The sequence below is a fragment of the Diplotaxodon limnothrissa genome, linkage group LG7, assembly GCF_057381915.1.
Source record: "Diplotaxodon limnothrissa isolate DT_005_m linkage group LG7, D_limnothrissa_male_GT1.1, whole genome shotgun sequence".
Taxonomy (NCBI): domain Eukaryota; kingdom Metazoa; phylum Chordata; class Actinopteri; order Cichliformes; family Cichlidae; genus Diplotaxodon; species Diplotaxodon limnothrissa.
In genome coordinates, this window is record NC_140602.1 from 65165372 (window position 1) to 65270970 (window position 105599).

At 40.8% G+C, this 105599-nt stretch overlaps 2 protein-coding genes across 2 annotated transcripts; both read right to left on the minus strand.

Moving 5' to 3' along the window:
• Nucleotides 1-15539: 15539 nt before the first annotated feature.
• parvaa (parvin, alpha a) lies at nucleotides 15540-41855 on the minus strand. The gene is made up of 13 exons (XM_085358713.1): nucleotides 41565-41855; nucleotides 31870-31959; nucleotides 31534-31604; nucleotides 31201-31303; nucleotides 29225-29365; nucleotides 24989-25104; nucleotides 22626-22684; nucleotides 21278-21297; nucleotides 21134-21195; nucleotides 19880-19948; nucleotides 19488-19589; nucleotides 17604-17676; nucleotides 15540-16345 (listed from the first exon to the last, which is right to left on the minus strand). Exons 1-13 carry the CDS (start codon nucleotides 41698-41700, stop codon nucleotides 16269-16271), a joined length of 1119 nt encoding a protein of 372 aa, XP_085214839.1. The 5' UTR covers nucleotides 41701-41855; the 3' UTR covers nucleotides 15540-16268.
• A 1368-nt stretch (nucleotides 41856-43223) lies between these two features.
• Nucleotides 43224-105192, minus strand: mical2b (microtubule associated monooxygenase, calponin and LIM domain containing 2b). The gene is made up of 37 exons (XM_085360134.1): nucleotides 104992-105192; nucleotides 85980-86371; nucleotides 83227-83434; nucleotides 80413-80529; nucleotides 79716-79817; nucleotides 77223-77378; nucleotides 77011-77111; nucleotides 75815-76072; nucleotides 74891-75006; nucleotides 74603-74729; nucleotides 73161-73251; nucleotides 70811-70958; nucleotides 69946-70142; nucleotides 67333-67427; nucleotides 66843-66911; nucleotides 66607-66735; nucleotides 65809-65985; nucleotides 65438-65710; nucleotides 65228-65356; nucleotides 64384-64854; nucleotides 63580-63681; nucleotides 63301-63393; nucleotides 62353-62539; nucleotides 62196-62269; nucleotides 61017-61104; nucleotides 56107-56259; nucleotides 54606-54659; nucleotides 52220-52341; nucleotides 51855-52079; nucleotides 51498-51673; nucleotides 51016-51383; nucleotides 50042-50115; nucleotides 49831-49920; nucleotides 46178-46271; nucleotides 45581-45689; nucleotides 45434-45507; nucleotides 43224-45353 (listed from the first exon to the last, which is right to left on the minus strand). Exons 2-37 carry the CDS (start codon nucleotides 86283-86285, stop codon nucleotides 45133-45135), a joined length of 5574 nt encoding a protein of 1857 aa, XP_085216260.1. The 5' UTR covers nucleotides 86286-86371; nucleotides 104992-105192; the 3' UTR covers nucleotides 43224-45132.
• Between the last annotated feature and the right edge of the window lie 407 nt (nucleotides 105193-105599).

Here is a 105599-nt window from a genome sequence, read left to right on the forward strand (position 1 = left end):
ATGAAGGCTAGTCACTCTAAATCTTCATAACTTTAAAAGAACAAGTATTGGGATTAAACTTCTTTGGCTTTCTATTATGCACAAAGCCCCAGAGGGCTTATCCTGACCTCACTTTTAGGAGCCACTGCCCTAACCAGAAAAAAAAAATCTTTGTGTCTCTATGAGATCTTCGAATGCGGCAGACAGCCGCCTCTGCCTCATAAAGGAGTTGTTGTTTACTACTAAGCTCTGCCTATCTCAGGTTTCATCCCCTCGGGCTCTGCTGGACTGTCATCTCCCTAGAGGGAGGGGCTGTGACATAAAACAAACACAGATATGCCAGGGTCGCAGCCTCCGGAACACCTACTGCAACCCGACACCACGGCCAAGCCAGGCAAGCCAGCAGACAAGCATTCCACATGGCAGCATGTCTGTGTTTGTGTGCACAGGAACAAATTCTCCCATACACACCCAGCCACACAGCTGATTCACATGTGGACCGTACACAGTGTGTTTCTGAGACATCTTAGAGGAGGCGTGCGTGGCTCGTTCCCAGACTCAGAACAATGCAAACACAGGAGCAGCTAGTAAAACCATTCAGCTCGGTGACCTAAAGGTCAACCGTCTGACCTCTGATCTGACCTCACCTGGTTTCCTGATGTTTTATTAACGCTCTGTGTGCCCGGAGTCCTGCATCTTCTTCACGCCTGCGTACAGAAGTGACGGTCTGCTGCACATTTGTTATTTAAAGAACACATAATAATATGCACGCAGCTGCTTCTTCTCTCATCAAAAGATTAAAATCACAGCTCAGATCTTGTCAACCAGAAAATCCGAATAGATCATGGTGCCACTCCCTAGAAACTTGCTTTGAGGTGCTAAAAATAATTTTGTGGAGAGGCAAATTGGTCCCGCTCGCTGTACTTTGAGCAGCACAGATCGAACTGGAGCTCTCTCTGTGCTTGTCCTTTAGGCTTCGGTGCAACACTGGATACTCTTCATCATAACATTTACCTTTTTTTATTAAAGTAAATGCTCTGTAATGGTTTGAATCTGTACACAGAAAAGTTAGACACAGAGTTCCACAGGGTTCTGTGCTTGGACCAACACGATATACATTATACCAGCTTCCCTTAGGCAGTATTATTAGAAAATAATACCCAGTTATATATATCTATAAAGCCAAATGACAGAATGGCACGTCTGAAAGACATAAAGGCCTGGATAGCCCACAATTTGCTTCTAAATTCACGACATTGTTATACTTGGGCCTAAAAATCTTAGAAACATTGTGTCTAACCAGATATGTGCTCTGGATGGCTTTACTGTAGCTTCCAGCAACACTGTGAAGAACCTGGGAGTCATTTTAAAATATGTCCTCCAACGCACACATGAAACTAACATGTCGGACTGCTTTTTTTTTACATTCTCACAGTATCAATAAATCTGGAAACATTGTGTCTCAGAGTGATGCTAAAAACTAGTTCATGTATTAATTGCTTGTAATCTTGACTACTGTAATTCATTTTTTATCAGCTTGTTCTAAAAGCTCCCTCAAAAGCCTCGAGTTAATCCAGAATCCTGCTGTGAGAGCGCTAACAGTGACAAGAAAGACAGAGCGTGTCTTTCTTTCTCCATGTTAGATTCTCTTCACTGGCTCACTGTTGAATCCAGAATTGAAACTCAAATCCTTCGTCTCACATAAAAATTCTTGAATAAGTCCCATCATATTTTAGAGACCTCATCAGTACCATGTTATGCTAACAGAGCACCAGACTCTCAGACTGCAGGCTTACAGGTGATGACCCTGAACCATCCCTTAGTTACGCAGCTATAGGCTCAGACTGCTGCCAGGCTTCACGTTGTGTACTAAACACTTCTCCACTCGGCTTTTTTCAGTCCACGCAGGTTTATTCACCACAGCAACATGTCATTACATTCTTGTCTTCTCTCTCCCTTAGTCTGCCTTCATATGCTCTGTGTTTTTACCTCTTAACCTCTCCAACCAGTCGCAGCAGATGGCTGCGCCTCCCTGAGCCTGGTCCTGCCAGAGGTTTCTTCCTGTTAAAAGAGTTTTTTCTTCCCACAATTGCAAAGTGATTGCTTATAGGGAGTTACTTGATTGTAGTTTTTTCCCCCTGAATACTGCAGGGTTTTTACCTCACACTTTAAAGCATCTCGAGGTGTCTGTTAATCCTGAACTGAGCATCCATGTGAATAAACCTGTCTCTATTTTTGGTTTTCTCTGCACTCGAAATGACAGCAAGAAAATAAAGACTGATTGCAGCCACAGCTCCAAAAGATGCAAGAGCCCCATTTGTGGTCTGTGGGTAGCAGCGTAAACAATAAAGGTGTGGAGTCTCAGGTATATGTAAGGTGGGTTCCACCTCATCTACATCCATGAAACTTCCACTAATCCATTTTTAACGGCTTTCATGACCCCTGTCTCTGCCTCACAGTTTATTCTTGACCTTATTTTGAAGGTTAGATCCACGTGTGGCTTCCTGTTTTTTCCCTTTACAATTATTGTGTCGATTGAGTTTATTATCTATTTGGTGTGTATTTAATCTTCTCTCTCAGTCTTTGTTAGTTGTTTCTACGCCTTGTTCCTGAGTCTCCTCTGCTGTTTCCTAACGCAGCAGCTTGTTCCAGAAAGCAGGTTAAAGAAATTCAGGGTGTAACCTTAAACTCTGAGGTTGGCAATTCCTTTTTAATCAAGTTGACTGGAATCCAGTTCACATTTAAAAGAGAAAAGAGAAGAAAAAGCTTATCAAAAGGTATAGGCTTGCACAAAATTTAGTGTTTTGTATTTAAATCAAATCTTAAGCTGGCAGGGACAAAACTTATGCGATGATAAAAATGTGGATCAGACAGATAAGCGACTGTTTACCTGGGCGATTTTAGGCCTAGTGAGACTTATTTGGGGGATTTGCAGTGTGACAGATGCTGAGGTTAAAACAGGGTAATTGTTTCAATGCAGGGGAGCTGGCAGACAACCTGGCAGGTGCCTTCATGTCTACAGAGTCGCGCTGTCCAGTGATTCCTGTCTCTCTATGAGTATAAAAACTAATGAACTGACATGTAAATGGTATTTCATTGTTTTAAAAGACGTAAACTTTTGCAAATGCATGCGCCTCGATATTTACTACGCTATTAACTATATGAATGAGGAAATGAAACAGAGTATCAGACAGCTGGTTCAGGTGTTCAAGAGGGGAGGAGTCAGAGTTTATTGAAGAAGCTTGAAGACCTGCCAGGATAGCAAGTTAGGTTCAGAGTCTGTTATCACGGTAACCGGCTCTGGGTTCAAGTTAACCTTCCTATTGGAACAGAAAAGCCAAAGTCTCTTTCATCTGAGAAACATAACAATACATTTTCTGCTCTGGGAAAAAGAAAACAATCCTTACAATTTGTTCATATTATACCCAAAAGTACAGTAGATTGAAAAAACCAAAACTTGTCCTAAAAGAGATACGATAAGCTTTGTATGCTTTGATCACAAAATAAGTTATTTAACAGAACAAATCGAATCTTTTTAAAAAAGGCAGATTGAACTTTTATTAATCTTTAAACCGATGCATTGTATCCACCAGTGTGTGAATGCCAGAGTGAATGAATAGTGGCATTGTAAAGCGCTTTGGGTGCCTTGAAAAGCGCTATATAAATCCAATCCATTATTATTATTATTTTTATTATTATTAATGGTTCTATTTTTCACTCAAATCCTTAAATCTGCACAAAAATATAGAAAATCTAAAGAGTAAAGATAAAAACATCCATCTGTAAATTCAATGGAGCCCAACATAATTCCATCATTCTGTAAAAGCCTTCAAATCACTCGCTGCTTTGAAACACCTTTGGACACTTATTTGTGCAGCTGTTTTCGTGGAGTACCTAAATTAACTGATTTCAATGGTCACCAGGACATAACACCAAACACCGAAATACAAAATCAGCACCACCAGCGGTTTAACCAGCAAAAGATTAAATCTTATTTTCTTTCCTTGTTTTTATGGAAATTCATATATGACTCTTTTAGAAGGAAATCGGGCTACTGTCTGAAGCAAATTTACATTTCCACTGGTCAGCACTAACAGCCGCATAAAACTGTGTGATTTTTACGGTCATTGGTCACAGCTAAGACCTTTGGACTTTATCTGTTGAAAAATGCTATATATATATATATATATATATATATATATATATATATATATATATATATATTCTTCTTGAGGACTCTGAGGAAGAACCACCTGTCCTCAGACATCCTGGTGAACTTCTATCGCTGCACCATCGAGAGCATCCTGACCAACTGTATAACAGTCTGGTACGGGAACTGCTCTGCCTCGGACCAGAAGGCGTTGCAGAGGGTCGTGAAAACTGCCCAGCGCATCGCCGGAGCACCACTTCCTGCCATAAAAGACATCTACAGGAAGCGGTGTCTGAAAAGGGCTGGGAAAATCATCAGAGACCCCAGTCACCCATCACATGGACTCTTCACCCTCCTGCCCTCTGGGAGGCGCCACAGGAGCCTCCGGACTAAGACCACCAGGTACCGGAACAGCTTCTTCCCCACAGCTGTCAGACTCCTGAACTCTGCCTCCTGACATCTGACCCACGTTAAACTCATGGACTGAACATACACACACCCACAATGGACAACTGTACCCTCAAACACACAATAATAACATGGACTGAACCACCACTCACAACCACTAGCACTTTATATAGCCTCTGTAGAAACTACCTACACCCTCACTTATCTTAACTGCACTACTGTATAGCTCTGTGTAAATAATCATTCTGTACATTCGATAATCTTTAACCCTACAACTGTTTACAACTTGCATAGTTCCCATTTCTGTATAGCTGTATATCCCAGATTCTGTAAAGTTATTTATTTCATATTCTGTATAGTTTTTCATATTTATATCCTGTTCATATCCTGTACAAAGCTTGTACTCACTACAGCCTGTACATACTTATAGTTATAGAATATTCACAACATACTTCATACCGTGTACATTATAACATACCATAATAGACCCATTTCTGTAATATACTCACATATCTATATTATTGCTAATATATATTGTAATATATCTATATCACTAAAGCACTTCTGGATGGATGCAAACTGCATTTCGTTGCCCTGTACCTGTGCATGTGCAATGACAATAAAGTTGAATTCTATTCTATTCTAATTCTATTCTATATATATATATATATATACACACACACACACACAGTGGGGCAAAAAAGTATTTAGTCAGCCACCGATTGTGCAAGTTCCCCCACTTAAAATGATGACAGAGGTCAGTAATTTGCACCAGAGGTACACTTCAACTGTGAGAGACAGAATGTGAAAAAAAAAATCCATGAATCCACATGGTAGGATTTGTAAAGAATTTATTCGTAAATTAGGGTGGAAAATAAGTATTTGGTCACCTCAAACAAGGAAAATCTCTGGCTCTCACAGACCTGTAACGTCTTCTGTAAGAAGCTTTTCTGTCCCCCACTCGTTACCTGTATGAATGGCACCTGTTTGAACTCATCATCTGTATAAAAGACACCTGTCCACAGCCTCAAACAGTCAGACTCCAAACTCCGCCATGGCCAAGACCAAAGAGCTTTCGAAGGACACCAGGAAAAGTATTGTAGACCTGCACCAGACTGGGAAGAGTGAATCTACAATAGGCAAGCAGCTTGGTGTGAAAAAATCAACTGTGGGAGCAATCATCAGAAAATGGAAGACATACAAGACCACTGATAATCTCCCTCGATCTGGGGCTCCACGCAAGATCTCATCCCGTGGGGTCAAAATGATCATGAGAACGGTGAGCAAAGATCCCAGAACCACACGGGGGGACCTGGTGAATGACCTGCAGAGAGCTGGGACCAAAGTAACAAAGGTCACCATCAGTAACACACTACAACGGCAGGGAATCAAATCCCGCAGTGCCAGACGTGTTCCGCTGCTGAAGCCAGTGCATGTCCAGGCCCGTCTGAAGTTTGCCAGAGAGCACATGGATGATACAGCAGAGGATTGGGAGAATGTCATGTGGTCAGATGAAACCAAAGTAGAACTTTTTGGTATAAACTCAACTCGTCGTGTTTGGAGGAAGAAGAATACTGAGTTGCATCCCAAGAACACCATACCTACTGTGAAGCATGGGGGTGGAAACATCATGCTATGGGGCTGTTTTTCTGCCAAGGGGACAGGACGACTGATCCGTGTTAAGGACAGAATGAATGGGGCCATGTATCGTGAGATTTTGAGCCAAAACCTCCTTCCATCAGTGAGAACTTTGAAGATGAAACGAGGCTGGGTCTTCCAACATGACAATGATCCAAAACACACCGCCCGGGCAACAAAGGAGTGGCTCCGTAAGAAGCATTTGAAAGTCCTGGAGTGGCCTAGCCAGTCTCCAGACCTCAACCCCATAGAAAATCTGTGGCGGGAGTTGAAAGTCCGTGTTGCTCGGCGACAGCCCCAAAACATCACTGCTCTCGAGAAGATCTGCATGGAGGAATGGGCCAAAATACCAGCTACTGTGTGTGCAAACCTGCTAAATACCTATAGTAAACGTTTGACCTCTGTTATTGCCAACAAAGGTTATGTTACAAAGTATTGAGTTGTATTTTTGTTATTGACCAAATACTTATTTTCCACCCTGATTTACGAATAAATTCTTTACAAATCCTACCATGTGGATTCATGGATTTTTTTTTTCACATTCTGTCTCTCACAGTTGAAGTGTACCTCTGGTGCAAATTACTGACCTCTGTCATCATTTTAGGTGGGGGAACTTGCACAATCGGTGGCTGACTAAATACTTTTTTGCCCCACTGTATACACAGTGTTTTTACATATAAACAAATAAGATGTTCTTATGTAAAGAAGAAAAGTGTGGCACACCACTGGTCAGTGTCTACGGTCAGTGTTACATTTTATTATGATGTTTTTGCAGATGTGTTAGAATATCCAGAATCACAGTGCAATTTTTTCTATAGAGAGCCTCAGATGCAAAGCAGAATATGCATGTATCTGTGCAGGTATAAGAGCACAAGCATGTATATGATCAAAGGGAGAAGGAAGTTGATAATCCTCTTTGCATGTTTTGTGCAGATCTGGAACCGAACCATAAAAACATGTTCACCGATCCTGGTGCACGAGTTGTTGGCTTATTGAATACTAAACCCTATAGCCGTGTTTTCACATCAAAAGCTGTGCTTGCCTGACATTGCACTTATTAGAAGAGGACTTAATCAAGGAGTTTTCTGCTGTTTGTGTTTCCATATGAATTAGGTTGCAAATATTTTTGGAACTTAAATGTGATTAAAGCCCTAACTTTGGCCTTGACATGTTCCCATTACTGAAGCATGCCAATCTGAATGGAGAAGAAATAAAAGTAACACTTGAGTGCAAAAATTAATCAAATGTTCAACTGATGGAATTTATTCTATTGCACTAGATGAGCCTCAAACATAAAAAGAAGCATAAAGTGCAGTAGCATTCATTACTATACAGCGACTTTTTCCTGCACTGAACTGCAGCCTTGAGCCTTCAGACTGTCACTCACCTGCACATTAGCAGCTATGATCCAAGGGGAGGGGTGTAGGTTTGGATTCAACCTTCACTAAAGTGTGTGTGCGTGCACTTTACAAGCCTTCTCAGACAAAGACCACGGTGAATACATCCACGGGCTCCAAGGCTTTATAGGATGAGAATTTCTATATGGAATGTCACTACTTTTTACATTTCTTCTGGCAGCATAAAAATTCCACAAATGTCTGAAAAGCAGTTCATTTAAGCTTTTCTTTTTGTTTTTTATGTATGTATTGCTTTTTAAAACGAGTTATTTCATCAGTAACAGCCTTGAAGCAGTCTGACAAGCTAAGACCACAAAGTTATCGCCAATAAATAATAGCGTTTTAAAGCTGCCTCACCGCACATTGGCTATCAGAGCTGTTCTCAGTCCACGTATAGATCTGAAGCATATAGATAATGCAATCCTATAAGCCTGCTGTCTACACTTTGAATTTTTAAAAAGTTTTTGTTTAATATGTATAAAAGTCGCTACTAGTCCGTGTAGTGAGTGTGTTGTGTTGATCACACATTTTTCATTTGGTTTACATTAAAATTGTAAACTGCACCTTTCAATCATTTTATATTAATAGCTGTATAACAATGTATAATATGAAAACAGGTGCTCACGTTGTTCTGTCATTTATGAAACTTCAGAAATATTAAACTTCTTAAACATCTTAAACCAACGCAAATAAAGCACATTTTTGTGTTTTTAGCACAACTAATCAGTCCAAATGACTCACAGAAAAACTGTAATGACATGCACTGCATGCCACCCACAACATGCTGATATCCTTCATTTTCCTTTCATTTCCTTCATCCGCCCCTCCCTGAGCCTGGTTCTGCTGGAGGTGTCTTCCTGTTAAAAGGGAGTTTTTCCTTCCCACTGTCGCCACAGTGGTTGCTCATAGGGGGTCATATGATTGTTGGGTTTTTCTCTGTATGTATTATTGTAGGGTCTACCTTACAATATAAAGCACCTTGAGGCGACTGTTGTTGGGATTTGGCGCTGTATAAATAAAATTGAATTGAATCTCAATCTAAATGCTTCTTTTAGTCTGCAGACGGAGACTCTTGTGGTTTAACAATAAAAGTTGAACTGTACAAAACGACCCTACATCTTACTTTGTTCTGTGACCTCAATAAACACTTTTCTAATGATTTTATGGGCTAAATCACTAGTTTAGTGATTATTGATTGATTACTGATTTGATTATTGATTTCAACATGATGGTCATTTAATAAATTATGGTCCACATTAGCTTCACAAAGGAGAATAAACGGGTTTACTCATTAAGTCCTGCTGCAAAATGCAAAAAGCACAGCTTAGGTTCCATCTCAACAAAACAAAAGACTTCTAGAACAATGTCCTTTGTACAGGAAGTCTGTATGACATGAGGTGAAGCTTTCTGTTTTCTCCGCAGGGCTCGGTTTTAATCGGATCTACTTTCTGAGGGCCAAGGTGACTCTTCCTTATGGGAAGCTGGCCAGGCTCCACTTTTCTTTTTTACTTGAACACAATAAATTCACAATGAACCCTCAACAGAGTGTCCTGCAGTAAAAAAGAGAAAATGGCAGATGGATTGTGCCAGTGGAACATTGGGATTCAGGTAGACCGAGCCTCCTCTCCTTTTGTATTTTTAAACGCTCCTTTTTATACAAAGGGGGTGCAGAGCAGCCTCCTTTTGAATTTTTGACATTTATTTGATGCGTGGATAGCGAGAGCCATGCAGACATGAAAGATAGCAGTTACAGGATCGAGGTTTATGGGGCTCAATTTCCATGATCGGCATTGATCAGGCTGCTCGGAGAGGGACAGAGGATGAATGAACGACTCAGAGGAGGTCCCAAGCGCCTTTGCTCTTCTGCTGATCTAATCAGTTTACCTTTTGTGTCATTATGTGCATGATAAGTGGTCAGGGACAACATTTCAAATAGAAACCAGCCTGTACTTTCCTGTCCTGGTGGGTTACAGCTGCAGGAGAGATGTTCCAGGGATGAACAACTGATTATTCACGAGATACTAGAAGGTTAACTATGATACAGCATATCTTACTTAGGATTTAATCTTTTAAGATAACAGACTGTCCAGCACGCTCATATCATGGTTATTGCTATCCCAGTCATACAGTGTATATATAGCTTGTTTAAACATCACAATATTGCATTGTTGCTGAAACCTGGACAACCTTATCTTTGCACTGAGGGAGCGAAATATGCTAGTAGGAGTACTTTGTTAGAAACATGGGTACTGTGGCATGTTAATAACGTATCTAGGCTTTTTTTAATTTGCTATTAGTGCGGCTCCATGGCAACACTAGCCTCTCGGCCCACTGTTTCAGAGCAAACTGAAATAGCTCAACAACTACTGGAAGCGTTGCCTTTAAATTTTATAGAGACATTCCTGGTCCTGAGAGGATGAATCCAGCTAGTGCTAGTTTTCAATATGAAGTCTCAACAGTGGGTCCAGAAAGCAGCAGTCAGTCGAGGGGCTTCTTCAGGAAAAATCAACTATGCTGACCAGTCAAGCCAAGAGAAGCTTGCAGTAACGTGTATCAAGAAGGCCATAATACAGATATTATACACTTTATGATGTCATCCATTGGTTTGAGGACCTCTTCCGAAGACATGAGTTTGACAGTTTGGTTGTTTGATCTGTTTTGTTTGGTGCTGGATGTGAATGTATTTGAGTAAAAAGCTTGAGAGGGGAAGTTATCAGTGATATTAAATAGGATGATAATTCTAGTTAGCAAACAACACTTTCCAATACAACCAAATGCTGAACGTGACAAAATTGCCCTGACCTAATGGTGATTTTCTAAAAGCCATAGATCATTGACTGGGGCATTGTTTGATTCTCCTTAACATCAACTATACCAGTCCACACACACCAAAAACTAAAGAAGCTTTTTTGATGGGAGGTGAGACGCTCTGAAGAACCTAAAAAAAAGTTCAGTTGCTATCAACTCGAGTGTATAAGATTAATGACCTGGTTCTCTTGGCAGCCATTAATTCTCTTCTGGTTTTCTTTTTTAGATGTTTTCTGACAAAGTCTAAATTGGAACTTCCTGCTTTTAATTGTAATCACTGGTTTGGTCATTTTTATTGTCGAGGTCCTTTTAGACCTCGACAATAAAAAGCCGACCTCGCCAAGAGTGTTCTTGTCTTGGTTAGATATTGTGTTGTTTTTCAAGGAAATAACTCTTCGATCATCCACTCATAATGTGGATCATAATAATCCACTTTATTCAGTTTACTTGTCTTCTTTTTAAAAATGTATCAGATTCTTGATTTGGCCATTTCTTAATTTGTTGTTATCTTTATAATAAGCTGATGTTGGGTGTTGATTTACTTGCTTAACATCTCCTTGGAGCTCATTATGAGATTTTCACTGAACAGGTTTTAAATCAAGTACAAATCTTTAAGTGGTTTCGTTTGATATGAAATAATGAGGGAATGCCTAGTCAGGTTACTGTCCAGTTACTTTTGACCCTCTGAAAAGGAGAGATTGTGTATAAAAATGGCTTTAATGCATAAATAGTTAATGCAGTTATTTTGTTAAAGTCCCTAAATAAAAGCTGCAAGTCTGCACTTTAATCACATCTTGATTGCATGATTTAAAATCCAGATTTAAAAATTTACAGAGGCAAAATTACCCCCCAAAAAAGTATAATTATTCAAATACTTATGGACCTAGTTGTACAATCCCACCTCTCCAGTGCTGCAGTGCTTCATAGGTACTCTGTGTTTTATAACTCTTTGGAAATATAGATAATTTAGAGTGACCTACTTGCATTACATGTTAGTTCCCCATGTATAATAAGCAGCCTTTGTCTGCTGGCCTTTATCATGATATCCAAGAGCTCTTTCTGCGAGAGTACTTCACACTAGTACCAGGGACTGCATATACACACAAACACATAATGGGATATACTGTACTATAGGAGTGTCATCTGATAATCTCTGATCATCTCCTGTTTCTCTGCCTCTTCACTGTGATATTGTCAGACAGCTGCAGCCGACATTCGTCCAGAGGACTGGACGTGAGCCTCGAGGAAATAAGAAGGGAAGCCAAGTCAGGGCATGAACATATAACATCAATACATTTATTACTGATGAGGCAATCCTGCTCTGCTTTGTAACATTACCTAAGCGGTAATGTTTAGTGCCAGCAAAACATCATTGGACTATATGGCTGACCCTTTCATCTAATGTCACATAATATAATAATGTGATACTTTATTGATCCTCGCTAGCAAAATAGGCTCATGTCTTGACCCAGTTCATAAAAAGGTCAGACGTCAATGGCAGCTGCAGAGGATTGTGGTGCCTCACTTGATGACAAAAATATGTCATGGAAAATGTCAAAAACTGATAAGAAAACTGTTTTAAAAGATTTATGACAAGCTTCAATATGAATCATGCCGCTGTGCAGCACCTTGCATTGTGCATTATCAACATTACATGTTATACTCCAGCCAATGCAGAAGAAAAACACTTAACTGATGATATGAAAACGTAACTATGACAGATGTTCACGTATTACTAAAATATGACAACTTAACACCTGAAAAACGAATAAATTGTGACTGAAAGGTGTGGGGTGACTGACAAAGTACAAAAGAACTACAGAACTACAGCAATTCATGTTTGCAGCATTCAAACGTTTGTCAGAGAAACATTTTAAAACATTTGGATCCTTTTCATGGTCACTGTATCCAGACTCCAACATGTCTCAGAGAGAAGATCAAAAAAGGCAAGAAATTGACCTCAGCTCGCTTCCCTGGGATGAACCACAAGACCCTTTCCTCAGGTCTCTTCCTTGGGATGGACAAGTAGAACTAGAGGAGAAACGCTTGAAAGAAATGCAGAATGAGAGCAGAGAGAAGATTATGTTCTTGATGCAAGAAAATGAGAGAAAGAGCGCTGAATTTAAAAAAAATTGTCTGACCAGGTTCAAGAAAAGGAAGGTATTATTGAGGAGAAACAAAGGAATCTCCAAGGCATGGACAAAAAGAACCAGGAGCTCCAAGGAAAGCTTGATGAAGCTCTGGAAAAATCAAGAAATCCAAGAGAAGAAACAACAGGACATAAAACTGAGAGATTCAGGTGTGTCAGTACAAGGATGCATCTAAAAGCTGCAGGACAGTCGCTCACCTTGCTCCAGATCTTACTGTGTGACAGCAAAAAAAAAAAAAAACAGGTCAAAAAATTAATTCAGGATCACAGAGCAGAATAGTTTAGAAATGTAAAATAAATGAATTAACAAGTTATACAAAGTTAAACTAAAAATGAGCATGTGCCTTTTTTTCCTTCACTTGTCTCTTTGGATATTAAAAATCGAAAATAATTCAGGGTAAATTCATCCAACCTCAAAAAGCAAAGTGAAAACTACACACACACAAAGAAAAAGAATAAAACACAAGTCGGTGTAGCCATAGCCTGATATTAAATAAGCTTGCTAGCGAGCAGCCTCCTGATCAAACTGTGTAATAACACAGTTTAATTACATTCATGCTCCAACTCTCGTAACAAATTAAACTTTTTAAACCAACATTCTCATTTCAAGGACTCCCCTATTTCTCCATTACTGCGGTGCCTTCAATCAAAGGAATGCGTCCGTTGTCCCCATGTGACCCCCGCACAGAGCGACAATGTAACGATAATACAATAACAATAATGTAACTAGGTAATAACTAGAGCAGCTGAATTGTTCCCTGGGCGAGGCAGCGGGGAGGAAATGATTCTAACATGCTTTCAGATCCCTCAGGATCTGTTGCAGACAACATGAGAGCATCTGAGAGGAAAGCATCACCGGATAATGTTACTTGTACCGAACGTCACGTCATGCTCGACGCACAATTACTTTATATGAGTCTGTAGCTTATTTTTCACGTCAATTACCAAAATGCAGAGGTTTTAAAAGCTTTTTGAAGGTGAAATACTATGCTCCATATAAAACAACAAAAACAACACACACATACAAAAAACAACAACATGCTGCTCAGGCTCTGTGTCAGAAGCCTTTTCTTACAAACTCTCAGCTGAGGATTAAATTAGAGCCAGCACAGGGCTCCCTCTAACAGTGTGCAAAAGGATTACTTGCGCAATGTTTTAGGGACTACACACAATCACACAGGAGCTCACAAAATACAGTTTGTGGTCCAAAGTCTACATACAGTATTCATAATAGACACGAATGTCATGGTAATTTTGGGCTTCTAATGATTTCTTTAAGAACAAGATTGGGATGTAGAGTTTGAACTTTCTCTAACCCACTCATACACACAAGCTCAAATATATAAATACACCTCTTAAATCTTTTAATAAGTATGCTGAAGGTTCTACGCTGTCTTTTAACTTGACAAGGCCAAGGCCTATTAACTTCCCGTTAGTGATCATGACTGACTATAACTGTTGCCACCATAAAAAGGATTTGTTATACAGTACACACTGGACAGACCAATACTTACAATGGGATAGTCCAGGGAACTCAGCGAAGGTCTAAAAAGAATTATAGAAGTTGTATATAGAAGTAGCAGTTGTGTAGAATTGGCTCCTGGAGCCATTTCTAAACAACTGCAGATCCCAAGATCATCAGTTCAAGCAGTTGTGCGTGAGTACACATTATTCAGGTGTGTCAACACTTTGCTAAAGTCTGGAAGAAGACCTTGGTAAAAAACTTTCCCCCCTCGGAGGAGAGGAAATTGGTCAGGATGTTCGGGAACAATAAACGAAACACCAAGGCTCAAGCTTGCCATGAACTGGAAATGTCACTGTCGAAATTGAAGCAACATCACCATGAGTCGCAACCAGTGTTCCAGCACTGACACCTTTAAATTCGGCTGAAATTTGCAGCTGAAAAGTTTTATGGTCAGACGAGAAAAGGATTGAGCTTTTTCGCCACAAAGACACGAGCTATGTTTGGTGCAATAAAGGTGAGGCTTTAAAACCTAAGAACTCTGTACCAAGTTTCAAGCATGGTAGTGGTAGCATCATTGCTATAGGGCTGTTTTGCTACCAGTGGTACTGATATGCTGCACAAAGTTAATGTAATAGTAAAAAAGGGTTAGATTAATTACAATTGGGTGTTCCCAGTGATCCCAAGTACATTAGAGGGTGTTGGAATGGATAAAACAGGCTAACTTTAAGCATTAACGAATGAACTGCCCACAGACCCAACCTCGTCTATGCTGCAGCGTCTGTGCCCAGAAACCAACCAGTTTAAATTTGCTCTAGCAATCCTGCCAAGAACAGCGGTTAAATATTCACCCAGAAACTTGCTGACGGCTATCAAGCAGTATTAGTAGGGCTGTGCGTATGTATACTTTTGATCCTGTGTGGATTAGACAAATCCAAACTTGTGCACACAATTCCTCTTTTCTAAAGTCATTAAATATGTAAGCTGTAAATAATTCCACCCTGTAAAAGGAACAGTTCAAAGAAATCAGTAAAAGCCCCAAAATACTGTGACGTTTGTGACCAAAATGAGTGTATTTGGACTTCTGATCACAACATAAACACAGAATAGTGAACCGAGATCGCCAGCAACACGTCTGCATCTACAGGATGAATACTGCAGTGCCTCAGTATTATCAATAATAACGTCAACACATACGCGGCATACACACACCCATCCCCACCCCCTGCCTTTCTTTTTAAAGGCTATTGTGGAATGTGTGAGGGAAAATGAACCTTTTCATCCATTCAGTAACTGTCCTATCTGTTTCAGTCTATGTTGGGGTCAGCCGCAATTCAAAAGCTTTTACACAGCTTTTCTAACAGTCCATCTCAATTTAGAGGAAAGAAAATTGTTGTGGAGGTTCACTTGTCTTTCTGTGCGGACAAAATTGGAACCAATCTGACCCCAATTTTTGTTTTGTTGGAAAAGCTTTCCTTTTGCTTCCTTTGAGGGACATAAAAAAACGCCATTGCATTTAGGGATTGAAGTATTTATTGAATTTAATGCACTAAAAACATAAACAGATGCATTATAGAGAGCGTGTCTGCACAGATGTGACATTGGCTTGAAAGTAGAATACAACATACATTTAATATATTCAGTCAAATTTAACTGGTCTTATAGAAAGATGTGAAAACTTATAAAAAGTGTGATTAATGCATATGCAATTTATACTAAGATAAATTTAACAATATAAAATACAGTAAAGCGAGCAGCTGCTGAGCAAAACAGAGCTTTGGTCAAAATGTTTTGAAAGGAAATCTGGAGCATTAAGACCACTGCGTAGCTGGTTAGCACAGTATCAATGTATTAAGAGCTGACAGTGTTCGCATGTTTAAATAAAGGCACTTTCCACATTTCATAAAAAGCAATATGAATGAAATAACAAAAGAAAAAACTGGAAAACCAAGTAGTGTATCAAAATGTACAATAAATACAATTAAACATTTTATTTTCTGAATTAAAAACGTACAAATCCGCCTCACAGGATTACCTCTGTGTCGTAGTCAAACACCAACAACGGCTGTTATTTAGTTCAATGTTCAATTCATATTGTAGAGTCAGAAATTTCAAAAATAAACAAGACAGACTTGTGTTTGATTTACTATCCAACAAGCAAAATGTGAAGCATGCACTGAGTTAAAAATAGTTTTTCATAGCAATACAAGGAAAAAGGTATTAAGCTTCAGAACGTGGTCCATGTTATATAGTGTTCCCTGCTGATGCACGTCACGCTCAGTCTACGTTTCTGTACCTGGAGAAGAGGTTATAGAGGACGCGCAGTGTTGATTTGAGGTCACAGTTCACAATATCTGAAGGACAAAGGAAGGAGAGTTACACATGGGTACATATATTCAACAAGGGTTCAACCTTTTAAAAGCAGTCAGCAGTAGTGTGGCTGGATTTCAGTCGAGGTGTATGACTGTCCCTTTTTCTGCACAGCAGCAGCGTAATTAGAAGGAAAAGCAGCACTACGGATGATGGTTTAAGTGAGCTTAAGCCACTGGCACAGTTGGAGATGTTGTGGCACCACAAACTTATAAGTCACTACTTTGCACATGGGCAGCAACAGATACCTGGATGACATGATGATGATTTTCATCATTCTGGTCTGAAAGTATGGTTCAGTTATTGTGATTCATATGCGATTATAGACGAGGCACATACAATCCTTTATGAGGGATGCTCGAACTAACTTGGCTGTGTTTTAGCGACTCCCCTGCCAAACAACCACATCTCAAACAAGTATCATACGTGCACGTTGGGTTTAAGCTCAGTGACAAAAAGATCAAGTTAAGCTCGAGACATTTAATCTCAAAAAAGTCTCAACATTATTACCTTCTTGCCATCACCATCTTTTTCTGCTTTTATGATTTTTTTGGGTACTTTACTTTGTATTCTCATTATGATAATTCTGTGTTTTTGTTGTACTAAACAAATGATAGGACCTAAAAATGAATGACAACTGTTTATACTTTTTTTATAAACCGTTGTCATCCAAAATAAAAAAGCATAACAAATGTCAAGTGGAGGAAAAAATATCGATTAGCATGTTTGGAGCTACTTAGAGCTGTAAATGATATTTTGAGTCATGGGTTTGTGCAAACGAATGAAAAGTGGCCTACTTGAAAAATAAATTTAAAAATAGCAGTTTAGTAGCTTTACAAATGATAAAATATTGTAGAAAATATTTTAAAAATTTAGCAGCGGGTTTAGGATATGATGTACTTGTTTACACATTGTACACTCAGTAATGTAAAGAATTATAAAGACATAATAAATACAATTTAAATAATTAAAATTAAAATAAGACTTGTTCATATTTATTTATTTATTTTGGTCAAAGCCAAAGGAACATGGCAAAGGTTTGTAACCCCAACTCTAAGCTGGAGGGATCTTTATCTGCTTGTATGTCATTATAAGCAATCTGATCCTTGGCTAATAAAAGATGATTGATTACTGCAGCTAAAAAGTGAACAAAAACTAGTGGACCCTGGTGTGTCACCACATACAGCAGTGTATAAAGAAGCAAAGGTTCAAAAGCACAAATATGTTGAATGAACATCCTACCCTCAGGTCGGGGCTTTGGTCTCTCCAAACCTCCATCCTGCATCAGCTCAAAGGAGAAGGACACATTGTGAACCTGCAGACAGAGTGAGGAGGCTGCTGAAGGAAACACGTCGCATACACGCAGAAACACAAATCGTACAAACTGCACACAGGTCCTCGTTGATAAGGGAACATCCTCTGTGGGCCGACGCGGCAAACACAGCACGGCTCTGTTCTGTAAGATCATGAGCCTTCAGCAGCTGCACAAACAATCTGCTCCCTCATTTATCAGTGGATACATTACACCAGTGTCACTCAAAAAAACCCTCCTAATGCTGGGAAAGCGATACAGTCACATTCTTCAGGCTATCAAAGGTGAATGAGTAACAAAGTATAACGATATATTTCAAATAGCTGCTTGGATTTCTTTCCTGTTTGTTTACTATGATTTTGTTCTTATTAACTCTTCTAGGTGCCCCAAAGGAAACAAAAGAATCTTTAATGGCAGCTTTAAAGTCCTTCAGCTCATCTTTACGCTGCCTTTGTACATTTACCGAGCAATGTATGCCAGTGCAAAGTGGAGACATGGGATTTCTCCAGAAAACTGATAATTATGACGCCGGGAAGCTGAGCTGATATTAATGTGGGTAGGACCGGACTTGTGTCCAGGTAAACTGCTTAAAGGCGGTTAAGATTTTTCACATATAGTGCATTTAGACGAGCAGATGTGCTCTCCTGTTGAGGAAAGACTTCTCAGCCAGTCTGACTCAAAAAATGGGAATCCAATCACAGGGAAGAGGTTGAAAGATGTTTTCCATTCCCCGCACATTGTGTCTGTCGGTGTATGCTCTCCCTGCTGTGAAGTACTAAAAGCTTTGCCCAACAAGGGCTTATTGTGTGAAAAGCGTGACCTTAGCCCATCTAATAGAAAAAAGAAAGGAAGAGCCTGGAGTAGAGATCCACTGAGCAGAAGCAGGAGTGCTTTCTTGATGCCTCGTGCTACTTTGCACAGCCCACCCCTGGTGTATCGCCCACAGGCCTCTGGGGCCCACACACACACACACACACACACACACACACACACACACACACACACACACACCGAGTAAGAGCTGAGCCCCTAAGCCACTCCAGTGTTTCCCTGTGTAATAGGAGATTACAGATGCTGTGGGGCTGGTGTGTGTGTGTGCGCGAACGAGCAGTTGTGTACATTGAAGCACCCGATGCCCATTTTGCTTCGCAGCTTGGCAAGGGCAGCTGGCCAAAACCCAAACAAAAGGCTACTGTGGTGTCTCCGCAGATTGCCTGCTCAGAATACCGTAGTACTACAGAGGCCAATGGAGAGGAGAGATGGCTCTGCAGTGAATGGGCTCCGGGGAAAACGGATGGCATTTATCAAGCTATTGAGAGGAGAGAGTCTTGGCTCCAAGTATGTGAGGCTCCTCAGAAATGGAGTATCGATTTAGGCGTGTTCCCTAAACTATAGGTCAGGACTAAAGATTGGTGTCGGCCATGTTTCTCACAGATCTCTGAAAGAAAAATATTAGACGGCGGAGCTCACAACAACAAGTTTACTATCCTGCTTCAAAAACAAGCTAACAGTGCTGCATTTGTGTATTCTGTGACGTCTGTGCTGTTTTACGGGTGAACGACTCATCAAATGTCACGACAGCCTTTTTATTCAGCAACAAATACAAAATAAGTGTGAACTGACCCCATACAGATATGCACGCACATCTCTAGACACTGCACTACAGGGGGCATCAACCATGCATACCTCTTCTAGTCTGACGCTTAAGCCCCGTACCTCTCTGCCTTATAGCTACAAAGGTAAAGTCCTTGGAAAATAGTGATCATATTGAGGTACCGTGTTTTTGGTGAGACATTTCTTTAACCTCTGTTTACCTTTTGGTCAAAATTCTCTGGTGTGAGAAAAAAGTTGTAGAGCGGCACAAAGTATCCTTCCAGCAGCCCCATCAGCAGCACCAGATAAACACCATCTGCAAACTGAAACAGCAGCACAATAGCGGGGGCGTGTAAGAGAATTGTTCAAACGAGTCGAACTGGTTTATAGACATGTGACATTGAGCACGGTGTTTACAGACTTAACAAAAGAGATGTGACATCATCAAATGGCTATTAAAACCTACAAATATCATTAAACAGTGAGCCTGCGTGTGTGTCAGCGTGACAGCTTTTAATCATCCAAACGGGGTAACAGTTGTCGTTGAAAATATCATCTGTCAACCTGAAAACCGATCACATCGTTTCTGTGTGTATTTAGGTGTGTGACGTACCTGCGTGTCCAGTTCAGACACCTCCAGGTTGAGCTTGTTCAGGTGTTTGTTCACAAATGTGATCAGTGTCTGAGAAGAGACAAAGGAAGGTGTCAGACACACAAAAAAAGTGCTTCAAAGATGAAGAGGAAATAGTCCAAAGAAACAACAAGACCCTGCAGGGTGTTCCAGACGGACCGGCAACAATACGCAAGGTTTTCACAACTGACACTAAAATATCCTCAAGCTTCCTAATTTTACAGCGTCTGAGCAAAAGATAGCTTTAGATATTACTATAGAATTTGTTGTCAAAGGAGCAAAAGCGTCTGGACTTCTTGAAGTTGCTAGAAGACGTTTCACCTCTCATCCGAGAAGCTTCTTCAGTTCTAAGGTCAAATGTCGGAGAGTCCATTTCACAATGAGCTCACCCGAAACCCTGGCTCATGTGATTAGAGGACTATCAGGGGGTCCTTTTGTCCCTCTTTGGGGGGATACTCCCACTGGGTTTAAATCTGGGACTCTCCGCCATTTGACCTTAGAGCTGAAGAAGCTTCTCGGATGAGAGGTGAAACGTCTTCTAGCAACTTAAAGAAGTCCAGACGCCTTTCTTTCCAAGCTCCTTTGACCACGATGACCTGGATGGTTGTGTCACGGTTTGCAGCTGCATTTCAACCAGCGGTGTTCACATCTGATCAGATTTGAACACAGAAAAGTACCGTCAGATTCTTAACCACCATGCAATACCATCTGGAAAGCATCTGATTGGCAACATCTTCATCGTTCAGCATGACAATGGTCAGAAACACACTGTCAATGCAGTTAAAACAAACAAAACTACCTGGATAGAAAAGCACATAATCATGGATTGGCCTGCCCAGAGGCAGTGTGGGATCACCTTAACATAGAATGTAACAAAAGGACACCGACATCCAAAGAGGAGCTTCGAATGTCCTTCATGAAGCCTTGAGAACTATGAAGACTACCTCAAGAAATTTCTAGAAAGCTTCCTGAGAGAGTTAAGACTGTGTTGAAGAATAAAGGCAGTCACTTTCAAGCTCGTATCTCCCCAGACTCAGTTTTTGCCTCATCTACCGTGTTTCTATCTATGTTTTGCATGTTTAAATAAATGACTGCCCTTTTCACCATTTTGCCAGGAAAACAGAAAAAGTAAAAGGGGTGGCTCGAGACTTGCACAGTACTGTATTTAGATTTTTTTGTAAAAATTCAGTCTTCCATAGTCCCACATAGTACAATGCTACTGCAGAGTCTCAGTACCTTCTTCACAACACTCAGCTTATCAGGAGCGTGGTCAAACAGGGTGTCGAAAGCATCACGCTCTGTGGAGAATAAAAATAGATCACCGTGAATAAATCTGGGGAAAAAAGTGTTACATAAGTCACTTCTTTCAAGAAAACCTACCATGTCTGCCAGAGAAGGCCCTGAGAAAGAAAAAAGGGAAACAAAATGTGTCAGGTAAACTGATTTTTACATCATCAATTTTGCAATATTTACACCACACAAGAGGGAAAAAACAAAACGAAACACAAACGCTTCCAGTTCAATCGCAGAGGAATGCAAAAGGATTATGTCACAGACATAACAACACAATAATGTAGCTGCGGTCTCATAATTTGATTAACAATAGGCACATGTATACTTTGGGTATTCAAATAACCTGGGTATCATCAGTGGCATGGTCACACTGAGCACATACTGCAGCACAATACAATAATCTCAATAGGACAACAATGCAGGGAATTAATACAACGAATGAAGATGTTCAGGTTTTCTATGGGAATGGAGGGCCTCTTGTCTGTTATTACAATGTTAGCACTTTGGAGGACGTTGCTGTTGTTGGAAAGGGTCAGGTGGTTTTGGAGGGTAGGGAGCAAGTGCAGCACGAGTGTCCCGGAGGAAGAGATATCGCAGCGGGCAGACCAGCAAGAAATGGCACACACACACACACACACACACACACACACACACACACACCCCCAGAAGCACTCCCACACACGTTTATGGTGTAATCTGTGATGGCAAAGGCAAGCAGGTCTGGGCAATGGTCCTGGTGGTGTGGTAATAACTGTATATCCACTGTGACCATGTGAGTGTGTGTAAGCCTCAGTGCATGTGTGAGTGCGTGTGTTTTATTAGCAGCCTCCATCTACCATGACAAAATGTGTGTGTTGGCCTGCCGTTATCACCCTCGTTGCTGCTGTCAGGCTGCAGGACAGCCTCGCAGGGAGACAAACAGTGTGTGTGTGACAGAGTGTATGTGTGCGATTTAAATCGTCTAATTCTTCGGCTAAGGGTGCCATCACATCTCTTGTTCAGATACAATGGTTGCCTGCTCACCAGTGCACAATATTTCTTCTGAAAGCCCTCATAAAACACAGGAGGCTACTCAGATTCTGGTTTTTGGGTCTACAGTGCTGTTATCATTGGGACCGGTGTGACAAAGATACACAAATTCATCCATTCGCAGTCTTGTTTACTTCTTTGTAATTATATTCGGACATCCAGTATATCCATGGTTACTAACCTGGCTAGACTATGACAATCGACCAAAAATAGACACGGGAAAGGATTTCTGTCGAGGTCTTTAGTCGGGCAGTGTGCTCCTTTTTATTAATGTGGATAATGTTTTAATGCAAAGAATCATATCGAGCTGGTTCCTTTTTATCACCAGCACTAACATGTGTCAGGCTGAGTGCAGCACATGTGTTGTCAGGTGTAAAAACTGAGTCACACAGTGGAGCGTACTTACTCTGTGTTGCCTGTGATTTCCTCTTGAATTTGCCTTGATTGAAGGATGCCCTCTCTTTTCTGGAAAAGATAAAGGGAGGATAGTAAGTTCACGTGCAATACATTGTTTAGCTTGATACAAGTAGAACCTATTTTGAGCCGTTCACAAAGTGACACCACAGCAGGTAGCCCTACATGTTTGACTGATATGCGTCTCCTGCTGGGATCGAACCAGGAATCATTCACTTGTCAGCCTAATGTAAAAACCACAAGGATTACAATATACATCTTATGATGTACCTTTTTTTATTGTTTCTTAATCCAATTAATCTATTTTTATTTTTAATTGTTCTCAAATTTCAGTGGATGTGCCTCAGGGTTAATTTTATTTTAATTACTTTCCTTTGTTTTGTCTTTTTAATTGATTCGAAATTGGTTATTTGTTACTTTTTCTTTTATTACTTTGTGCTCCGTCTTATAATCTGCTTGTCAGTCATCTGTGTACATGAAAGGCGCTATGCAAGCTAGTTTCACTGACTGACTGATTGACAGATATTATGCTAACTAATGCTACCTCAATGCTGGGGATAATTTAAACTAAATAATCTATAAAAACCACTGTAGAGTCACGTATGTAAATGTCTCCATCGTGCAGGCTGTCTGATGCAGCAGGTTTTTAATATACGAGAAAATGCTGACAGCAACTGTTACCTCAGGAAGTCAGTCAATGTTTGTGGAGTTTATATAGTTCGATATAACGATATATATCGGATGACGATATAAAAACGTCTATCGTTTCATTTTACGCTACCGTTTGTTTCGTGGTGTCGCAAAATAAACTATTTACGGCGATATTTTTTCATTGTTTTGATGGTCACCATAGTGGCTATATTAATTTCTTAAAGTTCTCTTATATTTAATATAACCACACTACGGACAGACAAGCGCCTGTGTTTATGTGTTGTCGTTAGCAACAACGACAGTAAAACCATCGCATGCCCGCTTGTTTATTTTCCACATAAACCTTTCACAATAAAGCTCAAGATCCTGTTGAGACTTTTCAAAATAAACTGAATCACGTGAAAAAGTGTGCAGAGTATTTACAAATGAGAAGCAAAAAAGAGCCGCCAGGTGCTAAAAAAAACAAACAAACCTTAGACTCAAACAGAACAGGCTTTTCCCCGCAGCGCGCTGTGTAATAAATACTCACAAAGAAAACGGCGGCCGTTACAACCTATGTCTAAAAATGTGTAGTTTCATGCATCAGTTAAAACACTCGACTCCAGATACACGACACGCAGCTGGAAACACTTCAGCTACCCAAGAGTCACAGAATTTACAGGAAATGTTAAATGTGATTTATATCGTTATCGGGACGATATATGTTTTATATCAGGATATGAGATTTTGGTCATATCGCACAGCCCTATAAGATGCCATCTCTCCTTCTTTCTAATGATTTATTCCAAGTGTTGATTGGTTGTGGAAAGGATTAGTCCAGGAATATAAACCCAAAGGAGGCGGGGCATGTGATCGGGTCTTCGTCCTTCTCTCCTCCTACCTGATCTCCATAAGCACCAGCTTTATTCATTTATTGCTGCTATAGCTTTGTATATTAAGTACAGGCTGAGTGGGAGTTACTGGCAGTGTTGCTTATTTTTATTTTAGTTTTTCTGGACTAGGTTGAGGGAGAAGCTGGAATGTGACGGCCCATTATGTGGCTGGTTCATGGTCTTCTTCCTCTTTTGTTTGTTCTAGCGCCCGTGTTCTTTTGTTTCTTTCTGTCCTTTTGTGAGTAACTATGTTCCTGTTATTAAAAGCTTGATGAATGGCAGCAGCATCTCACATGTTGGGTTCCTTTGAGCCATAGATTTAGGGAGCGTAACATCAACAACCTAATTTCTACATCAATCTATCCTGTCACTGACTCCATCTTCATTGTGGTAAAGCCTTTATTGAAAAATTGTCTTCTACAGACATTTCAATCTTTACTAGATGTCAGATTTTACAGCTAAACTCAGTAAACATTAACGGTGCTGAGACTTTTGTGTGTCCCTGACAATTAATGGTGGAGAAAAAAAAATTGATGTTCAGACCTCGTCTGAACATCATCGAGGTCTGAACCTCGTTGATGTGTGTGCAGAACAAAGCCCAGAAAACACAATCACGTATTTTAAAGTGCTAACTCGCTCGTAAACATGCAGGAGAGACACAATACGCTGTGTCTTGTTAATGTGGCCGTATGCTGCATGCATTCAGACTTATCCAGTGTTTAAAATAATACACAAATACTGCTCAGTAAAACCTGGTGCTCGTGCCGAATTAAGGAGAACATGCCTGATTTTTTTATAAGCAGCAGATTAAAAAAAAAGAACGTTCACCAACCTGGACGACGACTACTTGAATCGAGACGTGATCCGGCAATCTGATCGGTGCTCTGAAGTGTTGTGACAGCGCCACCAGCAGGTGCAAGATGGCAACTATGCTCTTAGCATGAACCGCTAATGTAAGAAAACAGAAATAATAGTCAGAAACAATAACTAGCAGATCTGTGAGATCAGGATTTTGCTTCACACGGGGGTTTCTGATAACGGTGAGGTAAGTCTGTAAGCTGTAGCATAAAATGAGAACAATTAGTGTTTTATTTACATCATTATAGGTACATTATTATTATTTAAATGTTAAATATATCAAAAATCATCCCACAGATCATACTGTGGTGGCCCTGGAAGCAAGCACTCACGTAAAAAAATGTGAACCAGAATTAGCACCTTTATATTTCTATTACAAACTTTCTCTGTCATATCTTCTATTTTTGTGGCATTTGATAGAGTTAAGTATTAGTATTTACAGTACAAAAGAGTTTTGTATTTGTGTTGTGCGCTACCGATTTAGTCAACAATTTCAAATGTCACATAATGTCGTCATTCTTCAACTAATGTCACCGACACACAGCTCTTTCTACACCATTTCTTTCCCCAATCTTTAGCCTTTGTATTTTTTAAATGTGAATACCTCACCCAAAGCATTGGGATGCCAAATAACAAGGCACATATTTTCAATGGTTTTTTTTTTAATATCGTTCAAGGAATTTAGAATGAAAAGTTTTACGTGGCAAGGTCGTGTACATACAAACACAAGATGCCAAAAGTTGCCTTGAAGCGATATTATAAAAGCTACAAAATACGAGCTTCAGTGAGGAGGGAGAAAGCACAGAAAAACAGAGTGAGAATGGCTGCAGTGATCAGTCAGAAACACTCAAGAGATGTGCAGTTAGCCATCCAAACAAAGATTTACCTTTGGATACATCAATCAATCAGGATCAATTAACTGTCTAAAGCAAGCCTTTGGTTGTTCCAAATGGTATTGGCAAATAAGAGAGGAAGCTAAAAGCATTCATAAAACCTTAGATCCCTGCTGCATGAGGACCTAAATAGGCAGCATCAGAAAGGGTTTTCTACGGCCTCTGGATGTGAGATGAAAGCAGGCACAAACAAAATTGATTAAAAGAAAGCTCCTCAAATAAAAGGACAGCCAAATCAATTACATTCTGTGCTATTAACGGTGCTCTTTAGCATATTTGAAGACATCTCGTACTTAATATCTTTTCAAGGACACAGTTTCTACAAGAGGCGCATTTAGGAAAGCCTGATTTTTCAGTTTTAAAAGAACATAACAAAATCAGTTGTGTTCGTTATCCTAAAGATTTTCTCTGTGTGTTATTACATCATTTTTTTAATCTTTCTTTTGTATTTTATACCACATAACTGCCTTCGGAGGTTTCTGGGTACTTAAGTACTCACTGGGTAACCCAAGAGCCTGAAACATTTTTACTGCTGCAGTCTCACATTTTTCTTTTAGTCTTGTTACAATTTGTTATAGTTCCTTTGTAGCATACTGGAAAGCCTGGACTCTGTGCGTCCTGTGGTGGACCAATCAATGTACACAGTTCATCTAAAGACTAGAAAGTACTCCATTGGCGACTCCATTGGTTGCAAAAGACACAGCTCTCAGTAATCCTATTCCTGATCATTTTATGGGCTCAATCTCTCGTTTCAGAACATACGAAATGAACCTCATTCAGTAAATTATTGTCATTATTAGGATCAGAAAGAAGTTTTACTCAGGGTATGCTCATGTTCGAACAACTAGCTGTTAGCCAATGAGCCTGCGGTGTCCTCAGCTTCACAGTCAGATCCACATCTAGTTTCAAAACACCAAGTCTGATCTCAGTACTAGGGAGCCTCACCGTGCAAGTTCTCCTTGCTGCTTGGGGAAAACACAATCTGCCAAGTACCTTAAAAATCTGTAAGTATTCTTTGTTGCACTCGTGTGTGAAGTTAGCTGATGAACAGACTGTTGATGGCATTATTTCTGGGCTCATTCACACTTCATTGTCAACGTCCAACTTCCAGTACTATATGCTGCAGCTAATGACGAAAGTAAAAAGGCAGTGTGCAGGGAGCTCAACAGTAATTATTGTTACTCACTCTGTCAGATCAAAGAGTGCCATCAAAGGACAGATGGAGAGCTCTCTTAACATGCGCGGCTACACGGTTACATCTCAGCAGGAAGCATATTAATCCAATGGACAGATGAGTACATTCAGACACAAATCCTTCAAATACCGTTTTCCACACAGGAAGGAAACAATGAGGGTCATGACAAGCGCCAGATTTATACAGTTTTTCTGTATAAATAAATAATAATTCACAGAATAACAAAACCACCACTCCACCTTGTCAGTGGAGACAATGCGTGGTAGTGGCTGATCGATGGGTCAGTATTAGTTATCTGCTTATCTATCAACCCCAGCATTTATACTTGATGATGAAAATTTAAAAGTAAAGAAGAGACAGGAGAAACACCTTTCTCCTGCTATACGTGCTGATTTGACATAGTTTATCCAACACAGAGGACTCTGCAACTCGTGTTTGGAAAGTCACAAACACAACAACCAGAGGGGTGTACTACAAAGCCAGATTAACGATTTGTGTCGATGTTAAAGCCCAAACTTATCCTGAACACATGACCTGGTTGATAGCCGGTTATGTTACAGTTTCAGTTCAAAGCTAGAAGATGGAAGCGGCGTGTTTTCGCTGGTTCTTTTATTTGCAGCTTGTTCTAAACTGCAAATAAAACCCCTGGATCGAGTGCAAACTGTCGATGCACTGTAACTGTATTGTGCATGCATTTGTTTGGTGATGCAGAAAATAACAATATACTGTGAAATAACACAGTATATAGTACATTACAGTGCAGTATAGCATAGTAAAAAAATCTGTGTAAACCAGTGTGGTTGTTCTTTAAAAAAAAAAAAAAAAAATTGCGTAATATTAGATTCTAGTAGAGTAACTTTGTATGTCACAGTTCAATATAAGCCTTATTTATCTGATATTGGGTCGTGTTGCAGCCCGTCAATTCAGCCTCTAATTGAAACAAGCTGCTTTAGCCGACCTCCCTTTAATTCGACTTTCTTCTGAAGAAACACGTCATTTTGGATTTGTTGGCAGTAACACGTCTTTTCCTCTTCTTTTAACAACAGTCTGTAAATGTCCATGAACTGAGGAGGACACAAGTCCTGGGACTTTTGGGAGAGAAATGCTGTCCCATTGTTGTCTGATATAAAATTCTATCACTCGACAATCCTGGGAATCTTTCGTCATATTTTACGTTTCATATGTTTTGCAGCCAGACTCTTCTACTGCAAACTCATGCTATTGGAATAGACGCAGTATGCCGTTTATCATTGTCTGCTGAAACTTGCAACACTTTTCCTGAAAAAGACGGCCTCGGGACACTGATGCGGAACTAAATTAGCGCTGATACCAAGCACGGCAGTCGATTTCCTGTTTAGTCTGTTTAGTTTAGTTGTTTTTTAGACATGTTGCTGCAATCGAAAACAAAAAAGTACTGGCAGCGACCAGTGCTACCCCTCAGCCTCCTAGCAATTGCAGCTATGCTATCAATTTAAAACTGTCGAGTCGCCTCATTCTCAAGTTATCACATTCACAAACTCCGGTGTCCACTTCACCTCATTAAAACTTTGTTTGATATGAGCATTCACTATTATAATGGTATATACATGACAGAAGATAAGAAAAAGCAGAAAAGAGCCACAATCTATTTTTGTTAGTGTTGGGTCACTAGATGATGAATATGAGTGAAAGATTTCTACTATGCTGTATCTGCTGTGTGTGAAAATATTTAGTTTTTTAAATTTTATTTATTTTTTGCCATCTATCCTTCGACTGTTTTCCTCTTGTAGATGCAAACATCATTTTCCCCACAGGGATTCATTAGGTCCTGTCATATCATCGCAAGTGTTACATAACAGCATATTGTGTTTCACAACAGTCGTTCAAATGACTGGAGGACAGATGGCTCACCGTCTTAAAAGAAATTTCAATTTCATCAAATTAAACTAATACATGGAGATAGCGGTGCAAGGACTTCACACAGCACAAATACAAAATGCAGCGCATCTCACTGTAGTGTTTGCCCTGCATTCTCAAGGCTAAATAACTGAAAGTGCACGACAACAAGACCAAAACCAAAAGCTGCCTTTGGCGAGACGACATTACTGTAGGAATTAATAAAGAAATAATGAAACTTTCTTACAGTCAACATTCCAGCGGATGTTTCTGGTGGAGAGTTTGAGAGACTCGTTGATCCGCTCTAAAACCGTCTGCAGCTTCTGTTTCTGGGCGATCTCTGATTGGGTCACCTCTGCCACGTTCAGTTTCTCGCCTTCAAGCTTTTCTAAAAGAAGAATTTACAGTAAATTTTAAACTCAGAATTTCAGCTATCAACTACTAATCTACTACTTATCAGATCGACCATCTGCCACCATCTTACTCTATCCCTAGCATGTTATCTTCATTATATCCAAGAATCTTTTCTTTTCTCCTGACTGGCAGCATCGTCTACAACATCCTTTGTCCAGTATATCCCATCCCCTCCTCTGCGCATGTCACCCTTGACTGCTGTCTTCAAACCGCTCAACCTGAGCTGCCCCTCTGATGTACTAATCTTGTCCATTCTGGTCATTCCCAGTGGAAATCTAAGGATCTTCATCTCTGCCACCTCCAGTTTGGCCTCCTGTCCTTTTCTTAGAGGCACCATCTCCAAACCACACATCACAGGAGGAGTCACAACTAGGGCTGGGCCATATCATACCGTTCACAGTAACACCGGTATAATGTCAGGCAATGATAATGAAATATCGCAATAGAATATGGCATCCGCAGTGCCTTTGTTTTCATACGCACATGGCTGAAAAAACATGGCGGCGACGGAGAATGAGTAGGGCGAAAACGGATCGTTGAATGAAACAGATGAACCAGGATTGGTTTGTAAAAATGCTGCAACTTGAGTGGTGTGGAACTGGTTTAGCTTTCGTCCATCAGATACACACCAAAGCACATGCTAGCGGTAGAGCATGCTAGTGGGCCGTCGTTATTACCGTGTTTTTCAGAAAATACGGCACACTTAAAATCAGCCTTTGATTTTCTGAAAATCGACAGTGCCCCTTATTCCCGTGTGCCTTATGTATGAATTCTGGTTGTGTTTACTGACCTCGAAACGATTTTATGTACACGGCGCTCGAAAATCTGTCAAATGTTTCAGTGCGACTTTCGTAAGCTACGAAGCCGCACCGCTTGATGGATTATCGGAGGAGCATTACGGCTATCGTAGGCAGGAGCCTGGCGGAGTGATACGTGCTGTGCTTCAACATAATATTACCGTATTGTGTGTATAACCTCTTTTTAAGTTTTGTGGATATTATACATGGTTATGCTGAGGATATGTCGGCCAGTTTCCACTGGAAATGCCTTTTGGTTAAACTGCCAGCAAGGAATTTGCATTTGCACTTTTATATTTCTATATAACTTTAATGCACATAAAAAAACAGCTGCTTGTTTAACCTCCTAAGACCCGAACTCTTTCATGACATGCATTTTTAATTTTTCTTTGTTATTTGGGTTGATTGGGACCTAAAGAATGTAAAAACCAGATTTTTTTTCTATCTAATTTTTGTTTTTGAGAAAAATGAGATCCACATAAGAGGACATTTGTTTCAAACAGTGGCAGAATAATGTCCTCGTAAGTGGATATTTGGTGGAGGATTTTTGCACTAATAAAGCTGTGGAGTTGTACAGTATTTTGTCTCGTGTCAGTTATATCGTTATCGAAAATTTTCAAATGTATATCGTGATAAATATTTTTGACCATATTGCCCTGCCCTAGTCACAACCATCATGTAAACCTTCCCCTTCAATCTCGTCACCATCCTTCTGTCCACCAGCTCCACCCTCCCTGCACTCTCTTCTTCACCTCTCTTGAGCACCGTCCTCTGTTTTGAATGGTTGAGTGACCTACACTACCTTTACTCCCTGCATGTTCACCTTTCACCTGTCTCCCTGTTATTCACACACATGTATTCTTTCTTGTTTCTAATGACTTTCATTCTTCAGCTCTCTAGTTCATACCTCCACCTCTCAAGGTTCTTTTCCCACCTGCTTCCTGCTCTCATCTGCAAACTCCCATCTGCAAACTCTTTGTCAAACCACAACAATGTGCGAAGGTTAAGTTACCAAACAGCTTCTGCAGAACTTGACCATCATACAGATCCTCAGCCAGATCTTTAACAATGATCCTCTCGCCCACCAGAACGTCATTTATCCAGTCGATCAACACCTACGCAGGCAGAAGAAGAAACAGGTGCTTCATTGGGGGCTTACAATGTTATATTTTTTTATGATACAGCTCAGCTACCTTTAAATATACCTCAATATATCCTTTAAAGAAACACAAAAAACAAATAAAACGTAGAAATTATTTTCAAAGCTTTACTCGGGCCCTTAGTCTAAGTTGTTAGGAGATGTAGCAATATAGAAATTCTTAAATGGCAGGTCAAAAAGAAAAACCTTCATGAGCTCCTGCAGTTTGCGGTCATTCTTGGAGTTTGGGTCCACCATGGTGCGCACCTCGTTCTCCTCTGTTGGATGAGAAAAAGTTGGCAAAATAAACCAAACAACAGTACAAAGCAATGGAGCATTAAAGTATCTCAAACTGTAGATCCCAAAATGCTTTGGGTTAGCTAAAAATACGATTATATCCTTCATTTATCCAGGTACGAGTTGGAAAAATCTCTTTTCCAGGAGGCCCAGCCGAGAGGGCAGCAGAAATTACAACAAATATAACACGATTAAAGAAACAAATACAAGTGACATTCAGCACATTGAGTGATTTAAGCTGATTACCGAGCATGGTGTCCTCAGGGTCCAGCTCATAGTGTGAAGGGCTGAGAGGAAGGTTGATGGCATTTATCCCCTCCTCCTGAAGCTCAGACACTAGAACAAATAAGTTACAATCACACCATCAGAGTAAAACAATCACATAAACAATCAAGATATAAGACATGCTGAATTTTTGTTAGCCTGTTCTTTAAAAAACATGTATTTACATCTCATGTGTCAATAAACATCTAAACTATGAGAAGAGTGAAATTTTGTGGGTTTTTAAATGTTAGCCAATTGTAGAAGAATAACCAATAATTCAGAAGTGCTTCAGACTTTCACAAGCAGCTGAGCACTCTCATTTTAACAAATAATTATTTAGTAATAGAAAAATCATTTCCATTAACCATTTCTGCCATGAACAGACATACACGGACACAGATAGGCAGACACATACACACTGGTCTACAAAAAAAAAAGTTTTTGTTTCTAATCACTGACATTTTGACACTTTTGAATATCAATGTATCAACAAAATGTCTGGAATTTCAACTCTTGCCCACCAAAAGTGTTTTAATGTCATTCTAAAAACAGGCCAGAACGCAATATCAGAGACATGCAAAAGATGTGTAGGTCTGTCAATTTAGCTCAAAATAAAGCAAGCCCAGTATGCTCAAAAATCTTTGAGGCACCTGATTTTGTGCTTGTTCTGAACCAAAAACATTTACTCATCGTGCTCGGATTCAATTTTCTTTGATATCAGTTTTTCACTTTTATACCTTGATGAAATCTTGCCCTATGCTCATTGCTGTCATCCAGATTTAGTGGGAATACAATACATGAGGATACAAAAACTGCATCTTCAGTAACACTCTGATACACTTTCAGAAAGTTATCCCAACCCAAAAAAAACCCAAAACAAAACTGTTGACAACCTGCACGAATGCTGCTGATGTAGTTGGCTTCAGTTTTCCTTTGAACCCATCGTCAAGCATCAACGCCTTCCTTAATTTTAGCTCCACTTTTTTCTTAAATGCTGAAACGTGACCTCTTTTCTGTCCAGTCACACTAGCTGTCCAATACTTGGAACACCATAACTAAAAAAACCAGGACGTGCTAGACGAAAATAGTCACCAAGTGAAATTTATTAGAGGTGAAAGAATCCCAGCAGCACTGGCTTGTTGGCCAGTGTTATCAAAAGCACCAGGAGAAGAAATGAAACCAGCTTTACTTCAAAAAATAAACAGTAAAAAGCTGTGTGACACATCTTTGAAATGCCAATCAATCTGATAACTCTACATGCAAGGCACACCAGCTAAGACAAAGACCAGAATTATAATCATTTGAGGTGTTCAGCAGTAGTTCGGACGTCCCCCCGATTCCACGAATAAGTGTTGGGAGCCACTTGACGTCAACCAAACACAGAGCAGTGCTGCTTCCTGCTTCTCAGTGGGCTTTAAAGCAGCCCAGCATGCCCTCCTTCACAGCATGTCAGATACCTGAGGAGGTTTGATCGCTGCTGATCTGTATGTGTGTGTGTGTGTGTGCACGCAGTGGAGTGAACATCCCGTGCATTACTCTGCCTTCACTGGAAAAACATCCTCTTAATCAACACCATCCACAAGTGCCTGGATGTACACTGTGTCTCCATGAGCAGACATCACATCACACAGAGGTGTATGAGAATATTCCTACAGAGCAACACACACCTCACCCTTTTCAATCCGTAAATTACCACCAATTTACCCACTTTTGTTTCCCCTGGGACAACGTGTGAGTGTTGTGGAAAAACGTCAAGCTTCAATGAGAAGGTACAGTCAGTGATGCAAGTGGTAATACCCTCCACCTAATTCCCCTCAAGAAAGTATTCAAGATTGACAAGTCGTTTGCCAGCGAGCATATCTTGAATCTTATAATGACCAGAAGTCAAAATGACCCCAATTTTCTTTTCAGTATGACCCCAAACAAATGACTGATCCCATAAACACATCAATGTTACCCACAGACTCTTTTTGCAACCTTTGCAACTGTATTTTGTAGATAAAAGTGGTTGGAAATCAGGTGACAACGAGCTAGTCACCAAGGCTGGTGAACTTTTTTCCAGTCCTAGAGACTCGGGATGGGATAACCTATAAGTAAGCTTGAAGTTACTTAATTTGAATGCAGTCCAGCTAATATCTGCTGCTTGATTTACAAGGTAACACAAAAGAAAATACCCCCAAACTGAAAAATGTTCTCAGTTTGCTCATCTACAATGATTTAACATGAAGTTATAGCAGGCATACACCGGCCTGTTTTAATAGATAACAAATAGCTGCATTGCTGAGGGGGGCATGCTGTTGCATGTATACACAAGATCTATCAGACAACCCCGTATGTATGCAGTGGTAAGACTACGAGAGAGGCTTTTTAGCCCTTTATCTCAGCCAGAATCATTTAAAATCATTTAAACCTTTGTAACCTGAAGTACACAGCAAGAGTACACTCACAAGGTATGCGTGCTTTCTTGTATTTTTCTGCCCACTGCAGATCTGCTGACAAAGACGCAGAAAGTCGAATGGTCATCAGGCCAATTAGGTCTGATTGTAATCTGGAAAACCCATCAGCTACTCTGCTCGCTAAGTCTCTGTGGAGAAAGGCCAATATTTCCGGGCTCTTGGTATAGCCGGCGGATATCCGGGCAAGTACTTCCTGTACCATGTCCTAATCATTGTTTACAAATATGGCCTTAATTTTAAAAAAGCTAACAAAGAGGAACGTCATTCCCAGATGTACAGCTACACCAGGGAACAGCTAAAGCACCCACCCATTATTGGCCTGAGTAAGTTGATTGTTTAGTGTTTTGTTTGCGTGATTTTTATTTCTTTTTTATGATGGCAGTTATTCTTATTTATATTTTCAATCCTCCAGGAAGAACAATGTTTCACTGTAAACCTATACAAAGAGACACTCATTCAAATTTATTTTAAGTTATCATAAAAGTGCGATATTACAATTTTTGGTCATACTGCCCAGTAGGTCTGCACAATAAATCGAAAATTTATTGTCATCACGATATCAGCCTGCGCGATGGGCCCATCGCAAAAGACGACGTAAACTGCGATAATTGGGTACCTTAAAATGTTTACACACGTGCTTTAAAGAATTTACCAATCAAAGAAACCCCTTTACACATTTGACCAGTCGAATAGAGCCCTTCACGGCATTAACCAATCAAATGGATTAGAGGCCCGCTTCCTACGCAGGTGGGGAGCGAACAACGCTGCAGCAACGAGTCACAGTTGTAAAGGCTGAGAGCGAGACGCATGACGAGAACGCTACTGACTATGAACTCGTGCCTAAAAATAAATAAATAAATAAATAGTACCTCGCTTGTTTGGAGGTACTTTGGATTTGATAAAGACGACGTTCTCCAAACACAGGTACTCTTCAAAACTTGCCGAACACTCGTGGCAACCACCAGAGGAAACACGACTAATCTCCACCATCATCTTCAATACAACCACAGAGAACTGTTTGAAGAGTTTCAGAAAGATAGGGCTAGCCAAACAAAGGTTTCTAATGTTAAGACAAAGAGCACAGCAGTCCAATAGCTGTCTCTGTATCAGAGTTTTTCAAGTGGAACAACTTATGAGAAAACGTCGAAGCGCTACAAAGAAATAACAGAGGCCATTACACATTTTTTGACAAAGACATGATGCCTATAAATACAGTTAGCAGAGAGGGCTTCACCAGTCTGATACATAAAGTGGACCGGAGATCCCCTCATGAAACTACTTTTCCCATGTCGCCATTCCACAAATGTACGAAACATGCCGCAAGACCGTCACGTTTGAACTGAGCCAAGCTGAAAACTACGCAAGCACTACAGTAAAGTTTCCTCTCCAGTTTTGACTTACATCATAAGTACTTGGTGAGTGGTAAAATGATGAACAACTGCATTGAGATAATTTGCAGTATAATTATGTTTATTTAAAACTAATTCTAGAGACCGGGAAGGATGTCTTTCAGAATTCAAGCCTCAGAAATCTTTTTATGGGGGCAATGTTTCAATGTTAAAGTGCACTTTGTTGTTACACTGCTAATACAGCAGCTTTCATTAAATAAAACTGTTGCAGTAAAACGGAAATTATGTATTCATTTTTGGGGGTTGTTTTGCTATTTATTTTATCGCAAGTCATATCGTTATCGCAGTATTGATCACAGTTTTCGCACATCGCAGGTTTTCCTAATATCGTGCAGCCCTACTGCCCAGTCCTACGACAAGCAATGCCTTTGGGACTCACAAATGCAAGATCTCTTTTGCTCTTTACATGGGCTCCTTACCTTTATACATTGAAAGCCTGCTCAAACGCTATTGGTCAGTATTGCTAAGAATACCAACAGATACCAGTACCAAAAAACTTGTCTCATGCCTTTGGGTTCTACATATTTATTAGAATTAGATAATTAGATAATTAGAAGAGATGACCACGTTTTGAATCAGGTTATCAAACCCACCTTCAAACCAGGTTTCTCTCACATTATTTTTTATTTTTTTTTTGCAAAACAAAAGTGTATACTGGGTTAGTAACATGCGCCACTAGGCTACTAATCATCGCTGTCATCACTGGTTGGTACCAAATTTACTAGTCGTTTAATCTAATCATTTAACATTTTAACTAACGCTCAATGCCAGTAAATGATTGTGTCCTAAACATTACGCAGCCTTCTGCCACCAGGTGGCGCATTGTTGTTGAGAAACATTAAAAATCTGTTAATCTAGGCCTCGTCTTTTTGCTAACGCTATTAGAATGAGATCGCGGATACAAGCAACAGAAATTAGCTTTCTCCAAAAGGCAGATGGGCTCTCGCTTAGCAATAGTGTGAGGAGTTCGGTCTGCCTTCTGAATAAGGCGTTCCAACGACCTCCTACCAGGAGTAGGCCCAGTTTATTCGTTTTTCATATGTTATTTCTTTTTGTAATATTTTAGTAATACGTGAACATCTTTTGTAGTAACAGGTCTTCATATAATATTTAACATCAGGTTGTTTTAAGTGTTTTTCTTCTTTGTTGCCTGTTTGGAGTATAACGTGTAACGTGGATAACGCAGGATACGAGGCGCTGCACATTTAAGTGGCATGATTCATTATTGAAGAATGTGATTAATGGTTTCAATTATCTTTATTACTTGTTTTTGACATTTCCTATTAAACAGTTCTTAAATTTAACTTAACACCTGAGTGATTCTTAGTTTTAGATTAGTCGGTTAGTCTAGTTTTATTTTCCTTATTTAGTCGACTGAGAAACTAGTCGCCAGGAACATCCCTAATGGGGCTAGTTCCTCTATTCTTCTATTTCAATCACAGTTCAACAAAGACACATATGGAAAAAGGGAATAATTTTTGCTTTCTGTGGTCTACTCTACATTTTGTAACTTACAAATAACCTGAAGACCTGTGAAAGCCACCCTCAGCGGCTGAAACTTCAGTGTCTCATGTGGGGGTACAGCTGCGGTACAATGACACCATACTAATTAGCACAATGTGATATTACTGTTAACCACCACTTGTGCTATTTAAGGTAGAGCGACTTTGTTTAACCCTGGCTAGGTGCTGAGGAAGTATGGCGGGTAGATTCATCTGAATATGGCATTAATTCACTCCCCTGCTGGGATTCTGCATCGAGCAAGATTTTGCTCACCCCTTTTTGCACAACAGATTTCATTTAGTGACATTACGAGCGCACTGAAAGGGATTAAAAGGCATCCCGAGTCTTCTCACCACACATCACTCCACTCCACCCCCTCCTCAGTCCACTGTCATAAAATGAGGATGCGTATCCATCCGCTTGGTTAAATAAGGGTAACACAATAAATAGCTGCATGCCTCCTGTCCAGTGCTACATATGGGGGAAAGATTGCATGCTGATGTCCTACCTGGAGGGCATAACGCTCCACAGCCCATGTCTGTCTGTCTCCGTCCCCCAGTCACAAGCATCCTCTCCTGGCTAGCAGGACCAGCTCTGTCCCCTGCGTCTCATTCTCCACAGGCTGAGCTCTCTAATAGCTTTAATACACCGACTGACCCCAAGATAAATATTAAAATTGTTTGATTTTTCACAGAGGATATAAAATTACCTCCCCTGATTCATGTATTGTATTTGCTCCATACTCAGTGTACACAGTTCTGCAGAGCCCTCGCTAATGCTCTGAAACCTCCTGACCTTCTCCTCTCTTTTCATACCACCTCGTCCACATCACATAGCTCTCCTTCCCTTCCTTCACATCCCCTCTAACCTGTTCCCTTTCTTCCTCTCATCCAGTCATTACTCCCGTTCCAGTCGGCGGCCCCTCTCTCTCCCCGGCACATGCAGAGACAGCCATAAATGTCACATGGACCTAAATTTATTCACTGATCAGTACGAGAGCGATCAGCCCACGTTTTCCATCAAATCATAGAACACACTGCAGACGTCCTACACACTGCTCTGTGCATATATACTCTGTGTGTGTGTCTGTGTGTGTGTAGGGGACATGAGCCTGTATTGATATAATGAGATTGCATGCATGTCCTATGGGCAAAGCAAACATAAAATGGGGCTCAGCTGTGCAACAGTATCCTGACTGACAGAAAGTAATCATCCGACTGAAGGGGACCTTTCTCATTCCATGATAAAACCTGGCCTTCAACAATGAATGTCATCTGTGGAGCCTGTTGTATTTCCAGTGCAAGCCGGCATGGTAATAAACTGAATTGAGCATTTAAAAGAAGCCTTTTGGAAGACATTTATTTAAAGCACGTTCCTGGTAGTTAAAATAGAGCGGGGTTAAAGAACTATTACAGAGGAAGATGAAGCGGGCAGAGGTGTCCATGAGAAGTCGAGTGAATCGCTATGAGCTCCACAGCTGCTATTCTGTACCTGATCCTGACCTCTGACCATGTGGAGCAAAGCGAGTAAGACCGAGTGCATTACAGATAACTGCTGGTCAACCAAATAATCAGTGTCTTCACCAGCTTTTATGACAAATGTTTCCAGAGATATGCTGATGGTACCGAGACATCATTCATCGCTCACAAGCTGACTGATCTTAGTGTTTTGAAACCAGACGTGCTCTGCTATCTATTAAACCATTGTAGGATTCTACTAGAGCATCTTTAAAGGATTCACAGTTCGAAACAAGCTGTTTTACCTCTCCTTCCTTCAAGCCAACTTTCATCTGTAGCCCCTCACAAACAAAACTTTGGCCAGCAGGAGGGTGGTGCTTCTGTGTAATAACAAGAGCTGAGTTCCTGGACCTTACCATATAAATAAGCTTGAATTCCTTGTACATACTCAATATTTGGAACTTTGCCCATGTTTAATATGATCATCCACAGCTGAAATAGTGCATATATGACAAAAAGGTTCACTTTAAATAAATACAGACTGAGGCAAATTAAAACAAGCAAATGACGCACACTCTGTTAGACTTTTGCAAAGTGTCCTGACATCATAAGGGCTTGCATGGCTCTCCAGTTTTTAGAAGAAGCGGTTTTTGGCAGCACCACTCGCACCACCCCTATAGATCTGGATTCCTTGGCCCAGTATATCAAGCCAACTATCACAAAGCTAGGGGTCAAAGTGGACGCTGACCTCTAGCTTGACGTCAGGGCAGCTGGCTAAAATAAAAGCCAATTCTTTCTAGGCAACACTTTGACACAGTAATCCACACCGTTGTCACCACTCGGCTGGAGTAATGTAATGCACTTTATATGGGCGTTAGTGGTTCCTCCATCGCTCGTCTCCAGATGGTACAAAATGCTACTGCCGGTCTTTTAATTGGCACATGTGAATATGAGCACGTCTCCCTCCATTGGCTGCCCATTCCTTTTAGAATGAATTTATTTGCTAATAAAGCCCTCAGTGGTCTTGCCTCACCCTCCTTCTCTGAGCTACTATGTCCTTATGTCTCTTATCTAGTCTTCTGTACAGCACTTTGGTTCCTTGTGGGTCGTTTTTAAAGTGGTTTACAAATAAAGCTAATATTGTATGGTAGTAAGGCATTACTCAGTCCTCCCTGGAAATAATTCTCCATGTTTTTGGAAATATACTGAAAGGAGAGTGGAGAGCTTGGCCTAATATATCAGACCAGAATGAATGAATGAATGAATGAATGAACTAGGTTGCCAAAGGGTCCACTGGACATGCAGAATATAATTTTTAAAACGGAGGACAAAACTGACATTTTTGGACTTTCAGCACCAGGAAGCTTTAAGCTGCAAGTCATTGATAATGAGCCCATGAGAGTGGTAACACAACAGTTAATAATTTCATCCAAGCCAGAGGTCTGAACTACAGATGTTTCCAAAGTAAGCTGGTTATGCCAAGCAGCTCTGCTGGTCTGTTTCTTTGTAATGACAGTCGACTAACTGAATGTGGAAAAACTAAGATGAAGTGTTGAAACTGACCGTATTTTATATTAACACATCTCAGCCTGTTTATCGTCTATTTAGTAAACAAATGATTCATCAAATGTGAACGTTTTTGGGACATATTAATATTTCCCTTCAGTAAAAGAAAGGGATATATTATTTTTTTAAGTGTTTTCAGGATTCTACCTCTTTGTGACGAACTCAGCTGCCGCGTCCTTTCCACGGGCTATGTGTCTGTTTTCTTTATGAGTAATGCATGCCAACACATCTGTGTTTGTTACATAACAATCATCCTTTCCTCTGCATACCCAAAGACCAGGCGGACACAGACGTGAGGCTGTAAATTCCAATTTACACCAGACAGGTGGCCAATGACCTGCTGGATGTTAAGAGGTTAACACATCTCAATAGTTCAAATCAAAAGTTTTGTAAGTGGACGTTTGATTACATATAACAATAATCCAATAGTTTGGAAAAAAAATGTTTTGTTACTATTTAACTGTTTTTACTGTTCTTGCCCACCTGAGATCAAATTTAGTGTATGTCACCCACAAACTACAATGAGTTTGAACAAGTGGCCCCAATTTGTTACCGATCTGCATCTGTATGTAGCTTGTAATTATGCTGAAATAACTGCAGCCTGTATGTCTGATCCAAAGTAAATTTCTCTGTTGTTAAAGTGAAATGTTTCTTAGCTGCAACACAAAATGTTAAGCTGCTAAAAGCATGATCCATAAAACCAACCTCACATGAACTCTTTATTACCTAAATTAAATTAGTTGACCCGGTGGGAGCACTCTGGAAGGGGAAAAAAGAGACTAATCCACATATAAATTGTCTCTGTATATGTATACCTCCTTTAACAACTAGTTTAACGCCCAATGTGTCTCCTTATTGCCTTCCAACTAAGTCAAACTAAAAAAATAAAAGCTGTTGTGAAAGCACGATGGGTGCTGCCTCTACAGTGGTTAGCGGGCCTGTGTTCCCTCTTGCCTCATTCCTCACTTATTACAGTAGTAGCGGATTCAATACCTTACATGGGTACAGACCACACAGCCTGCGGCCATGAAAGCACACACAGGACACCACACGTTGTAGTTAAAGAACTTCTTCTAAGCTTAAACATAACCAAGTGCTAAATATGTCGGCTCTCTGAAACTTCAGTGCGTAGTAGTAGTGACTTTTACTTTTTTGGAGGCTGTTCATAGAGTACAACGCTGTGTGCACATACTATAAAATGTGTCTGTAAGAGGGTTTAGTTCAGAAAACAGTGCATTCAGAGGAGCAGAAGAGTTGCTAGACTGTTAACTTTGTTAGCTGTTTACCTTCTTTGGCTTTTTTCCTTCTTACCAAAGTTCCACCAAGTTTCCCAAGGAAAGAGTCATCTTTCTTTCTGGAAGACGGAGATTTGGGCGTCGGAGACTTAGGAGACGAAGGGGACTTCTGAGGCGAAGAAGCCATGGCCGAAACGACAACTAAATCCGGGACAGTTAACTCAAAACTGTCCGAGTTGACGTGGAAATCAAAGTTTGTTAGAAAGTCAAAGTAAAAAAAAAAAACTAAGGGAAAATCGCTGTCCACTCCCTAAAGCGGAAACGGAATTCCAGACATTTTCTCCCGAGGTTGGCTGGAGTGCGTGGCCCCTCCTCTGCGGAGGAGGGCTGGGAGCAGGCGGGAGGCTTCTGACCGCGGGAACAGGGTCCAACTCGGTCTAGAGCTGTCCTGGGAGCAGCAGGAGGTGAAAATAGGAGGCAACAGAAATAGATGCAAAGGACCCTAAAAGTGACCTCGTTATAATTAAAGCCCTTTAATTTTTACTTGGGTTTTTTCTAGCTTCTCAAAGTTACCCAATAATAAACAAACAGGGCCATACCTAGAGGGGTGGACATGGGGTGTTACCAGCCCCTCCTGAAATATGACCCCCTCCCCCACCCCCCATAAGGACCTTTTTCTAAACTCTTTTTGTCTGATTAATTATTTTTTAAAAATCTTTTTATTCCACTCACTTTATTCTTTTGTTCAAGCCTCCAATTAAAGTTTCTTAGCGATGTCAAGTCCACTTTCTTTAAGAGTTGTCCGCTATACTGGATGGGGTACAACCACTGGTTCCTGTGTAGTCTCTTACTGGCTGACAGTGGTTCCTGGAGGTTGCTGCACCAAAAACCACCGTTGCTCATAGTTTTTACTAAATGCTAACAAGAAAACTTCAATTGAGGGGACGTGGTTGACCTTGAAAGTAAAAGTTGGGTCTCAGCAGTGCAACCAGTGTGTTCCAAGACTGTTTGTGTTGCACTTTTTTATAGTTTCACTACAGCTTGGAGAGTAGCCGGCCAGTGTTTGTAGAACATTTCCATTTAAAGCACAACCACAGCAATATGCTAGCACCCACACCAATCACAAGTATGTTTTGTTAATAATATCAAGTGGCTGCCAGAGGGTCTGTAAGCCTCTGTGACTGGGGCTTTAGCAATTATTTTCCCAGCAACTGCCATCAAGCTCCAGCAACCACTCACAACAGGTAGGGGAATACTAATTTTTCCCTCATGACCGGTTGGGGACCAGTCTCTAAGCCTGTGTGGCTGGGGCCTTAATCACTTGATCCTACATCGTCACATGTTCAAAATGGCAGACAAGTTAACATCATGTGGTTAGTGGTCATGTGTCTGTAAAACCACAACAGCATTCCAGAAAGTTGTAGCATCAATGCCAAAGAAAACTGAGGCCCAACAGCTTTTTAAGACTGTTTATATGTCTTTATGTTGTTAAGCAGTAAGAAATAGGTTGCTTTTATAATCAACAGAGGAAGACAGAATAAAACAGTACCAAAAATCCAAAAATTCATTTTTATTTAAGATAATTTCATTTAAAAACACTCAAAGCAGCATTAAAATAAAACATGAAAGTTTTTTGCTAAAGAAAACCAAACTTACAGATATTTAATTTGCATTCATTTGTATTATAAACAAAATAACATTTAACGCCCGAGGACCGAGAGAATAGTATGGCAGTTTGCATCAGCATTAAAACTCATGTAAACACATTCATCTTTTCATGAGATGACAATTTGATGGCATTTTGACTCACAGCCCTTTACAGTGAATTGCAGACAGATTCACAGTAGTTAACAAAATGATGAATCCACTTTGGGCACGCTGCTTTCAGGATGTCACAGCTAGTGGTATGCCTTACTGGAGCAAGGCCAGAGATATCTGCAAGTTTCAACAAAAGTACATGAGAACTCCCACTCTGTGGACTTCCAGTTTTCCTACACGGCGGTTCAAAGATAGTCCAGAATGAGTGAAACTTTAGACCAAAAATTAAATTTTGTGGAGTGAAGATTTTTCCTCTTGACATTTTCTTTATGCTTGTGATAAAGGGGATCAAGAAGTGAGTAAATTTTTAGAATAGTCCTGATTTCAAATTGTAATAAATTACCTCTGTGTAACACTTGGGGACAACAAACAACATTCCAGCACTGACATTTGAATTTCACAGATGAAGCGAGCAACAGCAGCCGTTTCTAGCAGCAGTTTTCTGATACCAGTCGTCTTCCTCAACCACGATAACCATTTGATTCTTAAACACACAGAAAGTGAATCCCATGTTAAAATGTACATTTTTACAGCAATAAAAAAACTAAACAAAAATATCCGGTTACAGCCTCCTGTTTTGGTCTTCATAGAAGTTTCTTTAATTTAATACTAGAGAAGGTTGCAGCTGCTTGCATTGCCAGGTGTCCCAACACAGGAAGCTGCCGCCCATCTGTGTTTGCTGGGCTTTACCTTCTTTAGTTTAAGTCTCGGAACTGGACCTCCACAGTGTTTGTGCTGTCGGTGCCTTGCTTACAGGGTGGTGTAGTCTGTCCAAGAAGTTGGTGCTTTAGTTTTGGTGAGTGAAATTCAACCGTTGTATTTGTCTGTTACTTAGCACTAATTAGCTTCAAGTCTGACAATATTAGGCTAATGAATTCCCACTCCAAACAAGATCACGATCATTTTGGTTCCAAAAATTTACACAGTGGTACCAAAATGCTGATTTTGAGAATTCAACACGAGGAGTAAGCGGCCCATCCATTTTTATATACAGTCTATGCTTTTACCATTCACTGTGGACTGTCTTGCTACTGCTGTTTGCTGCTTTTTTAGCTGAGCTCCAGCCAACTGTACAATGAGACAAATAGGAATGGAACGGCTCCCCTAGATATCTGTGGTTTCAGTCTGTGCAGCAGCTCCATGGCAGATTCCATTTCTCTGGTGTTAATTAGTGCCTGAGCATACATAAATATATTTTATTTGATCCAAAGAAAAGTGAATAAATTTAAAATATGCACAAGAGTTTACAGTCACATAAAGTGACTCATAGTGAAATACTTAAAGCATTTTTCTGGTTTTATAACAACTCACGCTGTGCAAGAGTCTCCAGAAAAACTTTTGACTCCTTCCATGTGCTATCCAGTGAAGATACAGTGTTACAGTAATAACCAATCTGTCGCAACAAGTCCACTCTTATGGCTAGCAGCCACAAATAAGGCAGTTTGGTTTGTGATGAGTGCAGGCATTCAAGGCAGTGGCTCACATTATCAGAGGTGGTTAAGCATATCATACATCAAGTTTCAGGTCAGTATCAGCATGGGACATTGCAGTCACACTTCTGAGTGTTGAGAAAAGTTGGCAGAAAAGTTATTAACCCTCGTGGCTATACGGGAAGCCATTATCTAAGGGTCAATTTCTTTCTAACACGATCAAGTCTTACAATCTTCGTCAGTGTTTCAAGATTCCTTCAACATTTTTCAGACTTGTAGCTTTGCAAAAAAAAGCCAAAAGCAAACTATTGTGGGAACCTGTTTTCCTTCTAATCTGTCCTCTTCAGAGTGAGATCCTCGGTTTTCAGCCATCACTCCTGCTTCTCTTGGCCCCAGCTATCATCCATGCGGGCCCAGTGGAACTCATAGCCCTTGGAGAGCACAAGGCTCTCGAGGTCCCTGTCCTCAGCCCTCTCCTTGAGCCTCTGCTCCTCCAGAATAGAGACCAACATGTCTCGTTTCTCCACTGTTCTCATGATCTCTGCGAGGATCACCTGTTCCTCCTGCAGCTCTGAGGCACTCTTCTTTGTATCTAAAAAGAGTAGGAGGAAGACAGAAATAAGAGCAAGCTATATTATATCAGACTGCAGCGCTGTGTGCTCAAGGCCGTACCCTCTACTGCCATTTTGCGTCGCAGATCCTGCTGCAGCCGACTCTGTGTGTCCTCCAGCTCCAGCTCCTGAGCGCTGAACACAGGAGAAAATAGTGAGACCTCTACATGTGAGAAAAGGGAATTGCTTTCATAATGCATTCGCTTACAAGATCATGAGTTCAGACTCATAGCGTGCCAATCTGTTCTTCTCTAGGACGAGCTTAAACCAGGACTGATAGAGCTGGGCCTCGTCACTGTCGTCCGTCTGAGGAGATTCTGTAAAAGGGAAAGAGGGAACGATGTAGGGAGGAAAAAAGAGGTTTGATAGGGATCAAAAAAGAAGAAAGACATTTCAGAATTTATATCAATTATTTAAAAACCACTGCAAGAACTTCAATGACATACACATCATGTCACAGGGTCATATACTATTCACAGGAACACAAACAGAAGCTTGTATTGTAGAAAGATGAAGCAACAATAAAGTCCCTAGTGTCTATTGTGAGCACAGCCATTAACCGTATGTAGAGGCTTTTAACCAGACCAGGATTACAAGGCAGTGCTTTTCTCTAAATGGTCTGAAGTATGGGCAGTGCAATTAAACAGAACGAGAAGGAAAAAAAAAGAATGAAGCTTTCACTGTGGAATTCCATTGAGCTGTAGAGTAGAGTGAATCAAGGTGTTATGGTACAGACTTCTGTCAAATAAAAGCAGCTACGCAATGCTGAGACTCACAGGTTTGTAAGGCACTGGTCTGAATGTACCTGTTTCTCCTCTTATGATCTTTTCTATGGCCACTCCTCTCTCCTCCAGGTCCCTCTGCTTTTCTCCGACTTCCTCCAACTGTCTCTGGATCACCTGTGCAACGCAACAACGTCGCCGTATGACACATGTAGTTAGATGTGATCAAAGGAGATTAATCAACGGAGAAATCGTTCTTTGAAATTTCTGCTTTCCCCTCCATACAAAGGATCTAAATTGATTTGTGGTGTTCACAAATAAAATTAGCCCTTCTTTCTCTGAAGTGTCCTTGTTATTCTGGGTAATTCTGAGAACTTGTAATGAACAAGTTTAAAGGCCCCATTTCTTTTATAGAAAACACTGCCGTTCTTCTTTTTTTTTTTTTTTTTAATGCAATTTTTCAATTCTGTGAGCACTACAAACAATGTTCCATTTGCCATCCTTGTAATGGGGTTTTCGAAGAAATCTCAGAGACTGATATCAGCAGGGACCGTCTGCAGGGAAAGGAATATTGTGACATTCTTTGGGAAATAAACAAGGATAACAAACTGAAGGAAAAACCTGAAGCACCGACTCTTACAGTGAGGAGTGCTTCTGTTTGTGAAAGGTCACTGCAAATAAACATTAAGCTGGTCATTTTTATCCTTTGATGAAACATTTCCGTCACGGTGGGAGTAGCCTTTTCCCGGGTGATGATGCCCTCATCCATAGGGCAAACAGACTCCCTGAAAGGTTTGATGGAGAATGGAAATGATGTTTGGGGGGACGTGTTAGACAGCAGTCTTCCCCACTATAATAATAATAATAATAATAATAATAATAATAATAATAATAATAATAATAATAATGGATTGCATTTATGTAGCGCTTTTCTAGAAAAGCGCATCCGTGTGGTAGAGCTCAGGAGACGTGAAGAATCACTGCCAGCAAACATTGACGTCTGGTGTCACATGGTGGCCCACTACCTTATTAACATATGTTATATTGATTTTTTTTCCCCAATTTGTTCATGCCTGAGTCCTTTTATATAATCAGATGCATATCAGAATCAGAATCAGAATGGGTTTATTGCCAGATGTTGAGGTTTACAACATTAGGAAATTGCTGCGGTGCTTCAGTGCAAACAATAAGAATTAAAGTGCTATGTAGAAAGAAAGATATGTGCATGAGATATACATGAGATATATACATGAGAATAAGAATTACGAGTGCTACGTAGAAAGATATATACATGAGTGCAGGTGGTGATCAGTGCCAAACATGAAATGATGCAGTGACACAGCGTAGGGTCATGTGTTAGTGGCGGGGACAGTCATGTGGTTATTGTTCATGTGTCCAACAGCAGAGGGGAAGAAACTGTTCTTGTGGCGAGAGGTTCTGGTGCGAATGGACCGGAGCCTCCTGCCTGAGGGGAGCAGGTCAAACAGACTGTGTCCAGGGTGAGAAGGGTCAGCTGAGATCCGGGCTGCCCGCCGCAGTGTCCTGGAGGTGTACAGGTCCTGCAGAGATGGGAGTCTGCAGCCAATCACCTTCTCAGCAGAGCGCACAACACGCTGCAGTCTCTGTTTGTCACTGATAGTGGCTCCAGCGTACCACACGGTGATGGAGGAGGTGAGGATGGACTCGATGATTGCAGTGTAGAATTGCATCATCGTCCGTGTTGGCAGGTTGAATTTCTTCAGCTGCCTCAGGAAGTACATCCTCTGCTGGGCTTTCTTGATGACGGAGGTGATGGTGGGCTCTATATATGGTGGGCTATATATAAATACTCAAATAGCATCATTATTAAATTCCTTTAGAGTGGCTCCATTTGTTACTAGTCAAAGCATTTTTCCATAGCCTGCCCTGTTTTATTCCTTTTCATTCTTTATGGCCAAGAACCAGCTGGTGTCATATGTGAAATGAGAAAATCCTAATAAATACCACACCCAACCACCTGAAAACTGGTTGAATGCGAGCTCTAATTATTTCTTCTCATGGTTGGATTGATGGGGATTTTGTCACAACTGATTGGATTGTGAATGCAGAAAAGTGCCATCAAATTTTGATCCACCGTGCAATGCCATCGGAAAACATCTGATTAGCAACAGCTTTGGGTTTCAGCATGACAATGGTCCCAAACACACTGGCAAAGCAGTCAAAGCATGTTGGGACAGAAGAACATACAACAGAACACCACGAGTCATGGATGGGCCTCCCCACAGCCCGGATCTCAACACTATCAGAACCTAACATATTACTTATGTTAGGGGGAAACTGGCACGGGGTATTGCCGTCCTGGGGAAAACAAAGCAAATCTTGGATCAGAAAGCACTGCACATATTATACTGTGCTTTACTACTACCATATATGAGCTATTGTGTAGAGGTCTGGGGAAAACACATACAAAAGTAATACACAACCAATAACCATAACGCAGAAAAGAGTCATTAGATTAATAAATAATGCAGGGTACAGGGACCATACAAATGCACTCTTTATCAAAATGCAAGCCATAGAATTTCAGGACTTGGTGAAGTTTAAAACAGCACAAATAATATATAAAGCAAGAAACAAAATGCTTCCAAAAGAAATGCGTAAATTGTTTATAGAAAGACGAGGGGGGAGGAAATGGAATTTAAAAATACAAAGTGCTAGAACAACTTTAAAAAGTATGTCTATCTCAATAGTGAAGAAAGTAACAACATAAACCAGTTTAAAATAAAATATAAAAAAATAATTTTAAACATATATAAGAATAAAGAAAACGGGGTTGACCCAGGACAGTAACTGAAGTGATGTTTTGGTTTATTGTGAATCTGCTAATTTACATATTCTGTCTTTTATTATATGAAAGAAACTATATTGTGATGATTTGTGTTTTGTTTTTCCTTTTGTTTCATTGTTTGTTTGATTTAAGACTAAAAGAAAACTAAATGAATGAGATGAAAAATTTGTGGGGGTAGGGACTAATAAGTGTATACTTCTGTTTACTCCTTTTCAAACAAAAGAATGGAATGATATCACGAAATGATGGTGAATGTACACGTTTGAAATAAAAATGAACTGAACTATTCAAGCAGTTCTAACGGTGAGGTCTGAATCCTCTGGACAGAAATTGGGACTGGGACTATACAATGAAGACTATAGAAAAAGCTGCCAAAGAGATTTAAGACTGTTTTTGATGATACAGGCAGTCATACCAAATATTGATTATCAAGCTCAAAAGAACTGCACAGAATCCGTTTTAGACTTTATATTTCTTTGTATGTTTTCATATGTTTAAATAAAATCAATGCACCTACTTATTATAAAATTAATAAGAAACGAGGGGTGGCTCAACATTTTTGCACAGCACTAAAGATATAAATGTGCTCATAGACATAAATTAACTTTTGACTACAGCAGAAAGTTGAAACATAATAACACCTCTCTGTTAAAGTCATAACTGCTAGATATTCAGTGTCATCAGTGTGGGCATACTCTCAGATAAAAACATCGTGGATCTTTTTGAGCGAGCAGCAAACCTTTGTACTGTAAAAGCATCAGGTAAATGTAAAATGTATAACTATGACTGGTAGCAAAAAGCTCTTCAGTCAGGGGTTTTTACATTTTTGTCAGGTCAGACCAATGCACAGCTTTCCAGCACAAATCTCTCTATTAACCACAGACTGAATTTAAAAGGAAATTACGATACCTGAGCTCTGTGAAGCCTCTTTAGCTGTTCTCGTTTAGCCTGTTGGGCCACTGTCTTTTCCTGCTTCCTCCTCAGTTTCTCTGAATGCAGCTGGGACAGGAAGCGTGGAACATTTCACAAAATGTACACATGGAAAAAACCAAAAAACAAACCCAGTACACGCGGGAATAACTGGAATGTGCCGTGTCTCACTCAACAGGAATGTACAAACCTTCTGACTGGATACCAGGTTTTCATTTTCATCATCACTTGAGGAGGGCTCCTCCAAATTCTGCTGACTGGATGCTGGATATGTAAGAGTGAAAAGTTAAAAAGTGAGGATAATTAGAAACTCTTAGCATTTTAGATTTGCAAGAGGAAAAAAAAGAGCCTTTTTGGATTATACAGATAAACTTTAAAAGTCAGCATGAAATTTTACTATGATAATCCCATGGATGAAAAATTCTTCTAGGTGTTCAGAAGCCTGCACTCCAAAACACAAAAAATTGGCTCCAAAAAGTATGGAAACCACACAAGCATGAAGCAAATAAGCAATAAAGGGGGCCAAAAACCTCTTCCTTCTTTTCAGCAGTGGATACTGAAATTAAACATGGCAAGACTTTTAAATAAGGAGGCTTGAGATTGCTCTAAACCCTCAATTTCAGATGGCTTTCTCTATTGCTGGAGCTGTACAACACAGAGCAGAGGAGCTTAACGTGGTCATCTCAGGCACACAGCTCTGAGTGTGGGCAGTAAACCCCACCCGCCCGCTGTTTGAGCCTTCTGTCTATGAGGGGCAGCCAATTACAAGAAAGCTAGCCTAAATGGAGGGTGGTATTAAAGGAAAAGGTGCTAAAGGCTTGTTTCACACAGTGGATGACCAGATGGGCTACACTAAGGGCTAGGGTGTGCAAATCATGCAAAACTACTTTTATTACACCCAGTAGAGAAATCAGAGACCTAAAAATGAGGAGAATAGATCCCCTTTAAACCTCAAAAACACACGTTTAGTAAAACAAGGTCCTTTGATTCTGTCTGGAGGGTTTTGTTTAGTTCACTTCTCTGATCATCAGACATTATTGCAGTTGCAGCTGCCCACTGACCTGAGTTAAAGTGCGGAACTTGTAAATTGGATCAAGCTAAAGGCAAAAAATCCAGAGGATTTAAAGCACTGTTACAAACAAGCTTCGGAGTCCCTACACTAACCTTTGTTTCTGAGGTTAGAGAGGATGTTTGTGATTTCCTTTTGAACCTCCTGGTCTTTCCCTTCACTCCCAGACAATTCCCTCTTCCTCAGCCTCAAGGAAGAGAACAAGTTGACCCTTTTGCGTGCAAATGGGCCAATGTCATCAGCGAACACCTCTCCAGAGTCTTTACGGCCCTTTAAGGACACCTGCTGCAACAGGGAAGGCAGGTCCTGCCCCGCCCCCCATGGATCTGCCCAATGAGCTTCACGCATGCTGGCCTGGTCCTCTCGGGATGACTCTGGCGCTATGGCACTGAAGCGTGAGCTAAAGCTAAACGCTCCCTCGGACATGGGTCGCCGTTTGCGGGGACCGTCGTGTTTAGGTCTCCTGTTAAAGCAGAGGAAAAGTATCAGAATTTAATCTGATTTGAAGCCCATAGAGAGCAGTAGAGAAGACAGCTTGGTTTATATAACAGCAAACTATGAGCCAAGTATTTTATACATTATGACTGCAGTGTTGGAGCTGCTGAGTTGATTGGTCCCGCTAAATGTCCTCCTGAAGGCGTTGGCTATAGCCTGGAAGGCTGAGGGGGATGAAGCTGAAGTTTGGCTCGGGGAAGCCTCCCCGCTCTGGATCGAGTTTCTCCGAGGCTCATCTAGTTGTGCCTCTGCCTGTACCTGATAAAACATGAGAGGAGAGGATAAATGTATTCAATATAATGTAGGATTAATTCCTCTTATATCTCTCACATCACTGTCCGTGAGCCATTCTACATAGCATAGAAGGAAAAGATGAGAAAACTATCTTTCATATCCAGGCTCATCTTCTCTCAGGTTAATAAACAGATCAAATCTCCACCTGGTCCTTATGTTGTGGTGCGTTTTCGGTGGTTGTGCTAACGGGAGTTCCCTCTGGGTTGACCTCCACGTCCCAGTTCAGAAACTTCTCTTTGGCAGAAAAGGACAAGGCCAAGCGTTTCCTTGGCGTAGATGTTCTGCAGACGGCCGAGCGCTCCTCACTCGTCTCATTTACCTCTGGAGGATTCAGGGTATCCACTGAGGTTTTGGAACTGCTGTCCGAGTGCTGAAAGAAGAGCAGAAAATAGTCTTTTTTGTTCACACTGTGCAACGTCAATGAATTACACAGACACCCTTGCTCTTAGTTATATTCCTTAAAAACAAGACCGTTCTGTATCCAGTGAATGTAAATTAGTCATAACATACAGGTTGTTTTTCTGCTGAAGTGATCTCCTCATAGTCAGAGTCGGCTTCAGGGACGGTATCAGGTCCGTCTTTGTCCAGCTGTGAGCTTTTGGGATAGCGCTTGATGAAAAGCAGAGGGAAGGCTACATAAAGAGACACAACAGGGAACACTTTACAACAAAAAAATATGCAAATACTGCAACCATTTTTCTGTTACCCAGCAACTATTAATTTACCTGAATATAATACAGGCACGAAACACTGTCTTTTTTCTTTTAGGTTCAGCATGCAAATGGAAAATGTGAAACACATCAGACATCAAAACTTCAGCTTCACATTACTTCTTACATCTTTAAAATGTGAATGATGCCACTGAAGTGACTGACACAATTCAACAGGGTTCTTACAGCTTAATGCAAGTTGTATGAATTTTAACACCAACTTTACAATATCCAGAATTAAAGGGAAGAAGTGCACCAGGTGGCAGCTCTGAAATAAAGCCACTGTTAGCATCCACAATAAGCAGATCCGAGGTAGTGTGCTAATCCAAAATGGCTGATGTTTTGGCTTTCTTATCTGAAATGTATGCAAACATATGTGCATCCTATGGGATTCCACTGCAAAGATTTCCACTGTGCACTTAATACAGCACACCTCTTAAAGAGTGGCTGGTACCACTTCAGTCATGCAGCAAAAACTTGGTTCAAAGCGCAATTTTCTTTCAATCTGTGCAGTCAGTACAATATGATAAATTGACCTGCATTTACACAACGCTTTAATCCTAGTCGCTCACACACTGAAGGGCACACGAGGGGCAGTTTGGGGTTCAGTATCTTTTCTAATGACAATCCTTGGAAAAGATCTTGAATAATCAGACCCCAACTTATCTTAAAGACCTCATATCACCCCAATAGAGCACTTTGCTCTCAGACTGCTCTATTGGGGTGATAAGACTGTTGGCTTACTTGCGGTTCCTAAATTTTTAAAAGTAGAATGGGAGGCAGAACCTTCAGCTTTCAGGCCCCTCTTCTGTGAAACCAGCTCCCAGTTTGGATTGGGGAGACAAACACCCTCTCTACTTGTAAGATTAGCCTTTAATCTTTCTTTTTTGATAAAGCATATAGTCAGAGCTGGACCAGGTGACTCTGAATCCTCCCTTAGTTATGGGCTGCTGGGGGACTTCCATGATGCACTGAGTGTTTCTTCTTCACTCCCTATGTGTTTACATGCCACTCTACATTTAATCATTAGTTATTATTAATCTCTGGCTCTCTTCCACAGTGTCTTTTATCTTGCCTCCCTCGCTCAGCCACAACCGGTTGTGCCAGATGGCCGTCCCTCCCTGAGCCTGGTTCTGCCAGAGGTTTCTTCCTGTTAAAAGAGAGGTTTTTTTCCCCCCACTGTCGCCAAGGGCTTGCTCATAGGGGGTCATCTGATTGTTGTGGTCTTTACCTTACAATATAAAGCACCTTAGATGACTGCTGTTGTGATTTGGTGCTATATATTATTAAAATTGAATTGAATGGAATAGAGTAATATTTAGCTTTGTCCAACTCACAGCCAGTCAGTAAATCATTTCAAACCAGTTAGTTTTAAATTTTAAAAGTCCAGTGTCTGACAAAAGTATGCTAAGATATCACAATTCAATTGAAAGATTGATTTAAGAGATTTAACACAAAGTAAGCCCCTTGTTTCTGTTAAGACCTTTTCGTAAATGTGACAAATGAAAATACCTGCTGCAAGTTATTTTTAGAAACCTGTATCTTAGGGTTCGCTAACTAACGACAGATTAATGAGTACAAGTGTAGGTGTGTAGTCTTCAAAAGCAGTGTGAGCCAAACCACCTTGAAACAGGTGGCAGATTGAATAATGCTAAAAATATATGTATGAACTGTAAGCAGCCATAACCACAAAACAAAATTATCAACCTGACACATAAAGAAGGAAAACTTTGTTTTCTGAGGATTTGTCAGTCATGGCTGCAGTTAGGAGGAGGAATACTGTCTGTCCATCACGTCACAGGAATCAAATCACTCTGCAGAAAACAACAAACAGCCCAGAACACTACAAAGTTGGGAAACAGTGACCTCTAGTGTTGAATACATTGGATGACAGTTTATCAACTACATAAAAACCACAAGCCTACAGTAACTGTAATTGGGCACTTTCCCCACTGACATCTGGTTTGTCACATCACGTTATTTGTGCACAGATATTGTAGAGTGAAATGTTTTATCAGTAACAGCCTGCACTGTAAAAACAACTAAGTAAAGTCTCACAACCAAACTATTAATAGCTGTCAGACAAGAAACAAGTTTTCGGTTCTCATTGAAACGATGACGACAACAACAGGAAGATTGATGATGATGGCAGAGGCAAGACCGGAGTGAAAATCTGAGCTACTCACTTGCTCGAATCTTCCGCTTCCATCTGTTGTGTTTGTGTTTGGGGTTACAGTGATCTGCAAAACAAGGGAAGAATTTCTATAAGTTGCAAAGGTTAACATTAAGCAGAAATGAATTAAACACAGAAAAAATGAAATGAAGGCTGATTAAGTGAATGTAGGGAATGCTGTCAGGTAAGAATTTGGTGTGGAACAGATCAGGTGTGGGTCACATGAAAAAGCTCATCTCACCAGGTAAGAAAAAGAACATTTTAATAATAATGTGCGACATTTTTGAAAAAGTTGGAATATGGTGTGAAATGTAAATCCAAACAGAATGCAATAATGTGAAACTAATTTAAAGGCGTATTTCACAGAAAATAGCACAAAGGTAATATATGACATACCATTTGTAAAATATGTGATATTTTAAATTTGAAGCTAGCAACGTGCTTCTAAAAAGCTGGGAAGGGCTTTTTCATGCATTCCTGCAAGCCTTTGGTTTGCTGTAAAGGAAACACATTTTGCTTCCTTTCTTTATTTTAACAAAGAGCTTCTTAAACAGGTGGAAAAATATCCATTAGAAGTGGTAATAAATGGATTTGAGTGATATCAGATTGCTCAGTGACACTTGATGAGCTGCACATTTAAAGATTGCACACAATGTCATCCTTTTTAATCACGTGTTGGATCTGTATATGATGAGTTTTGATAAATTATGTTTTTTCATATTGTGAAATGTCCTGCGAAACAAACTAAGCACACCAACGTTATGTTATTCAAACGTCGCATGAAAGTTCTGGGAAGTTTTGTGCAGGTAAACAGCTTAGTTTGCAGGACTGTGGTGAGTTCGCAGTAAAGCCCTGTGTTGGACTGGTAAGGTCAGAGTGTTGGGTTACATCAAGTGTAGCACAGATTCATTTACATTTAAGTTGATGATGCTTGGATTCATTCACTGAACTCAGTCGTTATAACAACTTAACGTCTGGTGTAAAGACAATAAAATGGAACAGAACTGAAACATCTGCTTACATCTGGTTGAATTCAGTTGTGTAAATCCACAAAGAGTGTCTGCACTCACGTAATAATATTATATTGTATTATATTAAAAAAGCAGAAAGTCCAGTTCCTGTGTCCTTTTTCACTTTTACTTGAGCAACAAAGTTGAACCAGTGCTTTAACTTTTACTGGAGTATTTTTCAACACACTTCTACTCACAGTATGTCTGTACTTTTCCACCCCTGATGTGGACAGACTGTTACAGTGGTGTGGGACAAAAACTATAAAATCAGTCACACCCCTGTCTCCCACACATAACCGGAGGAGGGTCTCCAACACAAACAAAGTAAAGTCACGAGTTAGAGTTCAGCCAGTTTGAGATTCTCCCTCAGGGAATATCATGCTATGAATGAAACAACAAACATAAACTTTGGGGATTTAAAAAGCCATCCGAGCAACTGGAAATCGTTGTTTTTCCTCCAGCCTACCATCCTCATTTCTTCAAAAAAAAGAAAATCGCACTGACCTTTGGAAGAGTCCTGGCTTTGACCTTTTGCTGCGGCGGTATCTTGCGTTTTGGATTTTACTAAACAGGAAGCATCGTGAGCTTCCACTGCCACATCCACATCGTCGGGAACTTTTTTATCAAGCGGTTCAGAGAGTGAACTGGAGGCCTCGTCTGCAAGTAACAACGGTATGCAGCCATTACATTCAAGTTCGTGTTAAACTAATCAGCGGTGCAATGTTATTAAACAGCGCGTTTTGCCTGTGATCTTAAGAACAGACTTAAGAACTTCAGCACAAAAAAGTTGACAGTTACAAGAACTGAACTACTAGTCCTGCATCTCAAAGTAAAGATGCTAGGCGCTAATTAAGCATTGCAAAATTAAACAGAACTATTCTTAAATTCAAGAATTTAATCTGAAGCATATTTTGGCTTCTTAGGGACACAGAAGCTGTTTAAACACACAGAGTGAGACGAGTTCAGTCAGACAACCAGAAATGTGCTGCTTCACGCGCACACGACTGGTTTGTTTAAGCTGCATTTTCCCATCTCTCCCCAATTTCTACATGCAAAATATCTACATGGACTGTTGAGCTCGAAGCTTGAACGACTAACTACACAGTGCTGCTGTAAGAAGTAAAAGGTAAAGGTGAGTGGTCTGACTGAACTGCAACTTCACAGAAAATCTTCATTTCCATACAGGCATAGATAAAATACACAGTCACATATTCATGAGTACTCACAGAGTAACGAAGTCAACATTGTACAGAAGGGGATTCCACTTGGTAACAGCAAAGAAATGAAAAGATGTCGGTATAACCACAGGTATAAATGGGCCCCTAGGTATTTTTCTTATTTTTAACACTGATGGCACCAGTTATCCATTTTTGGTTTGGCTCAAAAAAATTTACTTGAAAGGTTTGGGATCAAGTGAAAGTGAAACAATAATAATAATAATTTAAAAAACAAAAAACAAAAAAAACCTTTAAAGCTAGGATTCAGAGATGTCAAATTTGAAGGAAAGGACAGAGAAGACCCGCTAGCAGAACCCATGAGAAAGCTAACAGAAGATTCACTTCAATTCTGTTTAGGTCTTGAGCTTTTTCCAATTATATGCAAGCTTTTGCATGAACCTTGTTCTTCCTTGTTTGCCTTTACAGTTATTATTGTTATTAATAGCCAGCATTTTTTGTCACCTTCTCAAAAAGCTCAAGTTAATGGTTAACAAAAGCTGTGATCGTGAACATGATTTGTGTGGGTGATGTTAGCATAAAAGAAAAAAGATTTCCTATAAAAGAAGTTGTTTGTTTTTAATTTAACTGCTCAATTATGAGACAACCCCTGTTCAACTGTAACAACAAATGATGACGCGAGTAATTTATGCAATCAAACTGATTTATTTTGAAATATATTTACAGCTTATAAATATCATAAATTAGCATTTTTACAGGAATTCTCAATGTGGAAAAAATAAGGCTGGAAGGCTGCGTTGAGATAACATAACTGCGTAACACAGACAGTAGCCACAAGAAGGTCTGTGGCAGTGTGCAAAAAAAACCAAAAAGCTGCTACTGGGCTGCTTCACTCCTGAGCAAAGACTAGGAGGTACATGAGAGGGACCTGGAGAGGGGCTCTGAGGGGGGGAGGCTTCCTTCTGAAACAGAGGGAACCACAGACAGACCACAGACATGTGGACACGTGTTACCGTCGAACGGGCCTAAGAAGAAGGGAGGCTGCTGCTGTGTTAGAGAACAAATCAATCCAGGGGCATTCACGTCGGTGCTTGGTGTTAGAGGAGTGAGGGACAAGCAGAGCACAACATGAGCATTACGAGGGTTAGCCTGCGCAAACTGGCTAAAAAAAGGTGCTACATATGCATCCGTTAACCATAAGATTATGAAGTTTAATCCAAGGTTTTTAAAAATAGTGGACCTGCAACATTAACCTTTATATGTCCCTTCCCTTAGGTGAACAAATCCAATTAAACCACTAAAAAATAAAAAGGTTAAATTAGATATTTCTATGTATCCAAAGTTTAAATACTTCAAAGAGCAGGTAGGAGCCTGTGTCAAACTGATACAGTCGGCCAATATCAGCCATTAATCCTGAAGCTCCACCAGTACTGGTGTCTGTTGTGTTGCATTATCATATGAGCTTTGGTATCATCACACAGTGATCTGCTCTCTCTGCACCGTTTGAAATTTCTCTCAACACTTTGTGCAGCACATGTAGCACCACGGCTGAGCAGAGAGTCAATCGCCATGTTTCAGTTCAATTTCTGCCTCATTTGTGAAGTACAGTGGTAGAAAGTTGAACAATGGCCCAGCACATTTAATGGGGACCAAACATCGGACACAAAAATCCACCACTGGTTTAACTCTTATATTTATATTGGTCAATAGAAGGCTACATTAAGTTAGCTTATTTCATCTGTAGGCTCTGTGAAGAGAATCCCTACAAATGTTGTTGGTCAGCTGACGTCAAACCAATAGCGCCATCCCTAGATCCATAGACTGTATATAAATGATGAAAGCATTTTGTAAAGCCTCAAACTGAACATTTTTAGCACCTTTTTAAAACCAGAGTTCACAAGCAGAGGGTGGCACTGCACAGCCTGCTAGTTCTGGACACTAAAATATGCAAGATGATCAAACGTCTTTAGTGAGACTTGAAACTGGTGACAATGACCAAAAAAAAGAAATGTATCAGGAAAGTATTTACGAAGGGATCGATCAACGGAGGACTATTTTCCATATTTCTATACAGCTGGACATGTTTTTGCAACTAGAAGATTGACCCCCTGCTGGTCATTCGAATTAATACTGGTTTATTACCATTTCACATTTGTTTCACTTTGCAAGCTCCATCTTTTATATACAGTCTATGCACGGGCCAAACCGCTAGCATGGCTAAAAAGAAAAGCTAATTTCAGTTTGATGCACAGTTTAGATACCAAAGAACTGAAGATAATGGCAGCTTCATCCTTTCATGTAAGTATTCTTGGCGAGTTGTTTGCATGATACTGTTCATTGCATAATATTTAATATAGTATTTAACATACCACAAAGCTGCACGTAACACCTTTATCAACTATAGCATGCGATACGTGTGGTTCATGCTGGTTACTCTGGGTTACACAGAGACAGTACAGAGCTACGAAAGCAGACAAGCTCTTATGGCCAAAGCCAGCCAATCGTCACCTTCACAGGACTCAGCCAATCAGAGGGTGCAGCATTGGAAACTTGAACGGACTGAACAAAATGAAGTGAATGAGACAGAGGAAATGAATTTGGGAGGGGGAGAAAAAAGGAGACAGATAAGATAAAGGAGAATGAATGGAAAGATGGAAAAAATGCACAATATAGTGAGAATTACAGGAAATGGTACAATCAGCACTGAAATTCTCACGTTACGATATTAAGCACTGAATACACCTTAGGTATCATTAACAAAACAGAATATAACAAATAAGGCTCACATTTCACAAAATAAAAGCGCTATATTGTTGCAAAGCTAAAAACAAAGTGAACATTTTCACTGAGTCAAGAACTTCAGTAGGTTTGGATTCAATGACTTTGGCCAACAGGGAGGCCGAAAGAAAAAAAACAAACAAAAACAAAAAAAAAAAAAAAAAAAAAAAAAAACAGTCTGAAATGATCATTATATAAAGAGTCTTTTTTTGTTCTTGTTTTATTTTTTAAGAAAAAGCAATAATGTGCTTTTGAGTTAATTTTATAACCCAATGCAAGAAAATACTGCAAAAAACCCCAACACAGAGTGGGTGCTCTCGTGACAATTAGAAAACAGAAGTAAAAAATTAGATGAATCGTCACCCAAAGAGAGAAACGTAAATGATTACATTTTTTTTTAAATAATTTGAATTCCATCCATATTTTTAAAATGATTTTTAACAGAAAACAATACAATAAATAATGAATCCTGAATAAATAAAGGGACATCGGTGAATTACCTTTAAGAAAATACACAAAGTGAAATACTTTGAGATTAAAAAAAGAAAAGAAAAAAAGATATACAAAAATGAAAAGCACTTCCTGAAAAATGTATTTATTATAAAAAAAATAAAAAATAAAAAAAAAAAAGAAAGAAGAAAAGTTTGGTATTACTATTGCACACTCTGGTGTTGCAGCGTTACGGGGCAGCAGGCAGAGTGCAGACACCACAATTACTGGTTTAGTCCACTGAGAAAAACCAACACTCAGTCCCGATGGCTTAAAAAGATTGAAGCAGAGAGCGTGTTCCAGGTCACTCTAGTGCAATTACTATAATACTGACGATATATTAACTAATCAGATTCTTGTTTAGAGTGTCTTGCGGTCTGGGTTGGACATTTCTGTGACAGCCCAGTGGGTAAAAATCTGCCTGGAACAAACCCATGTGAGTCAGAGAAGGTTACAACACCAGGAGAGCCTGATGGTCAACAAGCATGTACCAAAAGAACCCGGGTAGAGCGCTCAACATGGCGTCCTGCTTCATAAATTACTGATGGCTTCAAAAACACAAGACTAAAATGAAATGAAATGATGGAAAGCATTGCACATTTGACGCTTTTTTGGGAAATGCAAAAGAAAAAGAAATCCATCTGGGCTCCTATCTGGCCACCTGGCTCCATGACCCCCCCCCCCGTTAGTCTCCCTCCTAAGTGAGCTGGTGGCCGACGAGATGCTGCTGGGCCATCTGGGGCTCCTGGTAGATCTGTCCCAACACCTCATGCATCATGTAGAGCAGAGGACAGCCCAGGCTCAGCAGCTCAAACAGCAACACATAGTCATGCGAGTAGCTCCTTACGTGCGACCCCACAGCTGAGAAAGACTCACACACACTTCCCAACAGCTGTTGAGGCAACACACACACAGCCCGGCTAGCACGCCTCGGCAGGCTCAAGCCTCGCCTAAGCAAGGAAACCAGGGTACCTGGGGGTTGCAGCTGGGTGCTGCCCGTGGTGGCGGTGGTGTAGCTCCCGCCGTCCATGGACGAGGGTGCGACACGACTTTGGGGTTCCTGTACAAAAACAACACACAGAGAAAGAACTCAGAAACGCAACACACTCTTCTAAAACAACAACAGGGAACTTTTCAACAAGAAGATTTAGACAACCACACAAGTTTACTCCACTAAAACTACCGTTTCACACCGATGCTCTAACACTGCTATTCTTTTCATGCTGAATATAGGGTAATCCAGAATTAGAGTATGGAGGACAGATACCCACACTGAAGGTTTGATTGTATCCTTTAAGCAGGGTGGAATGCCATCCCATAATAATAGGTACTCGTTCATATGAATAACAGTGAAGAAAACCGTCTGAAGGTTCTCAGTCATCCAGGTCATCGTACTCTAAAAAGCGTCTGGACTTTTTCCTTGTTTCCTTGAAGAAGCTTCTTCAGTTCTAAGAGTAATTGGTGGAGAGTCTCAAGCCCTATGGGAGTGTCCCCAGGAGGGTCATGAACCCCCTATTGATCCTCTACCTAAAATATCCAAATGTCCAAAATGTGAACATTAGCATCCTCTTTAGAGGAAAGTGTGAAAGAAGCCATCTATGTCCACCGTGAATGACCATCTTTGAACAGAGGCGGTGGCTTACGACACCAAGTGTCTGTCATCTATAATCCAGGTTTGAGATCCTTCCCAGACACCTTAACGCCAACTCACATCCTGGGCCATTTGACCACAGGAAATCACATCATAGGGCGGGGCTAGGCTTCACAATGGGTTCACCTGAAACCTTGGCCGATTGTGACCCACACATGTTTTCACACCTTGGCTCGTGTGATTAGGTAGAGGATCAATAGGGGGTCCATGTCCCTCTTGGGGACACTCCCGTAGAGTTTAAAATGTGGGACTCTCCATTGCTCTTAGAACTTCTCGGATGAGAGGTGAAACTTCTTCAAGGAAACTTGGAAGTCCAGACGCTTTTCTTTCCAAGCTCCTTATAAAAGAGGTTAACATGAAACATTTCCTTTGTGCTATAAAAGAAGATCTTTTCTAAAAGCTAGCTAATAGAACTGAACAGTGATATTACATATGGATATTACATTGTGTAATAAACATTTACTTTGTAATAAGTAAATGTTGGGTGTTGGGTTCCTTACCATTCTCCTCCTAACTCTTCCTGGGTTATTGCTGTACAGGCGCTGTGCATAATGCAGCTTGCAGTAGAATTTAGCTGTACAGAAAGCAGAAAAAAAAAATATTTTGAAGTGACGTCTCCTACAGGTTTTAAAGGCAAGTCCAGCAAATGCAACGTACCCTCCTGTGAGTCAAATGTGTGTCCTCCCAGGCGGAGAGTGCAGTTGCAAGCGTCGCAGCGGAAACACTCTCGGTGGAAGAAGTAGCCCTCGGCGCTGAGTCTCTCCATCACGTACACCCGCTTGGAGCAGAAGTGGCAGATGTCGCTGCCGCCCAACCCGGGAGGGAAGTCCTTACGCACCACACACTGAGAGGAAGAAGGCCAGCATAGGGTTAGATTTTTGAAAGATTCTTTCAAGCAAGCTTTTAGGACAGTTTTCTTCCAAGAGACACCTGAGGAGGGGAAGAAAAAGAACCCCCAAACAAAAACACACATATCAGGAGCAAACAGCCAGATTGCAGCATAAAGAAACTGTCAAAGCTGCAAAGCTGGTCACAATCACAGAAAGTGTTGCTCTTGATAGCTGTAAAGTTGCTGAAGCAGTATATGAAAGTTTTTAGGGACACACAGTATAATTTTGTGCAAGAGTCAATAACAAGAATAAAAAATAAAACAACCACTTCCAGTTCACAGGAACAGTCTGGATACTTATTCTCAGGCGATATTACAGGACTGTAAAAAGAGCAGAAGATTCATGGACGTTTAGACCTGCTCCAGGCCTGTGTATGTGTCAAAGCAGGGAAGCAAGTACAGTCATTTTTTGTTAGTTATGAAAGATGCTGTTAAAGAGAACTTCACCAATTTAACATTTTATTATTTGTTTAGTTGTCATAAAGGTTCTAAGTCCTGTACCAGAACCAGAGAGGACATCCTGCCTACATCACCCAAAATGCATCTTACACCCATGATTATGGCGTACACATTTCCCATCAGTTCATGAATATTAGTATCTGGAGTTGTGTTTGCTGTGATGAAATACTGTTAAATTGAATACAAGCTGCAGTTTTAAATGAACCCCGGCAACACAGACAAAAAAAGACTCGGGGCTAAAGCCACATGCATCTTACCGGTGGAGCACTGGGCCTGTGGTCTGTCTCATAGAGGATGGCCAGTATCTGAGCTTTAGCATCTATGGCTGATGATACCTTTCCAACTGTACGCTAACATTAATGACAGGTGAAGAGGACGGGAGGACAAAAAGACGAGAAGGGGAAAAAAGAAGGAAAAAGGGTGAAAGTTTGGGAATCAGACAGGAATTATCAAGAGGGCAGAAGGAAAAGGCTGAAAATGGATGATTTGTATTAAACGGTATCACACTGTATTCAGACTGAGGCACTGCTTGGTACCTCTTTGCTGTAACGAGGAGCCCCAGTCGGACAACTTATGGAGCGAGCGAGTGACTTTGGAACGATTCTCCTGAGGTCCTCAGGACCAGACCTCTCCGAGTGCTAAATGAGCAGCAGAATGAGCAACAGCTTGATTCATTTCATAAAGAATAAATGTGTTATTGAACACATGCGAATGTGAATACAAGAGGAAAAACAACGAGCAGGACACCCATGCTATAAACTATCAATCTAATGCCCCCATGGGGTTTATAGTTCCTGGTCATGAAGTCAGTTTATAAAACAAGCTTTTTTTAAATAAATTAATTGGAAGGCAACATTTTTACTTAATAAGCAGGTTTAAGGTTAATAGCCTTAACACTTTAATTTTAACAGAATATTTTTTACATTCTCGTGAAATGTTTCCATTTTTCTTTATCCATTGGGGAGATAGCTAGTAAATTAGTTTGTTATGAATTAGACTTCCAAAAATAATATTTGTAGGTTCACAATAAACCAGAAAAAAAAAAGAAAAAAGAGAATTTTTGCAAAAGAATACTGTGAATTTGAATTTTCATTAACATAATGCGATTTCTTGCTGTATACTGAATGTTGAAGTATGTTAGAGCTGTTAGTTTTCTTCCGTGACATTCACAAGTTAACACAACAATGGAAACTCATGCAGGCACAGAAATGGGTTACTTTGCAGAAGGTTTAAAGCTCATGCAGCTCAGGCAGCGTTACATTTATATTTTGTTAGATAAGCAGTACCGACTACCAAGCGGTCTTCATGCAGGCCATCGACGTGCACAATGACTCTGTTACCTTCGTGTGATTATTTTCAGATGCGTTACTATCATCAACTGTCACAGTTTTTTGAACCTTCTCCTGCTCATTTTCCACATCGTTCTGTGAACTCTCACACATATTCTCATAATTCTGCTCGAGGCCTGACGAGCCGCTCTGTTCATGTTCACAGCCAGCGTCCGAGAGCGGAGAGGAGCGCTTTTGGGTCCCAAAGCAAGGCAAGGAAAGAGCAGCAAATGTTTCGCTGTTGGGTGCAGAGGAATCAGGATGAAGTGAACAGATTTCCTGTGTTTTTTCAGAGTCAGTGGAAGAGGGAGTGTGTGTCTTGTCCTTGTGTCCAGGAGTGCAAAGTGGGACAGAGGAGAAACCAGCCTGGGCTGTGGGGTCAGGGACAGGGTGGACCACAGGGTAGACGGTGGAGCTCTTAGGTATAGACAGAACAAGAGGAGGTGTTGACAAGGAAAGAGGAGAGGAAATGGATGATTCCACCTAAAGAAGAGGAGTCAGAAACATTAGGCTGAGTAGAATAAAATGATGAAAGCGCAGAAACAAGATCATTAAAAGGTTATCAAACTCTAAAGTGAAGAGGAGCGGTGTAACATTTACCATCTTAGAATCACTGCTGGGAATTAAACTGAAAGTTGTTGTTTTGCAGGACTTCTAAGTGTCAAAAACAAAAACTGCAAACTGTCTAAACCTCCCAGATGATGTCATTTTGTCAGACAACCAATTAAAGAGCAGAAAAGCAGCCAGCTGTACATCTCAAACGAGCATTAGTCCCAATTTAGCCATCATGAACATGCAGCAGTAAAATGATTAAAGGATGAACATTTTCATGCCAATAGTGTGTATAATACACAACCTGTGGTAGACAAAGAGGAGCTGCTGAGGGTGATCTGCTTGAGCCTGGAAACATGGAGGAGAGGAGGCTAGCTCTCTCTTTTATACTCCTCCTGGAAAAGTCCCTAGCAGACAGTCTCTGGTCTTTACTCTAAAGGAACAGCAGGTGGCGGTCAAAGTTGGAACGGATTCAAAATAAATAAATACTGTAAAGAACTGCTATGACATTCACCTGCCGCATAACCCCCCCTGATCTCTCAGAGGACTGCCCAACACCCAGAGCAGACTGAGGAGAGGGAGAAAGACGAATAGGTGAGAGGTCTGGAGAGGTGCGTTCTGGGTAGTAATGTTCAGGAGTGTCAGGGCTCAGTGAGCGAGGAGGACTCAACGGGCTCTTTGAGCGTGGGGGCGATGGAGACCGACTGCAGGCGCTCCGAGTGTGAGAGAATTTGGGGGAGGAGAGGAAAGTAGCGGGATTCTCAAGCAACTGAAGGTAGATGGAAGGCTGGGTCAAAGGCAAGAGGAAATGGATTATGCACAGATGCGCACAGATGCTACATGACATAATGGAAGAAGTTCAGAGGCGCTCAGAGGCAAGCATACCTGCCACTTGGGGCGAGTGGGAAGCAGACTAGGAGGAGGAGGAGTGTCATCTTTGGGCTTTGCAAAACGGGGATTTTCTCTCTCCACTTCCCCATCTTCCTCATCCTCCTCATCTGATGAAGGAAGTGGGGAAGTTGGAGGAGACTGAGCAGGAGAGTAGGATGGATCTGATGGGTCCTGATCCGACGGAGGCGTGGATAGGAAAATAAAAAGGAAAGTAAAGGGTGAGAAAAGGGTGTGCAGAGCATGAAAGGGTTACTTCGCAAAGAAGCCAGTTTGTGATATGAGGACAGCAAGCAAAAACAAATGCATGCATGAGGAAGATACAGGCATTAAATCAATTCTCCAAAGTAAAAGCAAAAAATAGATTTTTGTCAGACTGACCAAGATTTGGATGTAAATGCTCCATCATGAGAAAGGAAGTCTCATAATATCAACATACCACGTTTACCATAAGATAGTATTATTGAATTTAAGTGAAATACACTCACAGAAAATACTTCAAAGATGAAGTATTGAGTCAGACACTTTTTCCTTCTGGTGTACCATCAAATAAACCTGCAAACAGCATTCTTTAACCAGCTTAAAACTGCATCATGTTCTCCGTCAAAGCTAAAAGATTACAGACGGATACAATGACAGCCAACTGTTCTGCAACACATCCGATGCAGGCAGGCAAATCCCAAGTAAATTAACAACCTTTAAGACCCTTTACATAGTCAGAAGGCAGAAACCCCACAGGCGACACAGACTGCTCAGACAGCAGAGGGAGGATGAGGAAATAAATACCAAACTCACCTTTGTTCGAGCCTTTACTGTTGCGGAGTTCTCCTCAAATTTGGCCAGCAGCTGAGTTGCCATGGAGCGGACTTTGTTCTCCCGTTGTTCCCCATCCTCACCAGCAGGGGGAGCACTGTGACAGGACAACTGGCATCACACAAAGGAGAAAGAGAAAGTGAGATCAATTTGAAAAGCAAAAAGTGGCATTACCCACATTGCTTGGAAGAATGAAGCTATTTCAAAGAAGAACCTACCTCTGTGAGGTAGTGGTTGCCCTTTCGCCGTTTCTTGTTATCAGAATCTTCCTCCAGTTTCTTGTCATCCTGCAGCATCAGACAACACAAACATATACAAAGTGCATCTCACTTTCATCCGTTAAAAAAATAAAATAAAGACTTTAAAAGAGGCAAACCTGTGGGAAATTTCAAAATAAAAGGCTGTTGTACTCTCAATAAGCCAAAACTTGCAAACCTGCAGGAGTATTAACCACAAAGCAAACCTATTTATCACAACAGATGCTCTACACTAATACGCCTTTTTCCTCCGGCACTCATAAATCCTATGCACACTAACAGCTAAGATTCATGGTTAGATAACACACGCATTACAAACACTACTTTGACCTTTAATGCTACCTGATCTCTAATCTAATTTATATGACTACTGTTGAGCAGCAGAAATGTTCAGATCAAATCAATATCACACAAAAAGCAGCAAAATGCAAGAATCAGCATTTCTCCTTACCCTGGGAATCCTCTTTCTGGGCTGAGGCAGGTTTAGCGCCTTGTGGTTGGTTTTAGATTGATAATCTTCACCATTTTCATCTCCTTCTCTGGAAACTGGAAAATAAGCACAATACAGTTTACATACAAGTTATCCAATCTTTTCAGGAAATTCTGCTAAAACAGTTCAAGAAAATGTAAAATTACTATTAAGATCAAATGTCATTACAAGGCTTGCTGGAAACAGTAAAATTCCTATTTTAGAGGTGGATTTGTTTGCAAGTGCGACACTTGTTGATTTGAGTAATGGAAAAAAACAAAAAAAACAAAAAAAACCCTGTATGCGTCACATACAAGGCAGTGGGAGAGAAGGACACAAAAGCTCCCTTTACATGAACAACCACCACTGACAGGTGGAGTAAAAATCGCTGATCACTTGTTTTCAGAGCAGCTTTAATGGGACTTTCTGGGTCCTGACAACCTAGAGGAAAATTAAATTGATGCAGACACTACCCTGCTGAAACAGCAGTCCCCAGCAACAGCGGTCCTCCCATAATTAGACAACGCACTGGACAACACTGTCAAAAATGGTTTCGGAAAATAGCAACACAGAGGACTCAAAACTACCAATGCCCAAATCGCAAATTCCAAAAAACTAAATCTCAGAAACTACAGGTCAAGTTCATGAAAATAGAGTTTCATTAAAGAAGCATGACTTGTTTGGACAGGTTGCCAGGAGCAAGTTTATTTCTTAACATGGCAGCGCAGCCAAGTGTGCACAGTCGCATCTGAACAAACCACAAGGCTTCTGGAACAGTGTCCTTTGGTCAGACGAGACCAAAGTGGAGATGTTTGGCTATTAATGCACAGAGCCACGTCTGGCAAAACCAAACAGCATGTCAGCAAAAACACCTCACTCTAACTGTCAAGCACGGCGGTGGAGGGATGATGATTTAAGCTAGTTTTAAAGACACGGGACCTGAACATCTTCAACCACAGACTCCTGTGTATGCCAGGACGGCACTGAACACAGAACTGTGCACAGAACTCTGCCCTCCTGCATGATCCAGTCAGCTTGAAAAAAAAAAAAAAAAAAAAAAGCAAAAAAAAAAAAGCATAAAAACCATTAAAACCCCAGGAAGTCACACTTTAAGCACCATCTTTGCTATTGTGGAATTGTTTGAGTGCCGTGTAACATTAGCATAGGGGAGGTGGGCGGAGATCCGTATTCAGCAACTTATCAACTCCCTGAAGGCCTTTTCCACAAAGCTGATGCCCAAAGCGCTTGCTTCACATTTAGAGTCTAACACTGCTCTACATGTTTATCTCCCTCACTATTTTTTTCTACTTTTGGTTCTGTTTGATGTCACTAAGTGCAATATTCTTTATAAGGCCATCTCAGGCTTGCTGTGTTGGCTATGAATACAGAAATCCTGCCCACCTACTGCTCAAATCTGCCGTTTGCAGAGCCCACTTAAAAGTCAAAAAATGGGAACAACTTTTTTTTTTTTTTTTTAAAGCTAAGGGGCAGCAGCATGGCCTAATTTCAGAAAAATGTGAATTATTTTGATATAAGCTATTTTATTTGAGTCCAAGAATAAAAACATGGGACTGGAAACAAGTCCTGTTTAAACTTAGATAAGTCTAAACTTAGATAAGGCCAAGTCTGAGCAGTGGACTTAATTAGACCAGGGTTCATCCTTAGACTCCAAATAAAAAAAGGAACTGGAGTAAAAACCACTAATGCATCTTTCCAAAATAACCCGAGGCTATTCAGCAGCACAAAGGGGCCCAGTGTAAAGACTAAATATAACTCAAGTCATGCACTTAAAGATCCTAAATTCCCACCAAATAAACTGAAAGTCAGTCATTTTTCCATCCTTTGAGTTCAGCAGACAGCAGAAGTCTGCAAACACCAACATTAAAGTGCGTTAGGTAAAACGTGGCTGAGGCTGCAGCTCGCAGTGGTGCTGGACCTGAAGGCGTCCAGAGTTACGCCAAGCGACTGGATATGTCTTCCACAGACATAGCTCGCATACCACTAAGGTCTCTGGCAGGGACCAACTCAACCACAGTTGTGTAACATGTAACTTTAGCTCATGTAGAAGACTCAGCTGGGACTATAATTTAGCAGAGGGACTTCTCCACAATTTAAAAAGACAATGAAAATGTGTCCACAGCAGCAGTAAGCAGCATCATTGTCTACCAACCAAAACACTAGAAGGATCTTGATGCGATCCACGTGAGGATATTTTCTCAAGTATCGTTTTGCCCTTTAAGAGAAATAAAGTGGATGGAGAGCCTTGTTTTCACAGCTTTTTTGGGTTACATACAGCATTTCACATTTTTTGGCAAATGGATAACTGCCTCGACCGCTTCCCCGTCTGTGTGTTCAGGGTTAGATCAATACACACGGTTAAATGTTAAATGATCATTTCCTGTTCCTAAACTGGGGTCAGGAGGTCAGGTTTTAGGGCTACCGTTTCCAGTCCAAGAAATTTACATTTAAAGACACGATGAAGACTAACTTTAAAAAACAAAAAAACAAAAAACCCAACAACATTGGGTTGTTCATGATTGAATTAAAAAAAAATTCATGTAAGAATCTTTGTGGTTCTGTGAGGAAGAAGCTGACCTTTGTTTGCTGGCGAGTTCCTGAAGGCCTCGTAGAACTTGGAAAGGTACAGGACCATCAGCAGCTTATCAGGTTGAGAATCTGCAGCCATCTCCTTTCCTGTCGTCACCGGTTGGATGCCAAACTCTCGCTCAGCCACATCAAACGCCAGCTGATTGTTCCCCGCCACGTCCTCCTCGTTCAGAGAGTCATAATCACTGAAATGGAAAAGGAGATGAAGGTGAGGTTAGGAGATGTGTGTATACGCTCAGGAGGTTTCTTCATATATATTCCATATACTGAAAACAATCTAGAGAGAGCCGTTTGTGGAGGATAACTCAAGCCATTTATTTAGCTTCTAGATTTTACAGATGTCCCGTAAATGCTTCACACATTAGAGCAAAGCTGAATAAAAACAACTAAAGGAAAATATGACAAAAATATAAGTCATTAACCAAAATACAGATCTGCACTGTGTTCAGAACAATTTCAATAAGCCAAGATGGTGACAGCTTGAGGCTTCATGACAGCATACATAAAGCAGTCTATGCTTGCTGACTATTTGAGGGCATTCCAGTTACTGCTGGCGGCTCCACTACAGCAGGAAATCAAGCAATTATCAAGCAAGCAATTTAAAAATTGAGCATTGCACAAGAAAAGTCAATTAAACTGTGAGGAGAGAGCCAAAGAGACATGGCTCTGAAAGGTTTCTTTTGTTTGTTTTTAATTTGCACAATCATATGACTCAATTACTAAGCTATTCTAAACCAAACATTGCTCTTGAAGCTGTTGACGGAGCATGAGTATGAGAAGCAAAAATTGTCGCCTGAATTATCACGAGCATTAGTGCAAGTGTTTCCTGTTAGCAAGCTTTGGCTCTCCTTACATGAGCTCAGGCTTCTGCCGATGGATGAGAGCACAGAGGGCCAGGCCATTCCTCCAGGAAGATGCGAGGTTGGTGACATCGACTCCCTGGTACCCATGAGTCTGCCTCTGACACCAGTTCAGCAGGCGGCCAGGATGGACCTCAGACTCTACAGAGAGAAACAGTCTGTCAGCATGCAGCATCACAGGAAAGGGCATCTTCATCGTCACCATTATTTCCTCAAGGCTGGAAATGTTCCTCAGACAGTGCTGACACTATGGCACGTTAATAAAGTACGGGTTGGTTTGAACTTGCAAAACCTGAACGACCTCCCAGGCCTGAAGCAACACTGGCAGCAGAGCACATGCAAGGACATGCTTTAAATCATGACCGTAAACTCAAGCAACACAAACAAGAGAAGGAATTAGAGTGTCCAATGGGTCCCAGTACTCTTTCTGCAAAAACACTATAGGTAGCGGGACTGGGAGCAGTGGGGTATCAATGCAATCCCCTGCTTCTGAGAAAACACCAGTGTCCTCTTCAGTGCATGATTTTAAACAAACTTATGAAATAGCACAGGCTTAGTGAGAATTATTAATGATTTTACATGATAAAAAGCATGTGATACTAATATGTCATGTCATACGTCATGCATCTTCCTTCCTAGCACAAATAACAAGACAGGCCCATGCAGCGACAGCTGCTTGTCAGCCTCGGACAACAACTTAAAAGAAAACAAAAATGCAAGAAAACGGACCGGATTCAACAAACACCGAGTACAATCAGATCACGAATCCTTCATATGATGTTAAGCTAACAACAGCCAGTTCTCCATTCTTGATGCACTAGTTAGTTAAACTCCACACAACAGGAAGAGCAACCTGTGGGAAACCTTTATTGTGCAGCTCCTGAAGAGCTGAACTTGACTTAGCTGTTGTTAAACTAAAGTTTTAAGCACTTTTTCTGGGAAAAACGCTACCTTGGCTACGTTTGGGCTTGACTTATGCTGCGTCACTACTATTGCTATATAATATGTTGCTGGTACTCTGTGGCCACAGATTTACAGAAGCTCACTGCTCTTCATTTTGGTGCGGCCTGCAGCACAGCTTTTATTTATTACAGATTCGATCCATTTTTTCCTACATTCTCAAAAGTATTACAAATTTCCTTTGAAATAATACAATATAATTTTGAGGCTCTATTGCAAAACCCTAGTCCTAATTAGTATAATATTCCCAGGATAATCGCAGCTCTTTACCAACTCCATTTGTTTTTAGCTCTCCAGTTAATCCTGTGCTCCAATACTGCCATCATATTATTACAGGGAGGCCGTCTCAGGGCGCATCGTTTATGGGGGCAGGAGACATGAACACTGTTAAAATTGTTAATATTTACCTTTTTTTTTTTTTTACAAATGCAATGTTTGATTACCCCTGCATCCCAGGTTTTAGAACAGATACTTCCATAGTGCCTCTGAAAAGTACGACTTCATGCAACATAACCAAAAGTACTAATATTACTAAATTGAGCAAATTTAAATGCAAAGCCCTACACTGTGTGCATCTGCTCTTCCAGATCATATCAGGTCAGCTCATGCATGAAAGAGGCCTCATGTTGGACCCTCGTGCAGGTGTAATGTTATCCACCTGTATTGTCTGCAATGAGGCGTGTCGAGCCTGTGACTGAGATGGAGCTAAAGTTTCCCCTCAGGAGGGCTGAGCAAGCATTCAGTATGATGTCAGCGGCCTTCCTTCTGTGAACCAATCTGAGGAATTTATTCAGACTCTTTTTTTGGGGTATTAGATGACATTGCCAACCGGTGCTAAGATGTTTTTGGAAACCTCGTATGAGCTTCTCAATTTGATGTTTCAAAGAAAGCTTTCATGCAGTGTTAATGAGGCTGCAGATGCATCCAGGTCTTACTGATGAGTCAGAATGATCAGATTACTATTAAAAGAAGACTGGGAGCTTTTACAGACTAATTAAGTCCCACCTGAGCAGTTGGCAGCAATCCTTTATGCCGCTACATATTAGGCACATCTACAATCTGCTCTTTGTTATAGCTCCGTGAACAAAGTAGATTGGCTGGGACTGTAATCTCCAATTTGTGACTATTAAAGACTCACACAGCAGAAAATGAAGCTGTTCGACATGCTGGGTCTGTCCAGATGCATCAAATGCTCTCAAAGTGCAAAGGTCCAAGAACACGACGAGGAGAGCTCGATTATCATCAACTGTCTTTTTCTGTAATGCACTATAACGTTGAGGTTCTTTGATGTTACCATTGGTTACAACTTGACACGATTATAATTAAATCCATTATTCATGTTTGATGGTTGGAGTGCACTTTGTAGCTTGGAGGAACATCTACCTTTCCTGGACAGGTTGACTGATCGACGTGCTGGTCCTCCTCTTTCTATCTGACCTGGTCCCTGATGACCATCAATGAACAGGTGACGCACCTGGAAGTACAAAAATCAGGAGGCCTAATGACATATAGGTTCTAGGGATGTGCAGATAGAAACTGTAGGCTGTCGACTAAAATTTGTATATTTTTTTTCTTTAAATGTTACATTGGTACATGGCATTTGAACTGCAATATATATATGATACTGACCACAAAGGTTTCTGTTGGAAGAAAATGTACTTGGCACTCTTTCATTTCCACATTCAGTGGAAAGATTACATGATTGTGTTGACTGCACAAAAAAAAACATTTGAGTTTTCAGAGTCTGCAGGCTTCCAGTGTCACGAGAACCAATACTTTGAGAGATGTTTTCTCATTTCCTGTTTTGATCTTTTGAAACTGATTGGCTGTTATTGTCCAATGGCTATGAAGACGAAAAACAAAAGACAAAATTTGGGGGTGGCTGTAGCTCAGGCGGTAGGAGCAGGTCATCTACCGATCGGAAGGTTGGTGGTTCGATTCGCTTCCCCCAGTCTGCATGCCAAATATCCTTGGGCAAGATACTAACCACAAATTGCTCTCCGATGCATCCATCGGAGTATGAATGCGTGTGTGAATGTTAGAAAGCACTTAGAAAAATGTGCTTGTGTGAATGGGTGAATGCACAAGTTGTATAAAGTGCTTTGAGTGCTCAGAAGAGTAGAAAAGCGCTGTATAAGAACCAGTCCATTTACCAAATCCAGGAATATTTGTGTGACCACGGGTTTGAAGATGTTTGGTGTTGATGACTACTTATTTTTTTGTTAATGCAATGAAACAGCCACATAAGTTTGTTTATATCAATGTAGGGATGTCAGATTCCACCCTTCTTGATTTCACCAGACAGTCCCCATATTTTCATATTCAGAATCATAGCAATTACTCCTTGATGACCCCTCTCAGCTGCACCATAGTGCTGAATCATCAGAATTTGTGATGGCAAATGTGATATATTTGCATAGTTCAAGTGAGCATACTGAGTTTCCCTACTGCCCTTATTTGCAGAGCTGAATATTATCGATGTAAATCTAGAAACGCAGCTCTCACTGAGGGTGTAGTTGGTTGGTGCCAAAACACCAGCAGCAGTAGAGATTTGATCTCACACTGCAGAATTTGTAGAGAATTTGCTCAGAAAAAGTTTGAGCTCGTTGTCGATGCCTTATGGAGAATAACTGAAACATCTAAATCTCTTCAAACGCGGGTTTATTTATGTGACATCTACCATATTAATGTGGAAACGATCCCCTAACATTCTAGTTTATAATGAGGTAGACAAGTAGAGATTTCAATCCAGTATTTCTGTTAAGTGTAGAAGGCAACTTCTTGCCTTCTTCCTTCACAGGTACCCTGTTGAGCACAGGACTCACCTGATGTGGGCGCACACAGCTGGCGTTGAGGTTGGGGTAGCGGGTAGCAGGGTCAATGGAGTACTGTTCAAAGTTTTTACTGATGTTCTCTGGGGTGGTCTGGGGTAGAAGACGGTAAATGCTCTCCCTGGAGTAGAAAGAAAGATTTAACTATCAGACTTAAGAAAGAACAGCTTTTAAAAGGAACCCAGAGTTCTATGACTTAAAAGTGCATTCATGTGGAAACAAACCAGCTCAGGCATTATTAGAAGACATAATCCGTTTGAATCCATGAACATGCTCACACACCTCTCAGCCAGGATCTCCAGTGGGCTCTTTCCTTTTGCCCAGCCCTTCACCATCCATGCAGTGTCAAAGGCAGCCAAAAAACCCCGAGCGCAACCCGTACCCATCGGCCAGAACGGCTGTAAACAGAAAGCATGACACACACAAGCTGAGCCTGGCACACAATAAGAGCAGTGTCGGACAACTTTCACGACACTGATAAATAAATACATAAGTACATTTTATTCTAGGCACCTGTCAAAAACACTCAAGATCACATTAGAAGACTTAAAAATATACATCTCATTAAGTCAATAAAAGATTCAATAAAACAGTTAATAAAACAAGTTTACAATACATAAAGTCATTATGACCAGAGTAGCAGGTGGGAAACGATCAGACTGTGTGTGGAGTTTAACGATGGTGTTTGGAGATGGGATCTGAAAGCAGAGAGTCGGTGTTATGGATGTCTGGTGGGAGGGAGTTCCACAGGTGATGGACGGACAAGGTGAAGCCTGTCGAGCCCATAGCAGTCAAACGGGTGGATGCCACAATGAAATGGAGAAACGCACCCAGAAGTTCAGGGAGGCACTTAAGGTTAGTGACTGCCTTGAAAGCTGGGAGCAGAATTTTGAACTCAATACAATATTGAACCAGAAGCCAGTGAAGCTGCTGAAGGACAAGCATGATGTGGTTAATGGACGAGCTGGTGATGGTGCGAGCAGCAGAGCTCAGGAACAGCTAAAATTTATGGTTGAACTTGAACACGCGGGCACGGCAGTACTGTTGGGTGAGACGGATGGAAGCGATTAATGTTACGAAGATCAAAGTACGATGTGAGGGTGGAAGGACAGTGCGCCGTCAAGGATGACACGCAGACTCTGAACCTGAGCGGAGGGAGAAACCGAGCGACTGTCAATGAAAAGGGAACGCTACAACTTCTCATACCTCAAGCAAACTATCTCCCACCAGTGCAACCAGCAGCTGGTGTCCATGTTTCTCCCTGATCAAGGCGGCGTTTTCTGAGGCGTACATGCAGGTGAAGTCAAACATGGCTACATCTGGCTGCCCGTAGTGGTTGATGGCGTAGTCCAGGGATGGCAGCTGGTAGTTTGTGCCAAAATCAGCCGCTTCACGAGCATATGAGAGCAACGCTTCCTGATTGACGTTGTCAGGACTCAGAAGCCGTTCAGTTTCCATGTAATCCTGCATTAAGAAGAAGGAGACAGTTTTAGGCACATTGTATTGACAGTTGCTTTTCCACCATATTTAAAAAGTTAGTGTTATCCCATCATTTTTAATCAAAGCAGCAAGGCTGATGGTCAACGAAGAAATATTAACCGGGATAATTCAGAAATGAGTTTTATATTTCTGCTAAAACTTGATGTAAAAAAAATTAATTAATTAAAAGGCTCAACACAAAGACACCGTCTTTCACTGAACACATGTGTCTTTACCTATATTACTCCCACTGTGGGGGAAAACATCTGCCTACTTTTACACTGTGGGGACCTCATCGTCACAAATTATCTTAAAAGAAATAATTACATTTTTTAAAAGAAATAGTTGTAACAGGTTTAGGGAGAGTTTCCAGGATCTTAAGAGAAATCCATGTAATGGTCTTGAACTGGTAATAAAGGTATGTGAGAGGGGAGAGAAAGAAAATTAATAAATAGCCCTCATACGTATGCCAATCCATCCCCAATACTCTAATACTCTCGTGTGTGTGTGTGTGTGTGTGTATTTTCAGATAATTGGTTTGGCAGACATTACTGGGTGGTTAGACTGAGGGTCACATGGAGCCTTTCCAATATGATCCAGTTGATGTCCTAATGCAACTGTAATAACCGCATTTATAATGTCTAATCTCTTTAATGGTGTGTGTGTGTGTAGGTGTGTAGGTGTGTGTGTGTGTGTAGCGCATGAGCGTTTAATTAGAACCCCATTCATCAACCTCCTCTATGCCGACCCGTCACTCACTGGTCTGGCGAGCACGCACGCATTCCTGTTTGGGAACGGCCTTTGAATCCTGGAACCAGGGTTAACCACAGAGGGAGGGTGTGAACTGTGACCCATTGGAGTCTGGAAGAGTCGAATCTATGTTTGTGTGTCTGATTAAATCAAAGTCAGCTGAGTAAACTTACATTAATGATGACCCCTTTGTCCAGCAGGCTCTGCTTTTTTGCAGTCATGACAAAGTAGTGGGTGTTGTCTTTGTAGTAAACTATGTTCTCCAAGTCGATTCCTGCAAACATGAACATATTTACTTAACAGAGGACGTTTAGCGCAGGAAGGAGCAGCATTTAGAGCGGGAGAAGCTGTCATTTTCCCACTGCAACATTCTTTCCTGACTCACCCGTGTCCTCTTTGAGTTCCAGAAAGAACTTTTGGTTAAAGATGAAGGCCACGCCACTTATTTCTTCTACTTTGGCCTCTGCTGTTGTGTTCCTATTGACAAAGTTAGCCGTTATAGCGATGGCCAGCTTCCCACGAAACTCCTTGCGCCTGAAACCTGCAGAGGTGGGGGAGGAAAAACAAAAAAACAAAAAAAGGGTTCAAACATTTCAAATCATTTATTATTTCCTGAAGTTGGTAAATCAATACAAAAGTATTGAAAATACAATCCACAAAGCTTCACTTTGTTTGTTCCAATAGTGGGAAAACAGTAAGCTTGCTCCTGATGACCTCAGCGATCTGGATGTTTTGTAAGGCAAAGGCTGAATTAAAAATGTAACTCAGTAAGAGTCCATTTAGTGCTTTACACATGAGAATGATTTTAAAAGTTATTCAAAGGGAATGCAGTGATTTCTTTTTTACTGAGTAATGCGCTCCACCTTTTTGATGTTTGTTAGATTTCTGCAGAATTATGAATGAGCTGTAGTTTTACTATGACCTGTAAAGACACAGTTACAATAATCCGCTGAAGATGTGATCATTTGAATACTGTGCAAGCAAGATTTTCTGCATCTGCTTCAGACTGAAATCCTTTAATTTTTCCAATATTTTTCCTATGGTACTAGCACGGTAGGGAAATGCACTGTTGCCTCACAGAAATAAGGTCCTGGGTTTGAATCCAGGCTGGATTTACAAGAGATGCCTTTTGTGGAGTCTCCAGGTACTCTGGCTTCCTCCCCAAATACATGCATGGGGTTAAAATAACTGGTGCCTCAAGTGGTTATAGGTGTTTCTGTGAGTGCGTCTCTGTGCCAACACTGAAAAAAGCCCAACAATAACATTTTTAGGTTGTCTAAGTGACTTATATATCACGTTTAACCCGAGCAGCGAAACTCCGCGGTGATCTGAAAATGATGTGCCGGGAGTTGTGCCGTTCTCGGCCGCATCAGTAACCCTCGAGCTCCCGGCTAGCTGTCGAGCTGGTGGGTAGCAGACGCCTCTGAAAACGTCGAAGCACTTTTGCAAATATGGGATATCTTGATAAACCGAGCAGATATTTGATGTTTACACAACTACTTTCTCGCCTGAAAATATGTTAAAAGTTTATTTTGTGACCCTGAAAGATTAGTATGAGTAATTTTAAAACTCAGTAGCGGCCGCCATTGCTGGAAACTGGAGTTTGGCTGGGCCGCGCTATGAATTCTGGGATATGGTAGTAATTTGGACAGCCTTCGGCGCGTCGCTGTGACGTAATCGGTCTACAAATGCGGCCTCAGGAGGATGCAGCCCATGAATTTGGACATGTCCAGAGTATAATCGCAGCCTTTGCGGTTAGAAAATTGCACTTGATCATGTCGCGATATTATCGCAAATGCGATATATCGTTCAGCCCTACTGTGAACGGCCATCTTTGAACAGAGGCGGTGGTTTACGACACCAGCTGTCTGCCATCCAGTGTTGAGATCCCTTCCCAGATGCCTTAACATCACATCCTGGGCCTTTTGACCTCAGGAAATCACACGATAGGGTGGGGCTAGGTTTCACAATGAGCTCACCCGAAACCTTGGCTGATGGTGACCTACACCCGTTTTCACACCTTGGCTCGTGTGATTAGGTAGAGGATCATTAGGGGGTCCAGTGTCCCTCTCACTCCCACAGGGCTTAAATCTGGGACTCCCCACCATTTGACCCTAGAACTGCAGAAACTTCTTGGATGAGAGATGAAACGTCTTCAAGCAACTTAAAGAAGTCCAGACGCTTTTCTTTCCAAGCTTCTTAGACTCTTTGCCATCCTCATCATGGATATGTGGAATTACTCCAAGTCTGAAGAAAATCCCTGCAGGGCCTAACCATTGGGGAATTTAGTATTTTTAATACAGATGCTGCAATTCTCAAGTTATCTAGTGTAGATGACAGTCAGGAGTTAGTCATAATGTTGTTCTTTCCCTAACAAATAATTTGCACAAACACCCCCCTCCTACTAGTCGACCATTATAATCCTATTTAGAATATTCCTTGGAGGAAAGTCCCGGAGCAACATGCAGTTGAAAGAGTTTCTCTGCAGTCATGGAGACACCAAACCTTCAGGAGGATGATGCTTCCCATCAGTCGTCCTTATGGGAAAGTAAACATGTTCATAACACACATATGCCACACACACTCACACACGAGCAGAAAATAAACACTGCAACTTGTACGCTTTGACAAAGCCAACAAAGCTCTCCAACAGTTCATGAACCAGAACACCCCTCTGACCCCATACGCACCATTAAGCCTCCAGCTGAAACTATGTCAGCAGGAAATGCTTTACCAAGTGGCCGAAAGCAGCTTTGCGCCACCTCACCTCATTTCCACAAAAAACAAACAAACGGAGCTTTGACTCCTGAAATGTAGGTCCATAACAAAGTATGACCCACAGTACCACTCGCATCTGTAACCTATAATCTTTTCTCACCATCTAATGTGCTTCTGCGTCCGTCAGCTCCAATCACCACGTCAAATTCAAAGTCCGAGACAGGATGGCCAGAGGGTCGGATCTCTGCCCGCCAACCATGACCTGAGGAAGAACACAAGGAACCATATATGATATTCAAGGACAGTGCAAGAAAACACAAGCAGGAAGGCAGGAAGGCACGCTCAAGTGCTGATTTTAAAGAAAAACACGAAACAGAGCAGATGAGGTTGGATCTCAACTACCCTCTCAGTGTCACATAGTTGTGTCATGTTCCTTGGAGTGTTAGAGTGAGAAAGTTTCTGGACATGCTGTGTGGGACATGCTATTTTAAGACATTCAGAAAACACAGCACAGAGTTCAACTAAAATTTAACAGCACACTCAGTTTATCTTTATTCTCCACACAGTTTATTAGAAATACTCTATATACACTTCAAATGTGCGATCATTTTAACATGCACTGTGTGTAGGGAACTTTCCTTATATAGCCAAGATATGCAGGCGGGTCCCAGCATGTCACTGCCACTCGTGACACTTTAACATACAGATAATACCACAAATACACACCCACAGACACACTTGTCTTTCTGTATTTGTGAGGATACTTACTGACTTTGGAACTGAAAATGGCTTCATAGTAGAGCAATGCACTGACTCACACACTGGTGTAATGAATTTGTTCATGAGGACATACTCACCGACATCTGTCTGCTCCTCTGGTGGCTCCAGCAGTTTGATGAACTCAACATTGACGTGAATCTCGACACCAAGGATCAAGCTCACTTTTACCAGCATCAGTTGAAGCTGGCGGATACCTGGAGCAGGGGCAAAGAGACAAGTATGTTCACAGAGCAAACCAAGAAAAGAACCATCTCTACTGGCAAAAAACAGCAATTCTTCATACTTAGTAGTTATTGACACACATCAATTAAATCTCCAGAATAAAACTGGGAAATTTAAAAAAAGCCAACATCCTCCAAGATCCATGATTATAAAAAAGGCATTCTTCTAACCAAGCAGCAACTTACAGGGATAAAAAGAAATTATGCCAACAGAGAAGTGCCAAAAATGACCCGAGCCCATTCCAGGGTGGATTTTAAAGTTAGAATGAACTTTACAGGCTGTAAGCTGTGCTCTAAAGCCTCCATAACAACGCTATGGTGGGTGGATTTTCAACAACTAACCCTTAAACTTTAGGAAGGCTTAAAAACAGGTGGCTTTTCGTTTATTGTCATTTAGCACTAATTAACTAATGACCAAAAATGGTTTAAAACCCCCAAATTCTGGGTGTTGATGAGCAGGGGAACAAATATAACTAAGTTTAATATATACAACCTTTGGTATGGAATGTGGTTTACTGATGCTTTCGTGCTGATGTTTATTTTGCTGAAATTGGACTCAGATGAGTTTTTAATGTTATTTATTCATGAAATAAATAGTTTGGGGGTTTGAACCTTTTTATGCTTCTTAAGTAGGCCATGTCACATAACTCGAAGAACCGCTGACACAAAAAGGTAATCACAAGGATTATAAAAATAGAGCTTTGCTGCTGCTGCGACTGAATGAATCCAAAGCAACAAAGACAAGGACACCGTACTTGTGTGGATCTGTCACATACAAATCTGGTACAACAGAGTACTGCAACCAAACAGACCATAAAACAGACTGACAAGAGTAGATACTTGCAGAGACATGGCAACAGACTCTCAATGAGTCAAAATTTAAAATCAACATAAGCATGATTTTTTAGTTTTTTAGAATAATATAATGCGAGTTGTTTGTACATGTTTCCACTTGTGCTCCAGAATGAATTAAAGTTAGGAGAAGGACATGCAGTGGGTGGGTGTGGCGGAGGAGGATGCTAGGGATAGGATGAGATGGAGGCAGATGATCTGCTGTAGCAGCTGGAAGAAGATTCCCCCTACACTACTGTAAGAATCTGATATGCCGAAGCATTTACACTGTACTCACATGCATTAGCAAAGAATGCCCGTACAGTACAGATGTGACGAGAAGTGAAGAGAGTCAGCAGACCTCATCTTTGAAATGAGATACATGACAGTTACTAAAGCTGGAGAGCAACAAGTGCGAATGGAAATGTGAATGGTAAATGGCCTGTATTTGAATAGCACTTTACTTAGTCCCTATGGACCCCAAAGCGCTTTACACTACATACAGTCATTCACCCATTCACACACTGGTGATGGCAAGCTACATTGTAGCCACAGCCACCCTGGGGCGCACTGACAGAGGCGAGGTTGACCACCACCAGTAGGCAACGGGTGAAGTGTCTTGCCCAAGGACACAACGACTGAGACTGTGGGAGCCGGGGCTCGAACCGGCAGCCTTCCGATTACAAGACGAACTGCCAACTCTTGAGCCACGATCGCCCCGCTACTTGCAAACTGCAGCAAGTCAGGCTGCAGGAAAAACAATCCTCCTCTCACATGACACAGAGTCACACATCCACTTCTGTGACGTTGGCTTTGGTTTTGTGGCCAGACAACATCACATTTACTGCACAGTAGTGATTTCTCACACACACAGTGCACTTACTCAGAGGCAGGAACCATTTACATGTTATGGCTTCACAGTACTTTGCATGTTTTCTCTGTTAAAGCACTACTGCGGTGCCACTCTGAGGACTTTACAGCCCATTTTATTTTTACAAATGTGCTTCAAACGCATCACATGCAAGAAATCATAAAGATACCGCTCCAAACAAAAATAACATTAGAAATGAAATTAGATTAGAATTTGAAAAATCTGATTAGAATGAATACATTAAAAAAAAAAAAAAAAAAAATCAAACCAATATTAGAAAATTTTCAGAGCGATTAAATGTTCTATAACGTAGAACTTTTGCCAGACTTGTTTTATAATCTGACACCTCTTCAGCTGGCATAGGAAATTCACGTTTAGTTAAGACTAAGGGGTAAGAACCCTGGGCATCCACTAATGTCTGTGCCCCACCCCTTACACACAGAGTGGAGAAAGTAGCAACTTCCTCTGGGCTAAAGGATGGTACCAACTTTCAGCCAAAGTACAAGCCCGACATCAAAGCTGGCACTGCACTTCCTCAGATCTCCAGAAATACACTCACAAAAACCACATTAAGAGATAAAAGATGGAAAATTTCCCAAAATATTATTATAGCTTAATAAAATTTCAGACAGGCAGAGCAACTGAATTTTAATTCATTTTTCTTATGTCTCAAATGAGATTGTTTCATGACTATATTATCAAGATACCATGGGACTCGTGTTTTGTTTCCTATTACAACCATTTAGAACCTGGTCAGTAAATAACTTTAAAAGCAGATGAATTATTCAATCATAAATTGGAGCCATTTGAAAAGAATTAGGATGAGTCTTCCTTCCTAGAGCTAAAAATCAAAGAATGTGTGTCACAGTTTAACTTTCAGTCAACTTCAACAAGTCTGCTGCGCTGTTTGTTTGGAAGATTATCATCAAAGCTTAAAAAAAGGAGACAAATGATGTGTGCACGCTCACTGATGTGGTCGATGGAGCCAGCACAGAACTTTCCGTAGAACTTCTTGGCCCCGAGTCCCCTGAGGTCGTGAATGGTGTAGGGCCAGAGGTGGAGCACATTGTTCCTGGAGAAGGTGTCTCTTTTTTCAATCACCACCACCTTGCAGCCCAGCAGAGTCAGCTCGATGGCCGTCCGAAGGCCACATGGACCGCCGCCAATGATCAAACACTGAATGGGAGAAGATTTCAGTTTTAAGAATCTGTACTGCAACACAGGAACAACTCCAGCATGTCGTCTGCCTGTCTGACTCTCACTGTCATTGTACTAGCTTGTTTAACACTAGCTTATAAAACAAGGGAGCTCACAGAGAGGTCTGAAGGCAAACGGCAACAGACAGTAACTGAAATGTTCTCTTGCATGTTATTCAACCCAATCAGGTTGTGAATCACTCAACATACCTAAAATATCAGCATGTAAGCTTAAACATATACTTTACAGATTACTGAATTTCAACCCCTAATGCAAATATGCCATGCATGCAGCTGGAGTGGGAAAGCATCATTCAAATGTCTTGCAGCAGCTAGCGCCCCTCTTTTTAATCACAGTCAGCGCCTCATTTCCAGATTGGCACGCAGCTATTTTACAGCTACACAGGAAATTACGTAGCCAAACAGTTAGCACAGCAATTTGGATAATTTTTGTTAGGGTACATTTCTAACGGCTACCTTATTAAAAAGAACAACGAAAAACCGATAGATTCACAGAACTCTACAAAGTCCCAAACTGCTAAATCCTCTGCCCTCATTTTGAGAACAGATACAGTTTTAAAAGAGAGATCGCCCACCCAGCCTTAGGCCCACCATTTTTCTCCTGGAAAAAAAAAAAGCCTGAAATAATAGTTTCTGTTATTTTTGGCCAACTCCCAACCCAGCCCTTTTGTGTCAATCTCCCCTCTGTGAGTCTCTGGCCTCATTTCCCTCCAGACTTCTTATCTTCTCCTTCAGAAATGAGCTTTCCAGTGCTGCGTTAAACACAGTGCTCAGAATATCCATTCGTTTATGGCGAGACAAAACTCACGTGACAGAAAATACCAAAGAGGAGATCCTTATTGTATCACATGAAATGCATATGTGAACTTTCATAATGTTTTTGAGCAAATAATACTAAACTCCCAGAGAGCAGCCATTTGGCTTTTCTACCTATAAAACCCGGAGAGCAGCCAAATGGCTGGTAGGCTTTTAGCTAAGCTTTAGCTTCAGCCAAGTGGAAGCTAAATTGGCTAGTCATTCATATGTATATTAGGTTGTTACCTGGGAATTCTGGAGGGAGGGGAGTGGGGGTGTGTGATTGAGGGGGTGGGGGAGCTGCTAAAAGCTGTGCACTTTTGTGTTTCATCTTGATGCATTCTCAATCATCCAGGGAAATAAATCTCCAAAAGTCACCAACTTGGAGTGTTTCAGTTTGCCATCTTAGGGAGAAATCAACACACCGTCTAAGAAGTTTTTGCGCAAGTGAAAGCGATGTGAAAAAATTGTCCGTGGTAACATTTCTGCCCTTGTCTAGGAATGGTTCCATCAGCCTCATTACTACATTTTCAGAAAGTCTCTCCCCAGTGGGACGATTGGGGTCCTTGCCAAGATATGGGAAGACATTGCAAATGTACTTGGATTTTAGGTCGCAAGCCACCCAAAACTTGATCCCAAACTTGTCAGGTTTACTTGCAATATACTGCAGGAAACAGCACCGAGTCTTTGATGGGAAAAGCTGTTCATCAACGGTGATATGTAGACCAGGGTTGTAGCACGTGATGCAGTTGGTGACCAATGATCCCCACACACTGGAAATTGCAGCGAACATGATTGACATGGCAGCACTGAATGCTCATGTGCTGTATCAAGCATGCACCGGGACGAAGGAAAGACGGGTGGACTTCCTGGTGGAGCTTGCAAGAGAGTTGGCTCACTCTCATGTAGCTGCGAAGAAGGCAAGAAAAGAACAGTTGCTTTGGACACAACCCTCCACACCTAGCCCTGGAAAAAGAGCCATGTGCAAATGCAAGAACAATCATGCCACTGTGCGATGTGTTCACTGCTACAGACACACATGTGGTAAATGCAGACTACAGATACCATGGCAGTGCCAGGATTGTGAGTGATTGCTGAAAATGTTGAAATGTACTCACTCACTTTTTATTATTATTTGTAAATATGTGTACAAATGGTTGGTTTTTTGTACTGTTTGTATCAATAAATCTCAGCAACAAAGGACATACACCCATGTGTGTTGATTTCTCCCTAAGATGGCAAACTGAAACACTCCAAGTTGGTGACTTTTGGAGATTTATTTCCCTGGATGATTGAGAATGCATCAAGATGAAACACAAAAGGAAGTGCACAGCTTTTAGCAGCTCCCCCACCCCCACTCCCCTCCTTCCAGAATTCCCAGGTAACAACCTAATATACATATGAATGACTAGCCAATTTAGCTTCCACTTGGCTGAAGCTAAAGCTTAGCTAAAAGCCTACCAGCCATTTGGCTGCTCTCCGGGTTTTATAGGTAGAAAGGTAAAAGCCTGGGGATGCATGTGTTAAAAACACAGGTTACACTAAGTAAATGTTTCTGCATGCATCTCAGTCATCGATTTATATTAATTCTACTCCTCAGAGTTTGGATCATGTGTTTACTGCTGTTCAACAGCCTTCAACACTATCAGAACAACATCACACAACCACTTCAGAACCTTCAGAGGTCAGTCGTGCTTGGTCTTTCTTACCCTCGTGCCTTGGCAGGCCTTATTCTGGCTGTAGACCTTTTGCTGAGCTCTCTTGTCCAGTTTGGTCCAAAGGGCTTTGACTTTCCAGGTGCTGACTGCCGCCTTCAGTGAGTTATAGAAGTTGCTGTGGTCCAGTGGATCCAGCTCCAACTGCCTGCAGAGGATGCTGAAAGCCTGCAGAGTCCCTTTACAGGTAGATGCCTGGACAAAGTTCTCAAATAGCTGGCTGGCCTGAGCCGTACGCTCATCCTCTTTCTCACCCATCTGCCCAGTTGATGACCGGTGTGTCCACTCTCCTTTAATCATTTTCTTCCACCTTTGCTCTCTCGCTTTTTTTATCCTCTCCTTCCACACAGTCAGCACGGGACTCCCAGCATTTGTGCAGTGTTCAGCTGAATAAAAGAAAACAGATTTTTAGAAACAGACACAGGGGAAGAAGACCAAGAACTTGTTACAGAGTTCACAGAAGTAAATCTGTCAGCGAGGGAAAGGTGAGATTATCATTTGGTGCAAAGTCAGCAAACTAAAGTTTTGTTTTGTTCCCCAGGTTTAGCTGGATATTCTATATAGAGAGTTTTAATGTCCTGGTGATTTCTGAAATTAAAGTCAATTTAGATACAACTTTAAAATAAATGCACAAATAACCGCCAGGAAAGACTTCAATATTTGTCAAAGGTGACGAGATTACTTTGTTATAATAATTACAAAAAGATGAGGTGCTTATGCCCTGCTCCGTTCTGGTCATGTTTGCGACTGCAGTGACATCTTTCAAGTATTCATTTTGCATCGCTGTCTGGAAACACCCTTGTAGTTCCTGCAAGGTCACGTTTCAAACGTAAATTGCAGAGGTCAGCATGTTGTCTCATATAGCCAGAGTGTCATGTCCTGCATTCTGTGTGAGGTATCCGGGGACTAGCACTGCTTTACCAATACATCCCTGTACAGGCCTACACATCCACCTCCAGCCAACGACAAGCCTGTGGAGTTCAAACAGTCTTAATAAGCTGAACATAGTTTTTGTCCACTGTGCAACAAAGATATTTGCCCCGACTACCTGATAGGATTATGACCCCATGTGCATTTGGAGGGTTCAGCTGAGCAGTCATGGGAGCAGCTCAAACCCTGTAGCTGCAGAAATACAGAGAAAACACTTTCACAGTTATAATTATGTGCCAGCAGCAACTCAGGGAGGCTCAAAATGTGGAAAAAGCAAAAGCTAAGGAAGAATACATCACTTCTTCTAAACCGTGCAAACTGATTTATGTTCATAACTAAGAGCTCATGAAGATGACGACCAAATATCAAGATAGCAGCACTTCTCTGCTGAGTATTTATCCTGAGACAGTTCGTTCCATAAGAGATGTTATAAGTATAGTCTGCACATGTCAAGTCTGGACATCCTGTCCCAAATCCACGAGTCTCTATTGTTGAAGTCAACAGTCGCATCATAAAAGCATTGATAGCTGCACTATTCAATTCTTTAAGGATGGATTATGTGAATATTAACAACTTAATCCCAAAGTTTGAAGAACATTCATCCACCCTGTAAAAGCTTATAAACGGCTTTCTGGGAAATGCTTCTCAACTCATTTCTCACAACCTGACCAATTAATCACCACAAAATGTTCCTATTCAGGAAAGTAAACACCCACCTTGTCACTGTCGATGTAAATGCAACGCTGAAAGAAAGCAGCCTCTAAATTTGTCATGTACATGTACTGTTCAGCTGGTGGATGTTCATGTTAAACATGGAGAGTTTCAGATTACTAGGTCAGCGAATGCAAAACTAGTTCCTGTGATCCAAAGGCTCAGGTTTTAAACCGAGCACTCTGACAGTTTCCCAGTAGTTTCGTTTTTTTAATTTCAGGAGTTCAAGAATTAAAATACGAAGCTTGAAAATAAGATTAATGATATTTTCACTTTAATATCTCAGTCATTAATACTGGACCTTTGTTTTTGATGTCACACTTTTCTTTTTTTTTTTTAAATAAATGATTAATAAGTCTAATGTTCAGTGAGACATAGGCTCATACTGCCTTTAGTTAACATGTACTTGCCTTCACTTTTGGCGATTCCAGTGCTTTGAGGGCCAAAAGTCGTCAAATGTCACAACATTTGACAGTTAAATTCTACGCTTCAGCTGATTTCTCTGCATACATAACACTTCCAAGCATGCACACCACATTCACTTCAACTGTTTGACATTTCAAATGACAAGACATCTGGCTGAGAATCCCTACTGCTGACTAGTGCATTCAGCAAAGCACCACGGGAACATCAGCATGAGTATAAATCCTCAAAACAGTACTAGTCACTTGCTTAAGATATGTCATTGACCCTAAATTAAGCTTCCCTCATCTCCACAACTACATCCCTACTATTAGGCAAGTGGCCAGCACCAGTGGATGAAAGCATGAGCAGGACCGACTCACAGGATCCAACAGTACATGCACTCAAGTACTTACAGGTAATGTTTTAATGTACTTGTATTTCTACGTCTACTGAATCATATTTTGCCATGCAAATGTTGTGCTTCGTACTATTTAGATGCCTGGTAACTCTTTATTTTCTTTATTTAACTGTTAAGTAAAGATTCTAAATACTCATTTAACAACTATTCAGTGTTTAACTCTTGTATTACTTGCTGTGTAATTCCATCTGTATGAGGGCACAGGGTTGAAATCAGCTTTTCAGACTTCCTGTGGGCCCCATCGCTTTTCTGTTAGTCCTCCATTGGCCACGCCATGACACCCCCGACTCTGTTATGTTTGTTGGAACGTGCTTTGGAGCTGCTCGGCTGAATAGACCATCTTAAATTACCCCAAACATCTTTTTTTGCACTACTTCCTCCACAACAAACTGTAATACGCAATTATCTCTAGCTTCAATCTCTACTCTTTAAATAAAAGTTTAAACGTTTCAGAATTTTACTTTGCTTAATACCTCCTTGTATATGCTTCGACTCAGTAACTTCCTTAATATTAAAAAGTATTTTTTATTCTATACGTCTCAAACTATCCCCAAAAACAGGCTTGCGTGTTATTTGAAGCCAAAGCCAAACCATTTCCTGGATAACATCTCTGTCAAAGTATCACATCCCAATCGCTGGAAGCCTCTCAGCATCACTGTTACAGTCATGGAATCTGCTTTCCTGGAGGAGCTGCGAGAGGGATCGCATTTCTTTCATCTACAGACGGGAGCCGACGTGCGCGCTTACGCACGCAGCACACGGCATCCAAAAGACCTGAAACAGAATCGCATGAAAATCTGTGTTTGTACAGGAGAGTGTGCGTCACGGCAAGGGATGTGCATGCAGCAGAACACCTGGTGGGGCCTTCACTTTGTGCCAGTCACATTCCCCACACTCCGCAAGAAAGACAGACCTTCCCTTTAAATCCTTGAGTGGCCCAAAGGGGGGCTCAGGTCTCTGCTACCAAACAGTTTGGCAGCAGACAGTAGCGTCTCAATTACTATTCCTCCCCCGAAACACTCACACATGCTTACTTTAGACCCTTCGTGCCATTTTAATGGAGAAAGTTTTCTAAAGCTTTGTTGCCGGTTTTCCCATCTAATTGAAATAATACATGAATGCATTTAGCAGTTTGCCTAGCAAAACACCCATACTAGTTTCACATTTAAGCTCCCTTCCATATCAATTCTAAAGGAAACTTGAGACACGGCTCAGAGCAAATAAAATTAAAAAAATAAAAAATATCGAGGAATGTGTTTGGAAACTGCGTCCTGAAAACAGCATGGAAGCCAACTGTTCTACTTGCAGCTCCCACTGACCAGCTGGGTCAGGAGAAAAATATAGTAATGTGTGTGTTGAGATTCACAGAGCTGGAGGGTTATGGGAAAAGTCCTAACCTTGGAAGCTGTACTACTACTGTATATAACCACATCTGGCAGGGTGCATTCTGGGAAGCATGATAGAGGAAGTGGTTTACTTTGTATCGCCTTCCAAGCTCACTTCTGTCTCACAGTATATCCATATCAGCCTGCATTTCAAGGCCTGTTTCAGTCACAAACTAACGCAACAGATGAATGTCTGCAGCTTTTTTAATGCCTTTTCCTCCTACAGCAAGAGGAATAAAGTTTACGGTGCAAGGTCATACTGAAGTATCGTGTTCCTATTTTATGCAGTATGCACTTAAAGTTTACAAATTAATACAATTTGGGCCTCCAAGTCTCACCGCCCTGTAAGTGGAACCTACACCTGACAGCCCCTCCACACACACGTCCAAGTCTATTGACACCAAGCATTCATACACTGTATATTTCTATTCCCGAGTACTTGAATGAGTGACCTTTTAATTAGGTTAGTCATTTTAGTTGTGTCGGGTGTCCACAGTGATGATGTGATATGAAATACAAGAACACTTCAGAAGTAACACAAGGCTAGATCACTTATGGATAGTTATTTATGCACCGTATGCATACATTGTGTGTTTGTGATACCATCCTGATACATGTTAAAGGCATGTGTATGTGCACTTGTGCAAACTACAGAAAGGAAATGTGCGTTTAAAGAGTTTCTTTGAGACAAAAGAACCAGCTGCATCTAAAGGCTCCATGTCAGATTTTGGTTTTTTTATCCTTATCTCTAGATGATGTCAATGACAGTGGTATTCCTATCATAACTATCTAAGGAACACAGCACTGGCTGTGCATAGTACCCCACCCAGCAGGCTCTGTTTACAGGCAGCAGCCAGTTAGAAGACAGGTGGCTTAAAGGGAGCTTAAAACAGCTCGTTTCAGACTCAGGGTGAACTGAGAGACTGCACCAATGACCAAAGTAAGAGAAAGATTATTTTTAAGTTAATTTAGTACAAACTAAGCATACATAGAAAGAAAATACAAATCTAAAATGAATTTAAAAGCCATTTTCTACTTTTCAAACTGGTTTTGTAGGTCAGGGTTGACTCAGCGTGTGAACGTGTGTGTTGGGGGAATCTGTTTAATGTAATACTATCCCTCTTTGAGCCTCTGCTTAGTTAGCAGTTGATATCGGAGAGACGTCACAGTTTATTTTTTTCCACACCATGTGGACAGAACCTAAATAATTTGAGCTGCACTTGTCAAAGTGGGTTAAATGTCTTGATGCATGCTCAATCATCCAGGTAAGGAAACCCCAAAGCGTTGATTCTGTTCATGTGAATGGCAAAGCACAATCAAAGCTAAACAACAATTTGTTTCATTCACAAATAAAAAGACTATTTTGCATGATTACCTTGTTCCAGGCTTTACTATATACTTCAGATAAAAAACTATATGCTTTTACTATAACCATTGTTTCTTAAAGTAATGGAAAAACACTAAATGCATCCTATAAACTTATCATCGTGGCTCTTTGCACTGATTGTTCTGTATGTTAATGAATGCACAAAGTCAATACCTGTGGAGACTATTTCAGGCATAAAATAAATATATATCCAGAGGTTGTCCATTACATTAAATGGGCTGAGATGGCTCTGTAACGACACTTAAAGTGAGCACAGAGAAGGCCTGAGGGAATCTGTGTGGTTAAAAATCAAGGGCTTTCCTTCACTTAGTACTTATCTGAATCTTGTCTTTCAAGAAAAGCTGTTGCAGCATTATAAATCTTGACAGCAAGCTATATCAGCTGCTTTCAAAGTGACACACCCAGACAACACCCAGGGTTTGGGATTCCCAAATCCTTCACATCTCCAGGAAGTCAAAGGAGGTCAGAAATCAGAGCAAGTTTAGAGCTACGTCTGTTTACCTGATTGCAAACTGCACAAGATAACAAGTCCCTTAGTTACAAAGAACTGGAGCGTACAGGTGACAAGCAGAGCAGGAGAAATGTGTCCCTGGACTTCAAACAAAGCAACACTTCAGTCACAATGACAACACATCATTACCCATTATAACTGCACTTGCTGACTCTCAGTTTTCCTTTGTATCCTTTGGAAAACGTGTGATCTGTAACACTTCTCAGTTCATTTAAAACAATACAGAGTACACATTGCTCTTTCCCATGTGACTGATACCACGATCTCTGGTACAAATGAGCATCTTCCATACGTCACATACTTCGAAGAACTGGCTAGTTTCTGGATTTATAAGATGAAACGCTCCCAAACGTTACAACACTGGTGGTCATTTGTAAATGTAATGCAAAGCTGTATACTACTTTATGTTTCATTACACAGAATCCTACATTCATGTGGAGGAATAACTATAAGGAGCACTGACAGTAGATTAAAGCTTTTAACTTATAGAAATGATTTTTTTTTTTTTTTTTGATTGATCAATCAATGGTCAACTTTCAGTTTGAAGGATTTGTGGACACTGTCACATTTTTTATAAATCTGAAATAATGTTAGAGTTTGAGGACTTGCTCAGTCAAGCAGCTGGCATGGGCACAGTCAATAACTGTATTATAAAAGGGACTGAGCTTTTGCAGCCTAAATAGCCAAGTTTTAGGATACTGACCTCAGCTGCAAGTCATGCTCCTTATAATCATCCTCCAGTCTCTAAATTCAGAGAGCATGATTTTTCTAGTTAATATCAAATTACTGGAACAAGACAAATGTCGAGCAAAGGTGGAAAACTGTGGAAAGAAACGTTTGAGTCAAAAACGGTCACTTGGTGAGTCAGTGAGTTAGCTCAGCAACTGCAGCAGCTCAAACTAGTCCTGCGAGTATAGTTACTAAATTAAAAAGCATCTAGATGCAAATATAAGATCCAGAGAAAGTAAAGCTACCCGTACCTGTGTTTAGAGCAGATTAGCCAACACATCTGATAGATGAATAAAGTCATCTACCATGAAAACTCACCGACTGTGGTCAGGTATTCTGAATGTAACGACTGTCTGCTTTCATTTGTTTTACATTATAAGTTTTGTGCTGCACGCTCAATCTGAAAGGATCATCTACTGAAATTTTGTCGGACACAGACTAAAGGACTAATTAACATCTGTACTTCTGGCGTTACCCATTACAGTTTAGTGGTGTAGTAGTAATGCTGGTGTATGCAACAGATTTTACCTGGGCAGGCAACCCAAGTGGCATATTTGGCAGCTAATCGATTGTGTGGTTTTGTTGTTGTACTCTTTAAAAAAATCTGTCAGAGAATGAAACTATTTGTGGTCAGTTTACAAAGAGACAGCGCTTTTGCTTTTATTTTGAAAGTTTTATTGTCTAGCAGTCCTAAGTATAATTCAAGAGCAGATCTTGTCTTATGTTAAGACTTGAACTAGAACCCAGAACCTGCATCAGGGGGAGAACCGATCCCTGCACCTTATCAAAACTATGGAGCAGAACATGACCGCTGTGGCCGGCTGCAGTCGGGGTTCGTTCTCGTTTCACTGGAGAGGCAGCTAAATATATCGCGCCATTTATTCATCACAAAGTAATTTGCAAATAAAATATTTCCAGGAAGCTTTATTCCCTCCCACCCTTGGGAACAAAGAGTTTGTGTTTTTGTGGAATAGGATATTCACAGAAACCAAAATTAGACGCTTACATTTTATGCTTTTTGAAACTGACCTCTGAATGACAACAAAAGACTAATTGGAAACTCACTGACAGAATGACAAAGATGTATATTGAACCCAGTCTCCAACCCTCAATGACAGATGAGGTGTTCGAGCCTATTTTAATAATCTGCCACAAACAGTGTAAAAGCTTTTCAGTTGTAGGTCACAAGACTTTGTTTGAAAAAAATTAATTACTTGCCACGTAACAGAACTGTAGTTGTGTGAAGTTAATGGCCTGTCCAAGAGTGCTCTGAGAGAGGGATCAAAGCCGAGTCAACACGTTTCTACCCAGACAGACTGGATGCCAAAACAGAGCGAGAAATGACAGGGAAAAATACAAACTGGGGGTGTAGAGTTCAGAGAACTGAAATTTAAGGAATTTGAATCTGATTGGAGTGCAGGACTTGGCCAGGAGACAGCAGCAGGGATTGGTTATGAAAAACAGGAAATATGAACAGCTGGAACGTGTGGAGCTGCTGTCTTCAGAGACGCATCACACAAAAAGTGACTGCATCAGACCCTACACTAGCACAAAATGATCACAAATGAGTGAAAATTAAATAATGAAAGGACAAACACCTCTTAAAAATCTTACAGTTCGAGAGACACACACAAGCTAAAGCCATTAAAATGACCACACTAAACAGTGTCAATAAAACCTCCAGATGAAGATTTGATTTATTGCAGGGTTCCTGGATCCAACTGCATTAGGCTTACATTAGTATCATTTAGTATTAGTATCATTTCTAGCCATTCATTTAGTAAGAACTGAGCCAGTGAACTGAGCTCAACCTTCTGACTACGTAAGACTTGAAGGACAATTTCACAAGGAAAACAATTTCCCTTCTTCCTCCCATAAACCACTCACAGCCTTCTGTATTTCTAGTCCATTGTTAGCCTAAATCGCTGCTGTAAGATCAACAGATTGAATCCATCCGAGTTGGCAGTTCGTCTTGTAATCGGAAGGTCGCCGGTTCGAGCCACGGCTCGGACAGTCTTGGTCATTGTGTCCTTGGGCAAGACACTTCACCTACTGCCTACTGGTGTTGGCCAGAGGGGCCGATGGCGCGATATGGCAGCCTCGCCTCCGTAAGTCTGTTCCAGGGCAGCTGTAGCTACAACTGTAGCTGCCTCCACCAGTGTGTGAATGCGAGAGTGAATGAATAGTGTATTGTAAAAGCGCTTTGAGGGTCTCGAAAAGCGCTATATAAATGCAATCCATCATCATCATCATCATCATCTTGCATAATATAATAAGGAAAACAAAATGACAGTGAGTATAATTTACACATTCATCTGCGTAGCACCCAGTCCCCAACACCTACTTCCTAACTACCTGGTGCGTCATGAAAAGACTGTAAATAAAAGCTGGACATAGCCACTGCAAAAATCACTCATTGTGTTTGGAATCTGCAGTTAGACGTCTCAACATCAGCATTTTCACCATTTTGGAGCCAGAAGGGTCCATATTTAGTTATCAGCTAACGCTAGCAAGATGCATCCATAAATTGTGTAGCTGCAACACAGAGCAGTGCACCAGCTAGTAGAAGGTGAGCTACTATAGCAAAGAGGACGCTAAGATCAAAGGGTTACCATCTTTTGTTGAGTTCTTTTTATTATGTGGCCTCCTATTTCACATAAGCCTAGTTTGTTAGTATAAGAGGAAAAGAGACCCAGAAAGCAGCCTTGGTCCTGCTTTTTCCCCCCTCACATTATTGCCATTAGGACAAAAACAGACAAATTTGCACAAGAGACATGAGACAGCTAACAAGGAGACACAATAATGTGTGTGTGCAGTTCAGACTTGTCCCATAGTAAGAAGTTGTTTTAGATTTTCATTTTATTCTTTACTCTCACTCAGCAGACGCTTTCTGAAGAACTAAAGAAACATACAAAGTCATTGCTGCTCACGCTGCTAAATGCCTTTCACAGGGACAATATCTTATAGGCACATCAGTTAAGCCCACATCTGAAAACGACACACCCATACTTAACCTACAGATAAGGAGCTCAAAGGGGGGCCAAACTCTTCGTCAGCTACATATTTGGTATCCCCTGGGTGGCAGACACAGTGAAGTGGGTCATTATGTAAAAGTACAGGATACAGGCAAAAAGGTATTTGTGCATTTGTGCAAGTAGACCTGCAAGTGTAAAATGAGTTAAATTAAGCAAAAGGTTTATATTGTTAAGCTCCTTAACAAAGACACATGGAGATACTGGAGATTCTGCTGCAACTTGGATCATGTGATCTGCCATTGGGTAAGTCACACATGTCATTTTAAATGTACACCAAGCAACAACTCTGAGGCCTATGAAATTAAGCCAGAAGTGCCAAAAACATTCGATCCTAGAATGGCCACTTGAGGCTTTTCAAGTGCCCACCTCCAAATCTGAAAAATAAAGCAAAAGCTATGATTCTTCTTCACTTTTTTAATTAGACAAAAGCCTAACACTACAACTATTATGCTAGCGTATGTACTTTATTAGACAACTCTTCCTGTTAACCATTTTATCATAGAAAATGGGGGGGAAACTAAAGCAATTAAACAAAGGAATAAAGAACCAAGCAAAAGTTATGATGATGTAACAGATTTACTGATATTCGTGCACACTAATTAAAGGGTTAAAAGGGTTCAATTTAAATCTGTGCTCTCAACAAGCGCTGTCCTACTGTATGCAGAGCTATCAACACACACTTAAAAATTAGTAGCAGTCCATTTACCCTGTGCAACATTAAGTTGTACTGAATCATTTCCCACTGTTTGAGTTTCTGGCAGAAACCCTGTACATCCATCTTTTATGTACAGTCTGTGATTTCTATCTGCAATTTCACAACCTTCCAAGGACAACCACAGGAAGAACAATGAGGTTGACACGTATCCTAGCACACAGTCGACAGCTCTCAGGTTCCAATTGTGATCTTGAGCATGTGCGTTCTGTCAGTCAGACCTATAACTGTACAGGACAACACCTGACCCCTCACTGCCATGTTTGCATTCCTCACCTACATGAAGCCCACAGACGTCAGGGGATACATGATTACACAATCCTGTGTTGCAGCAAGTTTGATTGACAATGAGTAAATTAACAAGAATGTATTCTAAAAGAATATATCAAAACAATTATTGAGCTTGTTCCAACACAGAATAGTTTTACCAGATTTACTAAAAGAGACTCACCTGTAAGAAAAGTGTGTTACATTTTCAGGTTTATAACGGCACATCTGAAACTACTGCTTCCTGTTGCATCTCAGAACTTCTTACGTTCCCCAGTGTCCTCCTTAAGTATTGTATTTTAATACTGTCCAGGCCACACGAGTCAGAGATACCAAGAACTGTGTTTCTTGAGATATCATACACACGCTTATCACAGCTTAAGAATTTCACTTCTATAAGTTACCACAATGAAACCAATAGTGAGCATAAAGCAGAGGGGCCACATGAGGAACTGGGACTACTGTGGAGCGCCATACAAAGAAGCTGAACTCAGTTCTGCTCAATAATAATTGCATCTCTACACATTTATTCATGCATTTTTGGCCCATTTGACAAATTTTGTTGCCCTTCCAGCTCCAAGGATACAGCTGAACCTTTACAGCATAACTTCCATGATGGTAAAGTTCAGTCATATAGCATTTCAAACTGCTGCCGACTGAAACAAATACAGAGTTACAAACTGAAAGCAGGATAACAAAGTGCCACGAAAAAAGTAAAGAATCATATAGGAGTCCAGCAGACTGTTAGGCTCAGAGGATTGTGTCACCATATTGATTGATTTTTCAGGAAGTCTCAGTGAATTTTAAAAGAAAACAAAAAACCCCAGATATACTGACCAAAAGCATTCAGGAAAAAAACATGAATACAATCGGACCCATCATTGTTCCTTCTTCTCCTTACAGATGAAAAAAGGAACTACGTAAGGAAGAAAAAGGAAGTAAGATTTGCATCCAGTCTGGCTCATCACATGTAAATAAGGCAGCTGAAAGCTCCAAATATCCACAATTCAAATGCATGCAAATCCCTCCAGATTCATATGTACAGAAAAAGCAAAGTCACAAACCAAAATCAGATAACACCTGCTCTCAAACTCAGGCCGATGGGTTAGTGCCATCGTCGCACTTTGCAAACTACTAACAGAACAAAACACAGAAAATGTTTTTGCAAAAAACTGTAAAGATTTAGACTTTAAGTCACGAGCGAAAAATCTCTGAAAAACGCAAATAACTATTTTCTAATCTCTTTAAAAAGATGCACAGAGATATTTTATAGGAAATTTTTTTCAAGCCACCTAAAATCTTACAAAGGTAGACTGGGTCTGCATGTGAATGAAGCACTAAGATAATACCCAGCAGCAGTAACCAACTACTACATAATCCACATGATTTACTTGTTTACTTTTACTTCAGTGTTTCAGTACAAAAGAGCCAATTCTTTAGAGCTGATTAAAACTCAAAAGCTGTTATTCAGTGTTAACATGTTACATTTTGTACATACCATGAAGTGAAGAATGACACATGGTCCGAGAACTCTGAATGAGTTCTGCTCTTCAGAATTAACAGGGATATATATCAAGACCAAGATAAAGTCTGTATTCAACAGCCAGTCAATTTTCAGAGTTTAATTTGAAGAGCTGAAATTTCCTTTTAAGGATTTACTATACCACAATGGGTTTGTTTCTGTACATACAATCTACTAATAAAGGCATCGTGTTGTTAGTCCTCTTTGGTACAAAGGTTGCACCGAACAACAGGGGAGTGTTCGAACACTCAGTAAACAGCAATAAAACTAATCTGACTGTAAAAGGAAAGTCTTAGCGACATAAATTGCCTAAATTGGTATTGCTGAGACCAGAAGCATCGCAACATGTTCTGTGACATCAGGTGCTTTATTGACAAGGAACACCACAAAGGTGGCCGAAGGTAGTAGCAGGAAACGGCCCTTTGTTATGGAGTGTTTTCCAGTCTTATGGGACGACTGAAAGCCTTTTTCACCATGCAAACAATTCAGCTTCAGCTAATCTGACTTTTATTTACCTTCTTCTTCCTCCTCCTATCTTCTAAAAGAATGACTGTAAATGAGATCAGCAGCAATTATTCCTCGGTGTGGAATCTTACACAGATACTTGATCAATTTACATGATGGAACATGTCAGAAATATGCCCAGCAGCAGAAGCGCCAACAATAGCAGGGAGTTTACAGTGTGTAAACTGTAGTATTTATACAGCACTTGTCTCAAAAGGGGAAACCCTGTGATGTGATGAGCTAAGTGAGTTCAGCTGGTAAACCTGCATTCACGTGGATGTTGATGATTGCACAAGCTTTGTGTCAGACCAGGTGGCAGTGTAATTCAGCGTGCATCACAACAGCAAAACTTGCTCAAGAACTGCGTGAAAACCAAAAAGATCTCAATCTGATCAACACTGTGAGATGTGCTGGAAAAACAACTCTATGCAAGTCCCACCTCGCAACTGAAGCTGCGCTCAACACTCAACTGCTATCTGAAGAAGACACGACACATCTAATGAATGTTTTCACCGACTGCAGCAGATTGTGCTCTTTGATAGTCACAAGAGCACTAACGACTGATATAGACCACTACAGAAGCACAGAAGGCCTGAAGTGTGAAGCTTACATGGAAGTGCCTCCAAACCTGCAGTCTTTTTAGTGGCCAGCAGGGGGCGACTCCAAAAAAGACTTCAGAAGAAGTCTGAGAAACGGCCGTTTCTCTGGCTCACTTAGTTAATACTTTCCTGATAAGTTTGAGGGCTAAATCAACGGTTTTAAGTAATTAAAGAATCATGAATGCGTGCCATTTTGTAAATTGTGGACACAGAAAGGAAGATTAACCAGCTAACAATGTGTCAGACATATTAGCCAATGTGGGCTGTACTTTGTTTCTCAGGAACCGCCTCAGGCTTGTGCCGTCTTGTTCAAAACACCAAAAACCAACAGCTTAAATCAAGTGGGTGGCTTCAAGTTGGTCATGTCCATCACAACACAACACAAGACAACATAACACTGGAAATTCTGCCGGTGGACAATCCCACAAATAAAAAGCAAATACGTAATGTCACAACATGAATTTACCATGTTGTGAAAAGGTTTCAAAATAATGAGTTTCTTTGCATTGGTCGGGGGAGCATCAAGTAAAGAATTACATAAAGTAATCGCACATGGAGAATTAAAAATCCATTTCCCAACACAAGCCTGCTTCAAGTAAAACTTCAGCTGCTAAAAAATAAACAGAAGCGCTTTCAAGTAAATTAGTACACACAAGTAAGTCAAACGTTTTAGTGTCAAAAGTTGGGAACCAAAGAACACATTTATACATTTACCATAATATTACTTTTGTTATTTGTACACCAAATAATAGTACATTTGTGGAATTTCGTGCCTTCTTATTGGGTTGGAACCATCAGTTGTGTTGTGGAGAAGTCGGGTTGGTACACAGCCAACAGCCCTATTTGACAACTGTTAGAATTCATATTATGGCGAGAACCAATCAGCTAAGTAAAGAGAAACAACAGTCCATCATTACTTTAAGAACTGAAGGTCAGTCAGTCAGAAAATTACTCAAACCTTGTCCCCAAGTGCAGTTGCAAAAACCATCAAGCACTAGGACGAAACTGGCTCACATGAGGACCGATCCAGGAAAGGAAGACCCAGAGTACCCTCTGCTGCTGAGGATAAATTCAGAGTCACCAGCCTCAGAAATCACAAGCTAACAGCACCTCAGATTAGAGCCCAGATAAATGCCACACAGAGCTCCAGTAGCAGACACATCTCTACATCAGCTGTTCAGAGGAGACTTTATGGTCAAATAGCTGCTAAGAAACCAAGACTAAGGAAAAGCACCAAGCAGAGGAGATTTGTTTGGGCCAAGAAACACAAGGAATCGACATTAGACCAATGGAAATCTGTGCTTTAGTCTGATGAGTCCAAATTTGAGATCTTTTGTTCCACCTGCTGTGTCTTTGTGTGACACAGAAAAGGTGACCGGATGGTCTCTACATGCATCGTTCCCATCGTTCCCATCGTGAAGCATGGAGGAGGTGTGATGGCGTAGAGGTGCTTTGCTGGTGACGCTGTTGGGGATTTATTCAAATTTGAAGGCTACCACCACAGCATCCTGCAGTGACATGCAAACCACCCCATCTGGTTTGCGTTTAGTTGGACCATCATTTAACTTTGAGGAGGACAATGACCCGAAACACACCTCCAGGCTGTGTGCGGGCTATTTGACCAAGAAGGAGACTGATGAGGTGCTGAACCAGATAGCCTGGCCTTCACAGTCACCTGACCCAAACCCAGATTATTTGGGATGAGATGGACCACAGAGTGAAGGCGAAAGGGCCAACAAGTGCTCAGCATCTCTGGAAACTCCTTCAAGACTGTTGGAAAACCATTTCAGGTTTTTTAGGACCTCATGAAGCTCATCAAGAGAATGCCAAGAGGGTGCAAAGCAGTAATCAAAGCAAAGGGTGGCAATTTTCAAGAATATAAAGCATGTTTTGAGTTATTTCACACTTTTTTGTTTACTGCATAATTCCATGTGCGTTCATTCATAGTTTTGATGCCTTCAGTGAGAATCTACAGTGTAAATAGTTGTGAAAATAAATAAATAAACCATCAAATGAGAAGGTGTGCCCAAACTTCGGACTGGTAGTGTACATGTTTAGCCTGATCAAAATGTGCAAACACAGAGATTCTGTTCAGTTTACTTCTTACAAACATTTAGCAAAATGTCTCTTCCTGTGTTTGTTCATCTTCTCCTGGGCAACACCAACTGCACTGACTCTCAGTTGTAAAGATGTTTTTCAGAAGTCTTAAGAAGAGATGACTTGCTTTGATTGTTCTTAAGAATTAAGACTGGAAGCGCTACACACAGTGCATGACTTTATTTCCCAACTGTTAACACAGACTGGGCTTGATCAGTCGTCACATCCAAATCGCATTCGCAATCGGCCCGACAGTCGTTAAATGTGCGCCCAGCTTTAGAGGACTTAAAGGATCTACTGCTAATGTCTCGGTGCCTGATACCACAGGAGACCATCAGAGAGTTTGCTGAAAGCTGTTATTGCACGAAGGGGACCCACGCAACTTTAAGGAGGTGGTAATATTAAAAGAGTGCTGTACATCACAAATGAATGACAAATGTCATAAACTGAAATGTTGCCTATCCATGCCACTTATCCTTCCAACTATTATTGCACAATTCGCTCACAAGTAGAGCATCACAGATGAGTCGCATCTTAGTGGTGAGTCGAGCCTGATTCAGTCCCAAAGGCTACTGCAAATTGGCTTCAATGCCATATGTTTGTTTGTACTGAGCAAAGCTTTAATTGGTTCGTGTGAGCCCTGAAATCAAACCCTTAATCCTCACGGGATTAACACCGCACACTGTTGAGGTTTAAGGCTTGATTATGTCCACAACTTGCAGGCAGTTGTGACATTAAATGCCAGACAGTATGTCCACACTTAAAAGGAAGTGAATGACAAGCTTTCAGTAAATTATTTGCAAGGGTCCAACATCAAAGCATCTGTAGACATGATAACGCTGCAGTAAATACTAATTTCTACATATTTTAAATGGGTCTAGAGTAAATTTAAGACCACAACTTATGGAAGGATTTAGACCCATATGTCCTGCAGAGGTATAGGATTTTGCAGGCTAAGAATTAGACCTGTGGACTGCTGCTGTACAGTAGCCCTGCCAAACTTAGCTCTGTGTTATAAGGCAACTCAAACCTCAAGAACCACACAGCTCTGAACTTTGACTGGAAATAAGATAAGATGCTTTGGAGCTACAAAAAATAAATAAATAAAGGCATGAAGGTGAAAAAAGTGAAGCAGTTACCACCAATATCAGTCCAAACCTACAAGCTGCAGGCTATATTCTTTAGTAATCTTAAATATCATGCGCTTAACCAATTTAAGTTCTCAGCATAACCTTAGAAAAACCCTCTGACACACTCAAACTAAACTTGGCCTCTCTCATTTGATAGCAGCACCTCTGGTCAGCCAGTGACAGTGACGCCTGGCTCCCTGGTGTATTTTTGTCTCGCTGCCCCCCATAGCTGATATGTGCAGTGGCACCCCCTTATAAGTCAAATGTTCATTCCAGGAAGTGAACGCTTGTGCAACAGCTTTTTTCCTTTCCCCACTGGCATCAGGGGAAAAAGGAAACACCAGTTTAAAAAGGGCTGAGATTAACATCTGAAGGGTTGGCATCAGGATGTGAAGATGAAAGTCTATGGAAAAAAAACTTCCACAGACTGTTACTGTCACATTTAGGTCAGTTAGGATTTACTGAAAGAAAAGGAATCTCTGCCAAGGCCATAAAAAGGGAATCTAAACAACAAATGACAAATTTCAGTGCCACCAATTAAAGGACAAAAGGTTAAAGGTTTTATTTTTTTAAATCTCCCAGTAGGCCAAGGGCAAAACCAGCATTCATGTATAATAGTGCTTCACACTATGAAGCCTAATACAGTGGAATTGGACTCCCAGTGTAAGACAAGAGACAGCTGACAACCATAACAGCAACCTGTTCAGCAAACCAACCAGAGGGGCAACACGAGAGGGAAAGGGTGGGGAAAAGAAGCAAGTGGATTGTCCACTAATAATTTAAAAAGGATAAAATGTTAAACCTGGAAACGTGGAGCGTGCTCGTTGGAGCAAAAGGATACACAGAGAATGCATGAGTAACATTAAACGTTCATTTAGTTTGTTGGTAACAGATTTGAGTCAGCTGCTGTGGGTAGTACAGAGTGTGGAAATGCTGAATTTAAAATTTGGTTTCCTTGTTCAGCAGACAAAAACACCAACAACAAATAAAATCTGGAAGATTGAGAACAAAGCAAAATGTGAGATTCAGAACAAATACCAAATAATAATTTGCCTCGTCTATACACAGGTTTGTTTGTTTTGTTTTTTTAACGTTTACCCACCACTTGTGACAGACCCAGCCAACGATATTGGTAAATGCTATCTTATCTGCCGCCAAGCCAATATCAGTCAGCAAAGCCAACAACATGAAAGCACTTCGAGTGTTCAAAGTACAAAGACACTATATTAAGTACCAGTCTACCTCACCATCAGCTAATTTATCAGTGCATTTTCCACTTAGTGTTGCCACTGGGATGTCTCTACAACTTTGTGTGGTTGCAGACGGGTCCGTGCTTCCTACTGATGTGACAATCTCAACTCCTGCTGTGGAGTTTGTTTCATTTCACCTGAAATCAACTCTTTTCTGAAGTTCTGCACAGGAGCACAGCCAACAACAAATATTTTCCTCCCTGCAATTACTCGTGTTCAGAACAGTCATTTAGGACTTATCTAATTCCTGCATCTCTGACTTTTTAGGCCTCCATGGTGACCAAGCTGCTTCTGACCAACACTCACATTAAAAGCTGTAAGCTACTTGCAATAGGTGCTACTAACAGCGTACGAAAAGTTGGCTCCCAGCTTTGTTTTTCTCCTCAAGTCCAACAACCGAGAACAGTCTCTTCACACCATGGCGTGGTTATGTAAAAATGGAGCGCGTAAATCTTTATTGTAATTATACTAATCCAGTTTTTTGTTGTTTTTTTTAGAAGAAGAATACACTGAGTGTAATTCTGTCCAACTACTGAAACATTAATCCACAACAACTGGGCGGTTCTCAAATGAAACTAGTCATCGGTGCCTGATTGAATTTCACATCTCAGAGGACAGAAGGAAAAACACCTCACTACAAAAGTTTTAATGCACCTACACTTGTTGGAAACTTCAGCAAATTAGTAAACCTCTTTCCTGTATGTCTGATGGGAGAAGGGTCCATATGTTAGTCTCCACTATAGAAACTTCTCTGCTTTCAACAATATAAAGCCTTGCAAAGGCTCTTGCTCAAACTCAGTTGTAAAACCTCAAATTTAATGTCTTTCTGGCTATAAATAATTGCAAGAACAGAGAGAAAAAAGATAAAGATAATAAACGACATAAATATGGCATTTAATTGATGTATGGAAATTGTGTTGATTCATATAAATGCATTCAAATGTTAAAGAGCAGTTCTATAACAGGCCACGCACATTATTTATTTTCTCGACAGATTTCAAAATAAAAGTTTAACTTCTTCCTTTTTTCAGATTCTCGGTGATTTGAGCTTGTTCTTGTCATGCCACCTGTTGCGCGCTTGCGACGTGTTAAGTTGCAGCAAATGCTAAATAATTTACCAACAGCAGCAACAGCAAAGCCTCATAAATGAGGGGGCTCAAGATCCGACTTGTCAGCAAAGTCACCAAAATATAAACCCGTGTTAACCTGCCATCCCCGTATGTGTGTCTGTGGGTGTGTGGTAATAGTGTGGGACTGTTGCTAAATAAATAAATTACCTGCAGTTTCTTACCAGCACCTTTAAGGTATTAAACAGAGTAAGGAAGACTGTTGCGGTGAAAGTTAAACATACGAGGCGTTTAAAACCAGCATTCGTGATTAGCGCTCAGTGGTGCGTTCGCTGTCAGATACTCACACCGGAGACTCCATGAAGCCCAGCGGCCGGTGAAATGTCAGAGGTCCCGCCGCAGTCCTCCACGGCTAACAACGCTCAGCTTTCGGCCGTGGAGACGCGGCTTTATGTACTCCGTGGGCGGTTAACAGTGCAGCGCGTCCGTGTCTGCAACCTGCTCCTCACAGCACAGTCACCGTATCAGCACCGATCCCCGCGACGAGCGTCTAGTTAAGAGCGAGACTACAGAGCGAGGTTAGCACTTCCGGTTACTGCTCCCCCCCCCGCCCCGAGGCACACAAAAACCTCAACTAGGCAACTTGGAAAGAGATTCATTACACAGAAGTGTGAAGTTCACTGTTACACTCCGAATTTAAAAGGTTTAAAAATAAACATTCAATACCTTCAACAACTTGTGACGATGTGAGCTCCACTTTATTATAACATAATATGAAAATACTGCAGGGTCCTCCTAATGAAGAAAATACTTTTGTCTTTTTATGCAAATGTACTGTTTATAAGATTGGGGAAACCTGCAGTCAGCTGAGACTGAAGAAGTCACTTGGATGAGTGATAAAAAGTTTCTCCCACTGAAAATGCTACGTCCGGATGAACAGAAATAAACTTTTGGA

Bases quoted from the DNA above. Each gene is read 5' to 3' on its own strand.
- mical2b (XM_085360134.1), bottom strand. From the start codon at position 86,285: ATGATTAAAGGAGAGTGGACACACCGGTCATCAACTGGGCAGATGGGT. The intron at 67,428-69,945 runs GTCAGCTTCTTC...CTTATTTTCCAG, and splicing joins GAACTCGCCAGCAAACAAAG to TTTCCAGAGAAGGAGATGAA. The intron at 46,272-49,830 runs GTATCGTAATTT...TGCGTTGCACAG, and splicing joins AGAGGCTTCACAGAGCTCAG to GTGATCCAGAGACAGTTGGA.
- parvaa (XM_085358713.1), bottom strand. From the start codon at position 41,700: ATGGCTTCTTCGCCTCAGAAGTCCCCTTCGTCTCCTAAGTCTCCGACG. The intron at 19,590-19,879 runs GTACGTCACACA...CTGCTGTTTCAG, and splicing joins TGTCTGAACTGGACACGCAG to TTTGCAGATGGTGTTTATCT. The intron at 16,346-17,603 runs GTAGGATGTTCA...TTTGTCCTTCAG, and splicing joins ACCAAAGCCCCGACCTGAGG to ATATTGTGAACTGTGACCTC.